Below are 144179 nucleotides of genomic sequence, written 5' to 3' on the forward strand. Positions count from 1 at the left end.
TTTAAGATATTAGTGAGAAATTGCCTGCATAATGGTCTGGTGAATTGCATGTAGATGGAAATGTTTTATGATGGACTTACTGAAGCTTCGTAGACTACGACAAACTTTATTGTGGTAGGGGGCCTGTTAGAGAAGACTTATACCGAGGCAAAGGCCATTCTAGATAGGATTTCACAAAATCATGAATACTGGGAGGATAATGGTTTTGGATCATGATCAAACTCAGGAAGAAACAATTCAGGAGTAACAGATAATGATACAATAGCTACACTTCAAACTCAAGTGATTTTTTTGACGAACCTACTGCAGATGATAGCGTTGAATAAAAACAATGTAGGAAGTAATAATTAAGTCAATGCAGTAAGTCAAGTTGCTAAAATTAGATGCGTTGGATGTGGGGAGTCATACTCATTTGACATGTGCCCACACAATCCACAATCTGTATGCTTCATCCAAAATAATTCGTATTCAAATACTTACAATCCCATATGGGAAAACCATCCTAACTTTTCTTGGGTGGAAATCAGCTACCGCAGACAGATCAGTCAAGCGGGCAACAAACAAATCGAGGTAGACCACCTGGGTTCCATCAAGGACATCAAAGACAAAAATAAAAAACCCGCTGCAACAAGCATTGATTTCCTCATCATTGGTAGTATTAGGTTGTATGTCCTAAAACTCGCAGTTTGTATTGTTAAACATTTTCTATTGTTAATAAATATGTTATTGATGTTTATTCAATAAAACTGTTGTCGAATATGTAATTGTACTTGTAAAGACTAAATTCAATAAACTAAAGATCTATGGTATATAAATACTTTAACTTTCTATGGTGATACAAATATGGATCAAGTTTGAGTAAATATCCAAAACGGTCTATAGTATATGAATAAGGTTGGGTGCCTTATTTCGGTAACACTATCGGATACGGCTCATTCTGTAGTTGTTACAATTTGTTCATTCATGTAGTGACATGAGGAGTAGGGGCGTCTTATGCAATGAGATTGCATAAGATTAGACCAATAAATAAGTCACTCTTATTTTATAACGTTGTTTACTGTTTATGACTGACTGTTTTAAATCGATGATCTAGGTAACTCAACCTTAATCCTAAGTTAACTATGAATTCCTATTTATTTGGGATTATCCTTAGATTTACATAGGTGAGGGTTGGCTCAACAGTGTCGGCTCAATAAGCGTCCCATTTCAGGGGTAAGGTCGGGTAGATAGTTGGGGACATAGGGTGTAAGACAGAATTCACACCTACTCGATTTAGAAATAGGAGAGAGGTTGTTTTCTTAAGTACTGAATCCAGGTCTCGAACAAGAGGCCCTACTCTCTCATTGTCCCAAGAGGGACTCAGTTTAGTGATTAGATCGCAAACCAATTGTTTATTAAAGAATCAGTGGGACTTAAGGAGCAAGATATAATTTCGTGGGTAAAACAACATTTGACCCAGCCGATATTACGAACAACCTGTGAAGGGTTGACTTACTGATTATGGTTAAATCAAGTGGAAAAACATATATCTACAGTGAGGAGAGTACAACTATTGAGCTATAGTGGTGTATCTCGGTAGTTAACGAATATTGATTAATTGAATCTAAAGAATTTAGTCAATTAATCTCAAATCGTTGGAACTCATGATCTATAGCTTCATAAAGTCCCTTTACTAGCTCGTAAAATTACATTTGGATTAGTAAATTGAGTGGTTTTGAAATGTTCAAAATCGAAATTAGGGTTTTAATTTGAAGTGTTCAAATTTCAAATTAGGGTTTGAATTTGAAATGTTCAAATTAAATTTAGGTTTTAGATAATTATATTTGATATAATTAATGTTTAATTTATCGAAATTAAATGTAATTAGAGAGTTTAAAATATTTAAATGTTAATATTAATTACATGAATAGGATTCATGTATGAAATAGGTGTTTAATTAATTTAATATTTGATATTAAATTATTAATAATTAATTAATTAATTTTGTTTAATTAATTAAAATCAAATTGATTTTCAATTTTCAAATTCAATTTTGTATTTGATTAATTTTTAATTAAATCAATTGAAATTGAAAATTAATATTTGAGATAGTGGAAAAATCCACATTTTGAGTTACTTAGTGGATTATTCCACATTTAGACACCTGTCCCACTTGGTTAGTGGACTTTGATGTGTCAATCAGCATTATGGCTTAGTACTTGCATATATTAGATACATAAAAGCTTTAATTTTGAATTGAAGAGTGATGATGCATGTTGAATTTATGAAATTCTACAGAAATTCTTCCTTTCTCTCTAAAACCTTCTTCTTACCTTCACCTAATTAACCTCAATCAGAGTTTCCACCACTTAAATCCAAGTTGGAGAAAAGTAGAGAAGACTTTCTTGGTGGTCTACTATTGATTTAGAGGTTGAATTCATGGAAAGGAGCAAGGTTCAAGAGGATTTTTTCAAAGGTCATAAGTTCTGAAACCCTATTCTTTGAAAAGTGTTTTCATTCATGCTTTTAAAACTCAAATTAAGTGTAATTAGAGTGTTTATTGATTCTGATTACTTCTGATATTTGCTTGTACTTTCCATCAATTAGTATCAGAGCATGATTTAAGCACTCAGTTAATGTTAATTTGAGTTTGGTGGGTGAATTTCTATGGACGTATGTTTGGTTGACTGATATAGTTGAAATTCAACTTTGGCATTAGATTTCTCTTTGATTATGAAGTTTAATTTGTAATTAGCTCTTGATTAATGAGCTTATATGTGTGCTCTAGAGTCTAGAATTTTATTGGAGTCAATAGAGTTGAAATTAGGCTGTATTCAAACATGGAAGCAAGCTTGGTCAGCTGTAGAAACTGGAAGTTCAGCTACTGCCCTCACAACGTCGTGACGCTGCTCATAGATCGTCACATTATTGTTCCTAGAGCTCGAAGCATTGTAATGTTGGGATGCAATGTCGTGATGTTGTTCATCCCAGTTTAGAAAGGCACACTTTCGTGAGTCAGTTTGCACGGATGAAGCCGATTCGACCGGTTTTGGTGGTTTCTAGTCCGATTCAACCACCCTAGAGTCTGGTTCAACCTCATTTGGAGCCTTAAAGAGCCGGTTCGGGCGGTTTGGGTCTAGTTCGGGTTGGGTTGAGGTCCAGATCTTTTTTGAAGCTGATTTTGAATTATTGTTTATAATAATTAGTTATTTTACTTGCTTAGGATGCCAAAGTTGAACCATATTAGTGGTGTTTAAATATTTATGCATTTGATGTATGTTATATTTAAATTAAACATGTATATGCATAATGTATACCATGTATATTTAAAATTCCACTATAGGAAGCATGTTACATACATTGAAAATATGTTATAAAAAGTTATAATATACAGTATGCATGTTTTGGGTTTCTAAAGTTTAATATAAGTGTTATATTAAAGTTTGAATGCCTTTGATGTATGTTATGGATGCATAGTATTTCTATTATTTTATAAGTTGTTATAAAATTGGATTAGACATTAAAATCTATAACAAAGATAAGTTGCATGCTCACGTAGGCTAACCACTTATTTTAATAGTTAAAATAGGTCGTTATCTTATAAAACTCGGGTTACAAACTCAACTAGTATATAATCCTATCTAAGGCTAGGGGTACTTAAGTTGACGGTCTACGAAACACCTCCTATCTAGGGATTATGGCCGAATAATTGAGCGTTTTTAACTGATTTTATAAGTACATATGAGCGACGTGAGGTATTAAAATTGGTTTATCACCTAGACATCGTAAGTTAAATCTAATTATAAACATTATACTTAGATAAACAACATAGACTTAGGTTGTTTAATTAGCCAGAATAAACCTAAGTAAAAGTATAAACAAGTAGAACACTTCAGTGGGAGATGAATAACATATATGATATGTTGTTAGAACACTTCAGTGGGAGATTAGTAACATATACGATATGTTGTTCTTAGCTCTCACGTCCCTATGAGTTCACACTATGAGATGCATGCTTGGGTTCCTGTCACCTTGAGAGTGACCTCCATTCGAAAGGTGTTTGCATGGGTCAACATCAAGGTGAATAGGGGAAGTAGTTCATAGTAAGATTAAATATATACGATATATAGATCTTAGCTCACATGTCCCTAAGAGTTCACACCGTGAGATCCATGCCCGACTTCGTATCAATTTTACCTCGGCTGCTCCATTCGGAAAGTGTTTGCATGGGTCAATAGCAAAGTGAGGAAGTTCATAGTAAGTGGATGAAGGATATGTGTCAACGTGTCCTGCAGTCTCTTCCGTAAGTTTGGACAGTGAGATTCCTATGTTACACCTGATGTCGTCTTTTGGGTAGCATTAGTTAGTCGCTAACTACGACTATCCCCTCGGAGGGTTGTAACATAAGATTCCAAGCAACTTAAACTCCAGAAATGGATAGAATTTCTTAGGTCGATTCCCAACCTCGACTTTCCAATTCGGTAGCATCGTTGGGACCACTGATTTCTGAATTCTGAGAATGGAGGGTTACACTTACAAAATTACTAAGTGTTAGTAAGTTCTTGACCAAAAATGGTAACTAAATGACTATAGGAATAAGAGTTATTCTGGAGATAGTATTTAGTAAAGAATGTTTTGCTTTAGTGAAAGGGCATTTGACTGTCCCTTGGTAGCACTTATTCTGACTCACTATAGTATCGTTGCAAATAAATAATGAAAATGGATACATTATACCTTTTGCTAAAACTAAATTGGGTTTACAAGAAATTTACTAATGAGAATTTATTTATACTTTCAGCATGTCGACTTCTTTAAAATCACTTGCTTCCAGTATCATTAACGTCATTAACAATTCAACATGGAAATTGGATATACTAGCGAACGATGATTTAAGATTTGTTTTAACAGAGGAATGTCCTCAATCTCCATGTTCCCAAAAGAGTTGGTATGCATATGACATATGAAATAAGGCTAATCAAAAAGCTCGAAACATTATTCTGGCAAATATATCTTATATATTAGCTAAGAAATTCGAGAACATGGTTTCTACTAGAGAAATCATTAATGTCATAGATGAAGAAACAAAAAAAGCACAATATAGTAAATGTGATTTGCTTGTGATTGAAACATGTTTAGTGAAAATGATAAATTAACCCGGATAATAGATCCGGGTGCCGCTAATCATATATGTGCTTTCGCTCATGAAACTAGTTCATGGAGATAGCTTATAGAAGGCAAAGCAACCTTTAAGGTAGGGACCAGAGAGGTTGTTTTAGCTAAAGCAGTGGGAGATATGAAGTTATTTGTTAGAGATAGATACATTTTACTTGAAAATGTTTATTATATTCCTTCTATGAAAAGGAATTTAATTTCTATCTCATGTTTGCTAGAACATAAAAAGTTTCTTTTGAGAATAATGAAGTGTTCATTATTTTGAAAGGTATTAAAACTTGTTCAGAAAAATTGGAAAATAACTTATACGTGTTAAAACCGACTGAGGTAAAAAAAATGTTTTGAATATAACGATGTTTAAAACAGTTGAAACTCAAAATAAGAAAAGAAAATTTTCTCCAAATGTTTATTTTTGGCACCTAAGACTAGGTCACATTAATCTTAATAGGATTGGGAGATTGGTTAAGAATGGACTTCACAACCAATTAGATGATAACTCCTTACCACCATGTGAATCTTGTCTTGAGGGTAAGATTACTAAAAGATATTTTACTGGAAAAGTTTTTAGAGGCAAAGTACCCTTAGAACTAGTACATTCAGATCTTATGGTCTGATGAATGTTAAAGTGAGAGGAGGGTATGAATATATCATCAGCTTCATCAATGATTATTCAAGATATGGTTACATTTACCTAATGCATCATAAGTCTGAAACACTTGAAAAGTTTAAGAAATATAAGGTAGAGATTGAGAACCAATTAGGTAAAAAGATTAAAACACTTCGATCAGAACGAGGTGGTGAGTACATGGACTTAAAATTCCAGGACTATTTGATAGAACACATAATTCAGTCACAACTCACAGCACCTAGCACACTTCAACAAAATGGTGTTGTAGAAAGAAGAAATAGAATCCTGTTGGACATAGTTTGTTCTATGATGAGTTATACTTAGTTGCCAAGTTCATTTTGGGGTCTTGTAGTAGAGACTGCAATGTATATACTGAACATAGTTCCCTCAAAAAGTGTTTCAGAAACACCTTACGAGTTATGAAGAGGACATAAAGATAGTTTACGTCACTTCAAGATTTGGAAATGCCTAACACATGTGTTGGTGTAAAATCCAAATAAGCTGGAACATCGTTCAAAAGTATGCCTATTTATAGGCTCTCCTAAAGAGACAAAAGGTAGTTACTTTTATGAACTTCAGGAAGATAAAATATTTGTATCGAAAAATGCAACATTCCTTAAGGAAGACCACATTAAAATTCATCAACCTCGCAGTATGCTAGTATTAAGTGAGATGTCCAGAGAAACTACAGATAGATCAACAAGAGTTGTTGATTAAGTAGGTCCTCCAACAAAAGTTGTTGATGAAACTAGTACTTCACATCCTTTTCAAGAGTTGAGAATGCCTCTACGTAATGGGAGGGTTCTCCAACAGCCTGACTGATACATGGGTTTAACTGAAACTCATATCATCATACCTAATTCTGGATTAGAGGATCCATTGACTTTCAGACAAGCAATGAAAGATGTGGATAAGGATCAGTAGATAAAAGTCATGGACCTTGAAATGGAATCAATGTACTTCAATTTAGTCTGGGATCTTATAGATCAACCATAAGGGGTAAATCCCATTGGTTACAAATCGATCTACAAGAGAAAGAGAGACCAAGCTGGTAAGGTACAAACCTACAAAGCTAGACTCATGGCAAAACGGTTTAACCAAAGAGAGGAGGTAGACTATGAAGAAACCTTCTATTCGATTGCCATGATCAAGTCTATTAAAATACTCTTATCCATTGCCACTTTTTATGATTATGAAATCTAGAAAATGGATGTCAAGATAACTTTTTTGAATGGCTATCTTGAAGAGAGTATCTATATGTCTCAACCAGAGAGGTTTATTAAATAGTGTCAGGAGCAAAAAGCTTGCAAGCTTAATAGATTCATTTATGGGTTAAAACAAGCATCTCAATCCTGGAATATGAGATTTGACACCGCGATCAAGTCTTATGGATTTGAATAGAACGTTGATGAACCTTGTGTTTACAATAAGATTGTTAACAAAACTATAGATTTTCTGGTTTTGTATGTTGATGATATTCTACTCATAGGAAATGAAGTAGAATTTCTGGCTGACGTTAAGAGATGTCTTACTACGCAATTCCAAATGAAGGATTTGGGAGAAGCATGGTATGTTTTTGGGATACAAATAGTTTGAAATTGTAAGAATATAACTTTGGCATTATCTCAAGCATCTTATATAGACAAGATGTTGTTTAGATATAAAATGCAAAATTCCAAGAAAGGAATGTTACCTTTCAAACACGGAATTCGCTTGTCTAAGGAATAATGTCCTAAGACACCTTAAGAGGTTGAGGTTATGAAACGAATTCCATATGCATCAGCAGTAGGGAGTTTAATGTATGTCATGTTGTGTACTCGTTCCGACATATGCTATGAAGTTGGAATTGTTAGCAGATATTAGTCCAATCTTGGATATGATCATTGGACTGTCGTTAAAAAAAACCCTTAAATATCTTTAGAGAACGAGGGACTATATGCTCGTGTATAGTGCTAAGGATCTAATCCTTATGGATACACTGATTCTGACTTTCAGATCGATATCGATTCAAAGAAATCGACTTTGGGGTCAATATTCACTTTAAATGGAAGAGTTATAGTGTGGAGAAGTATAAAGAAAAGTTGTATTGCTGACTCCACCACGAAAGTTGAGTATGTCTACATTTGAAGCAGCTAAAGAAGCAGCATGGCTCAGAAAATTCTTGACTGATTTGGAAAGAGTTCCAAATATGCATCTGTTGATTACCCTATATTGTGATACCAGTGGAGCAGTTGCTAACTCAAAGGAACTTATGAGCCATAAGCGTGAAAAACACATCAAGCGCAAGTAACATCTCATCAGGGAGATCGTACATAGGGACGTGATTTTACGCAAATTGCCTCTAAAGACAACTTGGTTGATCCATTTACAAAGGCCTTCCTAGCTAAAGTGTTCGAGGGTCACCTAGTGGGACTAGGACTACGAGATAGATATACCTAGGGCAAGTGGGAGAAATACTTAGTATATGACGCCCTAGTTTATTGTATTTATTCTCTTATTACTCAACATTGTATATATATTTTTATATATGTAAATTCACTGGATTTTTAGTCCAAGTGGGAGTTTGTTTGATTGTATGTCCTAAAACTCGCAGTTTGTAATGTTAAATATTTTCTATTGTCAATAAACATGTTATTGACATTTATTCAATAAGAATGTTGTCGAATATGTAAATTGCACTTGTAAAGACTAAATTCAATAAACTAAATATCTATGCCTATTATATGAATACTTGAACTTTATGTGGCGACATAAAGATGGATCAAGTTCAAGCAAATAGCCAAAATGATATATAGTATATGAATAAGGTTGGGTGCCTTATTCTGGTAACACTATTGGATGCGACCTACTCTGTAGTTGTTACAATTTGTTATAAAGTGCTACAAACAAAGTGATCCTAATCCATTTCATGTAGTGACATGAAAAGTGGGGGCGTCCTATGCAATGATTTTGCATAAGATCGAACCAAGAAATAAGTCACTCTTACTTTATAATGCTATTTACTATTTAAGACTGACTGTTTTAAATCGATGACCTAGGTAACTCAACCTTAATCCTGAGCTAACTATGAACTCCTATTTATATGGAATTATTCTTAGATTTACATAGGTAAGGGTTGGCTCAACAACACCGACTCAATAAGCCTCCCATTTCAGGGGTAAGACTATGTAGCTAGCTGGGAACATAGGATGTCAGACGGAATTCACACATACCCGATTTAGGGATAGTAGAGAGGTCGTTCTCTTAAGTACTAAATCCACTTTAAATTCTTCCTCTCTCTCTAAAACCTTCTTCTTCCCTTCACCTAATTAACTTCAATTGGAGTTTCCACCACTTAAATCCAAGTTAGAGAATAGTAGAAAATACTCTCTTGGTAGTCTAGTGTTGATTTGGAGGTCGAATTCATGGAAAAGAGCAAGGTTCAGAGGATTGCTTCAAAGGTATAAGTTCTGAAACCCTATTCTTTGAAAAGTGTTTTCATGCATACTTTTATAACTCAAATTAAGTTTAATTAGAGTATTTATTGATTCTGATCGCTATTTTCTTGTACTTTCCATCAGATAGAAGCCCTACTAAAACAATATATGTAAAAGAATGGTGCTCTACTTCAAATTCACGCATCATCCATATGAAATTTAGAGCTTCAAATGTGGCAGATTGTTGGAGAGCTAAATAACTGACCACTTAGAATATTGCCAGATAACATGGAAGCTCTTAGAGGCCAAGAAAGTCCAGGCAAGAGCAATGTCTATGACACTGCGGACTGGAAGACCCTTGACTACTAAAAATTCAGAGAAAAGCAATACCTATCATTCATTGACCAAACCAAGATAGCCATTGATCATCAAAACACAGAGAAATCAACAAAAGAAAAGGTAACGCACAATGACTCATTTCCACGTAGAAAGAGAAAGGAACAAGAATCCGCAAATGATAATGAACACAGAGATTCATTCGTGAATGCTTCAACTTTAAGGCGCAACACTTGAGTTACGTCTAACTCCTCCCTTTCCCTATAGGTTTAAGAGAAATAATGACAAAAAGAAATCCAAACACTTTCTCAATATGCATAAGCAATTACACATTAACATTTTACTAATAGAAGTTCTGGAGCAAATGCCAACCTACGTTAAATTTCTGAAAGATATATTATCCAAAAAGAGGAAGCTTGAGAATTTTGAAACCGTTCCATTGACATATGAAAGTAGCGCATTTGTTCAACACAACATACCTGAGAAGATGAAGGAATCCTGGTAGTTTTGTCATTCCCTACTCAATAGGGGGAATAGATGTAGGTCGTGCATTGTGTGACTTTGGAGCAAACATCAATTTAATGCCTTTGTCAATCTTTAAGAAATTAGGGATTGAAAAAGCTCAGCCTACAAAAGTAACTCTTTATCTCGCTGATCATTCAATTACATATCAAAAGGGTAAAATTGAAGATATTTTGGTCCAAGTAGACAAATTCATATTTCCTACAAATTTTGTTATCTTGGATTATGAAGCCGATAAAAAGATCCCAATCAATCTTGTGGGAGCTTTTTCTTTTTTTATTGATGTTCACAAAGGTGAACTCACTATGCACATAAATGACCAGCAAGTAAAATTCACTATTTTCGATGCATTAAAGTATCTTGACGAGCTGAAATCACACAATCTGATAGAGAATGTGGATTGGACTAGTGAGATTGACGGGAGTGAATCAGAACTATCAGTAAAAAGTGAAGAAGAAGAATTTCTAGAATCAATCTACGCATTGCGCAACCTAAAAAGAAAATTGGAATCCTTTGAACTTACAGGAAACAATGTTAGTGGCAGAATATGAGAAAGAAATATATAGAACTTCCCAAATATGTCATTTCAATGATTGAGGATGAGAGGGACACAAGATTTGAAGATGGTTTGAGAGAAGATATTCGTGTTGGGGATGATGCCCTAAACTCTCGTTGGGTCCTGTAGTTTGTAAACACAGTTTTGAACAAATGCTTGTGATGTAATAATATATGATATTTTTTTCACTTTTGTCTATGGAACATTGGATGTTTTATTTGCTTTACTACAAACCAATAAACTAAGATCCCTGGTTGTTGTTTGTAACTTAAGCATGTATGTGAAGACATACAGGTAGATCATGTCTTAAGTAATAAACAAAATGGTCTATAGTATATGGATATAGGAGGGAAACCTTATCCTGGTAACGCTACGGATGAGGCCTGGTTTGTAGAATAGTTACAAGTGTCATGACTTGCTACAGATGGTCTGATCCTGATCATTCATGTAGAGATATTCGAGCGAGGGCGTCATATACAAAGGAGTTTATATAAAACTGGACCATGAAGTGTTATAGTCTTGTTATATAACGTCGTTCATGATAGAGACTTCACTTCACTAGAATGACCATAGGTAATATTACCTCAATCCTCAATGAGTTGGAAACTTCTGCCTTTGACGACGGTTCTTTGATTTACATGGGTGCGAGTGGCTAGATCACCGACTCAAACCTACCACTTTGGGGATTCGTCTGATTTAGGAGCTGGGAACTCAACTACATAAGATGGAATTCACTCCTTCCTCGAAGCAGGGGTAAGTAGATAGATTGTTCCCTTAAGGGCTAATTTCGAGGCTTAAATGATGTTATGCCACACATCTTCTCATGGCCGGAGAGGTGTCCACACATAGTAGGACTATGTTGTATTGTTCATTAGAGGGATCAATGATACTTAAGGAGTTAGATGTAACTACAGGAGAAAAACGGTAAATTGGCCCAGCTGTACTTACGAGCATCTATGAAAGGTTATTATGATTGGTTATATCTGATGGACACAGAAATATATATGTGGTGAGAAGAGTGAAGCTATCGATCTTTAGTGGAATGCCTGACAATTAAGGATGGTGGATCTTGTGGCTAAAGAGTTTAGTCAGCTATTGACAATTAAGGATGGTGGATCTTGTGGCTAAAGAGTTTAGTCAGCTATTAACGTACCATTGGAGCCTATTAGTTAACGAATGGGGGTTAATTCGGTGTAATTAGTTTAACCAATTAATTTCGAATCGTTGGAGACCATGATCTGTAGGTTCGTGAGGTCCCCCTACTAGCTCGTAAATGGATTAGCTTTAGAATAGCGTGATAAGTTAATTTGAAACGTTCAAATTAGAATTAAAGGAATTAATAATTATATAAGATATAGTTACATGTTTAATTTTAAGAATTAAACAAAATTGGAGAATTAATATTTAAATATGATTTAACTATATGAAGGTTGATTTGTATAAAATTAATTTAATATTAGATATTAAATTAATTAGAATTATTTAAATTGTTTAAATAATTATTTATTAATTTTATTAAGAAAATTAATAATATTTTTGTTTTTTTTAAATAAAATTTGAAAATTGAAAAAGTTAGAAAAAGAAAAAAAGGAATTTTGGTTTTTTCCACTACACCTTTATGTAGCTCACACAAAACCCACCAATTTTTTGCTTCAATAACTCTAAACATGAGCTGTATCTCATGCAACCATCTTCTTTGCATGATAATCTGCAATATATTGAGAAAATTGGAGTGGAATTGAGGCATGCAATCTATAGAATTTTTGTTGAAAACTTTGTGTTGAAGGTGTTCTTCAAGTGGGTTGTAGTAGTGAGCTATTCTCCAAATTCCCTTCATTCAAGCTTATTTTGAGTCCCACAACTCAATCTAAAGCTCCAAGAGAATAGTGGGAAAGATCTTAAGATGGTCTACAACAAAATTTTGAGAAGTTTGCAGCTGAAAGTCGAGATTTGAAGAAGTTCTACAAAGGTATGACTTGAAACCCTCTTGTTTTAGTGTGAGCATGCTTTAGTTTCTGCCAAAATTAATGAATTAAAGTGTTTATTGATCCTTGTTGCTTTCGCTGCTTGCTGATACATTCCTACACTTTTTAAACCCAATCAAGTTTTAGCAAAGTAATAATATACCCAAGATTATTTTGTAACGATACTACAACAAGACATTCTTGACTAAATACTATCTCCAGAATAACTCATATTCCGATAGTCATTTAGCTACCTTTTTTTGTCAGAAATTACTAACTCTTTAGTAATCCTGTAAGTGTAACCCTCTATTTTCAAACCTCAGAAGTCGACCCCAACGATGCTCCCGAAGTTGGAAATTCAAAATTGAAACTGACTTTAGAAATCCTATCCATTTCTGGAGTTTGAGTTGTTTCGAATCCTATGTTAAAACCCTCCGAGGGGATAGCTGTCATTAAACGTCTAGCGATGCCAACTTAAAGACGACAAACAGACGCAACATAAGAATCTCACGGTACAAACCAATAGAAGAGACTGTAGGATATGTTGACACATATCCTTTACCCACTTATTATGAACTACTTTCCCCATTCACTTTGGTCTTGATCTCATGACGAACACTTTCCGAATGGAGGTCACTTCAAGGGTGACACGAAGCGCTACACAGATCTTACGGTGAGAATTGAAATCAATATATCATATATTTGATTTTTCATTGAACAACTTCCTCTCATTCACTGTGATTAATTCACACAAACACTTTCCGAATGGAGGTCACTTTCAGGGTGACATGAAGTGTCGCATAAACCTCTCGATGTGAACATCTTGAGAATGTGAAAATTAAAATTAAAACATCACATTTGATTTTAAGGTGAACAACTTCCCACATTCACCAAAATCTCGATTCATGTAAACACTTTCCGAATGGAGGTCACTCCCACGGTGACGCGAAGTGCCACATGAATTTCAATCGTGAACTCTTAGGGACATGAGAGCTAAAAATAATCATATCATATATGTTTATTAATCTCCCATTGAAGCGTTTTAACATATCATATACATTATTTATTTTCACTGAAGTGTTCTAATAGCATATCATATATGTTATTAAACCCCCACTAAAGTGTTCTAACGTTAAATGAGGTATACATTTCCTTAGGCTTGTTCCAGCTAATTGAACAACCTAAGTCTAGGTATTTATCCAAGTATAACGTTTATATTTGGATTTAACCTATAATGTCTAGGTGATAAACCAGTTTTAAAACCTCACATCGCTCATGTATTGCTCATAAAACCGGTTAACAATGCTCAATTATTTGGCCATAATCCCCAGGTAGGAGGTATTTCATAGACCATCAACTTAAATACCCCCAGCCTTCGACACGATTATATACCGGTTGAGTTTGTAACCCTAGTTTTACAAGTTTAACGACCTATTTTAACTATTAAAACGAGTGGTTAACCTACGTGAGTATGCAACTTTTCTTTGTTATGGATTTTAAATTAACCTAATTTTATAACAACTTACAAAATTTTAGACATGCTAAACATCTACAACATACATCAAAGGCATTCAATATTTAATATAACATTTATATTAAATAAAAGAAACCCTAAACATGCATACTATATATTATAACACTTTATAACATACTTTCAATGCATGTAACATGCTTCCTATGGTGAGATTTTAAATCTACATGGCATACTTTATGCACATACAAGATTTATTTAATTATAACATACATCACATGTATAAATAATTAAACACATATTGATATGGTTTTAGTTTTGGAATTTTCAAGCAAACAAAAGGCCTAATTATTACAAAAACCAACAAGAAACAGCTCCAAAACTCTTCCAGACTACTTGAATTGCTCCAAACCGAACTTGAAGAGCTTGAACCGGACGTGAACCATCTGAATCGGACCAGCCAAAACCTTTTTGAAGCTGAATCAGATTGGACAAGAAGAGAACCGGTCGAATCGGCTCAAAACTCGCTCACTTGCTCTTCAAACCGGACCAGAACTCGCTTCCTCACTCGGTCAATTCTCATCAAGCCGGTCAAACTCGTTTGGTTAAGTTGAAACTCAATACTCGACGGCTAGTGGTTGAAAAAAACTCAATCGTCGCTCCTTGATGAAACTCGTTTCTCGCTTGACTATGAGCAGCGTCGCGATGCTCAAGGGCAGCGTTGCAACGTTGCCTGGACAAAAGCTCACGATCCAGTTTTCTACAACTTGGCCTTCTTCACTTCTTTCTTCAATTACAACTTAATTTCAACTCTAATGACTCCAAATAAATTATAGACTCTTGAGCACACATATAAGCTCATCCAATAAGAGTCAATTACAAATTTAAGGAATCAAAAAGAATTTATATGTCAAATCTCAGAAAACCATATCAGTGCACCATTTTCATATATCTCATAAAAAACACACACCAAACCAAAATTAAACCAAATTGATCCTTAAATGATGCTCTAATACCAATTTTTAGAAAATACTAGTAAGCAACGAAAGCAAAACGGATAAATATCATTTTAATTCATTAATTTTGGCTATAAATTAAGCATGCTCATAAACTAATAAGAGGGTTTCGTAACATACCTTTGTAGAACCACTTGAATCTCGAATTCAACTGTAAATCTTTTTCAAATTTACTTCTGAACCACCTCAAGGCCTTCCTTATTATTCTCTTGGTGCCTTAGATTGAGTTGTGGGACTCAAAATAAGCTTGAATAAAGGAAATTTTGAGAAGAAGCTTGTTGCTGCACCTTGGAAGAACACCTTCTTCAACCACAAAGTTTTTCAGAAAAAACTCATATTTTGCATCAGTTTGCATGCTCGATTCTCAGTCCAATCTTCCCTATTTATTGTAAGACTATCATGCATAACAAATTGTTGCTTGAAGAGACGCTTATGCTTGGACGATTGACTCAATGAAAGGAGTGGGAAATGAATGAGCTACTTGATAGTGAAAGTGGAGATTTCCCATTTTTTCCAATTTCATGCTTTCAATTTTGTTTTATTCAAATTGATTTTCCAAAAGCAATTTTGGTTTTCAAAATTGAAATTTTTATTAATTTTACAAAATTACTTCATTAATTAATTTTCTAATAAAATTAAGAATAAATAATTAATTAAACAATTTAATTAATTCAATTAATTTAATATCAAATATTAAATTAATTTAATACTAACTCCACCATCATGAATCCCTGATCATGAATTTAATATTTAAATCGTATTTAAATATTATTTGATTCTCCAATTCCATTTAATTCAAAAATTTAACACGTAATTATATCAAATATAATTACTAATTCCTTTAATTCTAATTTGAACGTTTCAAATTAACTTATCACGCTACTCTAAGGCTAATCCATTTACGAGCTAGTAGGAGGACCTCGTGGACCTATAGATCATGGGCTCCAATGATCCGAGATTAATCGGTAAACTCTTTACACTGAATTATCCCCCATTCGTTAACTATTGGGTCACTTCACTAAAGCCCAGAGTTACACTCCCCTCATTGTAGATATAGTATGTGAAGGAAATCAAGCATGAGGATTTTCATGAGTAGGGGAAGAGATCGTTTCAAATTCCATTCTAATTGAACACAAACAATTACAGTCTAAGAATGGAAACTAATAGGTCATGCACAAATAGAAATTACCGCATGCTAAAATAGAACTCTAGGGATAGAATATGTGTACCTCTAAAGAACCATTCTTCACGAATCCCTCGAATAGTCTCTCTATGCGTCCAACAACAACAACGCCCAAACGCAATGATCGGAACAACACGACCAACAACACAAACACAACGAACGACCAACAGCTACTCGAACCCAATCAAGTCCAACTCGATTCACAAACTGAGTAAGAACACCACCACAATGGTTACCTTGATATTCTTAGTGTGAGAATCCAGAAGTTGTGGGCTCTATATGATCTTGGCTTGAGGTAGAAATTGGGGGACTACGATCGAGTAGACGATCAAGCAAGTGGGAGATAAGATATTGTCTATCGTATAGATGATGTGCTTGATCGTTTAGTAAATGGCAGCCTATCGTATAGACTTAGCCACTCGATCGTGTAGCTACGATCAGCTGAATGAACTATCGTATAGTCAAAGATAAGCGATCATTTAGTCTCTGCCCAACTATTGCTTAGTGAAACTATTTCACGTGATAGCTTATCCGTGAGTTCTTTCCTAATGAAGTAACTTCTAATTTTAGGAAAACAATTTTCCTTTTATCTTCCGGTTACCATAAAACCACCAATAACCTCCCACTCAATCGGTTATTAGAGAAAAAGATTTCATTATCATATAATTAATATATTATAAATAAATATGATAACTAACTTATCATATTATATTTATAACCTATAGTTTTAATATTTCATCTCATGAAACATACAAACCATGATTCTTTTTCTATTTTATGGTACTTAATGTAAATCATATTTACACTAATTCCTCCACTTGATGTATCCCATACATCACACCAATTATATCATATATAATTGAATTTCCTCTTGTTAATTTGAACACTTCCAACTACCCCAAGAATTGATTCTCAACTTGAATCCATTGAGCTACCAAGGGGACCTTATAGACCTGTAGCTTGAAGCTCCAATGGTATGTGAATAACTGACTAAACTTTTTAGTCACGAGATCCACCATCTGCTAAATGTCGGGCACTCCATTAAAGACCAACAGCTACACTTTTCTCATTACATATATATATTTCTGTGTCCATATCAACCAATCAACAGTGCGATAACCCTTCACAGATCGCTCGTAGGTACAGTTGGGCCAATTTACCATTTTGCCCCTGTAGTTACATCTAACTCCTTAAATACCACTGATTCCTCTAATGAACAATAAGTCATAGTCCTACTATGACTAGGTCCTCTCTTCCAAAGAGAGGATGTGACCACTATGTTCAAGACCCTGAATCAGCCCATAAGGGAGCAATCTATCTACTTACCCCTGCTTCGGGGAAGGAGTGAATTCCATCTTGTGTGATTGAGTTCCCAACTCCCCAATCAAATAAGTGCCTAAAAAGGTAGGCTTGTTAAGTTGGCAATCTGGCCACTCTCACCCATACTAATCAAAGGACCGCCCTCATAGGCTGGAGTTTCCAAAACACTCAGGATTAAGGTCATGTCACCTATGGTCGTTATAGTGAGATGTAAGTCTCAATTATCAACGGCGTTATATAAAGAGACTAATCATCTCCTAGTCCGATATTATACAAACTCTTTGTATAGGACACCTCCGCTCGCATGTCTCCACATGAATGGTCAGGATCAGACCATCTGTAGTAGTTCACAACACTTATAAACCTCTACAAAGTGGGCTGTATCTGTAGTATCACCAGGATCAGACCACGAATCTTAGTTTATTGGATATGAGTAAATGCAAATAAAATATCTCTTATTTTATTAATAACAATGTATACAATGTTTACAAACTACGAGACTCCGGGAGAATTAGGACACAAATCCCAATATTATGTCCACTCGATATAACCATGATTAGTAAGTTGACCTTTCACAGATTGTTCGTAATAACGGCTAGGTCTAATGTCTGTTTTATCCTCGGGATTACCTCTTCTTCCTTAAGTTCCACTGGTTCTCTAATAAACAATTGGTTTGTGATCCGATAAAAAATCGAGTCCCTCTCGGGGGGGCCCTTGTTCAAGGCCCGGAGTCAGCAGTTAAGGGAACAACCTCTATACTATCCCTGAAAGTGGATAGAAGAGAATTCCATCTTGCACCCTATGTCCCCAGCTATCTATCCGGTCTTACCCCTTAAATGGAAGTTTATTGAGTCGGCGCTATTGAACCAACCCTCATCTATGTAAATCTAAGGATAATTTTGAATAAACAGGAGTTCATAGTTATCCTAGGATTAAGGTCAAGTTACCTAGGTTATCGCTTTGAAATAGTTAGCCTTAAACAGTAAACAGTGTTATAAAGTAAGAGTGACTGATTTCATGGTCCGATCTTGTACAAACCCATTGCACATGACGCCCCCACTCCTCACGTCATAACATGTACGAATTAAGATCACATCATCTGTAGCACTTTACAACTCCTTGTAACAACTACAGAATGGGCTGCATCCAATAGTGTTACCAGAATAAGGCACCCAACCTCATTCATATACTATAGATCATTTTGACTATTTACTCGAACTTGATCCACTTTTATGTCTCCACATAAAGTTCAAGTACTCATATAATAGTCATGGATCTTTTAGTTTATTGGATTTATTTCTAAAATTAAATAAGCAATCCATATATTCAATAACTTATTAAATTTTTAGAATAAGTTTTATTGTTTACAAACCATGAGTTTTAGTAAAACCTAACAGTGCTTCTGGAGGTATTGAGAGGAGACCTATTTGTGCAGAATGTGGTAGAGGTCACTAGGATCTATGCTTTGGGAAGAATGATGTATGCTTCAACTATGGACAACGTGGACATTTCCGCAGAAATTGTCCTAAGTTATTGCAAGAGAGAAATACTACTCAAAGAATCACTTCTTGGACAATTGATCAGCAGAATATGCAAAGAGCTTCCAAAGGCAAGGGTTCAAGCGGTGCTAAGCAGAAGACACAAGTGGGTCGCCTCTGTGCTCAAGGGAATATTTTTGCAATGACCCAACAGGAAGCTGATGAAACACCCAATGTCATGATTGGTATGTTAATTTTTTTTTTTTATAAACCTGCCCATGTATTATTGATCTTGGTGCTACACATTCTTATGTGTCATGTGTGTTTGTTGTGGGTGTTAATAAAAAGATAGAATGTTTGCCAGAAGATTTGTTAATTAGTATGCCATTGGGTAAAACATTTGTGGCTAGAGATGTATATAAAGAATGTACAATACGTGTTAATGGAAGTAAATTGTCTATTGACCTAATACCCCTAGATATCCAAGAATTTGATATAATTCTAAGGATGAATTTCCTTTCAAAATATCATGCCTCTTTAGATTGTCATCGAAAGGAGGTATTGTTTAAATAGCTAGGAAAAGTCGATGTGAATTTTAAAGGTGACAAACGAAATCTACCTACATGTATGATCTCTGTACTGAAAGCATGTAAGATGTTAAGAAAGGGTTGTACTGCTTATTTGGCTCACATGATAGATAAACAGGTTGATAAGAAGTTGAAATTAGAAGATATACCAGTGGTACAGGAATTACCAAATGTTTTTCCAGACAATCTGTCAAGATTACCACTTGATAGAGAGATAGAGATTGCAATTGACTTAGTGCTTGGAACAACCCCGGTCTGTTGAGCACCATATAGAATGGCAAAAGTATAATTGAAAGAGTTGAAAATGCAGCTGCAAGAACTGGTGGATAAAGGTTACATTAGACCCAGTGTTTCTCCGTTGGGTGCTTCAGTATTATTTGTGAAAAAGAAGGATGGTACACTAAGATTATGTATTGCTTACGAACATTTAAATAAGGTAACAATACGTAATACGTATCCTTTGCCTCTTATTAATGATTTATTTGACCAGCTAAAGGATGCCTCAGTGTTTGCAAGATTGATTTACGGTCAGGGAAACATCAGTTGAAAATTAAGGAACCAGATATTCCAAAGACATTGTTCAGGAATGGGTATGGGCATTATGGGCATTGCTAATGCACCTGCAACATTCATGGATTTGATGAACAAGATATTTCATCCTTACTTTGATCAGTTTGTAGTTGTGTTTATTGATAATATACTGATCTATTCTAAGAAAAAAGAAGAACATGTTAAGCATTTGAGAATAGTGTTGCAGACATTTCGAGATAGGAAATTGTATGCAAAGTTCAGCAAATGCGAGTTTTAGCTCGAGCGGGTGATGTTCCTTGGACATGTGATTTCAGCTAAAGGTGTTTCAGTGGATCCACAGAAAATAGAAGTAGTACTTAAGTAGGAGCAACCCAAGACAGTGATTGAGGTACGTAGCTTTCTGGGTTTAGCTGGTTATTATCGTCACTTTGTTGAGAGATTCTCGAAGTTGGCACTTCTATTAACAACTTTGACCAAGAAGCATGCTAAATTTGTATGGAGGGGGGATTGTGAACAAAGTTTTTATGAATTAAAAAGGAGATTGGTTTCAACACGTATTCTAACACTTTCAATACTTGGTGTTGAGTACGAAGTTTACTGTGATGCTTCTCGCCAAGGTTTAGGGTGTGTTCTTATGCAGAAGGGTAAAGTGATAGCTTATGCTTTCAGACAGTTGAAAAAGCACGAGTGTAATTATCCAACATATGATCTAGAGTTAGCAGCAGTAGTGTTGGCACTAAAGATTTGGCGACATTATTTGTATCGGGAAAAATTTCGCATATTTACATACCATAAACGCTTGAAGCATGTCTTTAATCAGAAAGAGTGAAATGTGAGGCAAATAAGATGGCTAGAGTTAATCAAAGATTATGACTGTATTATTGATTATCATCCAGGCAAGGCTAATGTGGTAGCTGATGCTTTGAGTAGGAAGACAGTATGCCCAAAAGCTTCATTGAATGCTATCAGTTCATCTCTTTTATGTGAACTAAAGGGTTGTAATGCAGTGTTAGTAGCAAACAACTAGGGAGGTTTAATTGCATAAATTCCGGTAAGGCCTATCCTATTAACAAGATTGTTGAGGCACAGAAAAATTATGCAATGTTGAAGTAGATACGAAAAACAGTGGAGCAAGGTCATTAGATAGAATATGATGTAAGGAATGACGAAGTTGTAATAAGATATAACCATGTATGTGTTCCTACTAGGGTGGACTTAAAGCAAGAGATTTTAGAGGAAACCTATAGCTCAACCTATACAATGCATCTAGGTAACACTAAAATGTATCAAACTTTGAAATAGTTCTACTAGTAGGCTGGGATGAAACGTGATATAGCTGAATATGTATTGAAATGCATGATTTGCCAGCAGGTTAACCCTATTAGACAGAAAACAACTGGGCTCCTAAACCTACTCCCAGTTCCAGAATGAAAGTGGGAGCATGTTACCACGGACTTCCTATTTGGACTTCCTCGCACTCAGAATGGTCATTATGGCATCTAGGTGATAATTGACAGGTTGACTAAGATGTATATAGAAGAGATCGTTAGTCGTTATGGAGCACTAGTATTAATTGTCTCTAAATCGATTGTCTCTGACCGAGATTCATGATTCACGTCAAATTTTTTACCAAGCTTACCATATGCTCTTGGTACTAAACTTAAGTTTAGCATAGCCAAATCCCTAGATAGATGGGCAATCAGAATGAACTATTCACTGATGGAGTTTGCATATAATAACAGTTACTATTCCAGTATTGAAATGGCTCCCTATGAGGCTTTGTATAGGAGGAAATGTAGAACCCTAATATGTTGGGACGAAGTTAGTGAAAGGAAGTTTCTCGGTCCAAAATTGGTGCAAATCACTACGGATACTATTAAAACTATTAGAAACTTAAGGCGAATCAAGATTTCTAGAAAAGTTATGCTAGTTGTCACACCCCACCCCAGACTACCTTCTGAGCTTGAGAAAGGGCATGACTGCAGCAGTTATCAACTCTTTTGTTGACATTTATTGCCTAATAACTCTTGCAGAAATAACTCTGATACCAATGAACAAATTTTACAACCAACTGATTTAGTCAAGGAGGCAAACAACAACTGATTAAGTAGGCTCATTTTATTTCAAAACGTAACGTTTATACAACTTCAAGACTTAACTATAAAATTTACAACTGTAAAACCCTCTGGAAGTGTAACTGTGGCATGTGGCAGACTTTGATCTTAGGAACACCCTGGAACTCCTCACGTTTCGCTACCTGGGGGAAAAAAGAAAAACATTTGGAAAGCATGAGCTATAAAGCCCAATGAATGACTAGAAAACTGATTCTTATCAAAAGAACTACCCCACACTTGGGTACTTTTGCTCAGATACCTTCTCAACTATGTCCTTCAGTATAGAGCTACTCGGATACCTTCTCAATCATCCTTCAATCGAGTTTCAAGTAAAACTAGTCATACAATGACTTTCTTTAATAAAACTTAGAAAACATGTCTTTATCTAAAAGATCTTTCTTTAGCACATGGTTTCTTAAAACATTGAAAATATTTTAGTCACTCACCTTGATTGTTTATGAACCTCTCTTTAGAAGTTCCTTTGGTCACCTCGGGCTCCCTTTTGAAGCCTACGATCTAAATTCATTTCAAAGATTACTTATAGTTCTAGGCTTTATCTCAAGATACTTCCTTCTACAAATATGCTCTAAAATGTCTTAGGAAGCTTACCTCAAAATCTTAGCTTAGAAATCCTTGTGGTTTGGCCGGAATCATCAAAAAATCAAGACTGGTTCAGTTTACCCGACAGCTCGACTCTTTTGTCTTTTCCTCATTCTTCAGCCCGATTTCTTAGAGCTCCAGTAGCCCTACTTTGAAAACTAGACTTGCAGAGCTTTCAGGTGGTTTTGAAATCACTCCAAACGCATAAGTAGTTTGGAAGAACTGCTTGTTTGAATTTGGCTTTCACGTATGTCCGGACAGTTCTACCTCCTCCGCGTCCTTGCTTGTATCTCCGACCCACACTTTGTTTTCCCTCTTCTTATTTTTCCTTCTTTTTGATCTCTAAGTAATAACTTGAGGTGTAGGTCAAAGTGGGGCGTCCTCCTCTTTTATAGGCGTCCAAAAGCCCTCTTTGTCCGACACCTCCCCATCCAAGTGTTGCCCTTAGCGATTGCCAACCTCTAGCCCTTTCCACCTCCTACTTGAGGTGTCTTCACCTCACCCCATCAATGCAATGTTTGATCAACGCAATGTTAGGTGTCCTTCTCCTACATAGCCAACGCATAGGACTTACTTTTGCATGTCTTCTCATGCACCCACCTCAAATCTTTAAGGCTTAAGACTTCTTCCTAGCAAGCCACATGTCTGATGACGTCCTCCATATGAGCTCATCCTTCTTATGAGTTCATTCCACTCAATATGCGTTCACTAGGATGATGACCAACACTCCCTTTCAATGCATAGTATGAATTCAATGCATAGCAACCCTTGGTTCCCTTTGGTTTTCAACACAGCACCATTGCAATCTAACTTACTCAGTCATTGCAAGCCTTAACCATCGCAAGAGCCAACACCATGCGTCCAACCTAGCCCATTGCATGGCCTATGACGTCAACCTTCAATGCATAGCAAGGTCACACTACACCAATGCATGGGGCGGTTTCTTAGCATCAACGCATGGCTCGCTCCGCATCAACGCATCGCTCGTATGGGTCGCTTGGCACTGGCACTTGGCATCGTTCGCATGGGTGCTTGGCATTGCTCGCATGGCATCAACGCAGGGCTCACTCGGCTGCATCGACACATACGCACTTGGCCGCATCGACGCATAGGTGCTTGGTCGGGCGCTGGGCATCAACGCATAGGGGTTTGGCATAGGCACTGGGCACCAACGCATGGGCGCTTGGTAGAGGCGCTTGGTATGGGTGCTCGACGCATGCCACCCTCCAACGCATGCCTTGCCCACATCCTCGCCTACTCTTGCGTCTGCATGCCCTTTGCACCGCCGACCCTCGTGCCATCCAACCTTCCAACGCATTACTTCAACTTTCTTCCTTCAGCTGCATACCACCCTCCAATGCATCCATTGAGCCTATTGTGTTGGTCTAACCTCTAAGGCATGCGTCACTCCCACTTCAACTTCTCCCTTTGCCTAAATAATCTCTCCAAGATCTTATGGCCAATGTATAGCAATGCCTAAACACTTAGTAAATTTTACAGTAGGGTTTTACTTAACCACATCTTCAACACTTAGGGTTTATTTCCAAAGTACTCAATTCCTTTTTATCACTTAGGGTCCTTCCTACTCTTATCCTAGGATTTAATGCTTAGTTAATTCCTTTTATTTTATGCTTATAAGGGAAAATGAGCTCTAGGTTTCACACTAACAAACATCATCGGGATCTGGAATTCGAGGTAGGACATAGAGTTTTTTTTTTTTTTAAGCTTTCTCCTTGGAAAGGAGTGCTACATTTTGGTAGAAAAGAAAAATTGAGTCCAAGATATATAGAACCGTATGAAATCCTGGAATGCATAGGACCATCAGCCTACCGCTTGGCATTGTCCATTTTCCACTTGTTTATGCTTAGGATTAACCTAACTAAGTAAGCTTAGGATGTACCTAAATGAATAACTTGGATTGTATGACCTAAGAAAGTTTTGAGGCTAAGTGTTGAAATTAAAAGTTCGAAATTATTTAACAAATGCAAGTTCTTTTAGAAACTTATTAATACTCGTTATTGTTGGAGTAATTTATCATGATTGGGCACTTGACTAGTGAATATGAGTTGTGATTGGCTAAGTGTTAATACAAGTTGGCCGAGACGGGTGTTGGACTTGTTTGGCTTGGAAAATAATTTTTGGATTAATTTCCTAAAATAATCTAGGACCGCATGGGATAAGGAAAAATGAGTAAAAGCCAAGTAGTAGGTCAAGCAAGCAACTGGTTGGATGGTTTTGATTGGAGGAAAAAGTGTGCAGCTTCGACCAGAACATTAGGGTCTGAAGAAGACGATGGTTCTTCCAAACCATTCGTTCAAAATCTGCCATTTTTAAACTAAATTCAAGCTTATTGAGTTGGGAGTATAACTTGGGGTTGTCGAAGTGATTTAAAGTCAGAAAAAGGGAGAAATCGTGAAGAAAGTAAAGGTTATCTGTAAAACTAAAAAAATCCGAGCAAGGTGTAGTCCAGAAGCAAGTCTGAGCTATAGAAGATGACTTAAGAGCTGAAATTTTGAGGTTAGTTACTTTAAAGGTTTTTTAATATAGTTCATGAAGAAAGTATGTGCAAATTTTCGCTTTAAGTTGGGTTAAAAGTTGGTTAAAATGAAACTAGTATTTTCTTGAATAGGGTAGCAGCAGGCCAGCCAACCACCCCCCAAGATTACCAGCCCCACCAGTGCACCTCCTGTCATGCCAGCATCCCACCAGCGTGCCTTAGCCTACCCATCCCTGCACATTCATAACTAGCCTCACCCACCCACGCTCAGCGTACCTCCTGTTATGCCAAAACCTCTTAAGTTGAATTTAAGAATGCTAAATATTTGTGAAAGTAGTTTCAAACTATTGATTCTTGTACCCGAGAGATGGTTATTTTCCCGTGCTTCTTAAATGTGTTTCAGTAGCACCACTTAGGTGATCAGGAGTCAACTAGGACAGATGTGGTTAGAGTATACCAGGAAGTCCAGAGGAACCTACGTCTGTAGCGCCACCCAGGCTATCAAGGGGCTACCACCAGGGTCAGATGTAGCTAGAGTATACCGGGGAGTCCAAAGTAACCTAGTCCTATGGTGTATATCTATGCTTAGCCTTGAGGCAGCTCTGCATGCACGTATGACCTTATGATTTGGTTTACACCGGGGGGAGGGGCATTCTTTGTCCAGAATAACCCGTCGTTGTAAACAAGTATTTGGATATATAGTTGGTGTGATTTTCTGATAACGTCTAAATGTTTTATAATATGCTTATAGGAGTTGATCATGCCACTATTTTCCTAGTACGTCTTTGAGATGTTGTTGAATCTTTCATTCCTTGCCAATGATTTACTAAATGATTTGATAAAATTTATTGATGAATTAGAAAGTGATAATTAATGCTTATATTTAAAGACCACTCACTGGGCATTAGCTCACGGTTTTCAATGTTTTATGTTTTTCCCCCTAAGTAGCGTTAAAGTTCAAGAATCAAGTTGAGTTGTTTACCACCACACGACGAGAGTCTCCTGCTACATTGTAGGTCTACATGTTTGAAGTCCTGTTGTAATTAGTTTACATATCATGAACCTTATGTATTTGAGTTTTGGGAGTGTGGGCCAAAAGAAGTTGTTCGTTGTGTAGTTTTTTAAAGTGTTTTTGTTGTACTTGAACTTTGTTCATGGTTTGTATATAATAGGAGATGGAAAGCTTGTGAAATGTGTTTGTGAATGTCATGATATGAAAAATGTCAAGGGGAATTAAATGTTTACTAAGTGACTATTTATGTTTGCCCAAAAGTAACACTTACTTTGGAAAGTTAAATAACTTTTGATCATTATTCATTAAACACTTTAATGAACTTTAATCAACTGTTGCATGCTTTTAGCAAATCTATCTAATTCACTTTTTCAGATAGGTTCCCAAGTAGGGGTATTCCATTTCCGTCAACTTAAATACCCCAGCCTAGCCAGAATCCGCCTTAGATAAAAGGTCCCTTATAGATAGATTTATTACAAATTTAATCTTTTTATGGAAATTAATTTAATCTTATTAACCCGATTTAAAATATTAAACTTAGGTTTCTAATCTCATTAGAACCATGAACTTAGGTCTATCTCAATCAAATTTTAAAACCCTTTTAAAACATGATTTTACCTAAGTTTGCATGCAACTCTTGTTATTGATTTTAATTCTAATTTCATTAATTATAACTCTTATAAAAAATGAAACAATCAAAATCAACCATAATACGAAGCAACACATCCACAAGGCATTTATAACTCTTATCAATAAACCTAAGTGGCATGTTTTATGCAATGTTCATTCATTACTACTTTATATAACACTTTTATAACAAATTAATGAACCAAGCATACATGAATATGCTTAATGCACGCATAAATATAACTCTTATATTATATGATGCATGAGCATGCTTTAATGTAATTTAATCATGCAATCAACTATATTATAACACTTATACTATAAAGATGATGCATGAAGAAATGTATAACCTAAGGTGAGTTTTAAATCTATATGTCATACATATGGTATATAAACTAACATACATCTCATGTACATTAAATAAAACATGATGGATCGGGATGATATGCCTCAAAATCGAAAATAAAACTAACTATTACATAGAACCACGAGTCAACCAGTTCAAACAAGCGAACCGGGTCTTGAACTGCCCGAGCGAAGCCTTGTTTCTTGATCGTGTAGCTTATTCTTGTGATCGTCGAGTAACGTTGAGCGAATAACCACGATCATATAGCATGGATCGAGTGCCTTTGAGCGATGAAGCATGAAGGCCACTCAATCGTGCAGTACACCAAGTATAATCCATGTCTAAATGATCGAGTAGACGACAACTATACGATGAAACATGATCTCAAAATGATCGAGGAGCAAGGATCGAGTATCACATACCGAGTAATCGAGTAGTCAGTGACTATGCGATGAACATGCTGGCCTGCTGGATCGTTAGTGCACGTGCCTACCATGCAACGAGTATCATATACTCAGCAATTGTTTACCCCCATCGTTTACACGATTGAGTAGCCAACGCAAACTGATCGAGTAAACTATTTACTCATTCGTTTAGCATCAGCCACGTGATCGTTTAGTAAATGCTACATGATCAAGTTAGAACTTTTTCTACTCGATAGTTTAGCCAAATCTGAACGATCATTTAACTTAGGCTACACGACACGACCAATGCTTGGTCTTCTTCCTCAAGGTGAACAACATCTCCATACTTCGAAACTTCATCACAAACGACTCAAATCACTCCAAACACTTTGAATATAGACTCGATAGAAAGTTAATTATGCCAAAAAACACAGGGGTCTTTACAAATTAACTTTGAAATGTAAAAGAAAGCATTAAAACAGAGGAAATCATCCCGGAACATCTATCAAACCATCCATAAACACACTTAATACTTAAATGCATTGTAGAAAACTTAAACCCACAAAGACTGTAAAATAAAGTTCAATACAGCAATGAAATTTGAAATATCAGAACAACTTGGCTTTGATACCAATTTAAGGAACTCTAAATAGAAAACCAGTGAGTGGAAGCGGATCGTTCCAAATTTCATTGAGAAAGAGCACAAACAAATGCAGTATAAAAGAACAGATTATGCATAAACAATAAATTACAAGCATGCTTCTTTAATTGAACAAGGGATAGAGTATGCAAACCTTTGAAGAACTCTTTCTTCAAGTATCCCTTGATCGTTCAGCAACTCACTCAACAGCACGAACTCGAATGCAACGATCAGAACAACCAAGAGCACGAATTGAAGAATCCTCGATCACTATCGAGTGCAACTCAATCCTCGACCTACTAACAAAACAAGAACACCACCACAAGAGTTACCTTGGTATTCTCAGTGTAAGAATCCAAGAGTTGTGGGCTCTGTGTGACTTTGGATAGAGGAATGAAGGAGGTAAACGATCGAGTAGACGATAGAGGAAGGGAGTCTATCATATAGACTTGAAACTCGATCGTGTAGAAGAAGAAGTCTATTGTATACACTTGCTGCTCGATCGTGTAGTAACGAGTAACTATCGTATAGTAAACTTAGTACTCAATCGTTTAAGCTGTGAAATGCTATCGTTCAGTAAAACTCTTTTACTTGATAGTCTTTCTTTTCTTGTAAGACTGATTCAATGAATCATCAACTTCTGATTTTGGAAAACCATTTTCCTTTTTATTTCACAATTACCATAACCATGCATAACCCCCCACTCAAGTCGGTTATTAAAGAAAAAGAATAATTAATTATCATATAATTAATATATTATAAATAAATATAATAACCAACTTATCATATTATATTTATAACCTATAGTTTTAATATTTCATCATATGAAACATATAAACCATAGTTCTTTTCCTATTTTATGGTATTTAATATAAATCGTATTTATATTAACTCCTCTAATTAACAATGTATCAAATACATCATATCAATCACATATAATTAAATCAATTTAATTGTATCATATATAATCAAATTTCCTCTTGTTAATTTGAACACTTCAAACTAACCCAAAATCGGATTCTCAACTTGAACGTTTTGAGCTACCAAAGGGACCTTATGAACCTATAGCTTGAAACTCCAACGATATGTGAAAAGTTGACTAAATTATTTAATCACGAGATCCACCATCCGTTAACTGTCACTAAAGACTGACAGTTGCATTCTTCACACTACAAATATATTTCTATGTCCATACAACCAATCAACATAGCGATGACCCTTCACAAACCGCTCGTAAGTACAGTTGGACCAAATTACCGTTTTTCCCCTGTAGTTATATCTAACTCCTTAAGTACCACTGATTTCTCTAATGAATAATAAGTCATAGTCCTACTATAACTGAGTCCTCTCTTCCCACGAGAGGGTGTGGCCACTATGTTCAAAACTCGGAATCGGCCTTTAAGGGAGTAATTTATCTACTAACTCCTGCTTTGGGGAAGGAGTGAATTCCGTCTTGTGTAGCTGAGTTCCCAACTCCTCAATCAAACGAATCCCCAAAATGGTGGGCTTGTTGAGTTGGCAACCTGGCTACTCTCACCCATACAAATCAAAGGATCGCCCTCATGCAGGAGTTCCCAACTCACTCAGGATTAAGATCATGTCACCTATGCTCATCCTAGTGAAATGTAAGTCTCAATTATGAACGATGTTATATAAAGATACTAATCATTTCATGGTTCGGTCTTATAAAAACTCTTTGTATAGGATACCCCCACTCGCATGTCTTCACATGAATTGTCCGAATCAGACCATTTATAGCACTTTACAATACTTGTAACATCTACAAAGCGGGTCGTATCCGTAATGTCATCAGGATAAGGCTATCTCTCCTTTATCCTTATACTACAGACCATTTAGGTTATTACTTAAGGCATGATCCACTTATATGTATCCACATACATGCTTAAGTTACATAAAATAACCTCAGATCTTAGTTTATTGGATTGAGTAAATGCCTATAAAATAACACTTATTTTATTAATAATAATATGTTTACAAAATGTTTACAAACTACGAGACTACCAGGAGATTTAGGACACCAATCCTAACAAACATTATAATTCTCATAAAAATTATAATGAGTCCACTATTCCACCATAAAAAAACAACTACAGAAACATTAACCATGGTATCAAGTTATTGCAAAAAAAAAAAAAAAAAAAAAAAAAAAAAAAGGAAAAGAAGATTGTATAAGAAAATATTAACATGTATATAGCTTTAATAACTTTATATAAGTGATAGACAGTGATAAAGCTTAATCACAGTCTAAAATTGGTGATAGAGCTTTATCATCATTATTTAACAGTGATAGAGAAATGTTCACATCCATACATATTCTCACAAAAAACTATATATCTGCATAACAACAAATAAAAAACAAAGAATAATAAAAATTAAGAAAATATTGAAAAGAACTCAAATACAATAACAAAATTGATAGAATTCTAAGATTCAACTACAAGAACATTAACCATAGTATCAAGTGATGGAGTTAGCATGCAATTAGTAGAAGAAATCAGGATCATTAAGCATTCTAATTCAGCAATTTTAGAATCTAATTAATCATGTTCATAACAAGAAAACAGAGTTTTGTGAGTTACCTTTGAAGAACTCTTCAATCTTCAAAACCAGCTTAAATCTTCTCAGCAACAAAATGTAGAACACCACTTGATCTTCTCAACAACAAAATGTAGACTACCACTTGATCTTCCCAACTATTCTCTAGGACCTTAGATTGGAAGATGAATTCCAAAATGAGCTTAATTGAATGGAATATAATGAAGAAAGTTAAGTTTTCTGTAGAAAATTGAAGAACACTTCTTCAATGTATATTCCAACCTAAAAATCTCTTGCATGTCTCCCAAACCTCAGCTCAAATGAACTGGATTTTGTTCAGTTCAACATGCCACTCCCTCTCGTCTTGGTTTGACACCAAGTAGGTCTTTAATGTGAGTGGAATTTGAGTATACAAAGTGGGAAAACCTCACTTAGTTGAATTTTTTTTATTAAAAAATGAATTTCAAATTAAATTAAATTTATCTTTTAATTTTGATATTTAATTTTCAAAATTAAATCAAAAAAATTCAAAGTATTAATTCTATAATTAATATTAAATAAAAAAAACTCATTAATTTTACAAAATTAATTCAACAATTAATTTTCAAATAAAAATTAATTTTTAATAATTAATTATATTAATTTAATATCAAATATTAAATTAATCAAACACCAATTCCTAATATGAATTTCTATTCATATAATTAATATTTAAATCAAATTTAAATATTGTCCACTTTTCCAATTTCAATTAATTCAATAATTAAATATGTAATTATATCATATATAATTACTAATTCTCTTAATTCGAATTTGAACGTTTCAAAATTACTCATCACTTTATTCTAAGGTTTAATCCGTATGAGCTAGTAGGGGAACTTAATGGACCTACAAATCATGGGCTCCAATGATCCAAGTGAAGTAATTCTTAGACAAGAGTGCCTATGAGCAGAAGCGGATCTTTCCCATTTCATTGTGACAGAATTTCTACACCACATTCTAACATACAGATATGTATTGTAAACACTAATTATTGGCATGCTTTAACAATAAATAACAAAAGACCAAGAGATCGTACCAGTTGAAGACTTTCTTTAATAACACTCAGTCCAACATGAACGAATTCCTCTTGGTCCTACTCGTCCAGCAAGCAATCGCCTAGCAGCACTACGGTTGTCTACACGATCAGTAGCGCACAAACAACAAGCAACCGTATAGTGGGAGAAAGGAGAAGACTATCGTATAGTCGGGTGTGCCTGATCGTTTAGAGTGGGGTACACAATCATGTAGTAAACACTAAGCGATTGTCTATCAAAAGGTAAGCGGTCGTTTAGTTACGCTCGGTGCGCTAAGCGATCTTCTAACAAAGGTAAACGATCGTTTAGATAATCATGGGCGATCGTTTAGCTACGCGGGTGTTCGATCATTTAGGAAGGCGGGCACTATCGTATAGGCTCTCAACGCTAAGCAATCAAAGGCTTTCACACTATGAGAAAATTTTCGGATCTTTTTCGTGTCTTGCAAAAATGAAAACAATTTTCATTTTATTCTCCAGTTACAAGAACTGAATCGAACTTCCCACATTCGCATGTATTCGGAGAAAAACTCGGCCAATTATCTCATACCGCCTAATTAATTAAATAATGAATATAATCATATATATTCTTAACCTATAGTTTAATATCATATATCAACTATAGTGTTTTCTTCTCTACTTGATATAAATCATATTTATATCCAATTTTCTCCAAAATAATGTATCCCATACATTTAGTCAATCATATCATATATAATTAACCAGTTCAATTATATCATATATAATCGAACTCTCTCTTGTCAATTTGAACATTTCAAACTGACCCAAAAACTTATTCTCAACTTGTATCCAAGCTACCAAGGGAACCTTATGGACCTATGATTCAAAGCTTCAAAGGTACGTGAATAGCTGACTAAACACTTTAGCCACGAGATCCACCATCAGTTAACTGTCAGGCATTTCACTAAAGACCGATAGCTGAACTCTTCTTACCACAGATATATTTTTGTGTCCATCGGATATAACCAATCATGAGTATGAGAACCCTTCACAGATGCTCGTAAATACTTTTAGGCTAATTTACCATTTTACCCCTGTAGTTACATTTCACTCCTTAAGTACCACTGATCCCTCTAATGAACAATACAACATAGTCCAACTATGTGTAAACACCTCTCCGGCCATGAGAAGGTGTGTGGCGCCACATCGTTCAAGCCCTGGAATCAGCCCTTAAGGGAACTATCTATCTACTTGCCCCTGCTTCGGGGAAGGAGTAAATTTCATCTTGTGTAGTTGAGTTCCCAGTTTTCAAATCAGATGAATTCCCAAAGTGGTAGGTTTGAGTCGGCGGCCTGACCACTCGCACCCATGCAAATCAAAGGACCACCCTCAATGGCAAGAGTTTCCAACCCACTTAAGATTAAGGTCATGTTACCTATGGTCATCCTAGTAAAGTGAAGTTTCTGTCATGAACGGTGTTATATAACGAGACGTTAACACTTCATGGTCAAGTCTCATACAAACTCTTTGTATAGGACGCCCCTGCTCGCATGTCCCTTACATAAATGATCAGGATCAGACCATCTGTGATAAGTCACAACACTTATAACTATTCCACAAAGCGGGCCGCATCCATAGCGTTACCAAGATAAGGTTTCCCTCCTATATCCATATACTACAAACCATTCTGGTTATCACTTAAGACATGATCCACTTGTATGTCACCACATACATGCTTAAGTTACATAAAGACAACCAGGGTTTTAGTTTATTGGTTTGTATAAAGCAAATAAGACATTTAGATGAGCAAAATCAAGAAGTGAAGTAAATATCATATATTATACATCAAAGTGTTCATACAAACTGTTTACAAACTACAGGACACGAGACTTTAGGGCATCAACCCTAACACCAAGATTAATTACCTAAACTCTTTAAATCGAATTAATCAACATTCATTAACTACCGGGTCACTCCACTAAAGCCTAGTAGTTGCACTCCTCTCACTATAAATATATTTTTTTCCACTTGATTTAATCGTAATCGATAAGTCGATCCTTCATAGGTTGTTCGTAATAACAGTTGGGTCAAATGCTATTTCACTCTCGAAATTACATATTTCCCCTTAAGTACCATTGATCCTCTAATTAATAATTGGTTTGTTATCCAATCACCAAACCAAATCCCTATCGAACCAATGACAGGGTGGGACCCCTTGTTGAAGGCCTAGAATCATTACTTAAGAGAATAACCTCTCTACTATCCCTAAAAGCAGGTAGGAGTGAATTATGTTTTGTACCCTATTCCCCAGCTATCTACCCGGTCTTACTCCTAAAATGGGAGACTTATTAAGTTGGCGTTGTTAAGCCAACCCTCACCCATGCAAGTATAAAGATAATTTCGAATAAACAGGAGTTCATAGTTAGCTCAGGATTAAGGTCGAGTTACCTAGGTCATCACTCTGAAATAGACAGTCTTAAACAATAAACAACGTTATAAATAAAGTGACTTTATTTCTTGGTCCGGTCTTATACAAACTCTTTGCATTGGACACTTACACTCACATGTCTCCACATGAACTATTCAGGATCACATCGTTTGTACTAGATACAAAGTGGGTCGCATCCGATAGTATTACCAAAATAAAGTACCCAACCTTCTTTGTATACTATAGACTATTTTGGCTATCTACTCGAACTTGATCCATTTTATATCTCCACATAAAGTCCAAGTATTCATGTAATATCCATGAATCTTAGTTTATTGGATATAGACTTTTACAAATGCAATTTACATATTCAATAACATATTTATTGAATAAACTCCAATAACATTTTTATTTCAAATATAATAAGTTTAAATTTACAAATTGCAAGTTTTAGAACATACAACCCAACAAATCCCACTTGGACTAAACCTCTAGTGGATTTACATATATACAAATATATACAATCTTGAGTGATGACATGCAGAAATGCATGACATCTTAGGCCTTTTATTTAGAATTATGAAGGCCGTTAAGCAGAATATGCGGCAATTATGTTAGGAATTCATGAGAAAATGAGCTTGCGGCGTTCAACATTCAGAATCTTGGCTAACCCGTTATTATGCAATCAATTATCTATTTTTGTAGCTAACGCAGGAAGTGGACGCAAACGCGGAAGCCAGACTACTGCATAGACGACCGCATGCAAAGAAACTCTCCTTTACAAAAGCGAACACATTCGATCAACGCGTGGGTGTTGCAGTGATCAGTCGCATGCATCTATCGCATAGGAGTTGCGATCGTCAAGCGATTGCGGTCATCATGTAGAATTGCGGTATTAATCGAATGCGATCACTGCACGATTGCGGCTACACGATAACGTATACTAGTAAGATCAATGCAAGGTTGGTGGAATGAATGCATCAATGCATCTCTCGGGAAAATCAAAAGATGAAGTTGACATTTCACCTACCACGTTGTTAGCAGCAAAAATTCAGAAAAGGATTAACGCGTTGCGAATGTCAGAATCATAGCAGTCCATTAATGCTGTCGGCGATCAAGCTCTATATATAGAAACCGATGAGCAGAATTTCAACTTATCCAAGGATTTCGCCTGAGGTTCGCCTTAGGGCGGATCCAGGGTTATCCCTGCGATCCAGAAAAATGCGTGAGAAGAAAGCTTGAGAGTTCTTCATCTCCTTCCTCCATTCTGAGTGACGACTAGAGCCTTCGACTGGAGTTAGATCTCGAGAAAGTCAGCTCCACCGCCCTTCCATGGCACAATCGGCAGCCTTGACACACATCTGCTAGAAGCAAGACATTGCTTCCAGCTGATCATTTCATTTTCTCTTCTTTTCTTATATTGTATTGTATTACATTTTGGAATTAAGGAATTAATACATTATGTGTTCAATGCATTTCTGTGTTTCCATCGATTCCATCTCCATATTTCTTTACTTAGCATCCTTAACTTTTATTGCATCACTTAGTGAGATTGCTAAAGTATCGCATACTTAGTCATGTGGATTAGAGATATGAAATATGTAGCAAACCACCGAGAAGTGTGCGTTGTGTGAGCGTGTGAGAAAATCTTATTTGCTTAATGTGAAGCTGTAGCAACGCTTGTCTATAGGCAGACGCAATGCTTGCTATGAGTAAAGTCAGCAACAACTAACTACCCGGGAGGGTAAATGGTTGGTTGCATTAAGCAATGTAAGCTATTGTTCACTAAAGATAGGAATAATCTTGCGTCAGTCAAGTTTGTGTGGTTACCTTGTCTTATGTATGCGTCCATCACACCTTTAGAACTACTCAAGAGAGAGTCTAAAGAAAGAACCTAAGACTCGAGAGAGTTAGGTTAGAATAGATGCTCGAGAGGGCTAGATTAGATTTTCATAAGCAAGAATGGAGATGTAGGAATAAGCTTCGTTTGCTATTATACAGCGTATGCATCCTACGGAGAGGACAATGGTTGCGTCCAGGAAGTAGGATATGGTGGTTGTAAGCGGTCATCTCGACCCTTATGCATACACATCGCATACATCCTAGATTTAGGCTTTTAGTATAGCATGATCGCATGGCTTGCTTTGACTAAGGTTGCCCTTGCGGTCACTCTTAAAGGTTGCAATGAAAACATCTCCGCATTTTATCTATTTTCCCATCCATTTACTTCGCGTCAACAGTTGTCGTGTCTCTACCTCTCATCCATATTCTTATTGTGTTGTCTGTTAGTTAGGAGTAGGAGTAGTATTAGCTTAACAACCCCTCCATCATTCTTTTATTCAACCGCCACATGCACATTACCACATACATCTAGCTACAAGTCCCTGAGTTCGACCTCGGATCACCCGAGAAACTTGCGTTCGCGTTATACTTGGTGTGAGCACAAGAAAACTTGTGACGGAACACACGGTCATCGCATACATTCGATTAATGCATAATTCATTCCAATGCATGACCACCGACGCATGATAATCAACGCATACATTAAGAACATGCATCGCATATTGTGTCCATGGAACTTTAGTTATCAAGTCCTTGACGATTTGGTAATCTAAATTTTTGTCATCATTGAGTATGAGAAAATAAATACATATATACAAATATATACAATTCTGCAAATCTCACATTCAAAATGAAGATTTAAATCCCACTTTTCTAAGTTGATTTTGTTTCCAAAATGTGAAAAAAATGCAAGAAATTGACTCTGATACCAATTGTTGGGAATCGAATCCCAAGCGGAAGCGTGTGGATAGTCTTGCATTTGGTTTTCCATTTTATATGAAACAAAAACGGCAACTAAATAGAATAGTAAATAGGATAAACATCATAAAAACATGCTTTAATAAAGGGAAATAAAAAGGATAACTATTTCTTACCTTTGAAGATTCTGTGGCCTCTTGAAATTTCCTTTAGCTTTTCAATCGATCTCAAATATAACCATAAGAATGACCTTGTTATTCTTTAGAACTCCAATAGTTGGATAGATGGTATTCAAAAATTGGAAGATGGAGAGATAGAGAAATTTTTTTGAGAGAGTGAAGAGAGAATTTTCTTTTGGTGGCTAAGTTAAAATTTTACCCTAAAGAGGGCCATAAGAAATAATATATATGGAAAAAGGGTTAACCCTTTCTCCAGATCTTTCCTTTTATAAGCATCACATGTTTATCTGCATTCATCTCTCTATAAAATTTCTTAATCAATTAATTAACCATTACTTAATCATTTAAATAACTATATTAAATCATATTCAAAATAGAATTAATTAACATATAAGTATCACATATTTATATGTATACAACTCATTAGGAATCCAATTCCCATAAATCTTATATTTGAATCTTATTCAAATATATCTCTCTCACATAATGTGAATTATAGATTACATCTATAATTAATTATATATTAATCACATTAATATACATTTTTCTCAATTGATTTGAACAATTCAAATCATTCATCATTAATATTCTTTAGTGAGCTAATAAAGGAACCTTACGAACCTACAGATCAAAAGTTTTAACGATATGAGATTAATTGACTAAATTCATTAACCAAATTAATCAATATTCGTTAACTGTGGGTACACTCCACAAAAGACCCACAACTGCACTCTTCTCGCTAAAGATATATTTCTATGTCTATGGATATAGACCAATAACAGCAAGTTAGTCCTTCACGAGTGTTTGTAACATCAACTGGGTCAAATTACTATTTTACCCTTGGGTTACCTCTATATCCTTAAGTATCAGTGCTCCTCTAATGAATAATCTGTTTATGGTCCAACCATTAAACAGAAACCCCTCTTAGGCCAATGAGAGGGTAGAGCTCTTTGTTCAAGTCCTTGAGACATCACTTAAGGGAACACTCATCTACTTACCCTAAAGTCGGGAATGAGTAAATTTCGTCTTGTATTATTATGTTCTTAACTCCCCACTCGATCTTGTCCCCAAAATAGTAGGCTTATTGAGTCGGCGAACTGGCCACTATCACCCATATAAATCAAAGGACAATCCCTCGTGAACAGGAGGTCATAATATACTTAGGATTAAGACTAAATTGTCTAGGTCATTCTATTGAAATAGAAACCTAACTAGTCAACGGGATTACATCTAGTGATTATTATTTCGCGGTTCAGTTTTATGCAAACTCATTGTATAGGATACCCTCACTCGCATGTCACCTACATAAACGCGTTGGATCATTGTGTTTGTATCAAATAAAAGTGGGTTGTATTCATAGTGTTACCAAGATAAAGTACTCAGTCTTATCTCTATATTATAGACCCTTTAGGCTGTATCTTAAACATTGATCCCTATCTTTCTCCACATATTGTTCAAGACTCATAAGATAGCATAAGATGATAGTTTATTGGATTTAGGGTTATTAAGACAAAATAGAATACAACACAATCAATAACATTTACTGAAATAACATTTATTGATGACGGTCAATTAATTACATTTACTATCTACGAGTTTTAGGTGTAAAACCCAATATATTTAACCCGATAGCACTTTTTACTCACACTTAGAATATCTTTTAACTAAAACTTAATTCATTCCTTTATAGAACTAGAACACTTAGAAAAATTTCTTCTTTTATTACTTTACTTACTAACTTCATATTTAATCAAATAAAAACTAACTCCATAAACATTCTTTAAAGCAATTAACAACAACAACATGAACTTTCAAGCATGATATTTAGGAAGTTAAGTTCTAGGGTTTACAGACGGTTCTTCAATTTCTTGGATCATAGTAGAATTTCTAAACTTATTTCAATTTTTGCATTCACATTTGCCAACTTTAAATTGACATTTTTCACATTTTCATTTTCTATGAAATACAATTTATTCTTCATGAGAATATGACCAAACTTTTCGATAACTTCGTTGGACATGACTGCTTGAATTTTGTTCCCTATAAGTCACATATTGTTAAGAATTAGTAACATAATATTAACCGTATAACAATTATTGGAAGATAAAATCAGTAAACAAATTTTACAATAGGAATAAAGGAAGCATGAATAAAACGATTATAGAGAACAAAGATAATACATGGTTGGGAATTTGGGATTTCGATGTTATTAATGGAATCCACATTAAAAATATTAAATAAATTGTATATAATATTTATTATATAAGTCTATAACCTGTCCAACTTCAACAAGGAGGCCAACGGAACTATTAATTTTCCTTAAATTAAAACTAATCATATCTCCATTTAAAAATTTAAAAAAAAAAAAAAAATCAAATTTTTTATATAAACACTGCAAGTTCACCACAATTTTAGATTGTTCTTCTCCAATTTCTGATAATACTCGGCAACTCTGTTTTTTCACTCCAGTTTTCACCCTCTTTTCTTCTCTCTATTTCTCAGTTTTGGTAGAAATCTCCACATTTTTTCACATCATTTTCACTCTATTTTCTGTTTTCCTCTTCTCTACCTCCTCTTCCACATCTCCCCTTCTCTGCATAAATAGGTGGCGCCCACTTCCACACAGAGAGGCCATGAAACAGGAAGCAATTCGCTCACAACCTAATTCTCTCAATTAAAATTATATTTTAACACCACTCATTTGTGATGAAGTGAATTTTAATGTAGTCATACAAATTTGTTATCACATTTGTCCAAAATTAATATCCCCCGAAATATAATCTATAATGTAATTTTCTTTCTGAAAATAATTTGTTATCTCATTTGTCCAATCTTACATTAATATCCTCTGAAACCTAATCTGTAATATAATCGTTTGATTTAAACATATATTATAAAAAACAATATAAAATAAAAACATTCATATGTTGGGTTAGTTGCCTTTTCTCAAAAGCATTTTTATACGCAAATTTGTTTGGTTTGATGTAGACCGAAGTGTTTCTATTAATGTTAAATTAATATAAAAGAAGATTGTTAGATGCTATAAACTGATCGTAAGAGTTAGTCGCATAGGTAGTCATTAGAGGTATCCTCAGAGTTGGCTTGTCACACCCCTTCCCAGATTACTCTCTTAATCTGAAAGAGAATGTAACGATAATGGTTACCAATCTTTTTGTGGCACCCACTACCTAACTAGTCTCCTTAACCCGTTCAAGGAACCCTTGATCCCATATACAACATTCAGTAAACTTAGGAAAACTTAAAAACAACCTCAAAAGATCAGGGTTCAACACATAACATAAATACATCATATTCATAATTACAAAGTTTAGTAGGTCCCAACATTCTTCACTAGTCCCTAGTATGAACAACACATATAAGCAGACATGGACAAAATAGACACCTAGTACGTCACCGCAGTCTTTAAGCTAGTCTTGAGTCCTTGAGTGGTAGAGCAACAAGGCAACTAACCTCTGGGGGATGACCACTACTTAGGGAAAAGGAAAACATTTGAAAGAATGAGCTACTTGTAGGATTGTATCAGTAAAAGCGGAAGCACAAGGATCATCTAAGCATTCAAATTCACTAATTTTGGCAAAATATAAAACATGCTCTTGCAGAAAAACAAGTGAGTTTCAAGACATACCTCTTGTAGAACTTCTTCAAAGCTCCTTCTCCAGTTGTTATCTTCTCCAAATCTTATTGCAGACTACCTCAAGATCTTTCTCACTATTCTCTTGGTACTCTAGATTGAGTTGTGGGACTCTAAACAAGCTTGAATCAAGGGATGAAGGAGATATGCTCACTGTAGAAAACTAGCTAAAGAACTCTTTCTTCAAACCAAATTTTCTCTCAATATCTCTATAGATTGCATCACCGATTTTCACTCAAATCTCTTCATTATATTGCATATCAACATGCAAAGGAGAGACTTGCATGAGTTGCAGCTCATGCTTGGAGAAGACAAGGCCAAGAAGATGCATTATTTGTGAGCTACTTCAAAGATGGATAATGGAAAATCTTCATTTTCCATTTAAGTGTTTTGTTTTCTAATTTATAAATTTAATCTTAAAAATCAAAATTTGATTTTAAAAATAAAAATTTTAATTAATTTCATAAATTAATTATTAAATAAAACTTAATCAATGTAATATCAAATATTAAATTAATTTTAACACATATCCATCTTTATACATTTAAATCATATTTAAATATATATAAATTCTCCTATTCCATTTAATTCTTAAATTAAACATGTAATTATATCTCATATAATTACTAAATCCCTTAATTCTAATTTGAACGTTTTAAATTAACTTATCATGCTATTCTAGAGCTAGTCCATTACGAGTTAGTAGGGGGACCTTGCGGACCTACAAATCATGGACTCCAACGATCCGAGATTCATTGGCTAAACTCATTAGACCAAATTAATCCCCATTCGTTAACTAATGAATTACTCCACTAAAGCCCATAGTTACACTCCCTTCACTGTAGATATATTACGTCCACATGATTTAACCATAATCAGCAAGCTGACCCTTCACAGGTTGTTCGTAATAACGGTTAGGTCAAATCTCTATTTTACCCCCGAGATTACATCTTATTCCTCAAGTCCCTACTGATCCTTTAATGAACAACTGGTTTGTGATCCAATCATTAAACCAAACTCTCTCAGCCCAGTGAGAAGGTAGGGCCACTTGTTCAAGACCTGGATTCAGTACTTGAGAGAACAACCTTTCTCCTATCCCTAAATCGGGTAGGCGTGAACTCCGTCTTGCATCCTATGTCCCCAGCTATGATCACGAATTGAAAGATGGGAACACGTTGATCTTCTTCATTGATGCGGCCTCAAAAATTAGTGTGCTTGTCTTCCTAGATAAATTTCTTTTTCATTACACTGTGCATGTCCTCCAAAAGAATATTTCTCAATATATCACTAATGAAAGTCTTGTGAGGAAAGCAAGTATGGTCTTACCCCTGAAATGAGAGTCTTATTGAGTCGGCGCTGTTGAGCCAACCCTCAACTATGCAAATCTAAGGGCAATCCCGAATAAACAGGAGTTCATAGTTAGGTCAGGATTAAGATTGAGTTGCCTAGGTCATCTAGGTGAAATAGTTAGTCTTAAATAGTAAACAACGTTATAAAGTAAGAGTGACTTATTTCTTGATCATGATCTTATGCAAACTCATTGCATAGGATGCCCCCACTCCTCATGTCATAACATGTACGAATTAGGATCACATCGTATATAGCACTTTACAACTCTTTGTAACAACTACAGAGTAGGCCGCATCCAATGGTGTTACTAGAATAAGGTACCCAACCTTATTCATGTACCATAGATCATTTTGACTATTTACTCGAACCTGAACCACTCTTATGTCTCCACATAAAATTCAAGTATTCATACAATAGTCATGGGTTTTAGTTTATTGGATTTAGACTTTCATACAATTTATGAGATCAATAACAAGTATATTGATGATAGAAAATGTTTATCATTTTATAAACTGTGAGTTTTTAGGACATAAAACCCAACACTACTAGCCCAGTGAATGGCTAATAAGACTTTAATCATCATGCTTAAAATTGAAAACTGCCAAGCAAACTCATACTTAAAACATTTAAACATAAAATCTCTAGAGTTATTAAGACATCATAACTTCTTAAAACCTTGTTGAGAGAGAACCCTTTTGCTGAATCCCTCAACCTTTATCTTTAGTTGGTGTGGAGATATCTCAACACAACCAACGTCAACTCTACCTACGTGCACGTGGTAATAACTAAGTATCGTCATACCTTAGGTACTGGCCTAGATACCTTCTCAATCTTACTGTTCTTCAGTATCAGGTTCATCATAAACAACATAAAATCTTACTCATTAAAACATGTATATATAAAAGCATAGTAACGTGAAATATATGGTTTATCATCCTTATTTTAAAATCATGAACTTCTAATTCATGTTTGTAACATAAAGTATATAAATACTTGAATATGCTTTCGCAACTTCTTTAAACTAAGTCATCCATTAATAGGCACTTTAAATTTAGTTTGCTTGGAAAACTTCTTCATAAAGTTAGCATGAGCCTAAACTTCAAAAGTAAAACATGTATTTATTAGAACATTGGGAAAACATTTAGTTTTGTCACTCACAGCCTTGGACGTCCTTCCGAGATTGATAAGCCTTCCCTATTGGTGTTAACCCTGTGAAAATGATAAACATTTTTGGTCAATGCTATTAGTCCCCTCGTGAGACTAACTCTCATAAACAAGCTTAACATTCAACTTAGAACATCATTTTCCATCTCAACATATAACTTCATTATGCGTTCAACACTTAGAAAATTCTTTGAATGTTAACGTTGAACCGTGCAGCCAACTAGCATCTCCCATGCGCCAGTGCAAAACCTATGCACTCATCCAGCCGCTCATCATCGCAATACCTCAACACCAGCGCGTGCTCTATCACCCACAAAGTAACCCTTGCGTGCATGCCTCGCATGCACTCTGGCACAACATCTCGCATCAACCTCCCCTTGTGCGTACCTACAACTTGCCAATTGAGTTGCTTGCTTGCTCAACAGTTGCAGCTGCCTACTTATTCAAACAAAAAATTCCAGATTAGCTTTGAGCTCGAATAACTTATTTTTCAAACATTTTCTTTGAAAATTTCCTTCTATAAACTTGTTTAAAAATGCATTAACTTACTTGCCTTAAAATTTGAGCTTCAAATTCTTCGTGGTCCGGTCAGAATCCTTCAATCTCTAATTCTGCTCAGATTCATCCAATAACCTGACCTTTTGAAGAATCTTTCAGATTTCAATTCGAATCTCTAAGAATTTCCTCTCAGTAGCCCAAGAACATCAACTACCTCATCAATCGTTCAAATGGCTATGAAATCACCACTTTTTCACAAGTAGGCTGCTCAAACCAACCCTTTGAAGTGAGGCCTTCTTTTATATTATGAACTGTATGTCTTCCTTTAAACCTTCGGCAACCATCTCACTCACTAAGGGTGTGTTTGGTGTGTGATAAAAATAGAGAGTTTAGTTGAGTTAAGTTGGTAATTATTATCTGGAGAGTTAAATTATCTGGGGAGTTAAATTATTTGTGTTTGTTTGCAGAGTTGAGTTGAGTTGGTATTGTCTGTGTTTGTTGTGCAGAGTTGAGTTGAGTTGAGTTGGGGGATCTGATGCAGTTTTTTTATGAATGAGATTAGTTCTATTTTTTTCTGTTTGTTTTTTATTTCGTTTTTTATTTTTTAGTTTTATGCTTTGCTATTGTTGATTAATTTTCAAATATACACGTATTTTCTAAAATCATTTATGACATAAACTGGTCAATCTCAATTTGTAGAACATAATAGATTATTTTTCATATATTCTTTTCAAAAACTGTAATAATTCTAATTCTCTTTAATTTGTAAAACATATCAACAAAATACATTTCATATTGCTGCTCAATTACTTGGTATATTATATATTGTATGTATATATTGAATGTATGAATATATATTGAAGGTAATTATCCCAATTACTAATTGGTATATTGTATGTATATATATTGAATCTTGCTAACTTAACATTATTATTTCACACATCATACTGTTTATTTTTATATAATATGGATAGTATATTTGGAATCGAAATTGTACATAGGATAATTACTCTTCATTTGATTATGATGGTGAGAATATGATGTAGTATAGTAACATTTTTCATAAGATCACAAAAATAATATGAATCGACTGAACATGTGGCCGTTTCCAAAAAAAAAATCATAAAATATATGTTCTTTTCGATACTTATAATATAACACATTGAGGGTCTCAAATAGAACATAACATAAGATAAGATCAGTCCTTGGAAGAAATTCAACAAAAACAATGAATCAAATCATCATATCAAATTTTTGTAAAACTAAAAAGTAAGCTGAAAACAATTTTAAATGAATCGGAAAAATATATTTATGTAATATAACATAAAAAAAATCTATTAAATTAGCTACCAATTTTGAAATGAAAATCAAATTATAATGTATAAAGAAAAAATAGATGTAAACAAAGGACAAGATAAATATGAAAACATGAGGGAAGAAATCGAAAAAATAGAACAAAAATCCGAAGAAAAAAAACAACGGCAGAAAGGAAATGGAAGAAGAAAAGGGACGCGAAATAAGAGATAAGATGAGGGAAGAAACCAAACCATGGGAGAAGAGAGAAGATGATGGAAGAAATCAAACAACAGAGCGTCGGAAGAAGAGAGAAGGAAAAATGACGTAAAAAAACACCAGAAGATTCCTAAGGGATTCTGCCTTGGATAAAAGGAACTAAGAAATTGTTAGCCATGACATCCACCATGGGGAAACTTTAGAAAGTGACGTTCCAAAGGTTTGACGAGAAAAAAAAAAGATCTAGGGGAGAATCCAACCGGGAAGATGAGGAAAGAGAGAAGAAAATAAAAATATCATTGGTTAGTTTTGAATGGGTAAAAAATGTGGTTTTAATAACCCACAATTTTTCTTTATGGGCTTAACAAACATGGGTAATAAATACTCACTCAATCCAACAACTCATACCATTTATCAAACACCTCCTAAATGGATTTAATTCTCCTAACCTTGACAGTTGGCCCACTAAGTCAGTGATTAAGTTGAGAACTTTTTTTAATCCAACACATAGTTCATCAATTCATCACAAGGCACATACTCGACATTCATAACTATCATCTTGTGCCCATTGCCTTATCCCCTGGTCATCGCATAGCTTCCTCGCACGCAACCCTTCGCCTAGCCAACGCACACCATCGCATGCGCTTGCTACCACCACAACGCCTAAGGCAACCTTGCCCATGTCGCACGTGTCCAAGCTCTCTAACCTCACATAGGGCTTGGCCATCGCCTAGCTCATGCCCAACGCCTGGCTTCCTCTCCCTTGGCCAACACTTCAGTGCCTTACTCCTTGCCTCAATGCCCGGTTGGCACTCATCCTAACCTCAATATGCTTAGGCTACCGCATACCTCAACAAAACCTTCAACACAAGGCTTCCATACTTAGCCAAATCTTCTTCTTTTAATCATACATATCTATCCTTTAGCATCCGAGAGCCTAAATATTTCGTACTTAGAATATTTTTCTTCTTCTTCCATCTTTCTCAAACTTCTTCCCTACAACATAATATTAACTCATTCTAAAATTAATTAACATGCTTAAGTAGGGAAAAAAAGGGTTCGGGATTTATATGGATGCTGCAGATAGCTGTCAAAGTAAGTCATCAGAGGAAGTTTTTGTTGGAAGTAGTCATATGCACGATTGCCAGAGTTGGTTGACGAGGTTGATTGTCGACAGATGAACCATAACAAATGTTAGAATGAGTGATAGATGGTTATTTAATCTATATCCTCTATTTTCTTAACATACGTCCCATACTTTGGGCGACTAGTCCACTCATCTTATTTCAAATAGGAGTCATGAACCTCGTCGTGGTGATTTAAGATGATTGAATCTTGTTTAAAAATTAAAAAAAAAAAACCTTAAAAATATATATCTCCATGTCGGCCTTCCAATATATGTTCAATTTTCCACCTACTTTAACATCTAGTCAAAACTTATGGTTTAATCATCATATACAAGACTAGAATCTTATTTTCTTTTATTTTGCGAAAATCATGTTGCATCGAATAGGGAAAAAAAGAAAGAAAGAAAGAAAGAAAGAAAGGAAAGTGGCATCCCACTTTGTGTTGATTACTTCCAATTTTGCCATATACTCTTTTTAGAGTTGTATGTTTAAATTTCTACCTCTTGTATATTGTACCATGTTTTTCTTAAAAAAATATATATAAATTATAGGCCATGAATATATATTGATAAATGAACATAGCTCAATCGATATAAAATATATATCATCATATATTTTTATTTGATATAACAATAAAAATATTTAGATTTAAACTTCAATTAAAAAATACATGTTAATTATTGATAAACTACATTCATTGATAATGAATAAAAAAATTAAATTAAATGCACCTTAGAATTTTTACTCCCTGGAATGCACCTATCTATCTGCATCCCAAGAGCTACCCAATAAGAAAACTTTCACATGGTAGTTCTTTCATATTCATTAAAAAATTGATTTAAAAATATTTATTTGTGTAAAAACAAAGAGTATGTTACATTTAATTATTACTTATAAATAAATTATTAAATCTTTTAACGTATATAGACGTTGATTATATTAATGAAGGATTTAGAACAATAATATTGAATATTATTTAATCAGAGAAACGAAACTCCAAAACATAAAAAATATTTAACTGTGATAATTGAGACTCATTTTACCCTGCAATTGTTATATTAAAAAAAAGGTTAAATTATATAAAATACCATTAAACTTTATACTTAATGTCAAAAATACCTTTGAACTTTCAAAAGTTTTACAAATACCCTTAAACTTCTAAAATGAGTTCAAAGATATCGCTACCATTAGTTTTGGATGAAAACCATTAGTGTCTTGTGTCAAAAACACCTCTAAACTTTCAATATTTTAAAAAATACCTTTAAACTTTAAAAAAATGTTCAAAAAATACCCTTATTGTTACATGAACAAAAGTCGTTAATATCATCTTACTTCTTTATTTTCTATAGTTTTTCTTCCATCCCTTCTTCAATACTCTCTTACTCTCTTTTTTTATTGACATTTATTTATTAAAAATAATTAAATAAATAAAAATACACACTTCTTCAAGTATATGAACTATAATAAAAAGAGAGGGAATAAATGAAGCACCAAGAGATTTTAAGACTTAAATGTTTAACAAAATTGTCCGTTAGTAATTGAGTGTCTGTTAATATCCAAATACATTTTTTTATTTGACTATTTATTATGTTTTAAGAAAAAATTTTGATTTTGAAATTTTGTGTGGTTTTGTGGATTTTATGATTTGACTTACAATTTTGATTGTTAAAAAAATTAGTATAAGCTAAGAATTGAAAAATTAAAAGAAAAATAAAAATATCTATATGAAAAACAAAAAGAGAGAAAAACCATATAATTTATTTAAAATTGGAATTTTTGAACTTAAGAAAACTTCAAATATATTAATCATCATATTAATGGTATGAACATTTAAAAAAAATTAAAATTATTTTTTCATGAGATATTAATGATTTTTGTTCCTATCTTAACCATAAAAGTATTTTTGATTTTTTTTTCTAAAATTATAGATATTTTTTACACTTTTTGAAAATTTACAAATATTTTTTAAACAAAACTTTCCCATTTTTTAACTTTTTCAAAAGTTTGTCAAACATTTTTTATAATTTAGGTAAAAGAAAAAAAGTAATTTATGGAGCATGGGTCCCACATGGAAAATAGAAAATAAAAATATCAGGGTTGGGTTCATGCATCCGCCTGTTCAACCGCCCTTCTCTTCTTGGCAGCCCAATGAGAAAAAGAAGAAAAGGAGAAGTAGTTTACAATTTTAATTTCCGGAACAAAAGTAATAATAATTTATTTCATTATTAATTTTTCTGTCCGAAGTCCAAATAAATTGTACAGATCATGGCGGGATTCAATTCTCAGCAATGAACAATCCCACCATTTCATCTTATTAGTTCTTCCTCTTCTTCGTTCCCCCACTTTTTCTCAATCTGCCGCTTTCTTCACTGCCCATTGCAGGTGAGTTTCGGTCTTGATTTTTTTTGCTCTCAACTCCTTCTTCCTTCAAAATTTCCTTTGTTTACTTGAAGTCTTCTTCTTCTCAATGTATTAAGTTCTAATGAACCCAAATCTTAAGGATTTTAGTTTATCATCTGTGTGTCTGACTGAACAGTCCTGAGAAATTGAGTTTCTCTTCCTTCTAATTTTAGTAGTTTTGCATTTTTCTACAATTTCTATTTTGGGGTTGAATGACCTTTATATATATTTATATATTACAAAAAGAAGAAAAAAAAAAACGGAGATGACTACTTGTTGTTCGGATTTTTTTCGAAGCCGTAATCGCGTAGTCGATGTTGCCCTCCGATTTTAACTCGTGGGTTTCGATCTCTGCTTTATAATGCTGTGTACTGCTTAAGAAAAATCTTGGATCCAGGGGCGTGAGAAGATTCAGATGGGAGGAATTTAGATTTTAAAGAATATTTTATCCACATTTTATTCGATGGGGATAGAGATCAAAGTCTATAATTGATAAGTTTTTCGTTGTTGACCGATTTTGAAATAGGCGTTAGACCTCATAGATATACGACGAACCATCGTTAGATCCTGAAACATTATATGTGTTTAACAGATTGGGAAGTTTTATAATTGTATTGTGGGATTGGGCCACACGAGTTTTTCCGTCGATCAGTGGGGTGAGCTCAAGAACATGGTTATACAAAGAAATTGTTGTAGAAAATATCAAGAAATAATTATAGTTGTGCCCTGATCAATGCACAAATCCAGAAGTTGGTGGATAATGACTTTTGAATGATATTTAATATTAAAATGAAGTTAGCTGGGTTTACAGAATTAAAATACAAATGTTGTGTATCTTTAACTGGTTGGCGTTTGGTACAGGATAATCTCATCTTAGATTCTTGATCTGATTAATTTTTTAATGAAATTTTGATATTTGTTCAGCCACGGAACTTTAAACTGAAAATATTTGTAACATTTCTTTTCTTGATTTTCTTGGCCTCCTACTTGTTTTGTGCAGTGTTTCTTTTCTTAGAGAAAGAAACTTAATGGAAGGTTGATTACATTGCCATTGGATATGGATATTGGATTTTTTTATTAAAACTTGAAATGGTTTGTCTGCCATACTCTGGACTGACAATTGACAATTGTAATGTTCTTGAGATAATTACTCAACTTTGATTTTTGTTTTGCTTTAAATCCTATTGTTTGTTCATCCTTTTGAGAAAGTTTTGGGATTGCAACAGATTATTACTCTGAACCCTGCCTCCATAATGATGAGGCAATTGCAGATTTGGTTGTTTTCTTTAGCTGTGAGCAAATTCAGTTTCTCCCAGGTGTGTGGTTTGACAGCGTAATGCATCTTTTCCAATTATTAACAAAGCTATATGGTACCTGGAAGGTATTATAAAATGAAGCCGCAAGCAGTTTATGATGTTGAACTTGTCAGTTCTACTCAGAGTATAAAACATGAATTTTGGCCTTTAGATCCAATCGATCCGGTTCAATCAAAGTTCCCATGCTGTTTGGTTTGGACACCTCTTCCTGTTGTCTCTTGGTTGGCACCTTTCATTGGCCATGTGGGGATTTGTAGGGAGGATGGAGTCATTTTAGATTTCGCAGGATCAAATTTTGTGAATACCAATGATTTTGCATTTGGTTCTGTTGCAAGATACCATCAACTCGACCGAGAGAAAGTAAGTTCATAGTAATCAGTTTACATAAATATTTCATGAAATTTACTGCCATGTTTCCTAACAAGAAAGCATGTAGATTGAAATGCATAAATTTCACTTAGAAAGTTCAATGAAACTAATGTGCGTTTCTTGCTGAAACCATATACTGTCTTCTTTCATGGATGGTTATCATACTCTCTCTTACTAGTTCTTTTCTCTACACACAGTGTAAAATTCTTTGATGGACCATTAACAGTGTATTGGAAACTTGATGTTTTCTGCAGTGTTGTTTCCCTACGAGCTTAGCTGCACATCAATGTAAGCAGGGCTACCAGCATTCACAGTATGGAACTGCCATTACCTGGGATGATGGCCTACTATCAAGTACGCGGTATTTCGAGCATAAATCATACAACCTTTTTACGTGCAACTGCCATTCCTTTATTGCCAATTGTCTGAACCGTCTTTGTTACGATGGATCGATGAGTTGGAACATGATAAATGTAGCAGCTCTAATTCTGTTCAAGGGGCATTGGGTTAATGGCATGTCCATTATAAGATCATTCCTTCCCTTTATACTGGTGGTCTGCCTGGGCATTGCCATGGTGGGATGGCCCTTCTTGATTGGTCTGTTATCGCTTTCTCTTCTTTTGGTTGGTTGGTTTGTTCTGGGTACTTATTGTATAAAAAGCCTGTTGGAATGCTAGATTTGGTTGAACATTTGTGGTTGAGAATCACTGAGTGATGGTTCTGTATCCATTCTTGCTTGCAACTTAAAAGAGAGAATGTTTGTTCATATTGTTGAACTTTGGACTTCAACGGTTGAGTTTCATATAATGTATAGAAAGATACTATTTTGATTATTTTTAAAGCAGCATTGATTTTGTGAAATGTGGCCTCTGGCTGATAGCATTTTTTTCTGTTTAGTTTTCTTTTTGTGGGGTTTATTCTCAATTTTTCTATTATAATTTTCACTTATCTCAAAAATAAAGAATAAAAAATTTAATGATTATCAAATTGGACCTATTTATTTTAGAGAATTGAGAATATTTTGTTAGGGCTCTCCTCTCTCTTATTGGCGCTCCTCATTCCTCTTTTGCACTTGCATTACTCAATTATTATTTTTTTTATTTTTTATGCTCGTACTCTCATTCCACCAATCTAATATGATAGTGGTGTTCTTCATTTCTCTCTTACATTTGCATATATTCAAACAATCTAATATGACAATCTAACATATTAGTGCCCTCACATGTTAAGGGTGCTCTTCATTTCTTCCTAGCGCTCTTTGTTCTTCATTATTCCCTTGCACTTGCATTCGCATTCAAATAATCTATTTGTAGTTCTCACAAGTTAGGATTCTTTTCTTACTCTCTTGCGGTCACACTCATTTTCCCTCCTTCACTTGTGCTCCTCTTCACTCTCTCCTTGTGCTTGTTGTTCTTAATCTTTATTAATGATGTGCGTGGTGCAATCTAGTGCTATGACAATATACTTTATTAGTAGTGCAATCTAGTGCTATGACAAATACTTTATTAAAAATTTGTGGTAAATACCGTAATGAATTTAAAATCCGAGTGATCATTATAAACGACCATCTAGCGGATATTCAATTTCCCATCCATTGGTTGCTCCACTGAAAAAGAGTTGCTTGAATAAATTTTAGCTAGAAATGATTACAAGTACATGAACAAAAATAACCGTATGTTGTCAAAAGCAGTACAAGTGCGTTGTCCATGGTCTCACGGCAACAAATCACTGATAACCGTCCGATTGGTCATCGGCGAAAATGTCTTATCCTTCAGACCGATTGAACATCCTTCTGAGCTGATTCTCTCTCGAAAATTCCAAACAAAATCCTGTGTCCGAATGGACCCAATCTATACTTCGTTTGATCAAATCCAAGTTATTGATCCCGAGGCATACGGATTCACCGCCCCAGAATCCCAACTCTAACCGACTCAGCCACGAACTTACGCAGCTGATCATTTACTCCTTTTCAGTTGTGGCCACAATCGAGCTCTCTCGGCCATACTTCCGTTTTGTTTTCTGCTATTCCAATTTCTTCACTCGGGGCATGTCCTCTTCGCTGTCTCCGAATGCGAACGATGGGGAAACTGTTCGAAGGGACCGAATTCTCTCCAGCAAGTTGTATTTTGATGTTCCTTCTTCAAAGGTACTGGAGTAATTTTTGGTTAATCTCGGTGTGCATGTAAGCTTATTCCAGGTGTCGCCTGCACTCATGTGTATTTCTGGATTCTGGTGAAAACAGGTTCCGGTGATATATTCGTCATCGTACGACATCTCATTTCTTGGAATAGAGAAGTTGTAAGTAACTGACGCTTTATTTTTTTCTATTTTAGTTTAGTTCAGATTGTTTAAAACTCATTCATCGTGACGTTTGATTGATAGTTAGATATTTTTTGTTTGTTCATCTCTTTACTGCTTTGTTTGTGTTCTCAATCATGCGATATTCAGGATTCATGGGGGTCTTGTTAAGTTTTCTTCACAATTCTAAAATTCTATCTTTTTAAGTTGGTAAGTTTTAACTTGGAAATCCTGTCTGTAGGCATCCATTTGATTCGAAGAAATGGGGTCGTGTATGCCAATTCCTTATTGCCGCTGGAGTTTTAAGGAAAGATCAAATCATTGAGCCTTTCGAAGCTAAGAAGAATGATCTTCTTGTGGTGTGTTTTTAGATTCCACTTTTTCTTTTAACTTTATATGCACGTGCTATGAGTAGTTTGGTACATTCGCGCTCTCCCTCTGTCTTTTTCTCCATGAATTATCAAATTGCAAAGATCACGAACCTGTAGTGCAACTGCTTATTTGAAGTATAATTGAAAAGGCATATCTTTCTAATTATTATTCATGTGAGAAGACTAAACTAATTCACGAATTTTGGTAATTGGACAATGAAACATGTTCTCACTGGTAATATTTGACCAGGTTCATTCCGAATCATATTTGGATAGTCTGAAGAACAGTTCAAATGTTGCTAAGATTATTGAGGTATTTCGGCATATCCTCTGGCTTTGTGAGTCATCTTGTTGCTCTTGTGGTATAATTTGGCTTTGTTAACCATTATCCGCCATGAAGGTAACTAGTTACTTGTTTCTTCTTGGGAGTGAGACTTCAGTCTATGCTAAGGTACGGGTCATAGGCATACTTGTTTAGAATTTTAAGTTGAAGTCCCTTTTCCAAAGACATGGTGAGAATTGTAATATATGAAAGCCTCAGATGTTTCATTTTTAAAAGGTTGAATATGCATTGAGTCGAATTATTTTTCCCTTTCCTAGATTCAATTGCTGGTTGTAGTCTTTTCAATTTTGATAGATCTGAACTACTACAATATAGGTTCCTCCTGTTGCATTGTTTCCTCATTGTGTTGTTGAGGAGAAAGTTCAACGTCCATTCCGTAACCAGGTGAATTATATGGTTCATCTCAAATTATTTCCTCTCCCTTCTTTCATGTCAAATTTGAAATGGGTTGTAATTGCTGTATGCTGCTGCAGGTTGGAGGGAGCATATTAGCTGGAAAAGTAGCAAAAGAGAGAGGATGGGCCATCAATGTAGGAGGTGGTTTTCACCATTGTTCTGCAGAACAAGGAGGGGGATTTTGTGTGTATGCAGATATTTCTCTGTGTATACATTATGCCTTTGTTCAGCTAAATATATCGAGGTATACTGTGCATAAACTTGCACCATGATGACCTAAAGCAACTCATACAGTGCTGAGTTTTGTTGCATAGCATGTAATTGTGGTAATTAAGCATTATGATCCTAGTGATATTCAACATTTGCAGGGTAATGATTGTTGATCTTGATGCCCATCAAGGAAATGGCCATGAAATGGATTTTGCCTATGATAGTATGGCAATTTATTTTTCGAGTAATAGCTTTTAATTGGCTCTCTTTGGGAATCCTAATGGTTTTATCTATACTAGCAGGACGAGTATATATTCTTGATATGTTCAATCCTGGAATATATCCATTTGTAAGTTGCTCTGATATTCCATACACCGTCTCTGGATGAAATTATTGATTCTGCTGTTTTCTGTTTGCCCTCTTGTTAGTTTTTTCTTAAGTGCTTCCAATTTTATATTTTCATCTCATTTTCAAAGTCCCTAGTTCCATTTTAATCGAGCATTGAAGTTCTGTTTGACTCTGTGTGTGTGTGTGTGTGTGTATGTGTGCGTATGTCAGGATCATGAGGCTAGAAGATGCATTGATCAGAAAGTTGAAGTAGTTGTAAGTAAAGCTTGTTATGGAAATATATTCTATTTGTTTCTCATGTTTCCTGCTTGTTTCATGGATTCATTTTCTCATGCAGAGTGGGACCACAACAAGTGAATACTTGAAGAAATTAGATGAAGCACTCGAGGTTGGGTAGCTTTCCTTAAATTCATTTTTTAATCTAATTGTTTATCATGTACCTATGTTTCTTTGTTACATCTTCTCACATTGAATGTTCGGTTTATCATTGCTAAAAAATATATTACTTCATTGGACAAATTATTGAAACTTCTCCTAGCCTTTTACCCTTTGAGGGTTTCAAGTTTTATGCAACATAATCTTCTACTCTTCCACTCTGCATCTGGTTTATAACATTTGCCTATGTTGGAAAATGAGCAATTTAATTGTTTACCAACTCTCTGCTAATTTTCACCATGTTAATGGTAGGTTGCTGCCACTTCGTACGATCCAGAATTAATTGTTTACAATGCTGGGACTGATATTCTAGATGGAGATCCTCTGGGCTTGTTAAAGGTAACTGTGTCCCCCAAATTGGTTCCACAAGAATTTGATTTATCTTGCTCCCTTTCTAGTTAGGGTAAAAAGTTTGTCGGTTGTCATGTTGGACATATACACTAATTTGCAGATTAGTGCTGAGGGAATAGCTAAGAGAGATGAAAAGGTTTTCAGATTTGCTCGTGCGAGGAACGTTCCCATTGTGATGCTGACATCCGGTCCTTTCCCTGAACATGTCAATGAAGTTTATTGAATATGCACCTTTTGTATTATGCTTGACCCTTCTCTCTTGTAAAATATAAAAATTATACTCGTCCATCCGTTTTATTTAATACTATCTTTTAACTCTTTGATCAAGTGGTAAAATATCTTATTGGAGCCTATTTAATTTCATTTTTAAATAATTATTACATACCTTTTTTATTTAGAAGGCCTCTTATCAAAACGAATTTCCATCTTTCTCATTTTCACTCAACTTTGATTCTTAATATTGTAAGGTATGTTTATCCATCAGCATTGAAGTTAATTTCATCATTGTACCGTTTTTTGCAACTCTGAAATCATAACTTGGGTGGTATCTTGAGATTTAAATGACTAAGAGTTTGAGTATAACATTTATATCAACGAAAATTATTTTCTTGCCAACTATAAAATCTTGGTGGTATGAAACTTTATATCGATAATGGTAAAAGAGTATTCTCATGAAGAAAAGTTCTTGTCGATGGGGAAAAAAAGTCGTGGAAAATCTGTAAAGATAAGAAGTTTGTACCCAAAACCTTGAGTGGTAGGAAATAGAAGCATTATGATATGATTAGAGATTGCTCAAATAACAGGTTACTTTTGCCATTTCATAGCACCTCAGTCGATCAACTTTATCTTTTGCCATTTGATTTTTTGCTGACTGCATTGTTAGTCTACTGGAGTAATGTTTATTAACCGATAATTTTTAAATTTCACTTTCAGGCGGTTACATGAAATCTAGCGCTAAAGTCATTGCTGATTCAATCGAAAATCTCTCGAAGCAAAGTTTAATTGATACAGAAAGCTCTCCAGGCAGAACCTAGTCACCAAGTGAGCTACTTTGTTTTCCTGTCTTATTAAGTCTGTAGCATGAACCATTTGGCACGCCTTTTCTGTAATCACATGTCTTGTATGAATATGTATAAAGTTTGGAGCAGAACTGTGTTCCAGAAATATATATATATATATATGTCCTCCCATGAAAGGAGATATTATTGTGGCTTGTACTTTGGTAATTATTTGTTAAAAACTGAAGCCTCTGCAAAACAATCAGTAATCAAAAGAATTGAGACAGAACACACAATCTTATGGTAGTTCAATCAAATAAAAGGTTACATCCACTCACACTTTCAAGTCTCATTCTGATTTTCACAGTAGATATACAAGAAATTTAGAGGCACTCTCTTAAGGAGCTAGAGCTAGCAAAATTAGCGTTCTGTATTCCTAGCATACTTAAGACAATCGTCTTCCCCAATCACTCAGTGATACAAGAGCGATAAACAAAGAGCTCTAAAACCTCACATTGAACAAAACCTCTGTTCATCTCTCACACCCACTCATCTCAAATCCACGGATCTTCAATTCTCCATCATTCGGTTCTCAAACGGTCATCATAAAGCACGTATTGGTAGAGAAAATATCACTTACCTATTTTGATAGTCCCATGTGAATAATGTTTAAACATCAGCTCCATAATGTCAGCTTGTCAAAGACTGGACTACAAGGTTGCCTGGTCACCAAAAGTTTGACTCTAGTCATTAAAATTCCAACAGTGGTTAGGAATGATCACAAGGACAGGAACATAGATAAACCCTTTGATTAGAGAACCTGACAACAGTTGTACTGTTCTTTCAAACTCTCTTTGCCTTTGGTTATCTGGAATGGAAATTGGATGTGAATAACAGAATAAGAGTTTGGTCAGTATCACCTCAACATCATTAATTGAGCATAAATATAAATTGGCTTAAAAATCTGCCTCTTTAAAATCATGGAAATTGACAAATCAAATCGTTTGAATTTCTTGAACTTTTAAGATAATGTGATATTGAACTAAACAATCTAACAGGTGTTTTGTTGATTTTCTTAATACAAATACGCATCAAGTGACTGTTGGAGGTCAATGACTTTTTTCTTTGTTTAATACTGTTTAGATCATCTAAGTTCTTATGATCTATGTTTAGAGGATTTCTGGTTAGCATGTAAGATAATAGAAGATAAATTTCATAACATTAGAGTAGTCACTATGTGTTGGTCTTGTGGTACGAAGATAGGTAAAAAAAAAAAAAAAAAGAAATGTTAGGAAACTTCGTGCAAACGGGTTTGAACTCAAAGATATCTGTTTAAGATATTAAAATTTTATGAATCTTCTTCTTTGTTGGATTAGATCATTCCTTGACTAACTGATTATTTACGATGAGGATTTATTTCAAGACAATGACTTGAAGTTTTTTTTTTTTGGTGTGGAACTGTGTAGTACAATCAGATATTATATGTTTCGTGAAATTAAATCTTTTGAAGAGTGAAACTTTAAACAACCTGTAAAATGAAGAGTTTTCTCGTGAGATGAGTTTGATATATCAATTTAAAGACGAAAAGAGAAAGAAGAAAAGAAAAAACTCTAGCGGTGAGCCAGATATCCTTTGACAAGTATGAAAAGAAACTGAAGGAAATCAGTGTGCTAGAGGTTGAGGCTGAATATAATAATAGGGTAAAAGGGTAAAGGGTAGGATGGGTGAAATCCAAGGCAAGTCGACGGGAAAACCCAAGTCCTAGTGGGATGAGTGAGGACAAAAGCAGCATTGAGTTTGATTGGAGGCAGAGAAAGGCAGACATTATAAGCCCGAGATTGATGTCTCATCCCCAATGGCTTATGTAAGCACCGACACTAACACCAACACCAAGCCCTTTCCTTTTTACTCCTTCGTCCAATGCCTCTTCTCAACTCCCACCAACTCCAACTCTTTTCTTCACTCTTGGGTTTCCTCCAGACTGTCCCTTGACCCCACTTTCCCATTTTTCTATCTAATAATCCCCAACACACAAAATCTTAAAACACAATTGTAATCAAACCTACTTGAGAATGAGATATGTTAGAATAAGAAACTAAGCTTTGTTCTTGTAAAACTGTTATGGTCAAAGTCATCAAGCCCCGGCTGTGTTTTGAGACTGAACCAGAAGTTTCTGGATTACAAACCACACCATGTTTAAAGCTGTCTCTTATCTTTTTCTTCTTCTTTTTGATTGATACAAGAAACCAAGTGCTGGATGATCAATTTAAACCATTATCAGTATCCTCTATCATATCAAACATCTAACTTTATTAATAGTCATTTTAAATCTCATTGTATTTATATTCTTTCTATCCTTTTCTTTTCTTGTTTATTTTTTGAGGTTAAAGTGTGAGGAATCCTGCAAAGAGGAGTTAAGATCACGCAGGAGTTTGTTATACATTTCACATGATCCACGAATCTCCAGCTTTGCCTTTCCAACGTTTACCACTGCTCCTTTTACATTTTAGCCCTTCCTCTTTCTCTCTCTTTTTATGATTTTTATGAAATTATGCAATTTTTGTCTGAAAAGTCTGAATCCACACAGCTGTGTTTGAATTGTGTATCACAATAGGTTTATATAGTATAATTTTTATATGCAAGTTTGTGAGATTAACAGGCTCAATTTCATTATTCGAGACTATATAGAAAAATCTTATTTTTGAGCCAGATGTCTTTAGGGCATTGAAAAATGGGAGCTTTTATGAGGCATAGCATTTATAATCTGCAGAAAATTGTGAACTTTTTTGATCCCCCACATGACAGCTAGCTAGGTAGATGTGTGCAGCAAAGTTGAATAAATCGTTATGAAGATTTGATTGATAAATAACAATGGTTGTGTTATGTTGGGGGTCAAAACCCAAATATGAGTTGTGTTATTGTTATTGTTGCTGCTGTTGCTGCTGCTACTACCTCGGTAAGACCCAAATTTAAATGACTCTTAGTCTTGTCTTACTCATTAAAACATACAAAGTTGCTTGTCTAAGCAGCCTCTTTCATGAATATGTCTCAGGTTCGTTGAATCGCCATCAAATACAAACACTCAGTTTGTACGTTATGATAATCATAACTAATTAGCTAATCATGTAAAAAAAAACATTACTTACACAAATTAAGAATCCTTTTTTTTTTTTGTATAATTTAAATGTAACATCATGATGTTTTGATTAGAGAGAAATGGAAAAAAATAATAATAATAATTCATATATCCTAACGAATGGACTAATCAACAATACATATATTGGATTCTAGAAAAATTAATTTTAATTTTAGCTCAAGGTTTAGAAGAGTTGAGAGTAGAATTAGAATTTAAGTTGATAAAGATTGACATTAGTTCTTAAAAAAAGATTGACATTGACATTAGTTTTTTAAAAAAAGATTGACCTTAGTTCAACTTGCACTATCTCATTGTTTCAACCAATTCTCTCCCCTAATATAAATATTTGGATATGAGTTCCATGGTATTTTATATATCTATATTATTATTACTAATGAATTGAACAAGAAAATGATCCTATTGGAGACTCAATTGTCACTCAAACCTAACAGTTATTTTGCATTCATAGTCAATGGATTATAATATTATTAGCACAACCATATGCATTAATATATTTATAACTTCCATTATTCTTTTATAGCATTATATAAACATCTCTTAAGCTATTGACTAATTCTACAATAGAGGCAAGTAAACTCTGATATCAACAAACTTTACCAACAACCTTGAAAAGAGATTTAACTTCTAGACCAATTTAGGGTATGTTAAATGATTTTCTAAATGTTCAGAAACAATTTTTTTTTCTTTTATTTTTTTTTTCTTTTTTATTTTTTTGGCTTTAAAAACATCTTTGTAAGCATTTAGAAAGTGGATTCAAAGTAGTTCGAGGTTAGTTTTTTGTTTTGTTTTTTTTTAAGAAAATGGATGAAGTGGCATATTATAGCCTACTTAATATTGAGAACTCTCGTTATAATGGTTAAGGTTTCAATTATTATAACTTACACTTAGTTATAATATAACTATTTAAAAACCTTCAATGTCTACGATGTATACTATTTTGTAATCATCATCTCTCCTTATTTGTAATTTAGACTAAAATAGTATATATTTCAAACACAGACTATTATAGCCTATAATTTAAACTATTATAATCCATATTATTATAACAACTAATTCAGTTCTCCATACAGTCAGAAGTCAACTTAAGGAAAAAGAAATTTTTTATTTTTAAAAAAATTGAGTAGAATAATAAAAATAAGGGGAAATGCCAAGGGCAGAGTTGTCCAAATAAAAAGAAAGTGGGTCCCGCATGCATCTAGTTGTTTGATGTGTGTTTGTGTCCTGGTTTAGGAGAGATTATATATAGAGATCCATTCGCATTGCATTCAGATCCCAAAAAATTGCCGTTGTTGTTTGTACGTCATTGAAATGGTTAGAGAAAGATTAGAAATAGAATAGATGTAAAATTGATGTGATCAATGGCGGCGAAGAAAACGTCACTGGTACAAGGACTAGAGGCAGAGGAATACCAAGAACTTGAACCCCTCATTCAAACTTACCACAAATTTGAAGCTTCTCCTAACACCACCACTTCCCTCATTACCCAACGCATCGATGCTCCTCTCGACGCTGTCTGGCCCTTTGTTCGCAGCTTTGATAATCCCCAAAAGTATAAACACTTCATCAAAAGTTGCAATATGTCGGGTACGTTTTTTTTAAACTTTCACGACTTTTCAAGTGCTTAAAAATATACATTTTTTTTTTAATTTTCTTATAAAGCACTTAAGTATATACATTTCAAATATACCTAAGTGCTCTTCATCTTATCAAATTTTTTGTTTATTTTGCTTCAAAACTTAACCAAGGGAATGCCCAAATTAGGTCATAATTTACAAGAATGGTAAGAATGTTTATTTCTATATCGTGTTTAAATCATCCTCCCAACATTGAATTTAATATTTCAAAATTAATTTAGATTCTATATTCTTAAAATTTATGATTGTTTTTTTTTAATTAAGATTTTTTTCTAGCCAATTTTAAAAATATTTTTTTTTTTCAGAAAACGTTTTTTTTTTAAACTTGGTTTATTTTTTTGAAAACATTATTAAATCATACTTACTCAAAAGCTCTTGAAACAAGATTTTCATACCGTTTATATTAATTACTATTAAATCATAGACTTACTCAAAAGCTTTGAAAAAAGTGATTATAATTATTTCAAAATCGTGATAAATTTATTGTTGTGTTTTAAACAGCAGGGGATGGCGGGGTCGGAAGCATCAGAGAGGTGACGGTGGTCTCCGGCCTACCGGCATCGACAAGCACAGAAAGGCTAGAAATTTTGGACGATGAGAAGCATATTTTAAGCTTCAGGGTGGTCGGAGGAGAGCACCGGCTGAACAACTACCGATCAGTGACGTCGGTGAACGAGTTCAACAAAGACGGCAAAGTTTACACAGTCGTTTTGGAGTCGTACATCGTCGACATACCGGAAGGGAACACCGGCGAGGACACCAAAATGTTTGTCGACACCGTCATCAAATTGAATCTTCAAAAACTTGCGGGAGTTGCCACAGCCTCTCTGCATGAACATGAATAGGAGTGGCGGCGGCGGATACTCTGCCGACGGTTGATGGGACTGGACTTTTTTATTAAAAAAAAATGTTTGTATGATGATTAGTGGTGGGGCGGTATGTTTTTTGCAAGTTGAATTTGATTTTTAGCTTGTTCTAATTTATTGGGTCGGCCGATAATGGATTGGTTGGGAGAATTATAAGAGATGATATGATTCAGATTATAATATATATTTTCGACAAATATTGTCTTAATTGACGTTTCAATAAAAGCTTTGATGGGTTTTTTTTTTCTTTCTTTATTTTTTATTTTTTTTTCCTTCTAAATCTTATTGTGGGAAACTTTTAAATAATCAACTTCAATTTCATAATTTTTACTTTGAAAATGAGGATTTCAAAGTTAATTTCATTATCGGTTTAAAGCATATATCCTCTTCGATTAAGAAATCGAGATTTTTTAACTTTACATATGAAGCTAAAAAAATATACATTTTTTTATATACAACCTCAAATAGTATAGAGTCAGATTTGTTGTTAGATGAGATTAATTGAATGAGTATATTGCCTAGAATAATACAAATTTGCATAGAAATATTATTAATTTTATCATGAGTGTGTTATTTATAATATATGGTTTTTTCTCCATATTGGATTTTCTTGATTTTCAGATTTATATCTGGAAATATATTGAAACAAAATGTTGAGTCAATTAGCTAACTACATTTAATGGCTTATTAAATAAAAGTAAAATCTAGTTGGGATATATTTATATATGTATATAGTTCGGGTTAAATAGAATTAAATGTGTGATAATAAATATAGTATGGATCCTTTCCATAAGGCAAAAGCAATGTACTAAAGATGCTTTTCACATGCAATTGCGCACTTTGATAATCATCACAAGTTCATTATTGGATTATTTGCTTATTAAGGGAAATTATTTTCTTGTTCTTATCATAAGATTGTGTCACTTGAAAAACAATCCATAGTTGACTTTTTTCAACCACCCCTTTTTAATTATTTTGATGGTTTCTCTCCTCCTAATAAAGATGTATTATTGTTCTGGACTTTGATTCTTATATTTATGTGTATTTATTTACCCACACGTTCTAATGAGAAAGCACTTTTGAAAGAAAATAATATATACGTTTTTGTTCTGAAATTACTTTAAAAAGCGTACATTGAAATTTTTTTTAAAAAAAAAATCATTTTTTTAAAAATACTATTTGTGAATCCCTAAGTTTTGGATTTTCAATGACAGAGACTGGAAGATAAAAGAATCGTGGGGATTGCTTGTGAGCAAACCATAGGAAACATGTGACCTTTGAACTTCATTATTAAAAACTTACATAAAAATATTATCTTTTCAGTTCATGAGCTAAGGTATCACAAAAAGCCTTTTGAGTCCTCAGACTCTTTTTTGTCAAATTTGAAGTTGCATTTAATTTTTCAAGTTCTTCGTTTGCCTTTCTTTTTCAATGAGTCGATCCACCTGAAAGTACTTGTCAACTCACTTACCTGATAATCTCTTGCTCCTACGTCATGTTGATCTCAAAAAGGAAAGAAAAGAAGAGGGTTCTTCAACACCATATGTATAATGGCAAATCTTCCATCGTTTACAACCTACCTACTGGCCTTGCCTTGGATATCATCTGATCAAATCTATATGTAAAAGTTTACACAATCGATTTGACGAATCTAAACTCAAGACCGTATTGCCTGACAAAATGAAAATGTAAAAAGCCGAGAGGCTGGCTGCAGAGAGCAGGCACAAAATTCCTCCATAGTATAATAGATTTTGTTACAGACAATGTCTATTTTATATATTATATATATAACTTCAGGGTAGCGTCAGTGAAGGGATGGATTCCTAAATCAAACCAGTGGCAAAGATTTCTCTCTGAGTGGATTGTCATGGAGATGTTGCCTAAGGAACTTTACCCTCATGTCCCCTTTGTCATTCATGCATTCCTTCCTTTTTCTTCCATTTTCAAACCCATTTCCATTTAAGGTGATGGATGTTGCTTGTACTGCTGCTGTAGCCATTGAATCAACCATGTCAAAGTCACCAACAGAGGCATCCTCATCCATCACATTTGTGGCATTGTTAAAGAAATTAACATCTAGGTTCTTGCCATCTGAAATTTTTGCTGGTTGTAGAAACTCAGCTCCTGACTTGCAAATGATTTCTCTGGCTCTGAGCTTGGAGTTCAAATGGTCGAACACTCTCACCCCTTGATCTTCTAATACCAGAAGCCATTCTGAAGTTAAATCAATTAACCGTTAGCCATCACAAAATAACATCACACATATATAGGGAAAAATTTTTCTAATGTTCTTATAGTATATACTTCCTATATTTATATTATGATTTTTCCTCTCATAAAGAGTTATTTAATGTTGTTGGACCTCACATCATTCTTAAAATGATGGAAATTTTTTCTTACATATTGGCAGATAATGCCCAGCCAAGTTCCAATGTCGTCCCAGCAAACACAACATGACTCACAATATACATGGATTACAATCAATTCTTTATGAAAGTTCAAAACATAACAATTGTGTTGACAACGTTAATGTGACCTTGGTGTTCTTCAAACTATATCTTCATTATCATTAAGAGAAGCACGTGAAAATTGTCATCACATTAGAAAAAATTATTGTCATAGAATCACAAGTCAATGTACATGTTTAGAAACTAACCAATAAGAGCCGTGGGTGTGGAGATGTTTGGTTGACTCATCCTCTCGCTGAAGCCTGGCTGGTTTCTGATCCAATTGATCAACTGAGAGGGCCAACAAGAATTGCGGAAGGCATTTATGTAGGACATAGCCTTAGTCAGATTTCCAGTGTCTCTGCACCAATCAGAATGTGCACATTGTAAATTTCTACTGCATTACATCACATGTATTGCTAAGTTCAGATTAAGAATTCAGATACTATAGCTAACGTCTAGGATTTGTTATACCTAAAGGATCGAATACCATTATCAGCAACAAATAACCAATTCAAACAAATAGTTCTTAAATCGGCAACAGGTCGTTCAGTTCCAAATTGAAGTTTAAGGAATGGGTACTCTGGTATCATCGCAGCATCATATAATACTTCTCGCAGAAGAACTTCATCTGCAGAACCCTACAGAAGAAACAGTTCAATAAAATCAAAGCTTTATTCCCTTTACCACATCAAGATGAATAAGCAATATTACTTCCAAAGATGTATCTGATCAAGCTTAAGCCACCATGGGCGTGTATGGTGTATCTGATGGATAGTAGCAGAGTTGCAGAACCTCAAACTACATCTCATAAGGGAAAGCCATCAATCTAGAAGTAGGAATACTACTGCCTCAAATAATTATACTACAAACATGGTACACAACAATATAAAAGAAGAAAATACTGACCAACAAATAGGTAGTTGGCAAAACTGACTGCAGCAGCATCCTGAGGAAAATATCTGATATGCACCAACAGATTTCAGATTACAAGCACCCAGAGTCATTGATAATAGGAGAAAAGATCGGATGCAATTAGAGCACAGCTAAGAAAAGGCTTGGTCATCCAGATATGTAGAGGGAATACGAACAAGAGAAGCCCTGAAAACATAATGAACGTGCACGCAAAAGCCATTGGAATTTTTATTTTATACCTCACATACAAGAGAGATACTACTTTCAGAATTATATTTGTTTGTGAACATAGCACAATCGGTTCAATTATATGATTCCCAAGAGAGAATATGTTCCTGCCATCCCTGTTCTTCACTTCTAGCAATGTTTACAGATTGCACTTCATGCCTAGTTTGCATGCATCCAATATGTCCACTGAAGTATATATGGTGGATAATTGAACAGAGCATCCAGTTAATGTATACCAAAATCAAAGCAGATAAACTGAAGATACTTATACTAGATAGAGAATGATACGATCTCCTCAGTTGTCTGATGATGGAATTAGATTTCTGTGTTGTGTCTATGTGAAGGTCAAAAGAGAGGCTACTAAGTACTTAACATGCTTTACTAAACAAATATAAGAGGTCCGAGGAACAAATTGTAGAAAATCCAGGTTATCTAACAGTCTCGTGACTTTAAAAGAATGAATATCAACATCAAATCTTACCATAGAAGTGACAGCTACGAAACCCAGCAATCATTTGGACCGCCCGGCTGTGGAGTTCATTTTGCAGTTCTACCATTGACATCCGAGAGGAAAATTTCAAGCACAGCCTAAACAAAAAGGCTTCAAACATAACGATCCCAGCAAAGTAGCCCACCCCACCGTTGATACTGATACCTTGACAAATTTCATGGCTAACAAGAGGGAGAAACCCCTTCAAATCTTCTCCAGGTTTGTCCACCATCCAGACACGGGCCAAATCCAGAAAATAAGGACCAAACCCCAAGGAACAACCGTCCTCCTCGGACTCTTGACCACAGCAAATACTGATATAACTAACAACCCCGTCGATCAAATTCTCAGCCTCTTCCTTGGACGTTTTCTTCTCGACAACTAAATCAAACAGACAGTAAACAACCGGGGCCAGCACCGCGATTCTTTTCGAGGCACAGGACGACGCCGTGCAAGAAACAAGAAGTTGGAATAAATCCTTAACTGCCAGCAGCTTCTCCGAAGAACCTCTAGCTGCGGATTTAGCGGTGTGAAACGTCAAAGCAGAGTAAAACCAGACAACGGCCACCGGTGGGTCGGGCAAATTTCTGAGCAAACGAGAGAAAATGGGAATGAAACTAGAGAAATCAGTAACCCCTTTTCGATATTCATCGAAAAACCGTTCGATTGATTCTGAAAGCATTAACCCATAAGGGTCAAGCTGGTTTGGAAGTAGAAGGAGCTGCGATCGGCTTTCATTCATTTTGAAATAACAGAATGAAATGGAAGTTGTATCTGAGAGGTGGGTTTTTGGAGCAGTGAAAGAGGATTTGGTAGTGAAGAAGAATGGCGAAAGACGTGGAGAGCTGTATACAGTAGAAGAGTATTGAAACCCTAGATACTCGGGTTTTGAATAAACCTTCGGAAAAGGAGGGAAAATGGTATCATCATTTTGAATTCGCAACGAATTAAAAATAATATTAGCAAAATTAAACAAATCTTCCCTCCATTCCTTTCTAATCACACTATCAATCTTAATTTTTACCTACTAATCATTTCATTGATGTAACATTGGGTTCTCCATTATCGTCTTCTACAATTGGTTTTGTCTAAATACCAATCCACAAAGCTTGCTTCCATTAAATCTCATAATATCATTCATAACCATAAACCAGAAAACGAAAAAAATATTTGAAGCAAAACGTTAATGGCGAAAGCTGACAAATTGCTTTTTCATCAAAAGATTTTCTTATCAAGCCAACTAATCATCGGTTAGAAACTGACATAAATTTCAAAATAATTGGATATAATCTTGTTGCCTAATTATCCGTACAATAGACCTTTTTTTTTTTTGTCCTTTTCTGAAAATGACATTTAGAATGGAGATTTAAATTTTTGAACTCTTGTTTGTTTTAATTCTAATCATCTAGTTAAAAAGAGATGAGGAGATGTAAAATCACTCAGAACAAATGTCTCATCGATTATCTAACATATTCAACGTATATTTGTTACTCTCTCTTTTGTACATACACATCATGTGTTCGATATGATTATAATCACAACTATCTTAAGTTATATTAATGCTCGATAAAAGTCAAGATAAATAAGTAATTTGAAGTGATTGAAAATAATAACATTAGAAAGAACACAAGATTTTGGATGAAAGAATCTTCGACTATTAATAATAAAAAATAATAATGATGGGCTGTTAAGATAAATTAAAGAGAGCACGTGAAACAACGTACGTTTAAAAAAAAATACTAAACATTAACAAATAATCAACAGAAATTATCCATCTACCCCTCTAAACTTTAGTAAGGTGTATTAATTAAAATTTTAGACAAATAATTGTATTGGTTTAAATCATAATATTTTATAAGTAAATGAATTTACACCTTTCAATATTGATTCATAAAATTATCACATAATTAATTTTAAAAACTCATATTAATAAAATTATCTATTTAACTACAACATTATCTGTCTACTATTACATTATACATCTAAAAGAAGTTTTAAAACAGAATTCATATTACTGACAGTATAAATTGATTTCTTTCACCAGAATTAATAAAAAGATTGTTGATAGAAAGCCATTTTAGACTATAAATTGTAGAAGGAATTAGGAAATTAAGGAAATGAAATTTGGAAGGAGAAGTTGAATGGCATTATCAATAAATCAAAAGATATCAAACTGAGTTGAAAATCTCAGAAGTCTGAGTAAACTCCAAAGTTGAAAAGAGACATAATTCTTTATCATGAACAGGCTCCAGATAACATGGGGAGATTAACAGGAAAAAAGGAAAGAAAAAAAATATCATCAAGGAGGATCAGTCATGGGGTCTTATTTAAACATCACTCATAATCTTCTATTACATTTCCACAAACATCGTAATACATCTTATTATAGTCTGAAGCATCCACCAACGACCAATACCTGAGTTGGATGGATGGTCTCACTTGGTCCACCACTGGAGGAAATCTTTGCGTCTGTTGATCTTCTTTTGCAACTGAAGAATTCCATAAAGTAATGCCTCAGCAGTTGGAGGGCAACCAGGAACGTAGATATCAACAGGGACAATCCGATCACAACCCCGAACAACCGAGTATGAGTAGTGATAGTATCCACCACCATTTGCGCAGCTTCCCATGGATATAACCCATCGTGGTTCTGGCATTTGATCATAAACCCTGCAGAGAACAAATATTCAGCATAGCTTTGGGCGTGTGAAATGATTCGTCAAATACCATAAGAGGAAGTTACAGAGTTCAGCTATAAAACCCAAATTGGACTATTTAGAACTTCAGACAGACAAAAAGTTCTCAACCTAGTTCAGAGGATTCCATAATCTCCTTTGTCGTAAAAGGGATGTCAGAACCAAGATGGACTACAAGTAATCCTCACCATTCTTATTTGTGACCTGGATTCTATGTACAGAAACATAAAAGGATCAAACACGCAGCCAGACTGACAAGGGCTGATTGTTCATCTCCCAATCGATGGATAAGCTCACTTTCATTGTTGTTATCATAGATATCGTTAATCCCACAACACAGCCTCATAAAGTTGAGAACTAAGGCCTAGCAATAAAAGCTTGTGATTTAGTTAATGTCCGACAGGTCCTAAGTAAAATTTGTATGAATCCAAGGCCTTTACCACCATGGTTAATTGGTCATCCTTGGGGTTAAAAGGCACAATTTTTGTTGAAGAACCATACATATTACAGAAACAATATACTATGTACAGTCATTCTTCAAGTTTCATTGAAAAGAATGAATAAATCAGGTGGTGTTCTAACCTATTTATATGACTAAATTGGTCTTCAATGTAACAATCAAGGGATTCCCTAAACTTAGAAGAAAATCAAAACTCGGATATAGTAGCATTTTCAACAAAGATACTGGTTCACTAACCACCAGCAGGAAGTTTGAGTTTCAAGCTTGAGGTATGGAGCATTCAGGTTGAACATTGATGGGACTCTTAAACAAAGAAAAAATCGCCATAGCAGCAACAGTCATTAACATTGACACATAAATACAAATAAGAGATGGTGGTTGTATTTGACCTCAGTATACCTACCACATTGCAGATATGTGGAAACATTCCTTTCCCAATAATAATCTGTCAAAAAGTTTAATGCATTTGATAAGAAAACAGGTTTTGATTTGCTTCTATAGCATCCATTAGGCATTTCCCAAATGAGTCAGTCAAATATTTGAAACTCAAATACCATGTACACACTTCAAGATTTTTTATTTGGATTTTAGTCTATATCGCATTTCTCAAATTCATGCACCAATATCCCATTCGCTGAGATATTTTTAGGAAATAGCTTAATATCCTGAAAAAACAACGTTACTAGCCACTACACCCCTCCTAGGTATAAAGAGTTATTTTGAGAGAAGAAAACATGAGAGCCTTATTTCATTCAAAATAAAGGACTTCCTAATCTACCGCAATTACAAGCAATACCACCATATAAATGAGACCAAAAGTTCAAAGAAATTTGCATATCATTGTGACTCACATTCTTATATCATTATTCTTTTCTATAAGAAAATTCTCATGTATAGAATTTAGAGATCCCTTGGTCACATTAAAACTTCATTTTTACCCATTAAGATTAAACAGTAAGATCTCCAACGTGAGGGTACATCTAAATTGGTGTATTCCTCTAGGTCTAGGCTTTAGTTCCATTTTCCTCAATAAACAGAAATTCATACATAGAAGCCTAGTGCAAGCTACTTTATAAAATTCAATTTTTTATTTCTATATTTCAACAAGTGTCTTGGCTAGCTTGGACACACCTTAACTGTTATTGTGTGAGAATCACTTGATCCTATTACATTTAGAAACCAAGAAAAACTAAATATATTAAATCATACGTAGATTGCCACAATAACTTGTACTCATCCCTTCTAAATCGTATATTATTTACATTTGGCCTTACTGACAATTAGATCAACCCACCAAAGATCATTTTGGTTAAGCATTATTTGTGCTATTTTGTGGAAGATTTGGATCAAAGACATTCTAGAATCTTCCAGGATAAGAGCAAGACAACTAAGGATATTGTTGATACTTTCATTCATAATGCTTTTTTTGGTGCAAAGATTTACCCGCTATATAGTCATAGTTTTTCTTTCCTCAATGCAAATTGGAAACACCTTTTGTATGCCCTTTGAATGGGTTCTTTTTGTATACCCTAAGAATGGGCTCCTATTCTACCTTTGGATATCATGGGGTCTATCCTCTTCCAATAGTACAGTAACTTCTCAATCGGTTAATCTACAAACTTAAAAGTGTGCATTTAATATATAGTGCTACTACGCCAGCTGACTTCACCTCCAATGTGTTCTTAGCTAGCATAAACGCCTCATTCATATAATTCCATGGACCTAATGTAACTTCTTAATCTACAAACTCAAAAGTGTTCATTTAATTTATAGTGCTACCACGCAACTGACTTCATCTCCAATGTGTTCTTAGCTAGCGTGAACGCCTCTTATCCACATCATATAATTCCATGGACCTAATGAAAAAGTACTAAAATAATATAACCAAAAATGTGGATAGATGAAACACAATTTCAAAAACTAAAGTTGGACAGTGGAAAAGGAAATTATCTTGTGGCTAATAAACAGCATGTATAAAAACCAGAACTAAGATTAGAAAAGAATGGCAAAGAATTTCTTTTCCAGTTGACCTTATTAAGAAGTTAGCTACTTATGTGAAATGACTCCAGAAATTCTTGTCAGACTTTCAAAGACGCCACATGCATACTTTCTTGACATATTTCAGAATTAGGAAGTCTTACTATGATGCACATTTCAAATTCATAGATTAACAAAATAAGGAGAAGGGACATCTTCAAAACAAACAAAATAGTCACATTCTTCATTAACACATTAACCACTCGGACATATAAAGAACAGATATAAACAGATGGCTTATTGTCCGAGAAATCATGATTACTCAACCCAAAGAGCATGCATTCTTCACACATCATGCCAAGATGATGAAGCGAAAAAACTTTGTACAAGAACTAGTTTGATGATTACTTCATAAATTTTCCTTGTAAACCATGGAAGTCATGCGATGAGTGAAAATTCATGAAGATATATAACATGAATGTAGAGGTAAACAAAAGGAATTAAAGAGATAAATTTCTCAATTTGCATTACACAACTCAATAATCCAACATATCAAAAGTAATCAACCCGTTTTTCAAAATGAAGAAGAGGAACCTCCCCAAAAATCCATCAACATAGAGGCTGAAGCATTTTATTCATGAAAATCAATACGTATAATCGAAATTAGTTTGACCCAAGAAATAATAAAATTCAGTAGATAATTAAAATGGCATAAGCCTTTGACCTTTTAGATAACAAACCATTTTCAGAAAAGATAAACATATTATGAACATTACACACAGGAAGAATATCTTCACAAGTTTAGATGGCCAAAATAGTGCGCACTACGACCTACAGGCCGGGAACAATTGACAAAAAGGAATAACTCCATAACCTAAAAAATTATACAATTTTGAACTTCGATCTCAATATGAAGTTTTCCGTCAATCTAGTAGTTTAGTCAATTATCCAGTCAGGTCCAAGAATTCTGGGATCAACAAATTTCTTGTATTAGAGAGAGAGAGAGAGAGAGAAAACTAACTTGCGAAGAGCTGGGGCCATCTTGTTGGTGAGGGTACCGGCGACAATCATACAATCAGATTGCCTAGGGCTAGGACGGAAGATGACACCGAAGCGATCGAGGTCATAGCGGGCAGCACCAGTGTGCATCATTTCAACGGCGCAACAAGCAAGGCCGAAAGTCATGGGCCAGATAGAACCACGGCGAGCCCAGTTCATAAGGTCATCAACCTTCGAGATGACATACTCAGCCGCCTTCGGAAGACCCGTCGGGGACGAAGCCGAAGGAGGCAGCGGCCTCGTATACGGCGTCGGAGAGGCAGTCGATGAAGAAGACAAAGCCGGAGCTGTGGTATGAAGAGAAAAAGCTCCCCGTGCAGCAAGCAGATGAGGGATGCGAGTGGAAGCTCGGCTCACGGCGGCCATTGCCACGGATCAAGATTCAGAACTTCCGATACAACCGAAATGAACAATTCTAAAATCCGCAAATCGGTATTATTCCTACTTACCGACGTCGTCTGTTGACGTGGCACGCTATTGGCTCTACGTAGAAACGACATGTCGCATTCGTCTGGGCTGAGACTACTAAAAGCCCAATCCAATTAATTTGGGCCTCGCCCAATGGGCTTTCCTCTCCAATCGAAGATCTCTGGTCTTTTCGGTAAATTCGTAAGCAGAAATTTAGGGTTCATCATGAATCCCGTCTATAAATTTTTGCTGAATCGCAGGTTTTCAATTATCATCCCTGCAACGATTTTCTCCTACTTCTTCTTCAAATTTGTTTCCGGTTTTTTCTTATTTTTACTCTCTTCACCTTCAATCGGAGAGATGCGTTTGAGTTCTTGAATCGTAAGCTGTTTTTCTTTCTATTTTAACATTTCGATGAAATGGGTTATTCTGAATTGGCTCTATCATCGAGTCAGCAGCAGGCGCCGTTTTAATGGCGATCCGTCTGCCGCATGGAGCCGATATTTAGTTACCGGAAGAAGATCCTTGAAACTTAATCGTTTCAAGATACAATGTCCGGTCGACATTCTTTAAATTTTAACCCCGTCATCTGCAATTTTGGATATTTTTTTTAGGTTTTTGAAATTGTATGGAAAGAAATTTTGTATAATTAGGGTTTGAATTGGCATTAAATTCAGACACGGGTGTTTGTACTTTAATCTTCCAACAAACAACCTTTTGCACGGTGCCTATATTGAGCTACTGAACACGATTGGGGGAATCTATCATTCTATGTGGTATCCTTCAAATTTTAAGCAGCGAAATTTTTATTCATTTCCAACTTTTTAAACTATTTTATTTTAAACTTTAGAATTATTCTTTGATCATACACTATCTTTTCTTTATTTAGCTTAGTGAAAGTGTTTTTGTGTTACAGAAGTTGATTTGCAAATCTGCATATTTGTTAGAATGTTTCTTTAACATAAATAAAGCGACTTTATCCTTCAATTTGTGCGAATCCTTGTTGATATTAACTGTGGATTTGTGATTTATGTAGTGCGCCAAGCGTTTCCTGTTGGAACAATCCAGGTTGTGGAGGTTTCAGGAGAGGTTGATCCTGGCCTTCCTGCTCTTGATCTTGAAAATAATAGAAATTTGTTCACAACTTTGTTGGGATACGGGATATCTGTACATTACTTTGCATCAATTTTCATCGTTAATCTGGCATTTTGAGATTCATAGTTTCTTTTTTGCTTTTGGCTGCAGATGAGAAACGAGAAACGACCAACCCTTGAACATAATTGGTATGATATCAATCTGGGTTGTAATTGTTGTAGGTATACATGAAGTTTAGATGCTGTAAAAATCTTAAGAATTTGATGTCTTTATTGACGACCAAGGCAGATATGGAACCTGTAATATTCATTTATAATTTGCAATATCATGTATATTTATTTGAAAATGAATTTTATAAATACCAAACAAAATATATTGGCATAATCCTTAGACAGTAAGTTAACAGGCCCTGCCATCTTCAAAACCAGAAGAAACAAAAGAGTGAATGCCATCCCGTCCAATCATCAACCATGATTTGAAAGCACGTATGATATCATAATCAAGTAATGCAAATTTAAGAACATCATGATCAATTTTCAGCTATAATTGAGCATTTTGAGATTCACAATGTCAATGTATTTTTTGCATAGACAAATAATATAGTTAGGGTTATTGGTTAGGGATTATCTTTTAAAGGGTGTAGATTATTAGCATGTATTAACTATTTAAATTATAGTAAGCAAAGAATAAAAAATTAATGGAAGTAAAATAGAAAAAATCATAGTAAATAGTAAAATTTGTTTATTGTAGTGGGAGGTGGTTATTGTAGTTTTAGAATCCTTGTCCCAAATGACTCTAAATATTATAAAGACGGTTGATTTGGCAAAACAAAGGATTTAAAACAATATGTTGCATTGAACATCAAGTTAGGTCAATTAAGTGATCTTATTATTTATAAAAAGAACTAAATTAATTTACAAGTTTACAATCTTTTTTTCCTTTTTAGAGTATTAGTTATGTAATAATGGTTATTATAAAATGTGTTTGGGTTGTTATGTGAGTAATAATGGTTATTATAAAATGTTATAATAGTTTGTATTAGGTGTGTAGGTTATTATAGTTTGGGTTATAATAATCCATTTTGGATTTTATTTTTCATGAAATATCATATTTTTACAAACCTAAATTCGTTCCACCAATTTGAATAAGATGTGATATCAAACTTTGTGATGATATGATAAATACAATTTCATTCTCTTCAAAGGATATTAATTATTACCCAACACATTAATGTATGTCAATAGAGAAATTTCACAAATAGTGAAAAAAGAAAATCAAATCTTATTTATGTCCATGAAATAGTAAAAAAATATTATAATCTACTTTAGATAGAAAAATAGGTGATGAAAATAGTTGTTAGGCATTGTTGGATTTATAGTTCTGGAATATCATTAAGTTCATTGACAACCTTGCGTGTCATTCAACAATGGGCTTCATGACCTTGCATGTCATTCAACAATGGGCTTCATGGTCATTTGCAAAGTCCATTACATTCGTAAAACCAGATTGATGATATCCATAAAGCTTTCTCTTACTACCCTAGATATCCATAATGTTTTCTTTTACTACCTTAGATTCCATCAAGCTCATCTTGTGATAGGTCATGTTCATATGAATCGTCAGAAGAGCACCTTCATGTATATGTTTAGGCACATTTATCAATAAAAATTTTTGTTTGCATTCTTAATAAAATAGTCTTGATTAAAGTAGGTTTAATTTTAGGCTCTGGATCAAATCTTGAGTTTTAAATGAAAATAAAAAGAAAAATGTGATGAAAACACAAGTATTTAGGAAGAAAATCAAGCCTTTTAAGAATGGAAATTGTTGTAATAAAATAATTGCAAAAGCATAATTAATATATAACTAAATTATTTTAAGAATTTAAGTTTTTGTATCAACAAACACTTCAAATATAGAGGATGAAATTTGATAGTATGGATTAGATTCCACCCGACCTACAACACATGAAGGAAAAGATTTTAAATTTACCAACCATATAAATAAACAAGAAAATAGTGAGGCAAATAGTACAAATAAAGACAATAATAAGCAAAGAAAGGAAAATACTACCAAGAAAGACACAAAAGAAAAGAAAATTGAGACAAAGAAGAGTACCACCTTATGTACAATAGAAAGAGGAAATGTGAAGCTTCGCTTGTTCTCTAATAAGTTGAACACTATGACAATCAATAAATAGATATTAAGTAATAATATAAAGAAAAAAATGAAAGTAACAGGAGATGTGATAAGAAAAGAGAGGGAGGGGGGAAGGACTTACCAACAATGGTGTGGTGAAGATGAGGCCTCGTAGTTGTAAGGAAAAGAGGTCTCATTTATGGAGAAGAGAAGGTATTGACATTCTATGTGATGGGTAGGTCAAGTTTAGTTGTACCTAGGGTAATTAATACACCTTAGAAACCCCACCTAGTGAAATAAAGTGATTAGTGTACTATTGACGTGAATACTAATGTCAATCACATCAACAAAGTACTTGCAAACCACTACTTTATGAACCACTACTTGCAATCAAACTAGAGTAAACCAAACAAGAACAACTTGGGAACCAAACAAGAGTTATGACATAGTTGCAATGAGATTGGAAAAAAAAAAACAAGGAAGCCAACGAGCCATCAACTATTGCTTAGACAGTAAGAACCAGCCTCAGAGCAACGAAATTTTTTCTTAGGTGTTTTGAATTTCGGATAATATGATGTGTCATGGTAAATTAGATACATTGATCATTAGAGTCAATGCAAAAATAGTCATTGAAATAGTAGCAAAATAATCACATACCGATAATCAAAGACCAAGAACAGTAGCAATGCAAAAACTGTCATTGAAATAGTAGCAAAATAATCAAAGACCGATAATCAAAAACCAATAATCAAAGACCAAGAACAGTAGTAATGCAAAAACAGTCATTGAAATAGTAGCAAAATAATCAAAGACCAACAATCAAAGACCAAGAACAGTAGCAATGCAAAAATAGTCATTGAAATAGTAGCAAAATAATCAAAGACCGATAATCAAATAGTAGCAAAATGATCAAATACATTGATGAGACCAATAATCAAAGACCAAGAACAAAACACTAAAATCAAGCATAGTACAAAATAATCGGAGTAAGTTGAAAAGATGTGTAAAAAATAAGTTACATTTGTCAAAAAAAAAAAACTATAATGACTCATCATCGGCTGATGAAGAGAAAGAAGACTTACCATTGGATCTAGTAACTCTACCAAGATCTTAACACCATCCTCCATCCCCTACCATGCTCCAAACGAGGATCTCCATCCCCTACCAAGCAAGATCTGAGCTCCAACATGGTTGTATGATTTTGGACTCAGATAGACAGAAGGGACAATACAAAATATTAAAGAACCGAAAGAAGCGGCATGGGGAAACCCTCGTTTGGAGCAAAGAGAGCAAAGAGCACTGAAGGAAGTGGCAAGATAAAGGAGGAACAAGAGTGGCGTTCGAAACGGCAAGATGAAAGAGGAAGCCAAAAGAAAGGGTTACAAATCTAGAGAAAAATACATATCTAGACTACCAAACATACCGTAGTCTCGATCTACGAAGGATTTCTTCAAATCCAACCAAAGAGAACCACAATGGTCGTCGATCAATAGGAACGGAGAAAAGGAAGCTCCAAAATCCATCAAGAATGATGCTGATCGAGAACAATGGCGAGATCCTAAGGAGAAGAGATGGAAGGAAGCATAGCAAAATAATCGAGCAGTAATCAAAGTAAACAAAACAAGGGAGAATAAAATAATCGAGCCAAATAATTTGTGGGTTAAGTGGGATTTGGGCTCCAACTATTTTAGTTGGAGCCCTAAACGTTGGGTGGGCTATAATAGCCCACCCGCCCAACTCTAAATAGGGGGTCCAAACACTCCCGTAAGTTTTTTTTTTCAGTCCATGACTTTTTTAAAATTTATGGACTAATACAAAATTAAAAGTTATTGAGACACATTTATCACATAAGTGGACAGTCCTCAAAATACATGAAAATTGTTATTTAACTTTTTTGTAGAATAATTTTCCCTTTGCACATATACTTTCTAATTCAACTTATTCACTTCATAATGCAGTGGATACTCTAACCTATTAACTCCATAACCCTGTCGGGTAATGAGAGTAGAAATGCCAAGCAACAAACGTCGTCTTGAAATATGATGATTGCAGGACACATTCGTTTATAAACAGAGATCGCCAGTGGAGAGATCTAGATTTCTAAAAAGATCCAAAGTTGAAGTAACATCACTTGACAGTGTATCTGCACCTTCAAAGTTCCGATAACATCACAAGGTCCAAGCAATCTATATATAAACAAAAGTTAATTCAACTGGCCTCAAGAAACCAATTAAGAGAACCATCAGATCCATCATTGACAGGCATTCAAAATAAACTGTCATTGATTCCATCATAGACCCAATATCTTACATTTTGATGTGGCATAATTTATATCTACATACTTCCTGCAAAACTGCTACGACCGCCTCCAATGCATAGTAGTTATGGAAACAAATAAACTGCTCAAGCCATCTTCAAAATTGGAAATTAGAATTACAAAGATGGAAGATGTAACAGAAGTTTACCAGATAGAGAAGCAAACTCTAGAACAAAAGTTAAACATTGAGATGTTTAGAAGCAACAGGAACAGTCAAATGGGCAGAGCGGAGTGCCTCCAGCATCTGGATTGCCAAAACCCAGTTCCTCTTCTGTGTAAATTATAAGCCCGTCCCCTGTTTTCTTTCTGCGGCGTGATGGTGGGTCTGCAAAGCCATTTTTAGACTGAGTCCCATCCTCTTTCTTGTTCTTTATCTTCTTTGGTCTGACTGGTGTATCTAGTTTTGGTTCCTTGGCCTTTTCAACTTCCGGTTTTTTTCTCTTCTTCCCGGCGAAAATTTCATCAATCTCATTGTGTTTCTTTATTGAAGGGGGCTTTTCCTCTTTCATTGCAGTATTGGGTTTTTCTGCAGCATTGGAGTTTTCCTCTTTCGTAAAGGCATTCTCTTGCACCTTTTTAGGCGTTTTAGAAGATTTCTTCGGCATTTATAGAATAAAATCACCTGTACAAGAAGTTCATTAATCTCAGAAACTAATCCTAGAGCACCCATAATAAAGCAGCTTTCTAAGACCTCTATTTGAAGTCATTACTGCATGGATCCGCAACATCTAAAATTGAAAACAACAATAATAATTGAACGTTATTAAAAATTTAAATAATTTTATTTTGGGATCCCAAATAAAAACAATAAATCATATCATTCTAAATTGAAAACAAAGCTATACTTATTGAGAGGAGAAACTCTAAAAGAGTACAAAAATAGAGCTTCAAAGAAAATAGATATGGACCATGACATCACTAGACTCGTGGCACTATCTATTGTCACTTTGTCATGTGCCCCAATGCTAAGAAGCACAGATATAGATATGATACGACACGGACACGGACACGGCGACACACCATATATTAAAAATCTAGGACACAACAAGAACACGCCTATTAAAACATACATTTTAAAAAATACATACCATTTTCAAAGTAAATGGGTTGATGCATTTATAAGCTTAAATGTAACACCCCAAGATTCGAATTAGGATTCGGAATCCAGATGCAATACCTTAGTTGCCCTGGCATTCTCCTACATCCCCTACGACCTGACTCATTATCCTCTTGTGCTTCCAAGATTGAAGACTATCCCTACAAACCAACACTGGTCCTTTCTACATGCTTTGTCCTCATTCACATGCATCCTAGAAAAAATCCTAGGAGGTCATCCAACATAGGATTGCTCCAAGTTAAGTGTCACAATCGCCCTTTCAGGGACTAGGATTAGCAATTGTGCGGCACTTGTTCCCGCTCAAGAATAAGTCAACCAATTCAGATTCGGATCACCGATGGCACAACGAGTGCCTCTCACAACCTCCACCACCGTTTCTTAGAAAACGGGCCTAGAGGAAAATGTTTTCGCAGACATTTGAAAGCATGATTTGAGTAAAGAAAGATTGTAGTAGGCTAGAAAGCAATAAGCAACAACAACGACTTTATAGCATATTACTCCAGATATGAGGTTGTGATGATTAGTCTTACCCCTATATAGTGCATTCTGAACAAAAATTCAACTGATACCTTTGCATATGCAAAAGGGTGAGCAGTCACTTACAACAAAAGTACAAGAAAAGCAAACTAACTTAATTGATGAAAGAACATAACATGAAAGCATGACAAATAGGGGTTTGATTGCGCATGCGGCCACGAGCAACACGCCCTGGACAAGCATGACCGTTACTTTGTTCTCAACCGTGTACTTCATCGTGATCGGTGGACATGTCACTACGTTGCGTTGTTCATCATTGGGATCAGGATAGTAGGGTTTCAGATTGCTAACGTGGATGACAGGGTGAATCTTCATCCATGAGGGCAACTAAACTCGATAAGAGGTTTTCCTGATTTTCTTGATCACTTCGACTGGCCCTTCATATTTTCTCACTAGGTGTTGGTCTCACTGGCCATGAAACCAAAACTGATCTGACCGCAGTTTAATTAATACGTGTTACCCATTTGGAACTCATGAGGTCTATGCTTCGTATCGGCCCACTTCTTCATGCGCCTCGACGCTTTCTCTAAGCACACGCGAGCAACTTTAGAGGACGGTCTCCACTCTATGGTGAAATGCACTTGAGGGCTCTTTCCTGCATAGGGGTGGTCTATGATGTGAGGCATGAGGGGTTGTTGACCACAAACAATTTCAAAGGGGGTCTTTCCTGTGAACGAGCTTTTCTGGTTGTTGAAGCTAAATTGGGCAACATCTAACATCTGAAGCCAATTCTTCTGTCTTGCATCGATGAAGTGTCACAGATACTCTTCGAGCATGCTATTGAAACATTCCATTTGCCTATCAGTTTGTGGGTGATAGCTCGACGAGATGTTCAGAGTCGAGGCCAACATTTTGAATAATTCCGTCCAGAACGTCCCAGTGAATCTTTTGTCACGGTCACTAATGATGCTCACGGGAACACCCCACAGTTTCACGACATGCTTGAAGAATCAGTGGGCTGTCATTTCTGCGAAACACAGTTTTGGCGTTGGGATGAATGTGGCATATTTCGAGAATTTGTCAATGATGACCGGTATGGATTCAAATTCTCCAACTTTCGGCAGGTGCGTGATGAAGTTAAGGGATACACTCTCCCACGGTCTTGAGGGCAGTGGCAAGGGTTCCAGTAAACCTGCTAACTTCGTCCTTTCGACTTTGTCATGCTGACAAACAAGGCAAGTTTTGGTGTAATGCATGACATCGTTTCTGAGGCTCGACCAATAGTATCCTTGATTCAATAGCACGTAAGTTCTTTGCCAGTCATTGTGTCTGGCTCACACAGTGTGTCATGGCATTCTTTCATCAATAATCTCCACAACTCCCCTGACCGATGGACATATAGGCAGTTACCTTTGGTAAGGAGGAGGTCGTCTTCGACCCAAAATTGTCGAGTTTTCCCTTCTTTTGCTAGTTGTACAATTACGTAGGCTACTTTATCATTTGCGAGATGTGCCTTAATCGTCTCTCGAATGCTCCCACTCAAACTATTAGCTTTTAGATGGGCGAGCATGCATAGGCTGCATGCTCGTTCTTTCGACTGAGAGCGTCAACTGCTTGGTTAGCCTTACCCGGCCTACGTTCAAACTGAAAGTCAAATTCAGCTAAGCATTCTTGCCATTGTGCCTGTTTCAATGATAACTTTGGGCTGGCCGAAAAAGTGACATATTAAACTATTATTTGTCTTGACCACAAACTTCGCACCTAGGAGGTATTGTCTCCAGGCCCTTAGACAATGAACAACCGCCAGCATTTCTTTTTCAGAAGTGGCATACCGCTTCTCAACATCATTCAACTTACGGCTCTCGTACACAATGGGGTGTCCATCTTGGAGAAGAACGCCCCCCAAAGAAAAGTCTGATGCATCTGTCTCGACTTCAAAGGGCTTAGTAATGTCGACTATCCCAAGGACAGGACCCTCTATCATGGCCTTCTTCAAGCCTTCAAAAGCGGCTTGACACTTTGGAGTCCACCTCCAACTCGTATATTTCTTCAATAACTCCGTCAGGGGTCCTACCTTTTTAGAGAATTCTTCCACGAACCGTCGATAATAATTGGCTAATCCGAGGAAGGATTGCAGATCAATGACAAAGGTCGGCACTTTCCAACCTCAGATGGCCGCAAGTTTCCCTTCTTCCATCCCTATTCACTTGCATTCAATCACATGGCCGAGGAAGTTGATACGCTATTGTGCAAATGAGAACTTCTCTCTCTTTACATATAACTGATTCTTCCTTAACTTTTCGAAAACTATTTGCAGGTGGACTTTATGTTCCTCTATGAATAGGCTGTACACAACTATATCGTCAAGGTAGACTACCACAAACTTATCTAGATATTCGTGAAACACTTGGTTCATTAATGTACAGAATGTAGCAGCGCCGTTGGTGAGGTCGAAGAGCATGACTAGGAACTCAAATGTCTCTTATCTCGTAACACAGGTGGTCTTTGGCTCATCACTCTCTACCATGCAAACCTGGTAGTACCCCGATCTTAGGTCAAGCTTTGTATAGTACTTGGACCCATGAAGACGATCGAACAGATCAGTGATGATGGGTAGAGGGTACTTGCTTCGGACTGTGAGCTTGTTCAATGTTCTGTAGTCAATGCACAATCGGAGGCTTCTGTCCTTTTTCTGAAACAGCACAAGGGCCCCATAGGGCGCTTTGGTGGTTCTAATGAATCTCACATTCAACAACTCGTCTAACTGCTTTCTAAGTTCTACGAACTCTGGTGGCACCCTGCGATATGCATTTTAAGTAGGGGGTTTGGCCCTGGGTAGCAATTCAATCTCATGATCTATCCCCTCCGTGAAGGCAGGGTTTTTGGCAAACTGTCTAGCATGACGTCGATGTATTTGTCTAACACATACTAGATCTCCTCGGGAACAGATTCTTTCGAATCTTCTTCCCCGACCACAGGGATGGCCATGAAGGTAGGTTCATCACGGCTAGCCCTCTCTTCAGCTGGATAGTCGATATCATTTTCACTCCATATGGTTGCTTGATGATTGTTTGGACAACAATGGGGCTCGACCCCGTGATCACTAAGCATGTGGCTAGAGGCATAGGGATGACCTTGTGTTCAAGGAGAAATTTCATTTCTAACACAACATCGAAGTCATCCATCTTTACGATCACAAAATCGGTCTATCCAACCCATGAACCTAGTTTTGTCGTCGTCCTTTAGGCAATTCCCACAATGGGTAGGGTGACTGAGTTGATTGCTTTCATTTTTCCTGGGTCCTTGCCCCACTGCAAGTGGAGGTGATGGGCTTCTGTCTCAATCATAAAGTTGTGGGTGGCTCCAGAGTCGACCATCGTGCTCTTGGTCAACTTATGGTTCATCCATGTTTCAACATACATGAGCCCACGTTCCACTGGTTCCTTGTTTCCTTCTGTCTTCTTTTGGAGGGTAGATAAAAGCTTTAGGGCCCTCATGCACAGGTTATCGTCACCTTCTTCTGTTGACGTGTTTAACTCAACTATTTTTCCCTCAATTTCAGAGTTTGTTGCCAACAAAGCCTGGAAAGCTTTGAGGGCCACTCAATTTGGACATTTGTATTCTCGATGGGACCCCTTACACAGGAAGTACGAGAGGGGTCCCCCTTTATAATTGCTCTGTTGCTGATTAGGCGTACGCCCCATATAGCCCCTTTTGGTTGGAAGGGTTTATGATCCGTCCCTCCTGCTTTGTCTCCTCCCCTACTCTTGGGAGAGCTAGATCTGTTCAATTTGTTACCCCCATTAGAAGAGGTTAGATTCCACCTCGATTCCTAGGGCATGCCATTGTTGAGAACAAACAGCCATTCTGCAGCAGCGAAGGTTTCGGAGAGACTTTGGACTCTCTGTTCATACAATTTGGTTTTCGCCCATGTCTTAAGACCCTCGACAAAACAGAAAACTTTGTCTTTCTCTGACATGTCTCGGATGTCCAACATCAATCCCGCGAATTGCTTTACGTATTCCCCGATACTACCAGTATGTTTCAATTCCCGTAGTTTGTGTTTTGCTAAAATTTCAATGTTCTTGGGGAAGAATTGAGAACGCAAATCCTATTTCAGCTTATCCCACGTGTCAATGGTACATCGACCCTCTTGGATGTCCATGAAACGGGACCTCCACCATAACTTGGCGTCGTCTGCCAAGTGTATCATCGCCAAGGTGATCTTAAGACTCTTCAGTCACTATATTCGTAGCCCTGAAATATTGCTCCATATCGAAGATGAAATTCTATAGGGTTTTAGCATCATGAGCCCCAAAAAAGGGCTTAGGTTCGAGTACTTTCACCCTGTTAAACTGAACCACACTCCCAGTTGGGGCTTAGTTTCCCACTGCTCTCATGAAGAGGTTTAGTCTTGCACTGACGTTTGCGATCTTTGTCCTTACGAGATCGAGGGCGGTCTAAGGTCTTCTAACAAGCTGTTCAACATCTAAACTATCATTTTCTATCAGCTGTCTAGTTCTTCAACACGCTTTTCCACATGAGCAATGAGCTCTGAGCTATCCCCATGCTAGAAGCTACCAGATCTAGTAGCCTTTGCTTCCAGGGTCTCAATCCTTGTCATCAACTCCTTGACGGGCATTCCATCTAAACGGCCAGCTACCGCATCGATTCTGTCGACCTTCTTAGAGATTTCTTCTAACCGACTTTATAGGCATCTAAAATGACCAAGGACTTTTCTTAGATAGAGCAGTTGCTCTTCTATCTCAACCAACCAGTCAACTTGGGGCTTTCCAACTGTTTTGTAGCAGACATGATGGCAACTTCTCAACTTCTCAAGCCAACATGGCTTTGATACCAATTGTCACAATTGCCCTTTCAAGGACTTTGCTTAACGATTGTGCGGCACTTGTTCTCGCTTAAGAACAAGTCAGCCAATTCATATTTGGATTGCTGATGACACAATGAGTGCCTCTCACAATCTCCACCCCCGTTTCGTAGAAAACAGTTTTAGAAGACGGGTTTATAGCATACTACTTCGGATATGAGGGTGTGATGATTAGTTTTACCCCCATTAGTGCATTCTGAACAAAAAGCCAACTGGCACCCATGCATGTACAAAAGAGCAAGCGGTTACTTACAACAAAAGTACAAGGAAAGCAAACTAACTTAACTAATGAAAATACATAACATAAAAACATGATAAATAAGGGTTGGATTGGGCATGCGGCCAGGGGAAACACGTCCTGGACAAGCATGATTGTTACACTAAGTACACTTAACTTTGGAGGTCTTATGATTGAGCCAATGAAAAGGAAGGTGCACCTTGTTGGTATAAGTAGTAACTACCAATTTTTCTAAACCTTCTTAACCATACTTCCATGTCCTTGAGATCCCTCTCGTTCGGATGTGATATCGGTTCATTCATGTACCCCTCCTAAACTCGAGGTGTTGTATACCCACCAACTTCTACTTGGTTCATCCCCGAACCACATCCTACTGGGAGAGGTTCTGCTCTGATACCATTTGTAATGCCCAGACCCAAGATTTGGAATACAGATTCGAAACTTATTTGCTTTAATGTTCCCCTACATCCCCTGCAACCTAACTCATAATCCTTTTGTGCTTTCAAGATTGAAGACTATCCCCACAAACCAACACTGGTCCTTTCTACATACTTTGTCCTCACTCACATGCATCTTAGGAAAAATCCCAGGAGATCACCCAACTAAAATTGCTCCAAGCTATGCATACTTAACTTTGGAGTTACTATGATTGAGCAATCGAAAAGAAAGGTGTACCTTATTGGTATAGGTAGTAACTTTCCATTCTTCTAAGCCTTTCTTAACCATACTTCCATGTCCTCAGGATCTCTATCATTCGGATGCGATATTGGTTCATTCAAACTTTGAGTGTTACATTAAAAAAACTTAGTTTGATGTATTTCACACTCAAAAGTTATTATTATTGTCATATATGCAACTTTTTAGTCTACTCAACAAGTATTCCATGTATGTCTAACACAATTGTTGCACTAACAAGTGTCCGATATGTGTCCAACAAGTGTCAGAGTGTCCAAATGTCTAACATGTGTCGGACACGAACAAGCTAGCCAAAATAAAGTGTTCGTACTTCTTAGCTCCAATGCAACATGAACTGGATGACTTTAACTAGTAAGACCTAAACCGATTGTTCTGTTACAAATCTGGTAAAGTCATCTAATCTAAGTCATCTTAGTGAACAATTAACCTTATCCTACGGTAAACTAGTCCAACTACTATGTATAGCAAACTCCTTTACAGACTCAGAGGAGCAAACCCTCAATCTACTAGGTACCGAACATTATAACGTGAATTTGTGCTGTACATCAATTCTAGTAAAACTGGATGATGTATATCAGTTGTAGTAGGTGGGGTAATTGCCACTAAATTGTACCCACTATCAAATCCTCTCATGTTAAAAACATGAAAATTTTAATATCATACATGTAAGGCACTCAAGTTATCATATAAAAACTGTTTGGCGAGGCCCAAATTATCAACAAAAGAATCCGAACCAAGCCCGGCTTTCCAGTTGTTGAGTCACTTACCTCAAACAATTTCGAGCAACAAAATTAAGTTGCTTTCAGCTTGGGAAAGTCTATCCAATCTTAATAACAATTAACATAATTCCATTTAGTTTGAACCCAAACTACTGTAACATTTTCATTTTTCCCATGGTGCTTAGAAAATGTTCCCAAATTGATATTTATTCTCAAATAAGTCCCATGACCGCAACGAAACCCCCAATTCGAAGCACAATGAAAATTCAAGGCTTATAACTCTAAAGACAACATTAAATAGTAAATTCAAATACGATATCGGAGCCTTGTAATCGACAGAAAGCTAAAACTCCTCTGACTTGTGAATCTAAGGCCGAGACAGAGTGTGTAATCAATTTCAAAGTCAAATGAATCATGGGTAGCAAGAACAAACCAGAAACCAGAAGGAAACACCCACCTAAACTGACCGTCGAGAACACTAGCTGGGCGAGGGATTGATTACTGTCCTAAGGGATGTCCGACGTCGTCTGAGTAGTGTTCTGCGGTGCGCGGCGACTGGGAGCTTCCGGGTGCAGTGGCCGGAGAAAGACGCAGAGGAGAGGTAGGGGAAAAAACTGAGAGAGAGAGAGAGAGAGGAAGGGATCTGCAGCAAAGCACACAGGGGGAGAGAGAGGAAAGATTACCTGCTGCAGTTGGCGGCTGGTAGGCGGAGCAACAGCGCGTGGGCGCTGGGCGAGAGAGAACAGGATAGCGTCGTGAGGGAGCCGGGGAAGGTAGGGAGAGTGCGTGGGGAGATGGGGCTGCGGAGGAACGTTTTTCTTTTGTTTTTTTAACCTAACCATAATTGGCTTGATAACTCTAAAATTTATTTTCTATAACTCAAAAATTGCCATAACTTTGTTTTAGTACCACTTAATTTTAGAAGATTTGAACTACGACTTTCATCATTACTAACAAGTCTTTTTTTCACGGTAGATTAATTGTCAATCTTTAAAGAGTCTTAGACTAATGATTAGTATTTTTACTTTCACACACATTTATTTGGGAGTTTGGGACTCTATGTTCTAAACCGTCATTTTTTGGTCTTTTACTAAAAAAATGTTCCTTTTTAATCTTTGTATTAAAAAGAATCATTTTGATCCTCTTATTACTATGTTGTTAATAAACTAATAGATTTAACAAGTGACTTCTATTATAAGATGAGTTAAGTGTCGTGAAATTATTTAGTTGTCAAATAAGTTGGCTTCCAAATAAGTGTCATTCTTAATCAATCCTAGTCATAGTGAATAAAATTCCATCTCATGATTTTTCAGTTTTAACAAAATACTTCTTGTAACAATAAGATAGTACACCATTCCCTTTGATTCCAAATTTAGTGCATTAATATTTGTGTAACATTATTAACTATGAGTTTAGTCCCTATTCTCATAATTTCGATTCATATGTTTATAAACATTGTTAATTCACATAAAACCTATGTTTCTTTCTCACTAAGTGGAATTACGCTGAGAGATATAAATATAACTCGATCGTCCACGACGCTGTGCAATCGTATCTACCGTAAACTGATAAACGGCTCCTTCTACGTGCCCCCAAAAAAGAAACAGTAAATCCCCAATTCAATTTCTGAAATACCAAAAATCGACGCCGAAGAACCATGGAGGCAATCGAAGTTGAGAGAGGAGGAAGCGGATACTCACTGAAACCATCGCGATTAAACAGCGAAGACATTCTCTTCTGCATAGATGTGAACCCTGAATCTTCGGTTGAGATCAAAACCACCGGCTCTAATGGACGACCCATCACCAGAATGGACTCCATTAAGCAAGCAATTCTTCTCTTCGTCCACGCCAAACTCTCCATGAATCCTGACCACCGATTTGCTTTCACCACCGTCGCCAAATCTGCCATTTGGGTAATCCCTCCCATCACCTATTTCTTCTTGATTTTGCTTTCTTCATTCAGAAATGTAGGTTTTGGATTACGGGATTTCTGGGGTTTCTGGGGTTTCTGTCTGTTTAAGGCAAATTTCAATTTCTAGGGGAGTATATATTTCCTCATCTTCTTGCTTGCATATTAGCTTTTCTTCATCCTTCTACTCATTTACCTAGATTGGGGAACTCAAATCCTAACAGCCCACCTAAAGATATAAAACAACTTCATGTGGTTTAGGAGAAATAATGACTGTTCTTTGATTGGAAACTCGTAGTTTAAATTCTTTTGCAGTTTCGAGATTGTATGTAGCATGTGTTGTAGACTATACCTGAGTTCTCTTTTTCTCCTTATCCAAAAATCTTATTTAATTGCTTATTGAGGGATTCTATTTCGTAAATGATCACTCCTCCGGCTTGGCTTAGTTAAAGTCAAATGCCTTCTAGTTTTCAGCCTGGGAACTTAAAGTTTTTGGTTTGTGTGAATGTGATTAAGCACTTGGGTCCTCCTTTCTCGTTCAAACTGTGGGGCAGAAAATGAAAAGGTCGGTTATTAGTCCACCTTGTTTGTCCAAATTTGAATAGAAGAATTACACAAACTTGCTGATCCAACCAGTATCTAATTTTCTACTTATAGTTGAAGTATATAGCACAAACTGTCTGATCTAACTAGTATCCATTTTGCAACTTTGATTTGAAGAATATAAGTTGACCGTGCTGATCCAACATTTTCCCTTTCACTTTGTTAACTCTCACTAAGAGCTGGTGTTTTGATATTGTCAATATAATGTTGATATATGCTCCAGTATTAGAATTAGATTGTGAAAGACTACAATACTGATGGTATTTTAAGGGAAAAGAGAGAAGATAATATCTCCAACTATCCTTCTTCTTGAGTCTATTTCTTTTGGAGACGAGCATGGAGATTCTGGTTGCTTGCAGCTGATTTCTCCTTTAACCATTGTTACTTGAGTTCTTAACTCTCGCCCTCTATGATTGACTGCTAACATACAGAAGAAGAAAACTGGAAAACCCTGAACCTTAGTTGTCTGCACTAACCACGCAAGAAAGACTGAGCTTTCACTTCACTTCTATAGCTCCCATCACTCTTGCCCTTCACGTTTGTCATTTGCTTCTCCTTATATTTATTTTTAGTCTTCACTTCTAATTAAACTAAAAGAATTATCTTCATGGCTCAACTTTCTGAAATGCATAACTAGTCATGGGTTGAGGGCATATTTAACGGTGTTATAAATGTACTGTTACTCTTGCACTTTATATGATACACTAAGTTGCTAAACCTCTAAACTGATGGAAATGTTATTCAAGCGTCTGCATAGAAAAAGCCTTATTCTTTTGTAGCATTCTTGTTAAATGACATATCTGCTTCTAATCCAATTTTTTTTTTTATATAAATGAAGCTCAAAAAAGAGTTTAGCAGTGATATTGCAGCTGCAGAGGCTGCAGTCAGGGGACTTGGTGCTACTACCCCTTGCAGTCATGCCGATCTTACCAGTCTTTTCCGAGTAGCTGCTCACGAAGCAAGAAAGTCAACCGCCCAGAATCGTATTCTAAGAGTGGTATTTTCATTATACCTTTAGTCCTAATCTGTCAACTCAGCTCAAATATTTATCTATTATCTGAAACTATGAGTGAGCCTAGATTATCAGACCTTGAACGTCTTATGTTTCAATGTATGTTTGAAAGATCATATGGATGCATCATAACCATTTGTTGCATTTAGATTCTTATTTATTGCAGATCATCGACACGACCCCAACATCAATGGCCTGTGAACCAAAAAGTCTTCACTTTTGATGTTATATACCTCCACGAGAAGCCCGGACCTGACAACTGCCCACAGGAGGTGTATGATGCCTTAGTTGATGCCCTTGATCATGTCAGCCAGTATGAAGGCTATATTTTCGAGAGTGGCCAGGGAATTGCACGTATTCTGTACCGTTGTATGTGTCTGTTGTTATCACACCCCCAGCAGCGAATATCACTAGATGATCTAGATATACCAAAGCCTCTTACAAAGAAATTGCCTCCCGCTGATTCTGTTCCTGCGGCCGAAGTTGTCCCTGTTACCAGCCAGTGAAACAACTAGGGGCTGAAAACAATGGTGGAAACCTGGATTGTTGTTGTAGCTTAATGTTACCTCACTTGTTCATCTGTATTCTGATGTTTTTTAGGCTATTTCTCTTTCTGTTGACAGATTAAGTTTTGTTTAATGTACATAAGGTCAAGTTTATGCGATAATAGAGACAACGGTCTAATGGTATGATATTCATCTTTGTCATGTTCAGATTATTTGCGCGAAATGTCATATTTTGATAATCATATTACTTATTGTTGGGTCCATTTGGGTATCAGAAAGTTGACTTTCATTCTTGAGATCGGGGAAGGGATGAATATTTTTTGTATGAGAGAGGAGAGATTCTAAAGGCTTGTTCCAATAATTGATGGATTCCCACTTGGCAATCTGATTCAATTATTGCTATGTTTTATAATTTCCTGAAAATGATAGAATGTTATTATAAAATTTATTAATATAAGTCAACTTTTGAATTAGGGAACATCTCTGTCCCTGTGTGGTTTACTAAAACTATCTGATCAACCTTCAACCACAAAGGAAAAAGAAAAAGAAAAGCTCTCTGATAATCCCAAAAGCTACACCATTGCCCTTTCACATGAACATAAAGTTAATCTCCTTATACCCACCTGACTCTCTAATTATAAATAATTTATATTTTGATTACGAATTCGATAGATACGTACAAAATTAGGCTTCTAATGAATCAATTTAAGTCGGATCTTATTTCAATCTCTTTTAACTTTTCAAATGTTCATAAGATCATTATTCTATTTTGGCTCCAAAACTTTTTAAATGTCCATAATCCTTAAATTTTTAAAATTCCTTCTATTTTGATTTCAAGAAATTAATTACATAATTTCATATATACCTACTAACATATTGATATGAGCATGAATTCAAGTCGAAAATAGACTTAAAAGTTTAGGTCTCATTTGATAATCATTTTTTTTTATTTATGGACAAAAATAGAACATAGTATGAGAGTATCTCATACTCGAGATTGATACGAGATTTAACAAAAAAAAAAAAAAAAAAAAACCTACAAAAAATTATTTCATAAAAGAAAAAATATACATATACACATGCTGACGTGGGATGAGATGAAATCCACTGTTGTAGGAAGGTGGGACCCGAAACCCCATCCCCATACTTTGGTGGAATTTCGAACCTTTTGGCATTGGATCCACGTCATCTCCAATTTCAAAGATTCTTTTTCAGAAACTCATCGCCGTCATCAACGGCTCTCCTTTATCCAAGCAGCTACCTGATGGCTGATGGGTCCCTTTTGGAAGATTGGTTAATTTAAATGGCAAATATGTTATAATAATGATAATTAATTATGTATTAATTGGAAATTAATTATTATGAAAAATAATATTGACCAATTGATTGGCCATTCATTTCTTCTTTGCTGTCCCAAACACCTCTTCCTTCTCCACAAGAAACAAGAAATTCCATTCCCTACTTTTCAAATTTCTCTCCCAAAGAGAAAAGAGAAAATATATATATTATATATATATATGTAATTTGTTATCTTAGTCAACCATTCATTACTTCCGACTATACAACTACTCAGATATGGATTTACCTAATTATTATCTTGCTAATTCACAAAAGTACTTCTCATATATTTCAAAATTATCTTTTTTTAATTTGAAAAGTTGCGATATACGGTTGATTCAAGCATTAGGAGTTCTTTAGAAATACCAATATTACCTATTCAAAACCAATTCAAAATGACAATGTGTGTTTATTTTTTTTACTGAAATTAATGGTTCATTGTTATCAAACTTATACATTCATATATTGACATAGGATGATCCTAACTCAAGCATTTCAAATCTATATTGGAGTAGAAAACACTTAAAATGTTAAACGAAAGTTGAGACCTAGAACTAACCTAGAGCGAAATTTGAATCTAAACAATAAATCTCTTTACTGCTAATACATATTATTTATTTTATACTATATTCTTAATTGTGATTTCAAATTCTATTGATCCCTATTTGTTGTAAAGTTTAATATCTTTTGCTTTTGTCGGTTGGCTAAAGTATTGGAGTGTCCAAAAATTATATATTCTTTTTTTTGTTATAATAATATAAAGAAAAATATTTAGATGTAGCTGGTTTGCACTAATCTATTGTATACTACACCCAATAACAAAGGGTCACATGGCAATTTTTTTCTTTAAAAAGTTAAAAATGATTTTTCGTTTTGGATATAAAAAAATGGGAGTATAGAGATTAGGTTGCACCTAAACATTGCTTTGATATAAATATTAAATTAAGACAAATGAATTATTCTGAGTCAACGGGCGGCCTCTAAAGCTATATAATATAACCTTTTACTTTGCTAATCTGCCCATGTAGGCCCATTAAATTCTTGATTTAAAGAGGTTTTCGTTTCTTCAACTTCCCCCACCACACAACTTTGTGTTTATATTAATTTAAAATTTTCCCTTCTCTCTCTCAGAGTTGAAAATGGGAATCTGTATATCCTCTGCATCTTCTCAGATTCGCCATGAAACTAACGGAGTTGGGAGTATTTTTGAAGAAGATTACAAGTCTTATTCTGTTTGTGGGATTCAGAAACTGGAATCCATTTGTTCCAAGCAAGGGAGCAAAGGGCTCAATCAAGATGCTGCCTTTTCCTATCAAGTAATTATATTTGTTTTATTTAATTAGCCATTTAGAATTATGAATTAAATCATTAAATTCTTTCTTTTATTTATTTTGGAGTAGGAGTTTGGAGGAGTAGAGGAGAGTGATTTGGTTGGTGTGTTTGATGGGCATGGACAAAATGGTCATATTGTGAGCAACATAGTGAAGAATAGATTACCTTCACTATTGCTTGGGCAGATAACCGCTAAGTCAAGTTTGATGCAAAGCAAGAGTTTTGATAAGTGGAAAGAAGCTTTTGAGACTTCCTTCAAGGTCATGGATAAGGAGATCAAACTTCAAGAGAATTTGGATTGCTCCTGCAGTGGATCCACTGCTGTTGTCCTCGTCAAACAGGTAATAATTGACACACAATTTAATGAGACTGATATATCTATCAATGATAGTCTATGGAAGTGTTAGATTAACGTGTGAGATTGAAAACAGGGAGATAATTTGGTGATTGGGAATTTAGGGGATTCAAGGGCGGTGATGGGGAGAATGAGGGATGATGGAATCGAAGCCGTTCAATTAACGACAGATTTGAAGCCTGGATTAGCGAGTGAGGGGGAGAGAATAAGGAGTTGCAAAGGGAGAGTGTTGGCTTTGAAAGAAGAGGCTCATATACAGAGAGTGTGGCTGCCGAATGAAGACGCGCCGGGGCTGGCTATGTCGAGAGCTTTTGGAGACTTTGCTCTTAAAGATTATGGCATCATTGCTATCCCCGATGTCTCCTTCCGCCGTCTTACTTCTCACGATCGTTTTATCGTTCTCGCCACTGATGGGGTAATCTTCTTCTTTTTTTTTTTTTTTTTCCTTTTTCTTCTTCATCTATACCTTGGAATCATTTTTTTTATTTTAATTTTTAATAGATTCTACAGAATTATAAAGTTTTAAATCATGTCCAAGTAGGCTTCTCTTTATTATAATTATTACTCTTTTGGTTTATGTTTAATAGAGGTATTTAAAGTTTAATATATATCTAATACGTCCTTGACTTTCGAAGTAAATTAAATGAAGTCTGTAAGTCCTTGGCATGTTTATCTTTATGTAAAATTAACTAATTTATTATCCATAAAATTGATTGTTATTTTTTTTTTCTTATTTTGCCATCATTTGGTTTTTAATTTTAAATTTTTTAAAATTAAGTCTATAAAGACTCATTCCTATTACTTTGTTATCTAGTTTTTGTCAATATTTTCAAAAATTAAACTAAGTTTTGAAAACTATATATATATATTAAAAACTTGTTTTTATTTTTAGGAATTGGTTTAGAATTATTATTATTATTCTTTTTACTTTAGAAATTGATAGAAAATAAATTTAGTTTTTAAAAAATTAAACAACAAAATGGTGAGACTTAAACTTTCAACTTTGTATTCCATAGGTTTGTAAATTTTTTAAAATAAATATTAAACAAATCAAGTGCTTATCCATCAAAATTTAAAGGCTTATCTTAAAAGTTTTCATGGGCAAATTTTCATCTTTATTTGAGCTTGTTTACTATTTTTCAAGAAAATAAATTTATTAGGTAGAAAAATATTAGTATACTTCGTCCGTTTTAAAATGGTTAATTTTGTCAAAGCAAACATAGCAAATCTCGATAAAAAAAAATTTATGGTTTCCTTCATCTCCTATTATATTAAAAAAAAATAGTTAAAAGAATTTTAATTTTAGATGTAATATATCATTACTTTATATTTTGAACGATTTGTATGAACACTGCAATTTAAAATTTACTATACAATCAAAAGTGCTTTTCTTATTAGAAAAATGTTTAGAGTGAGCAAGAGGACTGAAGTTATATACTTAATATTAGTTAGCAATGTAATAGCGATATATTAATTTGAGATGTGGGGTTTTCAATAATTCAGATATGGGATGTGTTAAGCAACGACCAAGTAGCATCCATCGTGTGGGCGGCGGAGAGCGAAGAAGCAGCGGCAAAAGCGGTGGTGGAGGCAGCTGCAGAGGCTTGGAAACGCTACCCTTCTTCAAAACATGATGATTGCACCGCCGTTTGCCATTTCTTACAAACCCATAACGCCACTGAATGAAACTAAACTAGTAATAACTATATGGATGGAGCAGTTAGAACCGCTGTTTTTCATCGTCGATCAGTCCATGTCCGGGATCGGGATTGGGATGAGGAAGGTCTTCAAGGCTGCAATTTTTAATAAGAAACGATTGTGAAATAAAATAGTTGTTGTTTTACGGTAAATATATTGGTAGGATTGATTTTGAAACAGCATATTAAATAAAAGGGTCATTTGACCATTTCAGAATCATTCAAAACAAAAGAAGAAAGAAGCATGAAGAGAATGTGATGTATGTCGGGGAGAAAAATAGAAGCATATACTTTATTACAATTTTAGATACGAAATTTTGTTGCAAAATTTGATGAGAATAACAACAAAATACTTAGGGTATGTATTTAATTTTAAAAATATATTTTCAAATGTTTAATTTAAAAAATAAATTATTTTAGAAGAAATTAGAGTATTTGAATGAATTTTTTGAAAAACATTTTTTTCTCAGACTTGATCCAAATAAATTCTTAGACCATAAAAAAAACATATTTTTTAAAATTATTTTTAAATTAAAAAATCGATGCAAATCAATTTTAGTTGGGTATAGCAATGCACCTAATTTTTTTTCCACCACAAATTTCGAGATAATTTCCTTAAATTTTACTTTGGCCGGGTGAGATTTCATCCATATTTTTTTGTAACTTTGACATTGACAATCGACAAAAGTATCCGTACACCTTCAATTCTCACATATTTTTTTGTAACTTTGACATTGATAATTGACAAAAGTATCCGTACACCTTCAATTACCACATATATCTAAATTTCAATCTATTTTTTAAGAATCTTTGAAACTTTCTATTTATCATTTACAATCATTTTAAAAAAGATTTTAACTTATTTGTGAGTTTGACCCTTTTTTTAGTTGAGGCTTTTAATAGCCTAAAATAGTTTATTTTCAAATATAGCTAAACTTTTAAATCTTACCAAAATAAATAAATAAAAGAAAGAAAAGTTTGTATTGTTATGATATTTTTGTAAAATTTTGTTCTTTTTACTATGTTAGAAAATATCCATTTGTTTTATACTATATATATATATATATAAGTTTGAATTTTATTTAAAAATAAATTAAGCTTTTTTATAATCATTGTTATTGTAAATTAACAAACATTCAAACTTTCTAAAAAAAAATTGCCCAAACTATATTCATTTTAGTAAAAACAAGTTAAGAGTGATAATAATTGAAATTGTTCGAAAAAATATGAATAGGATACATACTATTTCATTGATTCTGGTTCATACTTTTTTTTTTATTTTTTTGTTATTTTGTTATATTTTGCACGATTTCATACTATATATATATATGTTTGTTTATATATTTATGTTGAATATGAATTGTGATGAGTAAATTTTCTAAGGTGAAATATAAATGATTGAACAAATATAAATCTCATTAATTTTAAAATATAAATATTATACATGGAATTTGAAAGTAAGACATTAACCAAAATTTTTCTAAGATGAAATGTTTTTTTTAGGCGAAAAAAGGAAAAACACAATAGCATTGTTTGACCGATAACCTATAACTAACCAATGAATTAAGGTTCTACTTGAGAGTGATTTTGGCATGAATAAAATTGTGTTCGCTCTTGTAAAAATCACTTAATGATCAAATAAATTAATGTTATGTTTGAGAGTGATTTTGACATGACCAAAATCATGTTTCCTATTGCCAAAATCACTTCACTTTAAAATAGTTTGGTTTGGCAAATAAACGAAATTGATTTTAGCAAAATAAAAAAGTACAAATGAATTTTGAATCTTAATGATCAGGAATCAGTAATATAACATAGTATAAATATTAACTTTTTCTAACAAAAGTTCTTAAAGCATCTTCCACCATCATCCATCTTAGTAGACGATTCGATTCACCTTTGTTTCATTTTTTTTTTTCTTTTTATTGGATTTCTCTCCGTATTTTTTTCTCTTAGTTTTTTGTGATTGTTTCTCTCAAATTTTACTCTTCGAGAATTGGAAGAAGTGAAAGAGAAATTTCCATATCCTTTCTTTAAAACTTCTTTTGCTTTACTTGTTTTTTGTTGAAATGATGTTAGACTATAATTGGCCAAGGCAGGAAAGATATGTACAATAAAGGGGTGTGACTATAAGAATAAAATGAACATTATTCAATATTTTAAGGGTAAAGAGGGGAGTTAAAAATTCTCACCCTCGTAGTCCTTTTTAATACATTAGCGATGGAGATGAAAGAATTGATTCAAAACTTCTTTCTTTCTCTATTTGCGACTATAACAAAAAGTTGGACACCCTCTTTTCTTTTCTTCACAAAACTTTAAGGGACCGTTTGTTTTTTGGGAATGTAATAATTGAAATCTTAAATGCTCGGAATTATAGATATGCGGAGTCATAGAAGTTCGACATCTTTAGATTACCATATTTATTTTGTAGGAATATTTTTGCAGATATTTGAATATATTTTGATAACTATGTTTGTTTCGTACAATTTCTACTTGGGAATGTCTTAAATTTACATAATTTTCCATGAATGTCCTTACAACTATTTATTAATTTATAATTAATTTGAACTTATATAACATATTTGTTTTTATCTATTTGAATTTATTTTTAAATTAATACAGTGTTGGAAATGTCCTAAAACTCGCCGTTCTTAAATATTGTTAACATATTCTATTTATCAATAAAAGTATTGTTGAGTATTTTATTCAATAAATTGTTATTGATATTGCATTTTGTTATAGAAATCCAGTAAATGAATCCATGGCTATAATATAAATACTTTAACTTTATGTGGCGACATAAAAGTGGATCAAGTTTTAGTATATAGCCAAAATTGTCTTTAAGTATATGGATGAGATTGGGTATCTCATCCTGGTGACACTATTGGATGCGACCCATTTTATATACTAATAATCAAATGATGTGATCCCAAAATCATTCATGTGGAGACATGTGAGTGGGGGCATCCTCTGTAATGAATTTGCATAAGACTGGACCTCGAAATAGTCACTTTTCTTTATAACGTTCGTTTACTATTTCAAAATTCAATGACCTAGGGTAACTCGATCTTAATCCTGAGCTAATTATGAACTTTTGTTTATTTGGGATTATCCTTCGACGGTGAGAGTAGTCCAATAACACTGCTCAATAAGCCTCCCATTTTAGGGATAAGACCGGATAGATAGTTGGGGACATAATTCTGCAAGATGAAATTCACTCCTACCCGACTTAGGGTTAGCAGATAGGTTGTTTTCTTAAGCGTTGATTCTTGGTCTTGAACAACAAGGCCCCGCCCTCTCATGATTGAGAGAGTTATGGTTTGTTAGTTAGACTATAAACTAAATTGTTCAATAGATGATCAGTGGGAGCTTAAAGAGCAAGATGTATTTACAAAGGTAAAACGATAGTTTTGACCAAGCTGTAAATACGAACAACCTATGAATGATTGACTTACCGATTATGGTAAAATGGACAGAAATATATCTACAGTGAGAAGAGTGCAACCATCGAGCTTTAGTGATATGTCTCGATAGTTAACGAATATTTATTAATTTGGTCTAAAGAGTTTAGCCAATTAATCTCAAATTTTTAGAGCTCATGATCTGTAGGTCCATAAGATATCTCTACTAGCTCATAAAATTATCTTGGATTGATGAATTGAGTAGATTTAAAATGTTCAGATTCGAAATTAGGTTTTTGAATTTGAAGTGTTCAAATTCAATTAGGGTTTTGGTTAATTGTATTTGATACAATTAAAACGTTTAATTTTGTTGAAATTAAAAGAAATTAGAGAGTTCAAAAATATTTAAACAATGATTTAAATATTTGATAAGGTAAAATATAATATTTAATATTTGATATTAAATTAAATTAATTAAATTAGTTAAAAATTATAAGACAAATTAAAAAATGATTTTTGAAAAATCAGGTTTTAATTGCAATTAATAATCAAATAAATTTGGATTAAAATTTTTTAAAGTGGAAAAATCCAAACACTCAAAATACACCTCATGCTCAACTGTATTAATCAGTAATGCATGGTCTTTATGTATAAATTGAAGGTTTGACTTCAATTATCAAGATGATGGATGTTGAATTCTCGCTGAAACTCTGCTGGAAAACTATCTCTCCAGACCCTCTTCTCTCTTGATCAATTTCACTTCAATTCAGAAATTCCACCTCTCAATCCAAGTTAGAGAATAGTAGAGAAGGTCTCTATGGTGGTCCTTAGCTGATTTGAAGTTCCAATATGAGAAGAGAAGTTGCGTTTGCAGAGATTCATCAAAGGTTGTAGTCCTTGAAATCCTTCTTTGAAATTCTATTTAATGCATGCTTTGAAATTCAAATTAAGTGTAATTAGAGTGCTTATCGATTTTGTTTTTTCCACTGTATGTTAATTTACTCCATCATATAGGTTATATTATTTTTCTCAACAAAATAATATATCATAATTTAAGATTTTTTATAAAATAAATATTAATTTTAATTTTAATTTGAATATCTTGCTAAGAAAAATAAGAATTACGATATAACAAAAAATGATATATATGATCGATATAATTTATTTTAATTATATAATGTATGAAAATTAATATATATATAAAATTAAAAAAGGACAAAAATGTAAAATGGGGATGCCCTCAACTCGAGAATCTAGAATACTCATGTTTCAAGAGGGCATATAAAACTCTCGAGATGCTCTCTGTAAGGGCATCCTAGGATGCCTGGGAATCTCTAGATGTTAGGGCATCTAACAATATTGCAAAACAAACACGGTAATCCAGGTACTCACTCCATGAGAATCTAGATATCCACGTAATAAACGACCCCTGGACTACATCTATTTCTTAATGTATGGTGCTTCCAATGAATTGACCTTGTGCACGCACATACGTGTCATATATAGATATAGGCCTAAATGGTTGAAACATGATCCATGTAAGGGAAATGGAAAATAGAGTAGTTGTAAATATAGTAATCAGGTATAAAATATTAGTAATACAAGGCAAAATAATTCGCAAATATAGCAAAATTTAGATTCGACTAGTCTATTAGAATAGATCATATCGTTAATAGGAGTTTATCAGTGATTGAGTCTATTACTCATAAGAGTCTAAAGCTACTCTATCATTAATAGATTTTGCTATATTTGCAATTTTTAAAAATATTCCTATATACTAAGTTAGTCCTAAAAGTGTTACCTATTGCAAGTATCCATAGAAAAATAGATTTTGTGTTTCAAAAAATGGGCTCAATTTACAATTGTATTTTTTTCAGGTGTAGTTGCAAATATAATAATCAGACTCAAAATATTAGCAAATATAACACAATGCAAAAGAATTGGTAAATATAGCAAAATTTAGATCCATCTCACAAAGTATATTACTGATGGACCATATCGCTAATAGGAACCCATCGGTGATAGACTATACCATTAATTTGTCCATCATTATAGACCATATTGCTAATAGAAGGATATCAGCGATAGAATCTATAACAGATAGATTTTGTCATATTTGCAGTTTTTCAAAAATATTGCCATACACTTAATTATTAATTCTAAAAGTACTACTCATTACAACTACTTGATATATTTTTTAAAAAATTTTAATTGTATAAATTTAAATTAATCTTTCAAATTAAACTAAGATCAACAAATCTAAATTAATTGATCTTCATACCATTTTGCTAAATTAAATTAAGATAAATTGAAACCAATTTTATAACATGGACTTCAAACATGTTAGTATGTTACAACTTAGTCCATGTAATTTTATATTTGTAACACTATAAAGTTTTTATTTTTATTTTATTAAGGTGCAAAAAGATTTTGTGCATACATACATATATATACACGTATTATATATATCAATAAACTTATTGATCTCAACTTCAAATGTATTTATAAAACTACCGGAGTTAAATTTGTTACATTAAGAGAAGTCAACGATGATGTTTTTCACATAAAAAGATTAAACACCACGGAAATTAAACTAAAATGAGTTAAAGACTACAGATAATAAAATATATTCATCATCGCAGATCATATTTCATGAGGGTTAGATATTGATATTAAAAATTAAAACAAAACATACAAATTATTATCAATTAATCTCTATATTTTAGTGAGAGTAATAATTTAGTATTTGTGAACAAATTTAAACTCTATTATGAAAAAATATTGTCAAAATTTTATGAAATTATATTGCATGTAGATTGATAACGGATAAAAAACCAAATATTTTTAATTATAAATTACAGGAACTAAGTTGTTACCATACAAAGGAAGTTTAGCTTTATTGAGATGCATTAAATTATTATAAATCACTAATTTTTAACCTAGTAAAATTTTTATCTTATTTGAGAAGTTTGACCATCAAACAAAACAATTTTACGATTTTACTCAAACATTTGTCAATATCGACACATGTCCATTTATGTATCAACAATTTTGAAATATGGATATCATTAATACTTATCATTACATAATAAAATTAGTACTAACTTATTACAAACTTAAAATAGACAATATTTGACTAAATACTTACAAAATTGGAAGCATGTGTGTCGGCTCATTACAATAATAATAATAATAATTAAACACTAGTGTTTGGGCACCAATTTGATATGAGTTGTACAGACTATACTAGCTCATTCAATATTTAGGATGTGTGTTAACAAAGTAGAGATAAGAGTTATTTAACACATGTTTCATTACAATAACATTATTTTTTTTAATTTAGTGGTTAAAATAACCAACTCTCCCTTAATCCAATATTTCTAATGATTCTACTCTTTGGTGACCAACTTTAATAACTACCTCAGACAACCAACTCTAACGATCAATATAGCGCTCAACTTTAATGAAGACCGCCCATGACGCCCAATTTTTGTGTTGGTCACCTATATGACTAACTCCGACAATCACTCTAGTGACCAGTTTATAATATGTAACAATCTTCTTTTTATAGTAATTTGACATTTTAATAGAAACATTTTGAATGATATCAAATCAAACAAATTTGTGTATAAAAACACTTTTGAGAAAATGTAACTGAACACATAAGTTTTTATTTTATATAATTTTTATAAAAACTGTTTAAATGGAAAGGACTTTTGAACAACATTTTTCCTAGTAAATCCAAACATGCCCTAATATATAGCTTGTTTCATAGGTCCCATCAAAAGTACAAAACAAGGAAATTGTATATACATGAAAAAACATATTTTATAAAATTGAACCAGAGAATGAGATAAGAAATCCCCCCAAGTAATTTGTTACAACGATATATACATTTTAGACCCTACATTAGTTGAAAGGTAATCCATCAATGGTAATGTAAAAAATGGGTCCCAATTGATTATTTTTGTTGTTGTTTACCTATTTTTTGTAATCGTAATGAGATGTGGAACCCGCCTTGAAATTTTTGATCAAATCTGTAATCTAATTGAGGAATAAAGGGTGTTCAATTTGAATGTGGTTGAAAATTACGTGAGACCCACTACTTTTACCAAGTTACCATTATCATTGTCGTTACAGTTATTGTTACTGTAATAGTATGAAAAATCATGAATTTGTTACATTTATTGTTACCTTTACGACTACTACTATTACTGTTATAGTTATCTTTACCGTTAAGGTTAAGCAGTACTTTAATGAAAAATAACTAAACTCAAAATCCAACACATTTTTTAAAGTTGGTGGAAAAAATCTTTTTATTTCCATTAACAAAAGTATGATATTTAAGGTTCTAATACTTAAATAATAATAATAATAATAATAATAATAATAATAAGAATAAGAAGAAGAAGAAGAAGAAGAAGAAGAAGAAGAAGAAGAAGAAGAAGAAGAAGAAGAAGAACAACAACAACAACAACAACAACAACAACAACAACAACAACGAGTAAAATACAAGCCTAAACACTAAGCCTATTGTTGGAGAAGAAATTTCGTCCAATCACAAAATGCCACGTGTCGTCCATCTGGCCATCTGATCAAAATAATGGTCTTATCAACTTAAAAAGTTGGCCCACCTAAAACTATCAAAATCCTTTATAAATAGAGGCCTTGCCCTTTCATTTGGGGGAGGGGAAAGTTATGAAGATTGGAAGCTCCGAAGATTGAATTCTGTAAAATTGAAGTCAAAAGCTCTCGAGTTCTCCAGTTCCAAAGTCCAAAGCTCCCAAGTTCTCGAGCTCCAAAGGAATAAAGCTCCAAAGTTCTCATACTATAAAGACCAAAGCTCTAAAGCTCTGAAGCTTTGAAGACTAAAGCTCCCAACCCTTAAAGATCCGAAGATCGAAGACTTGGAAGACTAAGGCTCCAAGCTTCTGAAGACTTCAAAACTAAACTTGTAAGAAGATTTGGAAGACTTAAACTTATTGTAACGTTCGAGAGAAGGAATCAAAGGAATATATATTAGTGATTGTACTTTTATATATGACAAATTAATACAAATACAAAGTTTGAATTCAACAAATTAAATTTCTCTGAAAATCTTGTCGAATAGTTTACACACCCAGTGGGACCGTCTCTACCTTTCATCTCTTTCTCTACAACAAAATCTACCTAACGAAGTCATGACATCCAAAAACAACACTCCCAAAACTTCAAGCGATGTCCACAACAGACCAATTACTCGCAACCGCTCTAAGGAGATTCAACAATCTGAAGAGTTGCTACCCTTGAGATCATAAGGAATATATGGGAACAAATTTCAGAACAACCGCAAGGCGGAATTGTCATTAAAGAAGATCCTGCAATTATTAAGCATATTCCACCTTCTGAACAATCAAACGAAGAAGCATACACCCAAATATTATGTCATGATGGCTGACGTGGAAACAAGTGAAGAAAAGATGGCTAAACTCGAAAAGAAGGTTAACATGCTGATGAAGGTACTAAAAAACAAGGATTAAGTAAAATTGCACCCCTCAAGAATCACATCGAGATTTGTGACACGGTTAAATCAAGTCATACACCTGTAGTCAGGAATGATGACAAGGGAAAGATTGTTTTGCAAGAAGGTCAACCACAAAATTCGGCGTCAATTGCTTCGCTATCTACTCAGAAATTATAGGAGATGATTGCCAACTTCATCAAGGCTTAATATGGTGGATCTACTCAAAGTTCCCTTTTATATTCTAAGCCATATACGAAGAGGATCGACAATCTAAGAATGTCAAGCGGATACCAGCAACCAAAATTCCAATAGTTTGACGGGAAGGGCAACCTAAAACAACACGTTGCTCATTTCTTTAGAATTAATTGATTTTACGGGTCGAAAAAAACATGTTGTGAGGTAGTGATTGAAAACCAGGGTTTATGGGTTGATATGATTCCTTTAGAATTACTTGAGTTTGATGTTATCATAGGCATCGATTTTATGAGTAAATATTATGTCTATGTTGATTGTTTTAAGTAGAAGGTAGTGTTTAGAAGAACATGAGAGAAGGAGATATTATTTGTTGGAAGGAAAAGAATTCTCCCTAGTAGTTTGATATTAGCAGTTAAAGCTAGAAAATTATTGAGCAAGGGATGTGCAACCTATCTAGCACATGTAATTGCTTTCCAGGATAAGAAGTTGAAGCCAGAAGACGTGCCAATTATTCGAGATCTTCTTGATGTATTTCCTGAGTAGTTGTCAGGCTTGCCACCTAACAGGGAAATGGAGTTCACTATTGGTTTGATTCTAGGTTCAACTCCTATTTCTCTAGCCCCGTACAGGATGACGCCAACTTAGTTAAAGGACCTGAAGGTACAACTACAGGAGTTGGTGGACAAGGGGTATATTAGACCTAGTGTGTCACCGTGGGAAGTGCCAGTTTTGTTTGTGAAGAAGAAAGATGGCACTCTCAGGTTATGTATTGATTATAGACAGTTGAATAAGATGACGATTAGGAACAAGTATTCATTACCCCGTATTGATGATCTCTTTGATCAGCTAAAGAGAACCACAATGTTCTTCAAAATAGATTTGAGATTAGGATACTGTTCGGATCGGGGATCAATGTCGTTAGTTCAACTCCAAACCAAATCAAAAGAAAATTTATAATACCGAACTACTCCTATCATTACAAATATGTAGCAACAATAGTAAGTCCAAGTCGATCCGTAGAGAAGCGCGATTGGTTTTATTAAGTTAATTTTCTAATGAGAGTGATAAATGGGGGGAGGGGGTTTGACGTGGATGAGATAACATGCGTAAAATTAAAATAAAAGGGGTAAATGTAATCTAAGATAGGAGTCAATCTAATTTATAGAGCAAGAGAGAGTTCCTATAAAATTTCTTTCATTAGGCATCAATTAATTATACTGAATCTATCAACCTCTCAACCTATTAGAAAATCTAATAGCCTAATTAGCCAGTTTTGATAAAAATCTAAATTAGCACTAATTCAGATTATAACTTTTCCTTCTCAGCGACATACAAGTTAAAACTAAAAAGCATTAAGAAAGGGTTCAATTGTTGAGACATACTACAAACCAGAAAGCCATATCTTGTATCATGATTTATTTGGAAAAGATTATATTAGGGCATGTATGCATTAGGTCAGAAAAAGTCTAAGCTTTACACATGCGATCATAATACGTGCAACTAAATCAATCAATATTGCATAGGCTATGACGATTTTGCAAACAAGAATTTCAACAAATTAATTTGTAAGAAGAATTCATCAAAACTCTATTAATATTAAAACGAATCCATCCAAAGAATTCACCAGAGTATAGTTAAATTAATAGAAAACCTTCAAGAAATTAACATAAAGCTCTTGCTCAAAGAAATTAGATAGAGATTACCTCCAAATTTATAGACAAATCAAGAATGAACCTCAAATCTATCAATTACAACCCAAAAAAAAAAGGCAAAACTAACCTAAGGATACTAAAAATTGATAGGAATAGAAGAAGAAGGAAGTCTGACTTCGGCTACCATGCTAATCATTTTATTCGCATTGAGAATTGATGTCGTTCGTTTGACTCCAAATCGAAACAAAATAAAAATTATAATACCGAACTACTCCTATTACTACAAAGACGTAGTAACAATGGTAAGTCCGAGTCGATCCGCCGAGAAGCGCGATTGGTTTCGTTAAGTTAATTCTCTAACTAGAGTGATAAATGGGGGATTTTGGTGTGGAAGAGATGACATGTGTGCAATTAAAATAAAAGTGCAATGGATATATGAAACAGTAATGGATTCATTTAGTTCTCGGATCAAATAGCCATTCAATGTAAATCAATTCATTGTTTTGAGCCAACATATCATATATTCGAATTATGAATGCATTATTACCCAATCGATGTGAATTAACTAATCTCTATAAGCCCCAAAATCAATTAATCAGAAATGATCAAGCGTCTTAATTCGTAATTAAGGTTAAAAATTCGAGCCCTAACTGACCTACATGTTTCTAAATGCAATTGGGTCCTCAGCGGCTATGGAGAACTAGAAATACATACATTAGGATTCATAATTCAACAATATTGATTAAGTGTCAGGACAGTCGTGTTTAAATAATCAAATTATTCTTAAATCTAGATTAAACGTTCAATGCAAATATTCATGGATAGCCTAAAAACCTAAGCATGCTCATCTAATTGATGCTACAAAAGTAAATTCAAAGCATTGACAATTAATTACAAGGATTCGTGTGAGTTTGAATTTAACTAGCAATGACATGCATTTATAATAGGGGCGTCAATCTAACACATAAAAGTAAGTCTAGATTAAACAAGATTCAAGAAAAACATAATTTTGAATTAAAGCATAGAGATTGAACAGAAAACTAATCAAAATACAAAGAACGTTCGATCCAAGAACTAACCGAAAGATTACCTCATCGATTCATAGACAAATCGATGGGATACATTCTAATACAAATTCATAATCCGAAAATAAAATAAAAACTAACCTGAAGATACTAAAAATTAATAGGAACAGAAGAAGAAAGAAGTCTGACTTCGGCTCCATGTCTTCAGCTCCTAGATTCGGCCTATACCCCCAAAATTCAGCATCTTTCAACCTAGGGCCGAGAAGAGATATTTATAGTGATCAACTTAGCGTTGCAACGTTGATGCGGTGAGAGGGAAGCATCAGACAAGAATCCAACGCTCACTTGCGCGTGCGCTCAACTCTATGTTCGTCATTCTTCGCAGCGTGCAACGCTGATGCTTCTGCCTTCAAACATTGGAGTGAAGCGTCAGGATGTGTTGGGACACTAGCGGTGATGCAGCTTCGGAGCGTTGTGATGCTTGGAGTAGTGTTGCAATGTTGTGCCCACTGCCAGATACTCGCTATTCGATGTTCGACAGCTCGATACTCGATCCTCGTTTACTCGTTAGCATTTTTTTTTATTACTTTACAGCCTTTTACTCGATGGTACTCGATGAAGCTCGATGGTTGCCTCATACTCGGTGGAACTCGATGGCATTTTGATCTTTACAACTTTTTTGAAGTCCGGATGTTCAAATTAACTCCAAATTTCTTTAAATCAATCCTGTTCTTCACCAAATGATTAATTCTATCTTTTGGTTGCTTGGTACCTACAAAATAGGGAAAAAAACACATAAAATCCATTAACAAGCTCAACTTAAGCTAGGAATAATAGCTCTTTTTGAGAACTAACGATATCATTAGTTAAGGTTTAAGAAGCAGATGTTCCCAAGATTGCTTTCAGAACTAGATACAGGCACTATGAGTTCTTAATAATGCCGTTTGGTTTGATGAATGCCCCTGCGGTGTTCACGAACCTAATGAATAGGATATTTTGTCCGTATCTAAATTAGTTTGTGACTGTTTTTATCGATGATATTCTAGTATACTCTAGTAGTAGGAAAAAACATGAGGAACATCTGTGGACTATGCTCCAAACATTACAATAGAAAAAGCTATATGCTAAGTTCAACAAGTGTGACTTCTGACTAGACCAAGTGGTGTTTCTAGGACATGAAGTATCAGCAACGAGAGTTAGTTTCGACCTCTAGAAGACAGAAGCCATAATAAACAGGGAGCGACCTACTACATATGAAGTACGCAGTTTTCTTAGACTAGTAGGTTACTACAAGAGATTTGTGGAAGGCGTCTCCAAGATAACTCTTCCACTAACTAGTTTGACGAGAAAAGATGTGAAGTTTGAATGGTGTTTGCACTGGTACTTACTCTTCCTACCCCAGATAAGAAATTTGAGATTTATTGTGATGCATCCTGACAGGAACTAGGATGTGTGTTGATGCAAGAAGGAAGAGTAGTAGCTTACGTTTCTTGAAATTTAAAGAAGCATGAATGTAATTACCCTACTCATGACCTAGAGTTGGCAACTGTAGTATTAGCTCTGACGATTTAGAGGCATTATTTGTTTGGTGAGTGATGCCACTTATTCACTGATCATAAGAGCTTGAAGCATATTTTTTATCAAAAGGAACTGAACTTGAGATAGAGAAGGTGGTTAGAGCCGATCAAGGATTATGATTGTACTATTGAATATCATCTAGGTAGAGCCAATGTAGTAGTTGATGCTCTAAGTAGGAAGCCAAAATCAACAAAAGCTACCCTTTGCACTATTTGAGAGGTGTTGTTACAAGAGTTTAAAAGTGCTAATGCTATTTTAGCAGTTGGGCAAACAGGAAGTCTGGTAGCTTTATTTTAGGTACAACCTACCCTAGTTGATGACATTCTTCTTGAGCAGTTAAGAGATTCTAATTTCCAAAGAATAAGCAAGAGTCAGAGAGGAGATTATGAGTTAAAGAGTTGATGGAGTTTTACTCAAAGAAGGGAGAGTATGCATACCCAATATCCCAGTATTGAATTAGGCTATGCTAGAAGAAGCTCATAGTTCAACCAATGTTATGCATCTAGGCAGTACAAAGATGTATAAAACGTTGAAGAAATCATATTGGTGGCCTGGCATGGAAAGAGAGATAGCAGAATTGGTAGATAAGTGTTTGATTTGCCAGCAGGCTAAGCCTAAATGGCAGAGACTAGCATGATTACTTAATCCACTTCTGGTGCCAAAATAGAAGTGGGGGCATATTATGATGGATTTCCTATTTGGTTTACCCAGAACGACTTCAGGGCAAGATGGAATTGTTGGGGTTGATGCCTTAAAGTCTCGTGTCCTGTAGTTTGTAAACAGTTTGTACGAACGCTTGTGATGTATAAAATATGATATTTACTTCACTTCTTGATTTTTCTCATATGGATGTTTTATTTGCTTTACTACAAACCAATAAACTAAAATCCCTCGTTGTCTTTATGTAACTTAAGCATGTATGTGGTGATATACAAGTAAATCATGTCTTAAGTGATAACCAAAATGGTCTGTAATATATGGATATAGGAGGGAAACCTTATCTTTGTAACGCTACGAATGCGGCTCGCTTTATGGAATAGTTACAAGTGTTGTGACTTGTCACAGATGATCTGATCCTGATCATTCGTGTAGGGGACATGCGAGCGGGGGCGTCCTATACAAAGAGATTGTATAAGATCCGACCACGAAGTGTTAACGTCTCGTTATATAACACCGTTCATGATAGATACTTCACTTTACTAAAATCACCATAAGTAACATGACCTCAATCCTAAGTTATGAGATGATTGGACGGTTATGAGATAATTGGCTGGCGTTTCTCCAAATTCATGTGTTAGTGGGAAGTTCAATTCAGTTCTAGTAACTGAAGAATAAAATGAAAATAGTTTTCATTTTGCACGAGAGACACATAATCGCTCACGGTGTGAAAAGCCTTCTATCACTTAGTGTTTGAAAGCCTATACGATAGCACCCGCTTACTAAACGATTGCACACCCACTTTTTCCTAAACAATCGCACACATGCGCTTTCCTAAACGATCACTTACCTTCTTTAAACGATCTCTTAGCTCTTGAGCTGAACGTATAGACGATCGCTTAACTTTTACTACACGATCGTGTACCCGCACTAAACGATCAAACACCCTACTATATGATAGTCTTTTCTTTCTCCCACGTGCTTGATCGTAGTACACGATAGTCTTTCCTCCTCCCCTCTACCAATTCCATCAAGCCCACCCTTTGGATTCTCACTTCGAGAATACTGAGGGCTTCGAGTGGTGGTGTCGTCCCCTTTTTTGTTGTTTGTGCGAAGCTGTTCGTGGAAATGATTGAGGTATTATTGGGCGATTACTTGCTGGACTAGCAAGAACGAGAGGAGTTCACATGAAAAAAGTCTTCAACTGGTATGTTCTCCCGGTCTCTTGTATTTTATCCTATAAGGATGCCAGTAATTTAGTGTTATTAATGCATATCTGTTTGTTTGAATGTATTTGTGGATATTTTATCACAATGAATTGGAAAGATCCACTTCCACTCATAGGTACTCTTGTATAAGAATTCCTTCAAGAATTTGGGTAACTGTTGATAGATTAACTAAGACAGCTAAATTTTTACCAATGAAGATCACTTTTACCCTAAACAAGTTGGCTAAGCTGTATGTTGATCGAATAGTAAGCCAGTACGAAGCTCCAGTATCGATAGTATCATATCGAGATCCGAGGTTCACTTCAAAGTTTTAGCCTAGTTTACAGAAAGCCATGGTACTAAGTTACATTTCAGTACGACATTCCATCCGCAGACCGATGGTCAGTCAAAGTGGACAATTCAGACATTGGAGGACATTTTGAGAGCATTTGCACTACAGTTTAAAGAAAGTTGGAATACACACATATCATTAATAGAGTTTGCGTATAATAAGAACTATTATTCTAGTATCAGAATGGCTCCGTATGAGGTTTGTATGGTAGACCTTTTCATACGCTAGTATGTTGGAATGAGGTTGGAGAAAGGAAGTTGTTAAGTCTAGAACTAGTGCAACAGACTTCAGATAGTGTTAAGCGAATTAGAGAAAATTTGAAAATAGCCTGAGATAGGCAGAAAAGTTACGCTGATAAGCGAAAAAGAGATATGAATTTGAGATAAGTGATCAGGTTTTCCTTAGGTTATCTCCTTGAAAGAAAATACTCAAATTTGGCATGAAACGAAAGCTAAGTCCGAGATATATAGGCCAATGGAGTGTATAGCCCAGCAGTGTATAAGTTAACTTTACCTATAGAATTGTCTCGGATTCATGATGTCTTCCATGTGTCAACGTTGAGGAAGTATGTACCAGATCCTGCTCAAGTGCTGCCAGAGCAGCAAGTACAGCTAAAAGAAGATTTAACTTATGAAGAAGAACCAATGGAAATCCTTGATAGAAAGGAGCAGGTCTTAAGGAATAAAACAATACCATTAATAAAGCTATTGTGAAGAAATCATGGGATTGAAGAAGCCTCCTGGAGACTAAAGAACAAATGAGGAGTAGATACCCTCAGTTATTCGACAAAACTCTAAGCAAAATTTCGAGGACGAAATTTTTATAAATGGAGGTAAATTATAAACCCCAAGCCCTGTTTTCCCTTCTTAAATATGTATAATTAATATCCCTACTTAAATATGTATAATTAATAATGTTCAGTATGATTAACTTATGATAGTATTGGGATTGGTGTCCTAAATCTCTTGTATTCTCGTAGTTTGTAAACATTGTATAAAAAAAATTGTTATTTTATGAACATACACTCAATCCAATAAACTATAATCCTAGGTTATTTTATCTAATTGAAACAAGTATGCGGAGATATACAGGTGAATCTTGTTTAAATAATAACCTAAACGGTCTGTAATAGATGGATAAGGCTGGGTACCTTATCCTGGTGACACCATAGATATGACCCACTTTATAGATGTTAGAAGTATTGTAAACTCCTACAAATGATCTAATCCTGATAATTCATGTAGAGACATGTGAACGAGGGTATCCTATACAAAGAGTCAGTATAAGACTTGACTACGAAATGATGAGTCTTATTATATAACACCGTTAATAGTAGAGACTTACATTTCACCAGGATGACCATAGGTGATATGACCTGAATCCCGAGTGAGTTATGAATTTCTGCCTATGAAGGCAATTCTTTGATTTGTATGGATAAGAGGCCAGATTGCCAACTCAATTGCCTACCATTTTGGAGATTCGTCTAATTGGGAAGCTGGGAACACAATTGCACATGACAAAATGCACTCCTTCCTTGATGTCGGGGTAAGTAATTAAATTGCTCCCTTAAGGGCTAAGTCTGAGGCTTGAACAATATGGTCACACCATTTCTTGACCCGAGAGGGACTTGGTCATAGTTGGACTATGACTTATTGTTCATTAGAGGGATTAGTGGTACTTAAGGAGTTAGATGTAACTACAGGAACAAAATGATAATTTTTTTGGGTTGTATGTCCTAAAACTCGCAGTTTGTAATGTTAAACGTATTATATTATCAATAAAGATGTTATTGACGTTTATTCAATAAAACTGTTGTTGAATATGTGAATTGCATTTATAAAGACTAAATCCAATAAACTAAATATCCATGGCTATTATTTGAATACATGAACTTTATGTGGAGACATAAGAGTAGATCAAGTTCAGTAAATAGCCAAAATGCCTATAGTATACGAATAAGGCTGGGTACCTTATTATGGAAACACTATTGGATGCAAGTTACTCTATAGTTGTTACAATTTTTTGTAAAGTGGTATGAATGATGTGATCCTGATTCGTACACGTATTGACATGAGGAGTGAGGTTGTGTTATGCAATGAGTTTGCATAAGATCGAACTAATAATTAAGTCACTCTTACTTTATAACACTGTTTATTGGTTAAGACTGACTATTTCAAAGCGATGACCTAGGTAACTTAACCTTAGTCCTGAGCTAACTATGAACTCATGTTTATTCGGGATTATCCTTAGATTTTCATGGTTGAAGGTTAGCTCAACAACCTCGGCTCAATAAGCCTCCCATTTCAAGGGTAAGACCGGGTAGATAGCTGGGTGTTGGATCGATATGGCAACCCTAAGGGGGGTGAATAGGGTTTAATTAAACTTTTTTTTTTCTAAATTAACCCAATTAAACTAATTAATACACTTTTTATAAATAATAAGAAAAATTCAACTTATGCAACAAATAAGATGACAAAAATGTGATAATTTAATTCTATCAAATTTTAGCAAATAAATAAAAACAAATTAAAGATACAATAAATTGCTTAAATTAATTGCAAAAATAAAAAGGAAAGAGTTAGAGAAGAAGACACCGCAATTTTTATAGTGGTTCGGTCAAACTCGACTTACTCCACTTTCCAAGCGCTTCTTGGGAATTTGAATAAAATCTTTCCGACTCTTTCCACGGATTATAGCCCAACCGTTACACCACCGCTCCTTTTACGGGTTCAAAAGCAAACCCGATCCTTTCCACGATTTAGGATCAAACCGTTACAAATGTTGGAATTTTTGAAGAATACAATACAACTCTCACTAGAGTGGATTTATAAGTTTAAGCACTCAACAAGTTTATCCTCACAATACAATAACACTCTCTCAAGAATAAGATGAAAAGAAAAAAAAAATTGGGAATTTAGAGAGAGCAACAATGAAACTTTTGAGTTTTGGAGGATTATGAAATGTAAAATTTGTTTGTTTAAAATTTGGAGAGGAAGATGGTTTATATAGAGAGCGAAAATTTTTTAGAAACCACAATTAATTTGGACCATTGGATTTTGGAAAAGAAAAATCAATGGTGGAGATTTTAAACTAAACTAGTCATTAGATACAAACAAAATATAATATTAAATTTCTTTTCTTTTAAAATTCATTTTCTTTTTAAAATTAATCCAAAAAATAAAAAAAATATCATGTATAAAAAACTAGCCGTTAGACACAAATATAAAATAATATTAAATTTATTTTCCTTTTAATTTATTTTCTTTTTAAATTCATTCTCTTTAAAGTCAATCCAAAAATAAAAAACATACCATGTATAAAAAAAACTAGCCGTTAGACACAAACATAAAATAATATTAAATTTATTTTCCTTTTAAATTTCTTTTAAATTTCATTTTTTTTTATTTTAAATCAATCCAAAAATCAAAAGTCCATCATGTGTTAATCTCTTAATGATCCACCATTCAACTAATATGCTACCACATGTCTACATGCAAATGGTCTGGTTATGCCACGTCATCCACGGTATTTTCTCTATAGACTTGTTTCGGTCATTTCGTCTTCGTTTTAGCTCCGATTTGAGTGATTCAATAGGTGTTGGAATCGTTGTTCCGAGCTCTACGCTATGGACATATTAAAACACTAAGTTTTTCAGTAATTAAAAATTGAGTTTGTTATCATCAAAACATCGATTAATTAATTAAAATTAATTAATTGGAGATTAAGGGCCAAAAGGCAACAATCTCCCCTTTTTGATGATGAAAAACCATTCAAGAAAAATAGCTTGAAATACATGTAAACCATATGTAGCACATAATAAAATTCAATATATCACCATAAAGATCATTCTTGAAATTCACTCAAAAAAAAAAAAAAAACTCCCGCTAATTAATACAATCAAAATCACAACAAATTTATTGCATATTTTTCTTAAACTTCTCCCCCTTTGGAATCATCAAAAAGAATAATTAAGAAAAATTTAGAACTACATAAATGTTTCCCTTAAAAACATGAACATATCTCCCCTTATCAAAATGCCTTCTAAAAGATTTAACAAGTAAAATTATAAAATCAAGAGGCATCACAACGAATAATACCGAGCTCAAGCCTATTTTTGTAAAAGTTTTCTTCATTCAAAGGCTTGGTAAAAATATCTGCTAATTGATTATTAGAGCCTGCAAATTCAAGAGTAATATTATCATTTTGCACATGCTTTCTAATAAAGTGATGTCTAATATCAATATGCTTAGTCTTAGAATGATGTATAGGATTTTTAGTCAAATTAATAGCACTAGTATTATCACAAAATATAGACACATTATCAAATTTTAATCCAAAATCACAAAGAGTTTGTTTTATCCAAAGAATTTGAGCACAACAACTAGCAACTGCAATATATTCCGCTTCGGTAGTGGATAAGGCCACCGAATTTTGCTTTGGAACTATCAAGCAATTGACAAGTCACACTAGTACTCTTACGGTCAAGTAAACTACCCACAAAGTCTGCATCTGAATATCCTACCAAATTAAATTCAGCATTTCTAGGATACCATAAGCCTAAATCAATAGTACCAAGCAAATATTTAAAAATTCTTTTAACAGCATGTAAATGTGATTCCTTAGGACAAGATTGAAATCTAGCACAAAGACATACACTAAACATAATATCGGGTCTACTAGCGGTTAAATAAAGTAAAGATCCAATCATACCTCTATAAGTTTTTATATCCACACACTTACCTTTTTCATCCTTTTCAAGCTTAGTGGATGTGCTCATAGGAGTTTTTGCAATTTTACCTTCATTGAATTTGAACCTTTTGAGCAAATCCCTTGTGTATTTTTCTTAACTTATAAAAATACCATTCTTGAGTTGTTTGATTTGGAGTCCAAGGAAGAAGCTAAGTTCTCCCATCATACTCATCTCAAATTCACTATGCATACACTTAGAAAATTCTTTACACAAAGATGGATTAGTAGAACCAAAAATAATATCATCCACATATATTTATACTAAAAGCATATCATTTTCTTTAGTCTTAATAAAAAGAGTGGTATCAATTTTACCCATTGTAAATCCATTCTCAAGCAAGAAATTACTAAGTCTATCATACCAAGCTCTTGGAGCTTGTTTTAAGCCATAAAGAGTCTTTTTCAACTTATAGACATGATTAGAAAAATCAAAACTTTCAAACCCCGGAGATTGTTCTACATAAACTTCCTCCATGATATAACCATTTAAAAATGTACTTTTCACATCCATTTGATACAAAATGAAATTCTTATAAGAAGCAAAAGCAAGCAACATTCTAATAGCTTCTAATCTAGCAACGGGTGCAAAAGTTTCTTCATAATCTATTCCTTCCTCTTGACAATAACCTTGAGCTACAAGTCTAACTTTATTTCTAATGATATTTTCATTTTCATCCATTTTATTTCTAAAGACCCATTTAGTTCCAATTATAGAAGCATGAGAGGGCCTAGGGACTAACTCCCAAACTTTATTCCTTTCAAATTGATTTAATTCTTCTTGCATAGCTAAAATCCAAAATTCATCATTTTCAGCATCTTTAAAACTTTTTGGTTCAATTTGAGAAACAAAAGCAAGATTATTAAACATATTAAGAGAGGAACGAGTTTTCACACCTTGTTCGGGATCACCAAGAATTAATTCTTTGGGATGGGAAAGAGTACACCTCCACTCTTTAGGCATGGATGAAGAACCAACTTCGTTCTTTTCGATTAAGCTCACCTCTTGCTTACTTGAAACAATTTCCTTGCCTTTGTCACTAACAAGTAAATCTCCAAAATTTCCTTCTAAAAACATCACTATAAATAGGCTCATTAGAAATAACATTGCAAGATTCATCAAATACTACATGCATAGATTCCTCAATTACTAAAGTTCTTTTATTGAAAACTCTATAAGCTTTACTAGTAGAGGAATAGCCAAGGAAAATACCAACATCCGTCTTAGAATCAAATTTTCCAAGTTTTTCTTATTTATTCAAAATAAAACATTTACAACAAAAAACTTTGAAATACTCAATATTTATAATTTTGTTATGCCAAAGTTCATAAGGAGTTTTATCTAAAGAAGGTCTAATTAAAACTCTATTTAAAGCATAACAAGCGGTGTTAACGGTTTCCGCCCAAAAGTATGTAGGTAAACCATACTCATGCAACATTACTAGCAAATTCTTGCAAAGTACGATTTTTCCTTTCAACTACACCGTTTTGTTGAGGAGTTCTTGGAGTGGAGAAATTATGAGAAAAACCATTTTCTTCACAAAAAGTTTCAAAAGCATTACTATCAAATTCTCCTCCATGATCACTCCTAATTTTAGAAATCAAAAAACCTTTTTCATTTTGAACTCTTTTTGCAAAACTAGAAAAGCTTTTCAAAGCATCATCCTTATGTTTTAGCATCAAAACCCAAGTAAATCTTGAAAAATCATCAACTATCACAAAGACATAATAGTTCCCTCGAAAACTAGCAATTCTAGAAGGGCCAAATAAGTCCATGTGTAATAGTTGAAGGGGTCTAGTTGTAGAGATTACATTTTTAGATTTGAAAGAGGACTTAGTTTGCTTACCCATTTGACAAGCATCACGAACTTTGCCTTTTTCAAATTTAAATTTGGGAAGACCTCTAACCAAAGAATTAAGTGTATGCTAGCATGTCCTAGTCTTCTATGCCATAACCAAGAATCATTATGCAAAGCTGATAAACATTTATCATTAATAGGACAATCATTCAAATCAATAGTATAAACATTTTCATCTCTATTTCCAACAAATATAACTTTTCTATCACTAGCATTTTCAATGATGCAATTCCTTTTATCAAACACAACTCTAAAGCTTATATCACACAATTGACTAATACTAAGTAAATCATGCTTCAAACCATCAACCAAAAGTACTTTTTCAATTAAAATAGAAGATTCATTACCTATACTACCTTTACCAATTATTTTACCTTTCTTGTTGTCACCAAAGGTTACAAGTCCTCTATCCTTTTTGGAGAGAGAGACAAACTTGGATGGGTCTCCCGTCATGTGCCTCGAGCAACCACTATCCAAGTACCACTTGTTTTTCTTAGAGGCTTTCAAACAAAACTACAAACACAAATGTTCAAGTTTGATTCTTTGGCACCCACACTTGTTTGGGTCCTAGATGTTAGCATTGAAAAACTTGGGAATCCATTTCATTTTTGCAAAGACATTTAAGGCATTGGATTTAGACAAGTAACAAGAATAAGTTGTATATCCAAACTTGCCACATGATAAACAAACAACATTATGCAAAGATTTATCTCTTACAACAAATTTATACACTCTACTTTTCTTGGAGAAATTATTCCTTGAAGCATTGTGAAACTTTGCCCTTTGAGAAAAATTTCTTCTTGGAGAAGTAGTATGAGCATATTTCAATTTAAAACACTTAGGTCTAATATGGCCTTCAACACCACCACAATGACATATAGGCACAAAGTTAGATTTAACATGCTTAGACACAACCTTAGGCATATTAAGCTTAGGCATATTATGAGATGCTTTAACAAAGATAGTTAGAACTTGAAGGAGTAGAACATTCATCATTATAGCCTAAACCTCTTTTATCACCAAAAGGCTTGCCTACTTCAATTATCTTGTCTAATCTTTGAGCACATATTGTCAACTTTTTAATAGATTCTTTAGCCTTATCAAGTTCTTACAAAGCACTAAATTCCTTTTCTTTGAGAAATTTAATCAAATTATCTTTTTCACAACTATCATGCTCAAGAAGTTTAACTTTGTCAAGCAAGGCATTTTTCTCATCACAATCAAAAGCATGCTTGTCACAAGAGATATTCATTTCATCAATATGCATAGCATCATGCTGATTCTCTTTTAAGCAAGTGATTTCTTCAAGTAAAGATTTATTTTTACTAGATAAAATATTGTATTTCTTTTTAAGCACAACATACTTAGAACTAAGTTTTTGTAAATCATTTTGCATATTTCAAAAGCTTCGAACAATTCATTATAAGAAAGAGGTTCTACAGTTACCTCATCATTTTGTTCATCCTCTTTGTCACTAGGAGCCATGAAGCAAAAATTGGCCACTTCTTCATTATCATTCCCACTTTCGCTTTCATCGCTATTATCCCAAGTAGTTTTCATTGCTTTCTTCTTGGATTTCTTGGAGATTTGAGAAAAGGATAATCGGTTCTAATATGACCCGGCTTCTTACATTCATAGCATATTACCTCATTCTTTTTGCTCTTTTCACCTTTTGACTATTTTTGGTTGGAGAGATGTTTCTTGAATTGCTTCTTTCTCTTGATGAAGTTCTTATACTTACGTGAAAGGTAGGCAACATCATCTTCATCAAGGTCATCTTCATCTTGGGAGTCAACTTGTAAATAGATGGTCTTTAAAGCTATACTCTTTTCTTTTTTTTTTCTTCTTCTCATCCTCCATGTTTTTCTTGATCTTTATCTCATGCGTCAACAACGAGCCCATGACTTCATCAATGGAGAGAGATTTGAGATCCTTTGTCTTTTGAATGGCGGTGACTTTAGACTCCCATTGTTTAGGCAAAGACCACAATAACTTCTTTATCTTCTCAAGATTTGAGTACTTTTTCCCAAGTCCTTATAAAGCATTGACAATGTTAGTAAATCTAATAAACATATTGGAAATAGCTTCATTTTCATCAATTTTAAACATTTCATGTTGATGAACTAACATGTCAATCTTTGTTTCTTTTACTTGACTAGTTTCTTCATGAGTAATTTCTAATTTATACCATATCTCTTTAGCGGTTTTGTAAATAGACACTCTATTATACTCAACTTCATTCAAAGCACAAAATAAACAATTAATAGCTTTGGCATTTAAAGAGCATGTTTTTTTTTTTTCATTTATTGATCATTCTTCCTTAGGTTTTATAGTGCTAACACCATCAACATCTTTTGTTAGAATTTTAAAACCTTCCTCAACAATATCCCATAAATCATAATCAATAGAAAGCAAGAAAAATCTCATTCTATTTTTCCAATAACTATAATTAGTACCATTAAAGAAAGAGGCTTTGTAATAGATTGACTATCGGTAAAAGGGATAAAACCTAAAGTTGCCATAGCTAAAAAACAATTAAGTTTATCAAGAAATAAATATTTCAAGAAGAGCAACCCACTCTGATACCAATTGTTGGATCGATATGGCAACCCTAGAGGGGGTGAATAGGGTTTAATTAAACTTTTTTTTTCTAAATTAACCCAATTAAACTAATTAATACACTTTTTATAAATAATAAGAAAAATTCAATTTATGCAACAAATAAGATGACAAAAATGTGATAATTTAATTCTATCAAATTTTAGCAAATAAATAAGAACAAACTAAAACATACAATAAATTACTTAAATTAATTGCAAAAATAAAAAGGAAAGAGTTAGAAAAGAAGACACTGTAATTTTCATAGTGATTCGGTCAAACTCGACCTACTCCACTCCCCACGCGCTTCTTGGGAATTTGAATAAAATCTTTTCGACTCTTTCCACGGATTAGAGCCCAACCATTATACCACTACTCCTTTTACGGGTTCAAGAGCAAACTCGATCCTTTCCACGGTTTAGGATCAAATCGTTGCAAATGTCGGAATTTTTGAAGAACACAATACTACTCTCACTATAGTGGATTTACAAGTTTAAACGCTCAACAAGTTTATCCTCACAATACAATAACACTCTCTCAAGAATAAGATGAAAAGAAAAAAAAATTGGGAACTTAGAGAGAGCAACAATAGAAGTTTTGAGTTTTGGAGGATTATGAAATGTAAAATTTGTTTGTTTTAAATTTGGAGAGGAAGATGGTTTATATAGAGAGGGAAAATTTTTTAGAAACCACAATTAATTTGGACTATTGGATTTTGGAAAAGAAAAATCAATGGTGAAGATTTCAAACTAAACTAGTCGTTAGATACAAACAAAATATAATATTAAATTCCTTTTCTTTTGAAACTCATTTTCTTTTTAAAATTAATCCAAAAAATAAAAAAACATACCATGTGTCAAAAACTAGCTGTTAGATACAAACATAAAATAATATTAAATTTATTTTTCTTTTAATTCATTTTCTTTTTAAATTCATTCTCTTTAAAGTCAATCCAAAAATAAAAAACATACCATGTGTAAAAAAATAGCCATTAGGCACAAACATAAAATAATATTAAATTTATTTTCCTTTTAAATTTCTTTTAAATTTCAATTTTTTTAAAATTTTAAATCAATCCAAAAATCGAAAATCCATCATATGTTAATTTTGATCCACCATTCAACCAATATGCTGCCACATGTGTACATGCAAATAGTTTGGTTATGCCACGTCATCCACTACGGTATTTTCTCTATAGACTTGTTTCGGTCATATCGTCTTCGTTTTTGCTCCAATTTGAGTGATTCAAGAGGTGTTGGAATCGTTGTTCCAAGCTCTACGATGAACATATTAAAACACAAAGATTTTCAGTTATTAAAAATTGAGTTTGTTATCATCAAAATATTGATTAATTAATTAATTAAAATTAATTAATTTGAGATTAAGGGCCAAAAAGCCAACACTGGGGACATAAGGTGCAAGACAGAATTCATTCCTACCCACTTTTAGGGATAGTAGAGATGTTATTCCCTTAAGTGTTGACTCTGGATCTTGAACAAGGGACCCCACCTCTCGTTGGCCCGAGAGGGACTCGATTTAGTGATTGGATCAACAACCAATTTTTTATTAGAGAACTAGTGAGACTTAAGGAGCAAGATGTAATCTCGGGGTATAACAGGTTTTGACCCAACCGTTATTACGAACAACTAGTGAAGTGTTAATTTTCTAATCATGATTATATTGAGTGGACATAATACATCTATAGTGAAGGGATTGCAACTATTGGAATTTAGTGGAGTGACCCAGTAATTAACGAATGGTGGTTAATTAGGTTAAAGAGTTTAGCCAGTTAATTGCGGATCATTAGAGCCCATGATTTGTCGGTCCATGAGGTCTGCCTACTAGCTCATATCAGACTGAACCTTAGAATAGTGTGACAAACGAATTTGATGTGTTCAAATTCGATTGTTGGAGCAAGGAGGCAAATATATACGATATATGTAACCCAATGTTTAATTGTGAATTAAAAATAAAGAGATAGAAAATAGGAGATATTTAAATCTAAGATTTAAATATCAAGATTATGAATAGAGATTCATATTCATTGGGATTATTGTTGGATTTAATATTAAATTAAATTAATTATATTGTTTATTTAATTATTTAATATTAATTTAATTTTAAAATTTATTATTAGAATTAATTTTGAATTAAATGGAATTAGTCAAAATTGCATTAAAGTCAAATTGTTGACTAGGTTAAAAATGCAATGAAAGTCAAATTGTTGGCTTTTGACTTTTGAAAGTAAAAAAAGTCAAATTTTTTGACTTTAGACTATGAGAGTCGAACTTTGACCAAGTTAGTAAAAAGAACCAATATTCGTCAGTGGGAAATGCCAACTTTTGCATGGCTAAGTGTTGTCTTCATTTGAAGACACTTGGCTCACTAAACCCCACTTTGAGTTAGTGGATTTTTTAGTGTCATATTCTCATCAAACTCAGAGTTGCATGTTTTGCATGTAATGACCTTTAAAAGGAAGAGTTTTTTTTTTTTTAGAACTCTTGGCCAAAGTGAAAATTTATGAGAATTATATGATAATCTCATAAATGTTTTCTTTCAAATATTTAACTTTTTCCTCTCCAAATTAGTCACTCACCGGATCCCACCATCCTATTCGAAGGCTGAAGAATAGTCGAGACGACTCTCGTGGTGGTCTACAAATCATTCGTGAGGAGATTGGAGCTAATTTAGAGAAGATTCAAAGTCTACAAAGATTGTATTCTTTTTTTCCCTTTTATTGGATTTTATTACATGCTTATCCTTTTTAATTAACCTAATTAGAGTACTTTAGATCCGTTTTTCTTCTGCTGCACATGTGCTCGTTCCATCATCTGGTATCAGAGCATGCTTCAAGTACTCAATTTTTAGTTAACTTTTGCATATGGTGGATATTGACTCATGAGATGAATAGTTGTGGATTAAAATAGATAATTTCGGTTTTGGCATCCAAATTCTCTCTTGGGTTGTAATATTTATTGTTATTTCTTGTTGATGTATGGGCTTTAATGTGTCGTGAAGGGTCTGTAAATTTGCTAGAGTCATTAAAGTCGAAATTAGACTGTAATTGCCCAGTTTCGGCAAAGAGGACAACATCATATTTAGTGAAATTTGCTCATGAACCCGGATTATCACCTCCGACCCGATTCACGACCCTCGATCCGACTCGAACAAATGATCCGACTTGCAGATTGAAGACTAACACATGTAGCAGCCCAGACCTGCTCCGACCCGACTCGCTTCAGCACACGTCTAGATCCGCTCCGCGACCCAAGCTCGCGCACTCCCAGCCCAGCGAGAATATCTATACTAGTTTTGCTTACCTAAGTGATAAGACTTCACATTTTCCTAGAGTCATGAGCGAGAATGTTTCATTTACCTTTTCCAGCCCAGCGAGAATATCTACACTTACTTTTTCTATACGATAGACGAGCCTTTCTCCCACTTGCTTGATTGTTGTATACAATCTCTCTTCCTCCTCCCCTCTACCAAATACGAACAAAGCCCACCCTTTGGATTCTCACTTTGAGAATATTGAGGGCTCTAGTGGTGGTGTCATCCCCATTTCCTTCTATTCGTGTGGAGACGTTTCGAGGTAGACGATTTTGATTTGCTTAACGATAGCTTGCCATTCCAGCCATTGCGAGATTTTTTGTGAAGAAAAAGTCTTCAACTGGTATGATCTCTCGATCTCTTATTTATTGTTCCTTTGAGCATTCTAGTAATTTAGCGTTACTAATGCATATTAGTATGTTTGATTGTATATGTGGAAATTCTGTCACAATGAATTGGAAAGATCCGCTTCCGCTCGTAGGTACTCTTGAATAAGAGTTCCTTCAATTGGTATCAGAGATTGGTTTCTGATATTCCAATTCATTGCTGCAAAAGAATTGCATTTACCTTCTCGGTGGGTGTAACATGTCTACTCTCTGTTTTAATTGTTAATTTGTTTATGGATGTGTGGATTAATGGAGTTTTTTGGGATATAACCTCGATTTGTTGAATTCTCCAGTTAATTTTCAAGGCCCCTACGTTTTGGGGCACAATTAATTGTTATCGAGTCTGTAATTTCAAAGTTAGTTTGAGTCTTGAGTCGTTCGTGAAGAAGTTCGGAGCAAGGGTTGTTGTTCTTCGAGGAAGAAGACAATCAAGCATTGGTTGTGTCATGTAGATGATGAGGAAGACGATCGCTGAGTATCAGATGCTCGGCTGTCGTTTAACGCATTGATAACGGGCAGAAATGCACGTTATTACAGTGCAAATATGTAAAATAATGTGGGTATGCGACAATAAAAATATACAAAATCATGTCCAAAAGCATTAAACAAGAATATTGTGATCGCATGTGCCCATCGCATAAAAGCAGCTAATTTACTTATTTTGTGCAGAAAAAATGCATTGGCACAAAGCAATTTACGATCCAAGGAATTTGATGCCCGAGCGCATTGGAAGATTGCGACCGCAAAGTCATGCGATCATATGCGCTCGCGAAAATTCGCTCAATAAAGTGGTCACATAAAGACGGCGCATCAAGGTGAAAGCATAATAAATCATGATGGGACGTAAAGCTGATGACGGTCGAATCCGAATTTAGTTGACAAGCCGTTAATGACACACTATAGCAAGTACATTCAACTTTTTGGTGATCATTACTCAGCACATCAGATAGAAGATTTAATGACCTCCCATCATTGCATTCATTAGAGAGAAATGCTCTTCACCCTAAAGCTTTATAAATACCGAAGGCCACCACCATTAAAGGAGTTCGAATTCTACATAGTTTGCCAAATACATAGAAGATAGAATATACAATTAGTTAGCCGTTAGTTTGTAGTTGTTCATATACTTAGAGGCAGAGGCGAACGAAGAGAAAAAGATGCCGAGAGATCATTCCTGGTTAGCTCGAAATATTTCCGGGAAGCGCTGAAAAAGGAGAGAGGGCCGACTCTTGCGAAAGCAAGCATATTTTTCTGGACAGAGTAGAGTAAAAGACAGTGTAAAAGCCTTGGGAAGCAAGACATTGCTACCGGGCTTCTTATCCCTACTTTCCATTGTTGTTTTGTATTATGACTTTATTTACAAAATGGAATTTGCATCTCAACATCTGTTCAATCTCTTCCCATTTCGCATGAGCAGCTAAATTTCTGAATGGGTTGAGAAACACTTAACTAGCATGACCTAAGATCTTCACTTTATGCGATCATCTTCTCTTATGTATGCGTCCTTCACTCTTTAGAGATACTTGAGAGAGTAGTCTAAAGAAAGAACCTAGACTTAAGAGAGTCAAGTTAGAATCTAGGCTTGAGAGAGTCAGATTAGAATCGCATAAACAAGATAGAGACTTAGAGATAAGTTCTGTTTGCTATTATGCATCGCATGCACCCTAGAAATAGGATATGATAGTATGCAGTCACCTTGTGTATGTGTGTATCATTCATCATTGCATAGACAAGAATAGAGACTTAGACATAAGTCCTATCGACATTATCATATACATCGCATGCATCCTAGAATTAGGAACTATAACATTTGCATTGAGAGATGACATGCTTTTGTGTGTATGTAGTATGATCGCATAACTTGAACGCAATCTTAGGAAGTGTTAGCTAAATCCTTTCTTAATCCGCTCCCCGCATACTCATTGTAACTTTCATTGTCATTAAATCTTTACTCAATTCTTTCACATAGGATCTATACTTAAAACAACACATAAACCACTTATTTGTTTTTGTCACTGCAAAGGAATTAAAATTTACCAACGCATAGTATCTCAGTAGTCCCTGTGTTCTATCCTGGACTTATCAGGAAACCTAGTAAGATTTATACTTGGGATTTACTAGGAAAACTTGCATGTGCAACGCATAAACCATCATCACAATTATACACCATTATTTCATCACTTTGACAACACATCATGTGTGCGTGCACTAGACGATCATATAGCTCAGCAGGACTCATCGCTTAGTTACTGACTATACGATCATGGAGTAAATGTGTGGTAAATTGTTTACCTTTCGCGTGCTAATCGATCATCTAGACGATCAGGCTTCGCGCCTTCGTTGTCGTCTATGCGATCGTTTAGCTTTCACACTATTGTCTAGTGTGCACTACACGATCATTTACCTGGAGACGTTTACTAAACGATGGGAGCTTCGCCCGGCGGTTCGAGACCCAATTCGCTTGTGAACCGATTTACTCGGTGGAATAATGTAATAGATAGTTTTTTCATTTCGGTTTTGTGTTGGTTCATCCAGGTACATTAATCCATGGTTTTATACATGCGATGTATATTTATTTTATGTCATATCGTATGCACATATAGATAAATCCCACCTTAGGTAATGCATTGGTTATGCATATTCTCTTTATTATAAGTGTTATGATTTAGTGAAGCATGATTTAAATTACATAAGTGCATGCTCGTGCATCATATAATATAAAGGTTATATTTATGTATGCATTATTTATTTAGCATAATATTTATAAGTGTTATAAATACTTCGTTATATCGCATGTGTGTTTTAGTTATTTATTTTATAATGGTTATTAAATGAAATTAGAACTAAAATAATTAATAAAAGGTTAAAGTGTAGAAAATCTATCTATAAGGGACCTTTTGTCTAAGGCGGGTTCTGTCTAGGCTGGGGTATTTAAGGTGACGGCAACAGAACACCCCTACTTGGAAAGGTAAATTAGATAGATTTGATGCATGTATGCAAGTTAAGGACAGTCGATTAAAATTTTTTAATGTGACTACTTAAACTTGTTTTATTGCAAAGACAAAAGTTTTTTCTGTGCAAACTTAATAAATGACTTAGATTATAATCAATAGCCAATTGTCTAGGTTAATAAACCCCTAGGTAGAACATTAAGTGGGAGGTATTTGGGGGCATTTGATGCTTCATTTAAACCCCTCGTGTTTCTCCCACGTAGTCCACACCGTGAGATCTATCCATGGCCTCGTGACACCCTGGGAGTGTCCCTCTAAAGGATGGTGTTTGGGTAGGTCAATTTCAAGGTGGATGGAGAGAATGTTCATAGTAAGTGGGAGCGAGAAGCGCAACAACATATCCCATGGTCTCTCTCGTTGGATTAAATAAAGTTTTTGCGCATCGCCTTGAGGCACTCTGGGAGTCTCCCTCGATAGGATGGTTGTTTTGCGCGTTTCTTTATTTTATCTTTTGTAAGAGGATAAGGTTATTTATTCTCTTGTCCTAATCTGCTTTTTCCCGATGGTGGGTGCATTAGAACGGGGCTCTGGGCCGAAAACAAAGGGTTACACTTACGCGAAATTGTTAAGAGTTAACAGTTTTGGACCGAACAAATGGTGGCTGTTAGGTTCAATTCTAAGAGTTTGTTCTCCGAATAATTGAGAATGTCTTATCCCAGTGAAGAGACATTTGATCACCCCATCGGTGACGTTTGTCCTACCTCGTTGGGGCATCATTGCAAAATAGAAGTCTTATCACTTAGGGTACTTTTGAAACTGTTCTGCTAAAACTAATTGGTTAAAAATGTGGTTTTGCAAAGTCTTATAGGAGTTTATTCGTTTTTCAACAACAATTTTAAATGGCTACAACCACTATCAGTTTACTTAGCGCGAAAAAACTGAATGGCCAAAACTATTCAAATTGGAAACATATGCTCACGACGATACTCATCATCGAGGATCTGAAGTTTGTCCTTACGGAAGATTATCCTCTTATTCCACCTTACGACGCTACTTGAAATGTTCAGGCGGCGTACTAGCGTTGGACACGGGCAAACGAGAATGCCCGAGCCTATATCTTGGCCAGTCTCAATGGCATGTTGGCCAAGAATCATGAGCCTATAGTCTCAGCATGTGAAATCATGGAGTCCCTGTGAGGAATGTTTAGAAAATCATCTGGACAACTCAAACATGAGGCTCTGAAACACATCTTCAACTCTAAAATAGAGGAAGGCACCTCTGTTCATGAACACGTGTTGAATATGATGGTCTCTTTTAACGTGGCGGAGATGAATGGGTCTAAAATTGATGAGGGCAATCAGGTTAGCATTATCCTATATTCATTGCCGGAGAGCTTCCTCCACTTTGTTAGCAATACGATTCTTAACAAAGTGGACTATACCCTTACTACTCTCCTCAACGAGTTGCAGACTTATCAATCCTTACTGAAAAGTAAGGAGAAAAAGGGAGTGGAGGCAAATGTTGTCTCATCTTCTAAAAGGTTCCATTGAGGTTCGACTTTAGGAACGAAGTCTGCACCTTCAACTTTTTACTCTGGAAAGGGGAAGAAGAAGAAGGGTGATAAAGGGAAAGGGAACGCACCTACTAACCCGCCACCTGTCGCCTAGAAGAAGCGTTCACCGTCGGTTGAAAAAGGAAAATCTTTCCATTGTATCCAAGATCGACACTGTAAGAGGAGTTGTCCACGTTATCTGAAGGAAAAGAAGGAAACTAAGGCTAAGGCAAAGGCAGACAAAGGTAAATGTGATTTACTTGTGTTAGAAAATTGTTTAGTGGAGAATGATGATTCTGCTTGGATAATTGATTCGGGCGCCACTAATCATGTTTGTTCTTCTTTTCAAGCCATTAGATCCCGGTGACAGTTAGAGGCTGGTGAGATGACATTACAAGTAGGCACTGAGCACTTTGTCTCAGCTGTGGCAGTGGGAGGCATCCAATTAACTTTACAGAATAGGTTTCTTATATTAAAAGATGTCTTTGTAGTTCCTAAACTAAAAAGGAACCTTATTTCTGTAAAGTGTCTGTTACAATGCAATTACACTCTTTTTTTAAAATTGAATAAAGTGTTTATTCATCAGGATGGTGTTGAAATTTTTACAGCTAAACTGGAAAATAACTTGTTTGTGCTAAGACTGTTAGCCGTAAGTTCCCTCTATAACTTAGAGATGTTTAAATCTTTTGTAACTCAATCTAACGCCAACGAGTTTCTCCAAAAGAAAATGCCCAACTTTGGCACCTTCGATTAGGGCATGTAAATCTCAATAGGATTGAGAGACTGGTGAAGAATGGCCTTCTAAGCGAGTTAGAAGAAAATTATTGCCTTAAGGGTAAGATGACTAAAAGACCTTTTACTGGAAAAGGTTATCGAGCCAAAGAGCCTCTAGAATTAGTACATTCTACCATATGCAGTCCTATGAATGTGCGAGCTCGAGAAGGCTATGAGTACTTTATCAGTTTCACTGATGATTACTCGAGATATGGGTATGTTTATCTGATGCAACGAAAGTCTTAATCTTTTGAAAAATTATTTAAAAATGAAGTTGAGAACGTTTTTGATAGAAGGTTTAAAATACTTCGATCAGATCGAAGTTGATAGTTTTTGGATTTTGAGTTTTAGGACTATTTATTAGAACATGGAATCATTTCCCAACTCTCAGCGCCGGGTATACCTCAACAGAATGGTGTAGCGGAGAGGAGAAATAGAACCTTATTGGACATGCTTCGTTCGATGATGAGTTACGCTTCCTTATCGAACTTGTTTTGGGGTTTCGCAGTGGAGACTGTGTTATACATTCTCAACTGTGTTCGTTCTAAGAGTGTCGCGAGAACACCTCTGGTGTTGTGAAATGAACGTAAAGTTAGTTTACGTCACTTTCGCATATAGGGTTGCCCAACATATTTGCTTGAGGCAAATCCCAAGAAGTTGGAATCCCGGTCGAGGTTGTACCTCTTTATAGGCTAACCCAAAGGTACACGAGGGGGTTACTTTTATGATCCGTCTGAAAAAAGGTGTTTGTTTCCAGGAACGCTACTTTCCTGGAGGAGGATCATATCAGGGAGCACAGTCCACATAGTAAAGTCGTGTTACATGAGCTTTCCAACAAAACTACTTAAACTTCAACAAGAGTTGTTGAAGTTCTTGCTTCATCAACCAGAGTTGTTGATGATATTTCATCTGGTAGGTCGGTTCCACCTCAAGAGTTGTGGAAACCTCGATGCAGTGGGAGGGTTACGAACCTACTTATTCTCTATCTGGATTTCACAGAAATCCTAGCTATGGTGGTAGATGAAAACATTGATGAACCTTGTGTTCATAAGAAGATAATCAATAGTTTAATAGCTCTCATGGTGTTGTATGTAGATATACTACTCATTGGGAATGATGTAGGTCTACTAACTGTAGTTAAGAACTGGCTAGCGACCCAATTCCAAATGAAATATTTGGGAGAGGCTCAGTTTGTTTTGGGTATACAGATCTTTCGGGATCATAAGAACAAAGTGCTAACACTGTTTTAGACATCGTATATTGACAAGATCTTGCTCAAGTATTCGATGCAGGACACCAAAAGGAGCCTATTACCATTCAGGCATGGAGTCACTTTGTATAAGGACATGTGTCCTAAAAGGCCTGAAGAGGTTGAGAAGATGAGACGGGCCTCATATGCATCTGTCGTTGGCAGTTTGATGTATGTGATGCTCTGAACTAGGCCAGACATCTGCTATGCTGTGGGAATAGTCAGTAGGTACCAGTTTAACCCTAGCCAAGGTCACTGGACCGCAGTTAAGAACATTCTCAAGTATCTTCGGAAAACAAAGGACTACATGCTCGTGTATGGGTCTAGGGATTTGATCCTTACTAAACATATGGATTCTGACTTTCAGACTGATAAGTACTCGAGAAAGTCCACTTCAAGGTCAGCAGGGGTGCATCGTCGACTCCATGATGGAGGCCGAGTACGTAGCGGCTTGTGAAGCTGCTTAGGAGGCCGTCTGGCTTAGGAAGTTCTTGACAGAGCTGAAAATTGTTCGAGGTATGTCTGGGTTTATCACCTTCTATTGTGACAATAGTGGTGCTGTGGCAAAATCCAAGGAGCTTAGGAGTCACAGGCGCGGCAAACACATAGAGTGGAAGTATCATTTGATTCGTGAGATAGTGCGTCGAGGAGACGTAATCGTGTCGGAGCAAAACATTTCTAATCCATTTACAAAGGCTCTCATAGCTACAGTGTTTGAGGATCACCTTTAGAGCATGTGTCTATAGGACTGCTCGTGGCTGGACTAGGACAAGTGAGAGATTTTATTGTACTAGGTTTTTATGCCATAGTTTATTGTTTTGTACTCCCCACTTCGCTTTAGGACAAGTGGGAGATTGTTGGGGTTTGTGCCCTAAAGTCTCGTGTCATGTAGCTTGTAAACAATTTTGTACGAATTCTTGTGATGTACAACATATATGATATGTACTTCACTTCTTGACTTTACACATTTAGACCATTTTGGTTGGCACTTAAGACATGATCCACTTGTATGTCACTACATATATACTTAAGTTACATAAAGACAACTAGTGATATTAAGTTTATTGGTTTGTGGTAGAATAAAAACATCTAAATGTGCAAAGTCAAGAAGTGAAGTAAATATCATATATATTATACATCACAAGCGTTCGTACAAAATTGTCTACAAACTACAGGACATAAGACTTTAAGGCACAAACCCCAATAGCTCCAGCCCAGTTCATTCAAGCCATCAGCGTATGCCCAGCTCAGCCAATCCGCGCCCGCCCAGCTCAGCCAACCCACACCCGTTTAGAGCTCCAACCGACCCAAGTTTGACCCGAACACTCGGTTTGGTGACTTAGCCGGTCTATATGATTTAGATTGGTTCGATTTGACTGGTTTGACCAGTTTTGACTGAGTTTGTGCAGTTTTTCCTATTTTTTGAGTTTTTGAGGCCGGTTCAAGCATTTTTAAAGTAGTTCAGGCTAGTTAGAAGTGTAAAGAGGCGGTTCGAGGGTTTCTACTTATTATTGTAATAAATGTAGCTTTTAGTTGGCTTAGCATGCCAAATCGGTCCATTTTAGTGTGTTTATTTAATTATGTATTGTGAATGTATGAATTAAATAAGTTATCTATTGTGTGCATATTGTATTCCATGTAGATTTAAAATCGCAGTATAGGATAAGCATGTAGCATGCATTGCAAGCATATTATAAGTGTGATAATGTATAGTATGCATGTGAAGGATTCCATTTTTTTTTATATAAGTTGTTATATTAATTGCATGGAATGATTGTTTATATAATTGTTATATAAAAGCATGTTATGGATGCAAAGTATGTATATTATTTTATAAGTTGGTATAAAATTGGATTTGACATTAAAATCCATAATAAAGATAAGTTGCATGCTCACGTAGATTAACCATCTATTTTAATAGTTATAATAGTTTGACATCTTGAAAAATACGGTTACAAACTCAACTAGTATATAATCATGTCTAAGGCTGGGTGTACTTAAGTTGAGGGTCTATAAAATACCTCTTACCTGGGGATTATTGTAGAATAATTGAGCGTTGTTATTCAATTTATGAGCACATGTGAGCAGTGTAAGTTGTTAAAATTAGTTTTTAACCTATACATCGTAGGTTAAATCCAATTATAAACGTTATACTCGATAAACCACGTAGACTTATGTTGTTTAATTAGCCCGAACATTCCTAAGTAAAGATTTACCCAAAAACAAATAGAACTCACTAGGAGATTAATAACATATAGGATACATTGTTCTTAGTTCTCACGTACCTAAGAGTTTACACTGTGAGATCCATGCATTGCTTCATGTCAGCCTGGAGTGACCTCCATTCGGCAAGTGTTTGCATGAATTAATAGTAAGGTGAATAGGGGAAGTAGTTCATAGTAAGGGGATGAAGGATGTGTGTCAACGTGTCCTTGTTAGATTGTATGTCCTAAAACTGAACGTTTATAAAGGTAAACATATTCTATTATAAAAAAAAGATGTTATTCGATATTACTTCAATAAAGTTATTATTGAATCTATAAATTGCACTTATAAAATCTAAATCCAATAAACTAAGATGCATGGCTATTATATAAATACTTGAACTTTATATGGAGACATAAAAGTGGATCAAGTCCATGTAAATAGTCCAAATAATCTATAGTATACGAATAAGGTTGGGTACCTTATTCTGGTAACACTATTGGATGCGGCCCACTTTGTAGTTGTTACAAGTTGTTATGAAGATGCTACAAACGAAGTGATCCTGATTCGTTCATGTATTGACATGAGGAGTGGAGGCGTCCTATGCAATGAGTTTGCATAAGGTCGGACCAAGAAATAAGTCACTCTTACTTTATAACGTTGTTTACTATTTAAGACTGATTATTTCATTTAGATGACCTAGGTAACTCGATCTTGATCCTGAGCTAACTATGAACTCCTGCTTATTTGGGATTATCCTTAGATTTGCACAGGTGAGGGTTGGCTTAACAGCGCCGACTCAATAAGCCTCCCATTTTAGGGGTAAGATCGGGTAGATAGCCGGGGACACGGGGTGCAATAAGGATTCACGCCTACCTGATTTAGGGATAGAAGAAAGGTCGTTCTATTAAGTACTGAATTAAGGTCTTGAACAAGGGGCCATACCCTCTCATTGGCTCGAGAGGTATCCAGTTTAGGGATTGGATCAAAAACCAATTGTTCATTCGAGGATCAGTGGAAATTAAAGAGCAAGATGTAATATCGGGAGTAAAATAACATATTGACCCAGTCGTTCTTACGAACAACCTGTGAAGAGTCGACTTACTGATGATGGTTAAATCAAGTGGACACAAATATATCTACAGTGAGGAGAGTGCAACTATCGAGCTATAGTGGTGTGACTTGATAGATAACAAATACTGATTAATTTGGTCTAAAGTGTTTTAATCAATTAATCTTAAATCGTTGGAGCTTATTATCTATAGGTCCATAGGGTCCCTCTACTAGCTCATACAACATGAACACCTTGAATTAATAAATTGAGTGAATTTGGAATGATATCAATTTGAATTATTCAAATTGAATTTCAATTTGAAAATATTCAAATTGAATTTCAATTTGAAAATATTCAAATTGAAATTAGGGTTTGATTTTGAATAAGTTCAAATTCAAATTAGGGTTTTTATAATTAAATTTGAAATAATTAACATTTAATTTATTGAAATTGAATGAAATTGGAGAGTTTATAATATTGAAATAATGATTTAAATATTAATTACATGAATTAGATTCATAATAAAAATTGGGTGTGTGATTAATTTAATATTTGATATTAAATTAGTTAATTAATTAAATATGTTTAATTACTTAAAAATCAAATTAATTTTCAATTTCAATTTAATTTGAGAAATTTAATTTAATTTGAGAAATTTAATTTTGGTTTAATTAATTAAATCAAATTTTAGTTAATTTTAGAATTGATTAAAATTTGAAAATTGAAAAATGTAAACTTGGTTTGAGTGGGTTCTTCCCACATTTCCCACATTTATAACAAGTAAGAGGTGTTCCTCCCAAATTTACACACAAATCCCATTTCTTCATCAAGTTGTTGCTGGCATTGAGCTGAGTTTGAGTGTTTGCATGCACTTCGTGCATAAAGACTCTAAAATTAGAGATTAGAAGGCTGAATTACTGAGTTCTTTAGAAGACTGCTGCAAAAATCCAGCTTCACCAAAAACCCACACATACACCCTTCACAAATTCACTCTAATTGGAGTTCCACCATTCAAATTCAAGGTAGAAAATAGTAGAGAAGATCTCTTGGTGGTTCATTGGAGAATTAGAGTTGAAATCACGTGAAGAGCAGCTTAAACTGGGAGAATTTATCAAAGGTATGTTATTAAGAAACCTTCTTCTGATTTTTTGTCAAAGCATGCTTATAGAACTCAAATTAAATGTAATTAGAGTGCTTATTGATTATGCTTTTTTCCATTGCATGCTTGTATATCCCAACAATCCTGCGGTATTTTCCATTAGTTTAGACTGTGAGATTCCTATGTTGCGCCGGTAAGTCAGCATTAGCTGGTCGCTAACTATGACTATCCCCTTGGAGGGTTGTAACATAGGATTTGGAACAACTTAAACTCCAGAAATGGATAGGATTTCTGAGGTCGTTTCCCAACTTTGACTCTTCAATTCGGTAGCATCGTTGGGGTCGTTAATCTCTGAAATCTAAAAATTGAGGGTTACACTTATTACTAAGTGATAATAAGTTCTTAACCGAAAAAAAGTAGCTAAATGACTATCAGAATATGAGTTATTCTGGAGATAATATTTAGTCAAGAATGTCTTGCTTTAGTGAATGAGTATTTGAATGCCCTGGGTAGCACTTATTCTGACTCACTTTAGTATCGTTGTGAATAAAATAATGAAATTTGGGTACATTATTATTTTGCTAAAATTTGATTGGGCTTAGAAGTAGTTCACTAATTATAATTTTTTTTTTTATAATTTCAACATGTTGAATTCTTCAAATTTACTCACTTCTGACACTTTTAACGGTAAATCAACATGGAAATCGAATATACTAGTTGGTGATGATTTAGACTATGCTTTAACAGAGGAATGTCCTCTATCTCCCAATTCTGCTACTAATAAGAAGGCAAAACAAAGTAAATATGATTTACTTGTCATTGAGACATGCTTGGTGGAAAATGATAAGTTAACCTAGATAATGGATTCATGAGCAGCTAATCATATCTGTACTTTTGCTCAAGAAACTAGTTCTTGAAGACAACTTACAAAAGGTGAAGCAACCTTTAAGGTAGGGACCGGGGAGGTTGTTTCAGCTAAAGCAATGGGGGATATGAAGTTATTTATTGAGGATAGACACATTTTACTTGTAAATTTTTATTACATTCTTTTTATGAAAAGGAATTTAATTTCTATCTTATGTTTGCTAGAACAAAACTACAAATTTTCTTTTGAATATAATGAAATGTTCATTATCTTAAAAGGTAATATAGTATGTTCTATAGATCTAGAGAATAACTTATATGTGTTAAAATCGACTAAGGTAAAAGCCGTTTTGATAATAGAGATGTTCAAAACAATTGAATCTCATCATAAGAAAAGAAAATTTTCTCCAAATGCCTATCTTTGGCACCTAGGACTAGGTCACATTAATATCAATAAGATTTTCAGATTGGTTAAGAGTGGACTTCTAACCAGTTAGAAGATAACTCTTTATTGCCATGTGAATCTTGTCTTAAGGGTAAGATGACCAAAAGATCTTTTACTGCAAAAAGACTTAGAGCCAAAAAACCCTTAGAGCTAGTACATTTAGACCTTTGTGGTCCGACTAATGGTAAAGAGAGTGGAGGGTATGAATATTTCATTAGCTTCATTGATGATTATTCAAGGTATGACTATATTTATCTAATGAATTATAAGTCCGATACACTTGAAAAGTTCAAGGAATATAAGGCAGAGGTTGAGAACTAATTTGGTAAAAAGATTAATATGTTTCGATCAGATCGAGATGGTGAGTACATGGACTTAAAATTTCAGGACTATTTAATAGAACACAAAATTCAATCACAACTCATAGCACCTGGTAGACCTCAACAAAATGGTGTTGCAGAAAGGAGAAATAGAACCCTATTAGACATGGTTCGTTCTATGATGAGTTATCTTAGGGTTGTCAATAGGGTGAGGGTGGGGTGGGAGGAGAGGGAGGACTCCCCGTCCCCGTCCTTGAGGGGGTATTTCCCCCCATCCCCGATATATATATATATATATATATATATATATATATATATATATATATATATATATATATACATATAATTGGAAACGGGGCAGGGATATCCTCCCCATCTCCGATCGAGGACTCGGTTAGGATCCCCGATTTGACCCCCATCCCCGGTCAAACTGGGGGTAAGGACCTGACCCCGCGGGGATTTTTGCCAACCCTAGTTATTCTTAGTTGCCAAGTTCTTTTTGGGATCACGCAGTAGGGACTGCAACGTATATATTAATGGGCTAAAACAAGTGTCTCACACAGTAGGGACTGCAGTGCATAGGGTCAAGAGCAAAAGATTTGCAAGCTTAATGATCCATTAATGGGCTAAAACAAATGTCTCAATCCTGAAACATGAGATTTGATACTATGATCAAATCTTATGGCTTTGAACAGAATGTTGACGAACCTTGTGTTTACAAGAAGATTGTCAACAAAACTGTAGCTTTTCTGGTTCTATATGTTGATGATATTCTACTAATTGGGAATGAAGTAGAATTTCTAACCGACATTAAGACATGGCTAGCCACGCAATTCTAAATGAAGGATTTGGGAGAAGCATAGTATGTTCTTAGGATCCGAATCATTCGGAACTGCAAGAATATAATGGTAGCCTTGTCTCAGGCATTTTATATAGACAAGATGTTATCTTGATATAAAATGCAAGATTTCAAGAAAGGTTATTGTCTTTTAGGCATGGACTTCATCTAACTAAGGAATAGTGTCCTAAGACAACTCAAGATGTTGAGGTGATGAAACGAATTCCATATGTATCAGCAGTACGGAGTTTAATGTATACTCGTTTCGGTATATGCTATGCAGTTGGAATTGTCAGCAAATATCAGTCCAGTCCTGGATATGATTACTGGACTACCGTTAAAAATATTCTCAAGTATCTTCGGAGAACAAAGGACTATATGCTCGTGTATGGTGCTAAGGATCCAATCCTTATTAGATACACTGATTCTGACTTTCAGACAGATATAGATTCTAGGAAATCTACTTCAGGGTCAGTATTAACTCTGAACGGAGGAGCTATAGTGTGGAGGAGTATCAAGAAAAGTTGTATTGCTAACTTTAACATGGAAGCTGAGAATTTACACCAAGGAGACGTGATTGTCACGTAGATTGCCTCTGAAGACAACTTGGTTGATTCATTTACAAAGACCCTCTCAGCTAAAGTGTTCGAGGGTCACTTAGTGGAACTAGAACTGCGACATAGATAGAACTAGGGCAAGTGGGAGAAGTACTGGGTAACTGATGCCTTAGCTTATTTTATTTATTCTCTCATTACTCAACATTGTATATATATTTGTATATATATGTAAAGTCTACTAGAGTTTTAGTCCTAGTGGGAGTTTGTTGGGTTGTATGTCCTAAAACTTGCAGTTTGTAATGTTAAACGTATTAGATTATTAATAAAGATGTTATTTACATTTATTCAATAAAACTGTTGTTGAATATATGAATTACACTTATAAAGACTAAATCCGATAAACTAAAGATTCATGGCTATTATTTGAATACATGAATTTTATATGGAGATATAAGAGTGGATCAAGTTCAGTAAATAGCCAAAATGGTCTATAGTATACAAATAAGGCTAAGTAACTTATTCTGGTAACACTATTGGATGCAACCCACTCTATAGTTGTTTAAAGTTGTTGTAAAGTGCTACAACTGAAGTGATCTTGATTCGTTCATGTATTGACATGAGGAGTAGGGGCGTTCTATGCAATGACTTTGCATATGATCGGACCAAGAATTATGACACTCTTACTTTATAACGCTATTTATTATTTAAGACTGTCTATTTCAAAGTGATGACCTAGGTAACCTAACCTTAATCCTCTGTTAACTATGAACTCATATTTATTCGGGATTATCCCTAGATTTTCATGGGTGAGGGTTGGCTCAACAACACCGACTTAATAAGCCTCCCATTTCAGGGGTAAGATCGGGTAGATAGCTTGGTGCAAGACGGAATTCTCTCCTACCCACTTTTAGGGATAGTAGAGAGGTTATTCCTCTAAGTGCTGACTCTGGGTCTTAAACAAGGGACCTTGCCCTCTCATTGGCCCGAGAGGGACTCGGTTTAGTGATTGGATCACAAATCAATTGTTCACTCAAGGATCATTGGAACTTAAGGAGAAAAATGTAATCTCGGGAGGTAAAATGGCTTTTGACCCAACCGTTATTACGAACAACCTGTGAAGGGTTAACTTACTAATCATGGTTATATCTAGTGGACATAATATATCTATAGTGAGGAGAGTGCAACTACTGGGCTTTAGTGGAGTGACCCTGTAGTTAACGAATTGCGGTTAACTATGTTAAAGAGTTTAGCTAGTTAATCGCGGATCGTTGGAGCCCATGATCTGTAGGTCCATGAGGTCCCCCTACTAGCTCATATTGGATTGAACCTTAGAATAGTGTAACAAACGAATTTGAAGTATTTAAATTGGTTTCTTGAGCAAAGCGGTAAATATATATGATATATTTAATCTAATGTTTGATTGTGAATTAAACATAAAGAGAGAGAAAATATGAGATATTTAAATAAGATTTAAATATCAAGATTATGAATAGGGATTCATATTCATTGGAATTATTGTTGGATTTAATATTAAATTAAATAATTAAATTATTTAATTAATTATTTAATATTAATTTAATTTTAAAATTGATTATTAGAATTAATTTTGAAATTAAATAGAATTGGTCAAAATTTCTTTAAAAATCAAATTGTTGACTAGGTTAAAAATGCAATGAAAGTCAAATTGTTGACTTTTGACTTTTGAAAGTCATAAAGTCAAATTTATTGACTTTGGTCTTTTAGAGTCAAACGTTGACCAAGTTAGTGGAAAGATCCAATATTTGTGAGTGGGAAATGTCAACTTTTGCATGGTTAAGTGTTGTCTTCATTTGAAGACACTCTTCCCACTAAATCCCACTTTCAGTTAGTTCATATTTTAGTATCGGATTCTCATAAAACTCAAATTTGCATGTTTTGCATGTAATGACCTTTGAAAAGAAGAGTTTCTTGTTTTTTTTATAACTCTTGGCCAAAGTGGAAATTTATGAGAATTATTTGATAATCTCATAAATGTTTTCTCTCAAATACTTAACTTTTTCCTCTCCAAATTAATCACTCACCAGATCCCATCATCCCCTTCTAAAGCCGAAGAATAGTAGGGAAAACTCTCGTGGTGGTCTACGAATCGTTCGTGAGGATATGGGAGCAAATTTGAAGAAGATTCAAAGCCTACAATGGTTGTATTCTTTCCCCCTTTTATTTGGTTTAATTGCATGTTTATCCTTTTTAATTAACCTAATTAGAGTATTTTAAATCTATTTTTCTTTTGCTGCACATGTGTTCGTTCCATCAAATTTTGGCCCAAATGTACTTATAAGCAATTTATAAAAATTCATCGCACTGTTGATTGGTTATATCCAATGGACACGAAAATATATCTATAGTGCGAAGAGTGCAGTTGTCGGTCTCTAGTGGAGTGACCGACAGTTAATGGATGTTGGGTAATTTAATTGAAGAGTTTAATTAATTATCCAAGTACCATTGGAGCTTCAATCTACTGGTCCATGATATCTTCTACTATACATATATATATATATATAAAATAATTTGTTTATTATATTTATATAGATTTATAAATTATTTAATTTAATTTTTTTAATTAAATTAAATTAGAGAGTTATCAGAATAACTCCCTCACAACTTTTCCTCTCCTTTACATGATGGGGTTGAGGGGTTACGTGAGAGATGGTCTCACACTGGCTTCTCTCTTCCTAGAATTGACAAAGAAGAAAAACTTCTCCTTCTTCTTCCTCTCATCCTTTTTCCCTCTTCCAAAATTGTGCAGAGCCCACCACTCTGAAATTCTCATTCCCAAGAGAATATAGAAGGTTCTTAAGTGGTGGTGCCCATTTGGGTTTTCAACTTTGGAGTTCGAATCTTTCGTGATCGAATCGAAAGACTATGCAAAGAAATTTGGCTTCAAGGGTAAGCATTTTTTTCTTCCCTATTTCTCAAATTCAGCATGCTATATTTTTAATTGTTAAGGCATATTTCTTTTTTTCTGTTTTGTAAGTTTACAATTCTGTGAAAACGAAAATTGGGTATGATCCCCACTTCTGCTCAAGAACTTTCACCGATTCCTTTCAATTGGTATCAGAGCAACATGCTTATAGGGAAAAGTTTGAGAAGGAAGGGTAGAAGAAGGAAAATACTCAATGAGTTGAATCCTAAAGGCCTCCGGGTACTAAGTGTAAATGTGTTTAGTTAGAAGAGGGAAATCTGACTAAGTATTGGTCGCCTTGATAGGCTTGATGACTAAAGAGGTATGTGGCAGGCATATGCGTCTAATGAGGTTGGTTAGGCACAAGACTTATGTTGAGGCGAGGATGAAGGCAAGGCAACATGCGTTGGTAAGGAAGCATTGACACATAGGCAAGGCGCACAATGCATGGGTGTGTGAGCATGGTTTATGCATTGGCCAAGCGAGATGTTGAGGTTAGAAAGATACGAATGCACACAACATTAGGCAAGGATGTCTTAGGCACTGGTGTATCTTGTGCGTGTGATAGCCGAACATGATGCTTTCGAGCAAGTGAAGCCATGCGACACTGGCCTAGGCATTGGCGTGGAGAGGTGCTGAAGCATGCGTTGGTCAAGCATTTCCGTATGGTTGAGTGAACCATGCACTGGTGAGAAGTATTTTGGGGATTAGGGATTAGAGGAACCATTCATTAAGGATCAGAGGAAGCTCTTAACTTAATCATCGACCTAAATGGGCCAGCTATCGAGGTTAAGGAATTGAACCCACCTAATGAGCTAGCTAGCACCTTAATCTTGAGTTGAGGCAATGCATTTTCTACCATAAAAGAAGCTAAGGAAGCTGTGAGGCTCTCAGTTTAGCCATTTTACTTTGGTCAAAGAAGAAATTCCAGAGCTCATTTGAAGGTAGATGACTGCTGATGAAGCTCTTCGACTGCGGGAAGAAATCTCCCATGAATTCGAGTTGAAGTCTAAAGATTTACCCAGGTAGTCTAAGCTCTCGGGTAATTTGAGTTAGGGTTGAAGATTGAATATTTTCGGGAAGACCAAGAAGAATCTGAAGCTCAAAGTTAAGACATTTATAAAAAAAGTTTGGAGAAGGAAATTTTCTGAAATAAAGTCTAGAAAAAGAGTTATACGAGCTCAACATTGAATTTGAAAATTTTGGTTGATTAAGTAGGCAGCTGCTTCAGTTGGTTAAGCAGGCAGCTCGACCAGCCAGGCAAAAGTGCTGTAGACACGCGCGCGAGGACAAGGTGTTGCACCAAGCGTGTGCAAGAGAGTTTCACTGTGGGGCACAAGGCGTTGTGGTGTGTGAGGAGACGGCCTCAGCTACGTTGATGAGTGGCCATTGACGCTTAAGCAAGGAGCGCAATGCATGGGCTTGTGAGTAAGGTCTAGAGTAAGAAGTGAGCGTTTGTTGTTGTATCACTTAGCCATTTGACCTATGGTATCTCCTAAGTATGCCATGCATTAGTGGTCATCGTTGAGGGAAAAATTGACACTCACAGCTAATGAGTTAGGCTCATTAGGAAGCCATTAGTATTGACCACAAATGTTTATCATTTCTACAGAGTTAATGCCAATAAGGAAGGCCTATCAAACCTACGAAAGATGCCCAAGACTGTGAGTGACAATGTTTATGTGTTTTACAAATGCTTTAATGAACGTATGTTTTTATTAAAAGCTATTGATACATGCTTTGAATGTCAGCATTGCAAAAGAGATTTCCAAGCAAACTGGTTTTCTTTAATGCATGCTTAGTTTAAAGAAGAGTTAACGAAAGCATGACTTAAATGATTTCCACTAGTATGTCCATGAAGCACGCGTTGATTGAATCCTTATGTTTTATGGTGTTTAAACCTATGATTCTAGTTTACAATGTATGTTTAATTCAAAGTCATAAATGTTATGATGATATAATGAACCTGATATCGAAGTATTTTGAGAAGGTATCCAGTGATGATGTTTTAATGTTAAACCTGATATTGAAGGACTCCTGAGAAAGTATCTGGGCCCCCTAATATCGAAGGTATGATGGTACAGTTATTACCACGTGCATGTAGGCAGAGTTGACGTTAGTTGTGTTAAGATCACTCCAGACCAACTAAGGATTGACATTGAGGGATTGAGCAAGAGGGTTCTCTCTCAACTAAGGATTATGATGTTTAACGTTTTCTAGTAGTCTTATGTTTAAAAGTTTTAAGTATGAGTTTGCTCAGTAGTTTTCAGTACATATGTTTTTAAATGGTCACTCACTGGGCTAGTATCTCATTCTTTCAAATGTTTTCTTTTCCTCAGGTAATGGTGAACTCTCCAGAGGTTAACTGTGTTGCTGCTCTGCCGCCCAAAGTACAGGTTGAAGCTTGAAGAAGAAAAGAAGTTCTAGGCGTTTATCTTAGTTATGTCTGTATCAAACTCATGTTTATACTTAGGGACTAGTAAAGAAGTGTTATGACCCACTAAGTTTTACGTCTGTAAACATGTTATGTATGCTTTATGTGTTGAACCCTGGTTACTCAAGTTATCATATAAAAAATGTTAAGAGTTATATGTGGTGTTATCTTTTATCCTGGGTCATTTAGGCAGGTTATGGAAGTTTAGTTAGGTAGTGGGTGTAATAAAAAGGGTTAATAACCACTGCACTCACATTCTCTCCTAGATTAAGAGGGTAATCTGGGAGGAGGTGTGACACGTCCGACGTTGAAAGAGAGAATAAAAAAAAGTCTACCCCTTTCCAAACTCTAATCTGCATGATATGTTAGAGCAACTACTGGAGAAACAACTTATTGAACTTCCCAAATGTAAACGACCTACAGAAATGGGGAGAGTAAATGATCCAAATTATTGCATGTATCATCGAGTTATTAGTAATCCAGTAGAAAAGTGTTTTGTATTGAATGAGTTAATTTTGAAGTTAGCTCAACAGAAGAAAATTGAGTTGGACCTCGACGACGTGGCAAAAACAAATCACGTCGCATTAATGATTTCCTGATATTCGATTACCTACAACAGAAAGTTTGATCCAATTTGGATCTCTTGAGCCTGTTATTATATATTCTTCACTGGAGCCCTAATAAAAGACCGACTTCTAAAAAGTTGACTCCCAGGAAAAAGAGAACAAGTGGAAGATGTAGATGAAGGATGGACATTAGTAACTCATCGGAAGAGGCGTAACCAAAATTTTGTTCAGAAAGAATCTCATGTACATGGAGACTATAAAAGGAAGAGTAAGTCTCAAAGATGAAAAGCAAGGAAGAATACAATAACGTTTCGAATAGTCATCGAAGAAAACGAAGAGCTTCCTCCATCACGACAGCCAATAATCTTGAAAGACTTCTTTCCAATGAGCTTTCCAGTCGAAACAGTTTTATGCCATGTCATCAATACGACTAAAGATGACGGTACCCCTTCAAATTTTGAAGAAGCAACGACCAAGCTACAGAACTACCTTCTTTCAACATAAAATATTTTTTATCACTCCCCTGGGAGACCAAGAATGCACTTACCGAAATATTAAAAGGTAATGAAA

General features: G+C 34.8%; 8 protein-coding genes and 2 long non-coding RNA genes across 29 annotated transcripts; 6 read left to right on the plus strand and 4 right to left on the minus strand.

Moving 5' to 3' along the window:
• Positions 1-48770: 48770 nt before the first annotated feature.
• RTE1 (protein REVERSION-TO-ETHYLENE SENSITIVITY-like protein (DUF778)) lies at positions 48771-51607 on the plus strand. 2 transcript variants are annotated; one of them, XM_039044044.2, is made up of 3 exons: positions 48771-49043; positions 50288-50737; positions 51001-51607. In XM_039044044.2, the coding sequence occupies exons 2-3, from the start codon at positions 50429-50431 to the stop codon at positions 51421-51423; spliced, it is 732 nt and encodes a 243-aa protein (XP_038899972.1). In that variant the 5' UTR covers positions 48771-49043; positions 50288-50428; the 3' UTR covers positions 51424-51607. The 2 variants fall into 2 exon arrangements, with proteins under 2 accessions (XP_038899972.1, XP_038899973.1); XM_039044045.2 differs by having other exon boundaries at positions 48911-49043; positions 50443-50737.
• Positions 51608-52302: 695 nt separating this feature from the next.
• HDA2 (histone deacetylase 2) lies at positions 52303-59169 on the plus strand. Of its 17 annotated transcripts, none has more exons than XR_005484442.2 (15): positions 52352-52892; positions 52989-53044; positions 53286-53403; positions 53666-53728; positions 53816-53866; positions 54074-54142; positions 54232-54398; positions 54523-54587; positions 54667-54713; positions 54923-54967; positions 55050-55100; positions 55400-55486; positions 55599-55703; positions 56432-56539; positions 58887-59027. XR_005484442.2 is itself a non-coding variant. In XM_090316952.1 (15 exons), exons 1-14 carry the CDS (start codon positions 52794-52796, stop codon positions 56530-56532), a joined length of 1107 nt encoding a protein of 368 aa, XP_090173078.1. In that variant the 5' UTR covers positions 52352-52793; the 3' UTR covers positions 56533-56539; positions 58880-59169. The 17 variants fall into 17 exon arrangements, 11 of the variants coding, with proteins under 11 accessions (XP_038899967.1, XP_090173080.1, XP_090173079.1 ...); XR_005484441.2 differs by having other exon boundaries at positions 58880-59021; XM_090316952.1 differs by having other exon boundaries at positions 55599-55686; positions 58880-59169.
• Positions 59170-60909: 1740 nt separating this feature from the next.
• Positions 60910-62396, plus strand: PYL2 (PYR1-like 2). Of its 2 annotated transcripts, none has more exons than XM_039042854.2 (2): positions 60910-61237; positions 61792-62396. In XM_039042854.2, the coding sequence occupies exons 1-2, from the start codon at positions 61012-61014 to the stop codon at positions 62130-62132; spliced, it is 567 nt and encodes a 188-aa protein (XP_038898782.1). In that variant the 5' UTR covers positions 60910-61011; the 3' UTR covers positions 62133-62396. The 2 variants fall into 2 exon arrangements, with proteins under 2 accessions (XP_038898782.1, XP_038898780.1); XM_039042852.2 differs by having other exon boundaries at positions 60911-61237; positions 61789-62396.
• A 1286-nt stretch (positions 62397-63682) lies between these two features.
• Positions 63683-67297, minus strand: LOC120084423 (SNF2 domain protein). The gene is made up of 5 exons (XM_039040201.2): positions 66225-67297; positions 65510-65562; positions 65075-65241; positions 64810-64961; positions 63683-64367 (listed from the first exon to the last, which is right to left on the minus strand). Exons 1-5 carry the CDS (start codon positions 66973-66975, stop codon positions 63982-63984), a joined length of 1509 nt encoding a protein of 502 aa, XP_038896129.1. The 5' UTR covers positions 66976-67297; the 3' UTR covers positions 63683-63981.
• A 1059-nt stretch (positions 67298-68356) lies between these two features.
• On the minus strand, positions 68357-72879 carry LOC120085810 (NADH-ubiquinone oxidoreductase 20 kDa subunit). Its single transcript, XM_039042008.2, has 2 exons — positions 72388-72879; positions 68357-68903 (listed from the first exon to the last, which is right to left on the minus strand). The coding sequence occupies exons 1-2, from the start codon at positions 72789-72791 to the stop codon at positions 68669-68671; spliced, it is 639 nt and encodes a 212-aa protein (XP_038897936.1). The 5' UTR covers positions 72792-72879; the 3' UTR covers positions 68357-68668.
• Positions 72880-73072: 193 nt separating this feature from the next.
• On the plus strand, positions 73073-74312 carry LOC120085812 (uncharacterized). The gene is made up of 3 exons (XR_005484035.2): positions 73073-73214; positions 73870-73922; positions 74079-74312. It is a non-coding gene; the product is annotated as an uncharacterized LOC120085812 (long non-coding RNA).
• Positions 74313-75786: 1474 nt separating this feature from the next.
• Positions 75787-77257, minus strand: LOC150034157 (uncharacterized). The gene is made up of 3 exons (XR_016531943.1): positions 77147-77257; positions 76207-76320; positions 75787-76105 (listed from the first exon to the last, which is right to left on the minus strand). It is a non-coding gene; the product is annotated as an uncharacterized LOC150034157 (long non-coding RNA).
• A 1061-nt stretch (positions 77258-78318) lies between these two features.
• LOC120085811 (stress response protein) lies at positions 78319-87338 on the minus strand. 2 transcript variants are annotated; one of them, XM_039042010.2, is made up of 2 exons: positions 87200-87338; positions 78319-79003 (listed from the first exon to the last, which is right to left on the minus strand). In XM_039042010.2, the coding sequence occupies exon 2, from the start codon at positions 78984-78986 to the stop codon at positions 78576-78578; it is 411 nt and encodes a 136-aa protein (XP_038897938.1). In that variant the 5' UTR covers positions 78987-79003; positions 87200-87338; the 3' UTR covers positions 78319-78575. The 2 variants fall into 2 exon arrangements, with proteins under 2 accessions (XP_038897938.1, XP_038897937.1); XM_039042009.2 differs by having other exon boundaries at positions 78478-79003; positions 86974-87304.
• A 593-nt stretch (positions 87339-87931) lies between these two features.
• On the plus strand, positions 87932-90755 carry LOC120085808 (BRISC/BRCA1-A complex protein). Its single transcript, XM_039042007.2, has 3 exons — positions 87932-88431; positions 89869-90027; positions 90192-90755. The coding sequence occupies exons 1-3, from the start codon at positions 88174-88176 to the stop codon at positions 90546-90548; spliced, it is 774 nt and encodes a 257-aa protein (XP_038897935.1). The 5' UTR covers positions 87932-88173; the 3' UTR covers positions 90549-90755.
• Positions 90756-92904: 2149 nt separating this feature from the next.
• On the plus strand, positions 92905-95509 carry LOC120086638 (Protein phosphatase 2C family protein). The gene is made up of 4 exons (XM_039043377.2): positions 92905-93202; positions 93287-93559; positions 93650-93988; positions 95077-95509. The coding sequence occupies exons 1-4, from the start codon at positions 93026-93028 to the stop codon at positions 95257-95259; spliced, it is 972 nt and encodes a 323-aa protein (XP_038899305.1). The 5' UTR covers positions 92905-93025; the 3' UTR covers positions 95260-95509.
• The last annotated feature ends 48670 nt before the right edge of the window (positions 95510-144179 follow it).

The sequence above is a fragment of the Benincasa hispida genome, chromosome 9, assembly GCF_027475165.1.
Source record: "Benincasa hispida cultivar pf3 chromosome 9, pf3_genome.v1.1, whole genome shotgun sequence".
Classification (NCBI taxonomy): Eukaryota; Viridiplantae; Streptophyta; class Magnoliopsida; order Cucurbitales; family Cucurbitaceae; genus Benincasa; species Benincasa hispida.

Coding starts and splice junctions, on each gene's coding strand:
- LOC120085811 (XM_039042010.2), bottom strand. CDS start 78,986: ATGCCGAAGAAATCTTCTAAAACGCCTAAAAAGGTGCAAGAGAATGCC.
- RTE1 (XM_039044044.2), top strand. CDS start 50,429: ATGGTACCTGGAAGGTATTATAAAATGAAGCCGCAAGCAGTTTATGAT. Junction 50,738..51,000: donor ATCAACTCGACCGAGAGAAA/GTAAGTTCATAG, acceptor TGTTTTCTGCAG/TGTTGTTTCCCTACGAGCTT.
- LOC120085810 (XM_039042008.2), bottom strand. CDS start 72,791: ATGGCCGCCGTGAGCCGAGCTTCCACTCGCATCCCTCATCTGCTTGCT. Junction 68,904..72,387: donor ATGGCCCCAGCTCTTCGCAA/GTTAGTTTTCTC, acceptor TGTTCTCTGCAG/GGTTTATGATCAAATGCCAG.
- HDA2 (XM_090316952.1), top strand. CDS start 52,794: ATGTCCTCTTCGCTGTCTCCGAATGCGAACGATGGGGAAACTGTTCGA. Junction 52,893..52,988: donor TTGATGTTCCTTCTTCAAAG/GTACTGGAGTAA, acceptor TGGTGAAAACAG/GTTCCGGTGATATATTCGTC. Junction 53,404..53,665: donor AGAAGAATGATCTTCTTGTG/GTGTGTTTTTAG, acceptor ATATTTGACCAG/GTTCATTCCGAATCATATTT.
- LOC120085808 (XM_039042007.2), top strand. CDS start 88,174: ATGGAGGCAATCGAAGTTGAGAGAGGAGGAAGCGGATACTCACTGAAA. Junction 88,432..89,868: donor TCGCCAAATCTGCCATTTGG/GTAATCCCTCCC, acceptor ATATAAATGAAG/CTCAAAAAAGAGTTTAGCAG. Junction 90,028..90,191: donor AGAATCGTATTCTAAGAGTG/GTATTTTCATTA, acceptor TGTTGCATTTAG/ATTCTTATTTATTGCAGATC.
- PYL2 (XM_039042852.2), top strand. CDS start 61,012: ATGGCGGCGAAGAAAACGTCACTGGTACAAGGACTAGAGGCAGAGGAA. Junction 61,238..61,788: donor CAAAAGTTGCAATATGTCGG/GTACGTTTTTTT, acceptor TGTTTTAAACAG/CAGGGGATGGCGGGGTCGGA.
- LOC120084423 (XM_039040201.2), bottom strand. CDS start 66,975: ATGAATGAAAGCCGATCGCAGCTCCTTCTACTTCCAAACCAGCTTGAC. Junction 65,563..66,224: donor TCGTAGCTGTCACTTCTATG/GTAAGATTTGAT, acceptor GGTGCATATCAG/ATATTTTCCTCAGGATGCTG. Junction 65,242..65,509: donor TGCCAACTACCTATTTGTTG/GTCAGTATTTTC, acceptor TTTCTTCTGTAG/GGTTCTGCAGATGAAGTTCT.
- LOC120086638 (XM_039043377.2), top strand. CDS start 93,026: ATGGGAATCTGTATATCCTCTGCATCTTCTCAGATTCGCCATGAAACT. Junction 93,203..93,286: donor ATGCTGCCTTTTCCTATCAA/GTAATTATATTT, acceptor ATTTTGGAGTAG/GAGTTTGGAGGAGTAGAGGA. Junction 93,560..93,649: donor CTGTTGTCCTCGTCAAACAG/GTAATAATTGAC, acceptor GATTGAAAACAG/GGAGATAATTTGGTGATTGG.